General features: G+C 42.2%; 2 protein-coding genes and 1 pseudogene across 5 annotated transcripts in view; all 3 read left to right on the top strand.

The window, feature by feature from the left end:
• The window catches only part of LOC308233571 (S-formylglutathione hydrolase-like), a 1,542-nt pseudogene extending 12 nt beyond the window's left edge, over nucleotides 1-1,530 (top strand). The window contains exons 1-3 of the transcript in view: nucleotides 1-243; nucleotides 884-1,318; nucleotides 1,431-1,530. The exon at nucleotides 1-243 is cut by the window's left edge and continues 12 nt beyond it. The product of the transcript in view is annotated as an S-formylglutathione hydrolase-like (transcript). The remainder of the gene's footprint in view (nucleotides 244-883; nucleotides 1,319-1,430) is intronic.
• Nucleotides 1,531-23,523: 21,993 nt separating this feature from the next.
• Nucleotides 23,524-106,346, top strand: EXPH5 (exophilin 5). Of its 3 annotated transcripts, none has more exons than XM_080643089.1 (6): nucleotides 23,524-23,840; nucleotides 70,264-70,424; nucleotides 72,646-72,808; nucleotides 84,443-84,491; nucleotides 93,843-93,978; nucleotides 98,068-106,346. In XM_080643089.1, the coding sequence occupies exons 1-6, from the start codon at nucleotides 23,722-23,724 to the stop codon at nucleotides 103,446-103,448; spliced, it is 6,009 nt and encodes a 2,002-aa protein (XP_080499215.1). In that variant the 5' UTR covers nucleotides 23,524-23,721; the 3' UTR covers nucleotides 103,449-106,346. The 3 variants fall into 3 exon arrangements, with proteins under 3 accessions (XP_080499215.1, XP_080499216.1, XP_080499217.1); XM_080643090.1 differs by lacking the exon at nucleotides 23,524-23,840 and adding an exon at nucleotides 43,751-44,023; XM_080643091.1 differs by lacking the exons at nucleotides 23,524-23,840; nucleotides 70,264-70,424; nucleotides 72,646-72,808 and adding an exon at nucleotides 73,513-73,752.
• A 12,963-nt stretch (nucleotides 106,347-119,309) lies between these two features.
• On the top strand, nucleotides 119,310-142,216 carry POGLUT3 (protein O-glucosyltransferase 3). Its single transcript, XM_080640045.1, has 8 exons — nucleotides 119,310-119,547; nucleotides 126,279-126,476; nucleotides 127,004-127,290; nucleotides 129,981-130,197; nucleotides 132,162-132,358; nucleotides 135,942-136,136; nucleotides 138,174-138,278; nucleotides 139,678-142,216. Exons 1-8 carry the CDS (start codon nucleotides 119,346-119,348, stop codon nucleotides 139,801-139,803), a joined length of 1,527 nt encoding a protein of 508 aa, XP_080496171.1. The 5' UTR covers nucleotides 119,310-119,345; the 3' UTR covers nucleotides 139,804-142,216.
• Nucleotides 142,217-144,179: the final 1,963 nt, after the last annotated feature.

Below are 144,179 nucleotides of genomic sequence, written 5' to 3'. Positions count from 1 at the left end.
CGGATTTCCAGCATCAAGTGCTTGGGGGTCGGCAGAAAGTTCTTGAACATGACAGTGCTGGACTGAACTACAAAATGAAATTTGTTACCTACTTAAACCACCAAAGGCAAATGCCCTATACTATATTGGCTGTCTGTTTTTTTTTAGTAGCAAAATCTGGTGATCATTAAGCTGCCTCAGCAAGTGGCCTTGTTGTCATTGCTCCAGATACCAGCCCTCATGGCTGAAATATTAAAGGAGAAGGTGAGTCCAGCCAGCGTGGCTCAATGGTTGAGCGTTGACCTATGAACCAGAAGGTCATGGTTCAATTCTTGGTCAGGGCACATGCCGGGGTTGTGGGCTCAATCCCTAGTGGGAGGTGTGCAGGAGGTATCTGATCAATGATTCTCTCTCACCATTGATGTATCTCTCTCTCTCTCTTCCTCCTCCTTCCTCTCTGAAATCAATAAAAATATACACTGAGTGGCCAGATTATTATGATCTCTGAACGCATAATAATCTGGCCACTCAAGTGTATATCCTATATAATAAAAGGCTAATATGCAAATTGTCCCCTTGATCAGGAGTTCGACCAGCAGGCAGGCCGGCCAACCGACCATGTCCCCTCCCCCTGGCCAGGCTGGCCGGACCCCATCCATGCACGAATTCATGCACTGGGCCTCTAATATCTATATCTATATCTATATCTATATCTATATCTATATCTATATCTATATCTATATCTATATCTATATCTATATCTATATCTATCTATCTATCTATCTATCATCTATCTATCTATATACACACACACACACACACACTGAGTGGCCAGATTATTATGCATTCAGAGATCATAATAATCTGGCCACTCAGTGTATAGTTTTTAAAAATAAAGGAGAAGGTAAGAGCTGGGACTTTGGCACTGATGCTGAGTTTTATGTGGATGCCACCAGAGATCCTTGGAACACTAAGTACAGAATGTACTCATACGTAATGGAGGAGCTTCCCAACTCATAAATGCCAATTTTCCAGTGGACCCCAAAGGATGTCTAATTTTGGCCACTCTGTGGGAAGCCATGGAGCTCTGATTTTTGCTTTAAAGAATCCTAGAAAGTATAAATCTGTATCAGCATTTGCTCCAATTTGCAATTCAGTGCTCTGTCCTTGTGGCAAAAAAACACTTTAGTGGATATTTTGGAACTGATCAAAGTAAATGGAAGCCTTATGATGCTGCCCATCTTGTAAAGTCTGATCCAGGTTCTCAGCTGGACACACTAACTGATCAAGGAAAGGATGACCAGCTTCTTTCAGATGGACAGTTACTACCTGACAACTCGTAGCTGCCTGTACAGAAAAGAAAATCACTGTGTTTTTATTTATTTGTTTTTAAATCTTTGTGGTTGAAAGTATTATATATGTCCCCTTCTCCCCCCAGTGACCCCTTCTAGCCCACCCATCCCCCCAATCCCTTTTGTTTTTAGATTGCAAGAAGTTATTAATCATAGCCACTACTTCATTGCAACCTTTATCACTAATCATGCAAAATAGCTACATGCCTGAAAAACCTTAGATAAGAGAATCTCTTCAGGATTATAAAAATTATAATAAACAGAATTGTAAAGAAAAATATATTCAAAACATTGTGTTTCATAATGCTAAAAATGCCTCATCCTATGTAGTTGAATCACTTTCTGAATAAATATATGAAACCTGGGAAATTGATGAAGGTGGAATGATTGACTGACTAACCATATTTCTCTGTCAATGCCAGAGAATGACAGTCTTTAAGGACTTGGAATTTCTGACTGTGTTCCTTTAAGGGCTTATTGTCCTGGGCATCTCTTATGCATCTAATTGGAGCACAGGGAGAAATCGTGCCATTGCCAGTGGAAGCAAGGATGAGGAATCTAATGCAACATTAATACATACGTACCAGCTAAGGAGTTAGTAACTGGGTTAACTGTATGTCTGACTGAGGTTACCGGAGAAGAAGCAGCACTTCTATTTAATACCAAACACTATAATATAAAGGAATTATATGTAAGAAATAGATGTGTATTATTTAAATCTTCTCCAGACAAATGTAACTTTAGTTCAATAGTACCTAATAATAAAACGTTAATATATTTTATTGCTTTTTGTGTATTAGGAAGAGATAGCTACACTCATAGTCAAAAGAACTCAAAGTACCAGCTTTGACAAGCTCAGTAAAAATGGAAACAAAATGTCAGATGTTGCTTCTCCAACGTCAAAAGTCATTAATAAATTTATCAAGTTCATGTATCACATTGCAAAAGAACTTAGAAAAAAAAAAAAGAAGTAAATGTTCTGGTTCCAGAGCCATGGAATGTTAGTGAAAACAAACAAACAAGTCTATGATTTTTAAGAAAGACTCAGCCACCCTGTCCAGGTAGCTCAGTTGGTTAGAGCGCCATCCCAAATCGCCAAGGTTGTGAATTTGATCCCTTATCTCAGCATATATAAGAATCAACCAATGAATGCATGGATAAGTGAAACAACAAATCAATATTCCTCTCTCTCCCTCTCTCTCTCTCTCTCTAAAATCAATCAATCTATAATAATAAAAGGGTAATGTGCTAATTAGACCGGACGTCATTCTGGATGTCCTTCCTGATGAAGCCAGGGTGGGAGGGAAGCCAGCCCAGGTCCTGGGTGCCCATAGGTGACAGGAGGAGGGAAGCCCGGGTCCCGGATGCCGGAGGGAAGCCGGTGCCGGAGGGAAGCTGGTGCCGGCAGCCGGGGGAAGAAAGGCCTACTCTTGCACGAATTTTCGTGCATTGGGCCTCTAGTAAGTAAATAATTAAAAGAAAAGAATCTTCCCCTTGTGGGGGAAAAAGACTCAGTAAAGGAGCAATACAGTGCAGTAGGGAATAAGAAAAGGTTTTGGAGACCATTAGGGTCACATCCTAGCTCCTTCATTAGTTGTATAACCTTAGGCAAGAAACTTAATACCTTTAAGGCTCATTTTCTTTATTGCCAGGCAAAGGAGAATAGCATATTTCATTGAACTTAATAGTCTGTATATTGCCAGTTAAACACAATGCTTTCTTATAAGGTAGAATTTTTATTTCATATTTATTTAAAGAGCTCCTTTAAAAATATTTAGGTAGATTTTAATCATATCATTCTCATATCACCCTGATGCATAGATAAAAAGAAAAACTTAGCAACATAAATTACTTAATATATCCCTCCTATTTTACATAGAGACACCCCTCTGAGTCACTTTGGATTCAGAGTCATTGGTGTCCCCATTTTTCTTCACAATACTGGCCTCTCTGCCATTAAGAGCATTGGCAATGCTTCTTTCTTTTTTTTTTTTTTAATATATTTTATTGATATTTCACAGAGAGGAAGGGAGAGGGATAGAGAGCTAGAAACATCGATGAGAGAGAAACATCGATCAGCTGCCTCCTGCACACCTCCCACTGGGGATGTGCCCGCAACCAAGGTACATGCCCTTGACCGGAATCGAACCCGGGACCCTTCAGTTCGCAGGCCGACGCTCTATCCACTGAGCCAAACCGGTTTCGGCAGCAATGCTTATTTCTTAAAAGATGCCTACACTATTGCTTCTAGGATTTTTTTCCAAGTCGTGCCTTGATGCTACCACTTTCATGACCCCAGAGAAAAAACCCAGTTTTCTCACAAGTAGGCAATGACAACTGCTGTCATCATACTGTCTTTCTGACAGTAGCTATGAGACATCACACTCCATCTGATGTATCCTAAGATGCTAAGTGTGAAAAAATTAGCATCTTAGAATTGTGAGATTTGGATAATACTAATCTTCATAGTACTACAGTGAGGATTAATAAGAAAATATAGAAAAAGGATTAATAAGATAACATAAATAAATGGTAGCTATTACAGGGAAATGAGAAAATTGCACCACTTCTGATCTGAGCTCATCACCATGTTCCTGGGATGCTCATAAATACTGAATTAGCTTATTCGATCCTTATGTATTGTAGACTTATTTGAGGATTGGCTATTTTGCACACGATGGGCTTTGCAAGTCTAAAGCAAGTATTGCCAAGTAGGAGATTCATTCCAGTCTCTTACTCATTCCCTCCAAATTAAAAAACAAAACAGCAAAAAGCCTTGTGGTCTCCTAAAATCATGGCAAAATCACCAGATTATGACCCTCTTTTTCCTTTTTGCTCTTCAGCTCCTCTGCTCTCCTGGGTCTCACTCATCTCCCATTACCGCCATTGACCTACAGGTCCATTTCCAGTTTACATTTAGAAAGCCACTTCAGGCAAATGTCAAAGAGTGTGTCAAAGGAAATATCAAAACTTCCTTCAAGGGTAAATGAAAACTAGCCATAAGAATTACTTGGGACTTTTAGAAGACAAAAGCCAACAGCGCGGTGATGGCACTGAGCTTCGTTCTTTTACTCGGTTCTTCAGTGAGAGCTCTGAAGATCAGGTTAATCTAAAACAGGAAGGAAAGGGAGAGAAATCCTCTGCACTTTTCTTTTTTTAATTTTATTAAATATATATTTTTTATTGATTTCAGAGAGGAAGGGAGAGAGAGATAGAAACATCAATGATGAGAGAGAATCATTGATTGGCTGCCTTCTGCACGTCCCCTACTGGGGAGGAATTGAGCCTGCAACCCGGACATGTGCCCTTGGTCAGAATCGAACCTGGGACCCTTTAGCTCGCAGGCCAACGCTCTATCCACTGAGCCAAACCACTAGGGCATCTGCACTTTTCTGCAGAGGATTAAAGCAATACCTTAGCTGCTCAGACACCACATGCTCTCTTGTAAACTCTATAATTTGTCCTAATTGGTCAGGCAGGTCCCACAATAAAGCTGGACCAGAGCAAATTCGTCAAACCAAAAACCTGCTTGGAATGGAAATGTTAAGGGAAAATTAGCAAAGGATAGTGGGTAGGAGTGGGCCAGGGAAGAATGACCGGGCCCACATCAAGCAGGATGACATCAGATAGGACAAAGCTTTTCAATATTGCACTACTGACATTTTGGACTAAATAATTCTTTGTTTGGGCAGCTGTCCTGTGCAGAGAAGGATGTTTAACAGCATCACTGGTTTCTACCTACCGGGATTCTTTTCCCAGCCTTACAAAGGGTTCAGCATTCTGGAGAAAGGGGCTGTGCGTAGATGATTAAAGAGTCCATGGACGAAAGATAGTTTTGAAAGGCATTGGGGGTCAGAGGAGCTTCAGCTGAAGGTGCTAGAAGACTCTCCTTGTCTCAGGACCCCGTGCTTTTATTAAACACAATTTGTCCAAAGGCAAGGTGGAAATATACACTTCAAAGGGTAAGGTATCAAAGGATTTACAGAGATTGTCAGTTTGGGGAATAGCCTACAGCTGTTCAGGTGTTTGGCCAACAGGAGGCAATAAAATGCCCTGAGCTGTCTGGCAGTTAACAATCCCATTCAGGTTTGGGGGAATTGCCATTTAACCGTTTCCAACAGGTAAATTACATATGTGGCTCACCCTTGTTGAGCCCACCAAGTCCCATCAACCTTTTGATGGAACTCTTGTAATTATTACATGCTGGAATTGGTTCCCGGCATCTACCCACTAGATACCAGTAGCAACTCTCCTATCCCCCACCTCACCCTAAGGTTGTGATGATCAAAAATGTTTCCAGACATTGCCAATGTCCCCTGGGAGGCAAAATTGCCCCTGGTTAAGAACCATGTTAACAAATCAAAGATCGTGGATTGTTGTGAGATACCAAGGTCCCAAAAGGAGTCTGTGTGTGGAAGACTAACTCAAGCAGAAATAATTCTCAGGGGCAAAGGTTATGTGTTCCAGCCCACATCCTGGGCTCACTCATTCAGTTTCTCTCCCTTGACCTCTGTCCCTTCATTGAGGATGAAACTGGCCGTCACAGAGAGCAGGCCTCTAAGACAGAAGTCTTTGCAGTCTCTGCTCGAGCACTTCCTTCTACCAGCAGATGTAGGTGGCCCAGTTCCCCTAGCTGCTGGTAAGGAGCTGCAGAAAAGCAGAGAGGACTCCTCCTTCTGGACTCAGCAAATGCGCCTTCACCGTGTGCAAAGGGACATGTCAGAAGAGCCAAGCGTAACAGTGGTGTATTTGAAGCTTCCTCTACTTCCAGAGTTTCATTAGCTTGTCCTGAATGTCCATGCTGGAAATTCAGTCATCACAAAAGCACCTTTCTTTTGAACTGCAGTGTTAATAGGTGATGAGCAGAACCTTCCAAATCTTTACTTTAGGGAAGTGCAATTTGAACGCCAAAAAACCTAGTTGTGGTTACAAACTTTACTGTGTATAAGTATTACCTTACAGCACTTATTAAAATGTAGAGTCCTTAAATACATTTAATGGACTATTATTCAACCTTTAGAAAGAAGAAATTCTGACACATGCTACAACATGGATGAAGCTTGAGGACATTCTGCTAGTGAAATAAGCTAGTCACACAAAAAACAAGTACTGAGATTCCATGTATATGAAGTACCTAGAGTAGTCAAATTCAAGAGACAGAAAGTAAAATGATGGTTGTCAGGGCTGAGGTTGGTTGGGGGAAGGGGGAGTCATTTGTTTAATGAATATGGTTTTAGTTTTGTAAAATGAAAAGAGTTCTGGAAATAGGTGGTAATGGTTGCGCAAAAATGTGAATATACTTAATGCCAATGAACTATACACTTAAAATGGTCACAATGGTAAATTTTATGTTAAAATACTAAATTAAAACTGCAGATACTTGGTTACCACCAGTGATTCTGTTTCAGATAGTCTGAGTGGGCCCAGAAATTTGCATTTTTAACAAGCAACCCAGCTGATTCTAGTTTTTAGATAATCCTTTCAAAAATACTAGTTAGTAAAGGAACTAAAATTTAAGGATGTACTGAGATCACTAGAAATGTATGATTTGCCAGAAATGCCAGGACACAATTTTCTTCAATGAAGACAAGATTTTAAAAAGTGGTTCATGGCAAGAGCTCTGGAAAATAATAGGACAGAGTCCCAGGGCTAAAGAAATGTCTCTAGATTTGATCTAAGAGAAGGTAATTAGCAGACACATGTGATCTTGTTTGCTGTAACTGTGGGCGGAGGCATGAAAGATTAGTAAAGGGGAGGGATTCCTCACATGCGTAAATCACCGTGTGAGGAAAGTGGGTAATAGCTTGGCATTTAGGTAATTACACATGCAAATTAGAAGAGCATATATATATGAGCCAAACAAAACAAAGACAATTATGAGCACATTCTAGAGCCACCATGCCAGTCGTACCACCATTTCCAGCTGCCCAGATGTAAGTACCAGCAAAGACACGGTTTCCAATTGTTTCTACTCTGTGAATAGAGCAAAAATGTTTTGTTTGGAGGGGATTTTGTACACCGAGTGAGGAAAAATACAATGGATTCTTTTCCAATTAACTTCATATTCTCCCACACTAAAAACCACATGACATTAAATAAATATAGTTCTAAGTAAGTTTTTGAAATAATTATTATTTTCAATGTTTACATTGACTGGGAATACAAGAATTAGAATCTTTTCATTCTTCCAGTTCTTCAAACCATGTGAGTGACAAGCAGATGGTAAAGGGAACACACAGAAATGAGACACTTCCCCCCTTTTTCTAAAATCTTATGTTGGTAGTGATATTCTCATTAGCAATATTTTATATTTGTGTTGTATTGATCTATTGCCTGGAACAGCTTCTGTTCATTCTCAGATTCAAATTCAAAGTATTTCCAGAGAACCTGTATTTTCAGACCTCCTAATCTTGTCTATTCCTCTTGAGCCTCAATTTGATGACTCTTAGATGGCCACAATGAAAAGTCCATCATTTATGATTTTTGTAGTCTGTGAGAGTAAATGGAAATGTTCTCTACAGTTTGTAATTCTAAAAATCGATAAGTGGGTTCTGGCTGCTGTGGCTCACTGGTTGGGCATTACCCCATGCACCAAAAGGTTTCTGGTTCAATTCCTGGCTTGGATGTTTCCTTTCTTTCTCCTTCTCCCTTCTTCTTTCTCTCTCTAAAAATCAATTTTAAAATATTTTTTAAAATCGATAAGTGGTATGAAAAAATTGAACTTAGAGCCAAATGTGTGAGTTTAAAATAAAAATAATTAAGATATGATTCCTGCTTCACAGACTTTACCATCTAGCTAGGGGAGAGAGATGTGCAAACAAAAAGTGCAGTGAAGAATTAATTCTAGGTGCTGTGATAAAAGTCTATATGTGTCAACCGAGGCTTGAGGGAGGGTATCAGCAGGCAGGGATGAATCATGTGGGAAGAAGTGGGGAAAGTCTTCATATGCAAAGTGAATCTTGAGCTAAGTGTTTAGAATGAAACTGTCTTTAAAAGTCTTAAAATCAAGATGTTTATAATCTCATTAGAGAGACCAAATAAAAATATATGAATAAATAGTGAATTATTTAGCATTAAATTGTGTGGGACTGCTTTTGGAAAAGGGGGGTTGGAGCAGGTGCTTTATAAAGGAAGTAGAGTGGAGCCAAGCCGTAGGATGGGCAGGAAATAGATAAGAGCCGTGGAGGAGAAGAGGGAGCACAAGCAGAGAAAGCACCTGAGCAAAAGCCTGGACCTCAAGGAAACCAACTGACTGGAGAGGTCTAGAGGGACAACAGTGTCAAATGAAGATGAGGCTTTAGAGCACTGGTTCTCAACCTTTCTAACATCGTGACCCACAGGTTGAGAACCGCTAGCAGGGTCGTCTAAGACCATCGGAAAACACAGATATTTACATTACGATTCATAACAGTAGCAAAATTACAGTTATAAAGTAGCAACGAAAATAATTTTATGGTTGGGGGTCACCACAACATGAGGAACTGTATTAAAGGGTCGCGGCGTTAGAAAGGTTGAGAACCACTGCTTTAGAGGCAGGCAGGGGCTTTTGAGGATTCATGTAGAACAAGCATGTCAAACTCCAAGGCTAACACAGGCCAAATAAATGAGGCATGCAGCCCGCAGGCGACAAGTTTGACATGCTTGATGTAGAAGGTGATATCAATAACTCACAGATTTCTGATCAGGAAAGTAATGTGCTAAAAGCAATATTTTGGGAAAACAACTCTAGTTTCCATTTGGAACTATAAAGAGCTCAGAGTGGAGGCTGGAAGGCCAGCACAAAGGCTGCTGTGATTCTCCAGGCAGAAGGTGTGGTGGGCCTTGGAAGGGGCAACCGTGCAGAATAGGGTGGGAAGGTGGGAAGGGACTGTAAGTCACTGCCTCCCATGGTGAATTATTACATCTGCATTTCTAGCCACACTTTTCTCTTTTATGATTGTAAATTCCATATTCTTTTCTAACCAGCAATACTGAAAGTCAAAATGATCAATTGGAATTTTTTAAATTAAATTTATTGTGGTGACATTGGTTAATAGGATCATATAGGTTTCAGATGTAGATTTCTATGATACAAGATCAGTATATTGCACTGTCTGCCCACCACCCAAAGTCAAATCTATTCACATCTTTCACAATGATTCATTATCACATACGTCCACCATACGATGGTCATGGCAAGCAACTTTGTATATTCTTTTTAAAATATATATATATTTTTTATTAATTTCAGAGAGAAAGGGAGAGGGAGAGAGAGATAGAAACATCAATGATGAGAGAGAATCATTGATTGGCTGCCTCCTGCACGCCCCCTACTGGGGATCGAGCCCACAACCAGGGCATGTGCCTTTGACCAGAATCGAACCTGGGACCCTTCAGTCCCCAGGCCTACGCTTTATCCACTGAGCCAAACCAGCTAGGGCACAACTTCATGCATTCTGATCCATCAGAGAAACCAAGTAGCTTTTCAGAGGATACAGAGTTAGCAATGAGAGGAGCATGTCTCAGAATAAAGGTTCTCTAATCCAAGTCATTCCTATACATGGTTTCTCAACCTCGGCACTATTGATATTTGGGACCAGATAATTCTTTGTTGTAAGGGGCTGGCCTGTACATTGTAGGACTTGCAGCAGCTTCTCTGGCCTCTACAGTAGATGCCAGGAGCACCCCCTCTCCCCAGTTGTGACAATGAAGAATGAGTACATTTGCTTAGTATGGAAGGAAGGTGTCCTTTATGGTTTTCTGCAGCCCCTGCGTGACAGCTAGGAGAATTGGACTGCTACTGACCTTTGACAGTACAGACAGTGCTTACGCAAAGTTTTCAAAGCCGTCTGTCTTAGAGGGCTACTCTCTTGCCAAAGGTTCTCCAGAGGTGCCAAAATCACCCTGTTGAAAACCACTGCTGTAATTTATCATGCAGTTTAATTTTTAGAAGAATAATATTATCGCCTATGCTTTACTGAGGCAGATATTTTCCATTACTTTCACTGTAAACTTCAGGCCAAGTCTTTGAACAATGAGAAAAATCCAAGCAGTGGAGTCACTGCTTCTTTGACCAATTCATTTTGGAAATAACAGCTACAATTCATTAGCAGTGAAATGTTCTCTACCTTGAAGCACCCTTACAAGGGGCTTCACCATCACACTCCAGCTCCATCTGGAACTTTGGGGATAACTGGTTTGATGCTCTTCTCCCAGAAATTTTTTTTCTACTGCAACACTATGCCAATCCCTGTGATCTAGCTCTTGGAGAATGTCCTTACTGTCCATTGACCTCTTCTTCTTCTTCTTCTTCTTCTTTTTTTTTAAATATATTTTTTTATTGATTTTAGAGAGAAAGGGAGAGGGAGAGAGAGATAAAAACATCAATGATGAGAGAATCATTGATCGGCTGCTTCCTGCATGCCCCCTACTGGGCATTGAATCTGCAACCCAGGCATATGCCCTCAACGGGAATCAAACCTGGGACCCCACAGGCCGATGCTTTCTCTATCCACTGAGCCAAACTGGCTAGGGCTGACCTCTTCTTTACTCCCAGTCCCTTCCAAGGTAGTCTACTCCAACTCAGCTCCATACAACTCAGTTTTATCTCTCTGTCTGGTTCACTACCAGTACATGATCTCTGAAACCCTTATTAACTTTACCAAAATATTCTATACATTTACAGGCTTTCTTTGAGTGTTCCTCCCCCCTTTAACCAAAAACTGATTTTGTTCTCATGACTTGGATTCCCTCCTTGAACAGAGGTGGTGGCCACTTGTGTTGTCGTCTTCTCTTTAACCCTAGGGTGTCAGGACCCTCAGTTATTGGCATTCTCTTTGACCTCCACATTCACTTCCACACCAGTTTTCTGGCCACCATTCTTCAGTATCCTCTCCTCTAAAAGCCATCTTCTCAACATTCCTATTGCTGTTCTACCTTCTCATCTATAAACCAGGACACTTGCTTATAGAACAGGGATTGGGGTCTGGAAATCTTTTCCTTTGAGTTCAAATTTTTAATAATAATATTCATAAAATAAATATGAAAATCACTAAGGATGAGAGAGTAATGAGGGAAGGATGAATTGAAAGGACGGAAAATAGGTTCTTTTTAATCAGCAAAGACATTCAGCCCTTTCCCCAATTAAATACAGCAAAAATAAATGTCTACCTCCAAAAATTAAACTAAATCGGATCAAGTACCATCAGAACATCGTCTGTTCTACCCTGGATCACTAGATACATCTCAAATGTATATTTAGTTACTTATGGATAATAATCTTGTTAGGCTTCCCCAACATCATTCCAGAATCCCAGCCAACTTTTTCCTTAAATTTCTGAAATCTATATTGCTTCTTCTAGAAAATGCCTTTCTTCCCTCCAGCTCAATCCTTAAGGAAGCCCTGCTCCTTATGGTAAGTAGGTGTTATTAGGAACTGCTCTCTCCACCCACAGGTGGAGACCATATTTGTTGCAGGATTCAGAGTTATGTGGAGCAAACAGGCTATAAATCAGTACAGAGTGGCTATGTCTTGCATGTGTTTACAACTCCTTTGGCCCAATGCTGTCCTGCTGGACTAAACTTAAACTTAAGCTTTACATTTTAAGAAGATTGAATTAATAATGACATTATGTTTGCTACATTGAGTTCATATTTGGACTATTTCCTTGACTACTGGGGTGAAGATGGGGAGGTTTATAATTTTATTAACATAGTCAAATACAGTGAAATATAATTTTTAAAAATGTTATTGAAGTGAAATTCACATAACATAATATTAATCATTTTAAATAGAAAAATTCAGTGGTATTTAGTACACTTACAATGTTGTACAGCTACTATCTAGTTCCAAAACATTTTAGCACTCCAAAAGAAAATCACACCCATTGAAATATAATTTTTAAACCAGCCTAGGAAATTATATATGATTTGCACAATACTAGTAGTAGGCACTGGGTTTCTATTTGTTTTTCATATCTTACTGATCCCTTATAACCCACTTTGTGTTAAAGACAGTTTTAGTGAAGGGGGAGTCCAAGGACCAGAGTCAGTGAATTACACAGAATAAAACTCTTCTAGCCCAGATAACCTTCCTGGAAATTTGATGAGTAACATGGATTTATATAGAATACACTCTTCAAAAAAAGAGGTGTAGGGGATGGGGGCAAATAACAGTTTGAAATGACCAAAGTAGGAATTGGAGGATATTAAACTAAAAAGAGGAACTAGAATGGAGAGGTAAAGAATAGTGCTTGGCATGTGCCAGGTGCTCCAAAAATGTTTGTTGACTGAATAAGTGAACAAACTACTCCCAAAGGAATTAATGAAATAATCCAGAATGGATGAATGGACGGATGGATGGATGAATGCATGCATGCATTGAAAATGGATCTAGCATGCAAGAAGTAGTATTTCAATGAGCAATTGATAAGCCTTGGGAGGAAGCACAGTAAATGTTTACTATGTAATTGCAGCTGGACCAGCCTTAAAAACAAATAGGAAAAAGATGTAAAGAATTTATTATTTTGTATTCAAATATTTACAGTTAAGGCAAAAAGATCAGTCTCCATAGTTTTGCTGTTTATCATAATTAAATATTTGAAATTAAAAAACATTTTATACTTAGAGAAAACAGCTTTGAGAAATAAATATTGATTGAATTTGAGTACTTAAGGTTTTAAAAAAGGGCCTTGAAGTAGAAGGGCACCTGCTATTATATAAATTGTTGTTTATAAGCTTGGATTGCGCCTCATGTAGTCATAAATTTGCAAGAGCTTTCTTAGTCAGTCTTGAGGATACTATTTATGGTTTGAATTTTCTTCCATATGACTATAGCAAAGGTGATGGCTCAAATCCTGAAATCTATGTGGTTTAGGTGCCATTTGAAGCATGCCCATGTATCAGAACAAATGTCTAGTAAAGGCAATGAAGGACAAAAATTTACTTAGAATATATGAAGGTTAAGTTAAGGAGGCCATAATTAGTATTTAGATATACTTAAAGTCTTCCAACCCCATGGTCCTGTTAGTGAATTTAGAAACAAGAAATGAAATTATCAGATTCTATTTAGTGAAAATTTGTCTGCTTAATTCATAATACAAGTTTTGAAGAATTATATAATCTTGGTACTGTGGTAGTCACACTAAGGAGATAACTTTATCTAGTTTGAAATCTAGGTTTTTTAATCAAAAAGAGAAAAAATTTAAAAAAATATTCACAAACTCTCTTTAAATACACCGAGGGAAAAACCTTCCAGTTTAGCCTGAGCCATGATTTGATTTGATGTAAACAATATGTTAATTAACCATAATGGTTTAGTTAATTAGAGACTGCAAACAGGCCACTGTGCACCAGTGGATGGGGAAAGGAAAATGTAGGTTTCAATCTTTCTCCTTTCATTCTGAGTGGACATTTTTTCAAAGCATGGGAGAAGCTGAGATCAGTCTTCATATTAGATTTTACTTTGCTCTTTCTGTTCTACTCTCCTCTCTTGTCCATGCAATACAACAGGGGATGTACTGGTATAGGGAAGTGTCTCTTCTCATCTCCCTCTTTCTTTCCAAGTTACCCAGATAGCAATCTCCTGGACTCAAAGAGTAAAATCAAGCTCTCTGGGAAGAAACAAATAAAAGGTTTTGATTTTGAAGAAGTAAGTTATTGAAATATTTTTCTAAATCTACTGAGAGCAGGAATGGCATTCTGTCTCTCAGGTTGGCAGTGGTTATCAGTCTCTATCCCATCATCACTGTGGTTGCTCTCACTTACCCTGCTTTTTTTTTTTTTTTCACTGATGAGAAGATCCCCCAACAACGAACAACAGAGGTTTTCCAGGTGTCACTTCATGTGTTCAAAGGATAGTTAGTGAATGTTGCCTGGCCAATGTGGCTCAGTGGTTGAGTGTCAATCTATGAATCAAGAGATCACAGGTTCGATTCCCTATGAGGGCACATGGCTGGGTTGTGGGTTTCTTCCCCAGTAGGGGGCACCAGGAGGTAAGCAATTGATGTTTCTATCTATCCCTCTCCCTTCTCTCTCTAAAAATCAATAAAAACATACTTTAAAAGTATAATAAAAACATACCAAAAAAGGGCATTGTTTTCTAAGATAAAAAAGCAACCATACCCAGCCAGTGTGGTTCAGTGGTTGAGCCCCATGAACCAGGGGTGACAGTTCAACTCCCAGTTGTTGCAGGCTCAATCCCCAAGGGTGGGGGGGGGGGGGCATGGTGCAGGAAGCAGCCAATCAATGATTCTCTGTCATTGATTTTTCTCTCTTTCCCTCTCCCTTCCTCTCTAAAATCAATAAAAATATATTTTAGAAATAAGAATAAGAAAAGAAAAGGAAAAGCAACCACAGTAGAAGTAGGCAGAATTGCTCTAAGAAAGAATTTCCAAAGAATGAATACTCTGAAGTACCAGAACTGGTTACTGAGGTTTTATAAGAAACAGCAATAATCTTATTTACGTAAAATACTTTAAAGTTCTCAGAGAACCTTCAGAATCATTTTTTGATCCCACTAGATTGTGAAATCATCTTCTATAAAGGTCTTTCAGTAACAATATTAAGAGACTTTATCAAACTATACACAATGTGATTATAATTGAGTTATGAATATGTGTGTATACACAGTTGTTTTCATTAACTATATCTATACACACATATATGGACAAGGACTTTAGGGTAATAATCAAATATAGAAAAGAGTCCCTGAATTAGGATGATAGGATTATAAATATCCTTTTTTCTCTTTTACTGCTTTGGTGTCATACTGTTACTTGTTTTTTATTTTTCTTTACCTGAGGATATGCTTTTAATTGATTTTAGAGAAAGGAACGAGAGAGAGAGAGAGAGGGGGAGGAGGGACAGAAAGAAACATCAATCGATTGCCTCCTGTACACACCCCAACCTGGATCAAACCCAAAACCTGGGTATGTGCCCTGACAGGGAATCAAACCTGTAACTTTTTGGTGTATGGGTGATGCTCCAACCAACTGACCCAAAAGCTAGCCTCTCTCTCTCTCTCTCTCTCTCTCTCTCTCTCTCTCTCTCTCTCTCTCTCTCTCCCCCTCCTTTTTTTCCTTTCTCCCTTTCTCTTCCTCTCTCCCTCTCCCTCTCTCCCATCTCCCCTTTCCTCTCTCATTTATACATTATTTCATTAGAACTACTATGTGCTAAGCACTTCACATACATTATGACATTTAATTCTACAACTTTATGAGGTGGGTACTACTATTACTCTTATTTCACAGAAAAGGAAGTGATATGACCATCCAGGGTCACACATCTACTAAACTGTACAGCCAGAGCTTGAACCCAGGACTCCTGACTCCCAGCCCATGCCCTTAGAATGAGATCTAAACTCCCTTGCCCTGACCTAAATGCCTCATGTTGTAAGGCCCATGCCTATCTCCCCAACCTCCTTTTATGTCCCTCCTCCTTCCACCAATGCCCCATTTTTGCCATGGTCCAGAGACATCAGCCCAGAGTATGTCAATGTCTTCCCTGCCTCAGCATCTTGGTACTTGCCTCTGCTTGGAAACCCCTTCTCCTGGTTCTCACCAAGGCTGAAGCATTGCCCCTCAGCTCTAGACTTCATGTCACTTTAAGGTGGTCCTCTGACCACCCCATGTAAAGTTGTCTCCTTTTCTCCAAAATCACTCTCTGTCAAATCACACTGTTAATTTTCTTCAGAGCACTTATTATGCTTAGTTAATCTTTTATTTATGTATCTACTTAGGTATTGACTGTCTCTCCCCTCAGGAGTGCAAACTGCACGAGGACAGAGACCTTGTTTGTTTTTGTACCTCTGTGTTCCCAGCACCTGGCACAGGGTCTGACACATAGCAGGTTGAACAAATACTAAGGCACCTTAACCACTAAACCATATTACCTGGGGTGGGGAACCCAATGGATTATTTCTTGCATAAAAACGATATAAGTTCAAAAGACGTTATACATAGCATACAAGTCTATTTTTACCCACATTTTACTCAAATTTAAGCCACTTTGAGGTCATCTGTACATTTTTTCCCCCAGTTCTTCATGCCTGACTTCTTAGCCTGCAGGTTTCAGCTCAAATGGCACCTCCCCAGAGCCTTTCCTGATCATCTCATGGAGTATGCCATCCCTTCCCCCCCCCCCCCCGACCCCGCCCCACCGCTCCCAGCCACCACTGTGATTTTTGTTCCCTTATCACACTCTAAATTTCTATTAATTTGTTTCTTTTTTTTCTTTCCCCCTCAGCCCATTCAATGTAATGTTTTGTAGGGCAGGAACATCTTTATGTTAACACTGTCTAGGACATTTCCCTACACATTCTAGACATTCCATAATTAATTGTTAAGGGAATCAGTGCACTGGTCACTTATATGTATTCTCTTTTTATTTAGTTTTTAAATGGATTTCTTTGGGATTTTTTTCTAAGTAGATAATCATCATCTATAGTCAATTCTTTCTTTTCTGAGAGTTACACTCATTACTTTTTCTTTCTTTTAATGTATCAACTAGAACAAAACAATGTTAGATAATACAGGTAATACCAGGCATCTTTGATTTGTTTTTAGTTAATTAATTCACCACTAATTATGGCACTGGAATGAACATGCCTTACCACACCAAGGAAGCATCCTTTTAATCCTAAGATTTAGTGTTTTAAATTCAGTTTAGTTCAAACAAAAAGCAATCTTGAAATTTATCAAAGGACTTTTGATCATACAGTATTCTTTCTTTGAAATACTAAGGTGCACTACATTAGTTATAATACTCTTGCATTTCTAGAAAAACTGCACTTAGTCATTTCATAGATTTCTGTTTTTAATTTATTTGTTTTAGAGAGAGAGGGTAGAGAGATAGAAACATCAACAAGAAAGAAACATCAACGGGCTGCCTCCAGCACAACCTCATGTGCCCTAACCAGGAATTGAAATAGTGACCTTTTGGTTCATGGCCGATGCTCAAACACTGACCCACACCAGCTGGGCTCATTTAATATATTTCTATCTTTGATTTACTAGCCTTTTTCTTAGGATTTCTTCCCCCCACCCCCCCCCCCCCCCATATTTATAGTCACAAGGAGAACTAACTATATTGTGTTTGTCGGTCTGTGTAATGACCTAGTTTTTTCAGGTGTTGCTTTCAGGCTAACAACAAATTCACATAATGCCCTAGGAAACATGTACTTCTTTTGAGTTTGGGAGCAGAGTCTTGGGTGTTTGCACAAACCTCAGAGTCCACCGTCTTCTTCCTTCACCCTTCCGGCACAGCGGGAACACTGAAAGTCCCTTATGTGGAGGATGGGCGGCGAGGTGGAATTGAATGTTTAGGACTGGGATGAATAATAAATGTGTGTTGCTCAGTTCCTTGATTTAGTCAGGATTTTGGGGTTTTATCAGGTAGATTTTGGTATCTAGACCTCATCTGTGTTGAATTCTGACATGAAAGAACAGGAAGCTCTGGCCCCCTTGCTTTATATGATACTTTGGATTTCAGATGGGCTCAGTGACCTGTTTAAACACTTCAAAAGTCTTTATGAATCTTGCACAGTGTTTCTCTTACTCGAAGGGCCATTATCCTAAGGAGCTCTATGCAGCCATGTAAGGGGTTGTTACAGAAGACTATTTAATAACATACTATATATCTATGAAAGGGGGGGGGGCTATATAAGGATGTAAATACAAATATTTTTAAATAGTGGATTATAGATCATTGGTCCTTTTTTTCTTTTCTATATTCTTACTTTTTTTTTTATATTTTATTGATATTTTACAGAGAGGAAGGGAGAGGGATAGAGAGTTAGAAACATCGATGAGAGAGAAACATCGATCAGCTGCCTCCTGCACACCTCCCACTGGGGATGTGCCCGCAACCAAGGTACATGCCCTTGACCGGAATCGAACCCGAGACCTTCAGTCCGCAGGCCGACGCTCTACCACTGAGCCAAACCGGTTTCGGCTATTCTTACATTTTTATATAATGGACATTATTTGGGGGAGCAACCATTCCCTTACTTCTCTATGCAGGTACTTCCATGACTAGAGTAACTTCCTAGCCTCTCTATCTGGTCCTTATTGCTCCTTCTCGGGTAGATGGAGGAGTAAATCATTTGATTGGAGGGTAGTAAGGGTATGAAATTCCATGATTCATGCTTTTTGAATAAGTGAGACCAACCATTAGGAAACTTGAAGCACTGGTGGCATTCTCCCTACCATCTTCCTGCCACCAATAATATCTGCTCCCCAGATCCAAATCTTCCTCTGGTGATCTGCGCCAAGGTCTAGACTTGCGAGGGATGAGACCAGCGAGCCCATTTGGCTGTAGAACGAAGTCACATTCTTCCATTAACTTACCAGTAATAAAGCTGAGATTTTTCATCTCCGTCTGTTTGACTCCTATGTTTTATTTTCCAGTTTTCTCCAAACTCAAGTAGTTAAAGAAAATGTTACTTTTTAAATTGTAGGCTGCTCTGTGTGCAAATAATATTAATAGGTGCCATTTATTAAGCATCAATCTTGTCAATTGGTTTATTGCATCATCTCAGTGAATTTTTACAATAATCTTATAAGGCTGGTTCTATTATTGTCCTTGTTTTTGTAGGAAACAAAAACAAACCAAAAAACTAACGTTCAGAGAGTGTAAGATGCTGTTCTTCATGGAATATTTATTCTATAATTGTGGACTCAGGACTGAAGCTTCAAGGAAACCGAAAAGGAAGTTTTCTGTCTAGATTTGCAAACCTATTCACTGAACTACTATTAGAATAGTGAAAGGAACAACTGTGCAAACTCTCTCCTTCACATCTCTTGTTTATTAATAAAGTCCTGTTGCCAACATCTAACATTCAAGCCGACATGTATTTGCTTGTTTAACTGAAAGCTGCCACCCAAACTCACACCAGAGAAGATATGTGTGTAGGTGGGAGGGAACCCATCCCCATGCTAAAGAGATGATTTTCAAGGGCCTACTAGGGGCTTAAGTGACTTTAGGTGACAAAAATTCAGATATTTAACCAAGTAGGTGATCAGCATTTCTCTTGGCTGAGTGAAGTGCCAGGGAAGGGGGAAAACTAAGGCATCTATTGGGGATTTGGCCAACAGACTGGAGAAACAGGAGACTATGGGAGATTTCTAAAGATTGTTGCTATCTATCCAGCTGTTATTACTTAAAAAACCCACAAAACTGATGAGTATCTCTTTAGCTGGGAGGCTGGGCAGGAGGTTGCCAGGGTTACCAGATACTAAGGTGGAAAATAGCTGCTTAGAGCCCATCATACAGCACTTTGAGAATTATTTTTACTTTAAAAGCATGATGTTTATAGCCCCACAGAAATTATTCTGTATGGTTTCTAGAGCAAGCCTCAATGCCTTGCAAATTTCTCATTATAAAACCTCAATGTTAAAATTTCTCAATTAGATGCCTTGCTGTGCCACAACCCAGGGCTGAAGTGTGCCTCAGTGACGATGTCTGATGTGGTCATTCAAGGGTCTGAGCTCAGCCTCTACGCCCTGTCTACCCTTTGTTCTGGCCAGCTTATCCAGTCTCAGGGTTTTGGCTTTTACCATATGACTCCCAAATCTACTTCTCCATCCCTGTTTTAAGAATTTTCAGCCTCACATTCTCACTTTTGCTGAGTGTGTCCATAAATTGCAGGTACCTCAATCTCTTTATGTCTAAAACTGAACTCCCGATCTCTTTACAAACTATATGCTTCTTGTGTCATCAGATAGATTACTTTCAGGTACTTCTCTTAAAAACCTGCATCATCTTTGTGACTCTTTCTTTAACCCTCATGTCAAATGTGTTACCAAGTCCAGCCAGCCAATATCTTTGGACTCCAATCCTCTTTGCTATTTCCACTTCCACTGCTTTAGTTCAGGTCCTCTTTGTCCTTTCTCCTACATCAGCATTCCAGCATTGTGGTGTCCTTGCCACCAACCTCACTCTACTCTTAATATTTACTATCACAGTCATCATTGCTCCATTTCAACTATATCATTGTCATCCTCAAAACTTGTGTTGATGCCTTATTGCTTACACCTGGAGTCCAGATTCCTTAGCCTAGTAATCATAGTTGGGTCTCAGCCTTATTTACTATTCATATGCCCTATACCCTAGCCCAGTGGTTGGCAAACTGCGGCTCATGAGCCACATTCGGCTCTTTGGCCCCTTGAGTGTGGCTCTTCCACAAAATACCACAGCCTGTGCGAGTCTATTTTGAAGAAGTGGTGTTAGAAGTTTAAGTTTAAAAAATTTGGCTCTCAAAAGAAACTTCAATCGTTGTACTGTTGGTGTTTGGCTCTGTTGACTAATGAGTTTGCCGACCACTGCCCTAGCCCAGTGTTTTTGAACCTCATTTTCATTAGTGTCCCCCTAAGGAGCCTTCCAAGGATTTTTTTCTTAATCACCCTTCTCATGAAATGTTAATGCCACCAATATACTACTGTATATCTGTTTATGCATTAAACACATGTTTATGTTCTGTACTTTATATTTAAAAGTAAGATGTTTTTACCCTCAAAGAACCTATTTTTGCTTCATTAGGGGCAATATCTTCTCTACTGGCAATATATACTCTAGCCAAAACAGATCACTTACCAATTCCTGAATATGTCCTTATATTTTCTAGCTTCCAAGTTTTTGTTCACTTTAGCTAATAGTCAGAGGAGTTGAAAGAATATGAGAAGATTCCTGGCGTGTAAAGCTGCCTTGCCTGGGATTGACTCACACATCTCCTCTCAGCACCCTCCATTCTTCTGTTGAAAGCTGACCTTTGCTGTTGCAACCCAAATACCCTGCCCTCCCCCTGATCTACTCAGCTGGAACTAGCTTCTTTCTGTGCTCCAGTAGAACCTTCTTTATGTCTCTATTGTGTTCTTCTTTGCAATGTAGTGATTTTGCTTTTTGTGTTATCTCCCCCACTGTCATATAAACTTCCTAAACACAAGGAAGTTTAAACTTCTTCACAGTGTACAATGCCTTCAAACAGTAGGCACCAGTATACATTAGTTAAAATCAATCCACTGATACACCAGGGAGAGGAACAAGATAAAAGTCTACCAGTGCTCACATTAAAAAGTCCTATGTGCATGCTGAATAAATGAACACACAAATGAATAGTGGGGAAAAGGCACATTCCTAAACCAACATCATTAACACAGAGACTGCTTATAAAGGAATGTGAGTGTTGTACAACATTGGTGAACTGAATTGGTTCCTGCTGCAGAGAATAACAAACACCCACTGAAAATTATTTGAATGGCTACCTGCCTACATACGTCTTAAACAATGATGTTCAAGGTGAGTAGAGGACCCAGAAGCCAAAACGTAAGTAGCCATTTTTGACACCACGTTTTTTGTGACATCACCACTACATAAGAAGTGACCAAACTGAGGCCTTGGGCAGGGACGTTGATCTGACCAAGTTTATTTTTGTGTGGAAAGTGAAGCAAAAGAAACAACATTTTCTGGAAAAGACTTGATAATTTTAAAATATCAATATGAATATGTTTAGAAAGTTCCATCATATCTTTGAATACTACTTTCTAAGAAAACCTGTTTCTCTGGCTTCATAGGATTACATTTTGCTTTAGTCAGAGGATTAGGTCTTTGAAAGTGGCACTTGTATTACTTCTTTTATTAAGATGATCAAATCTTTTTTTTAAAATATATTTTATTGATTTTTTTACAGAGAGGAAGGGAGAGGGATAGAGAGTTGGAAACATCGATGAAAGAGAAACATCGATCAGCTGCCTCCTGCACACCTCCCATTGGGGATGTGCCCGCAACCAAGGTACATGCCCTTGACCGGAATCGAACCTGGGACCCTTCAGTCCACAGGCCAACGCTCTATCCACTGAGCCAAACTGGTTAAGGCCTATCAAATATTTTTTAAAAAATTTTTATTGAGGGCAAATTTCTCAGTCTTTCTAATGATTGATGCTTTTTGGACTTTGTTGTTGTTGTTAATCCTCATCTGTGTTGTGAAGCGAACTCGAGTGAACGAACACTGGAGTCCAGACCAAATTAAAATTTGGGGAGCCTTTATTAGCCAGCTAGAGACTGCTCTGCCTTTCTCCACGCAGGGAGTCCAGAGAGCAGCCCCGACCCTTTGTGCAAGACCACTTTTAAGTACATTAACCACATCTTGTTTTTGCAGAGCAGGCAATTTAAGACAAAACAGTTTTTCCTAAGCAACGTCAGGATTATGCCATTGACGACCATGTTATTTCCAGGGTCATCCTGTTCTTCAGAAAGCTGACAGTGTTCTATCTTGCAAGGCCTACGTGCTGGGAAGGGGCCATGAGACCGTATCTCAAGGCCTGGCCTGGTGTCAGCACTGACAACTCTATCTGGGGCATAGTCCACGGCCTCTCTGGAATGGTAGTAGTAAGCATGCTCAAAAATTCCCACTCTCTAACAATCTGAGGATATTTTTTTCTATTGATTTTTAGAGAGTGAAAAGGAGGGAGGGAAGTCCATGTGAGAGAGATACCTGGGTCAGCTGATTTCTGCAGGTCCCCTACAGGGATCAAGCCCAGAAACCTGGGGTGCATGGGAGGACGCCCTACCAACTGAGCCACACTGGCCAGGGCAAAGATGATCAAATCCTAAAGAAAGCTACAAACAGGTGCTTCCTATTATTCTTTGCCTCAGGGCTTTCTCCTAAAATACCACAAACAGTTTTATGTTGTTTCTTTTCTAAAATCTGAAAATGACTTTTGTGGGGCAATCAGATTGGTGGGGGGGAGGGGGAGCGTCTGAAGGATGAGAGGGTTGTCAAAAAAATTTATTTCCAAGCATGCTTTAAATTCAGCCCTTGGGCCTGGTCTGCTCACAGAGACTTGAGTTCAGCCCTTTCTTGTCTCTCAAATAGGGTAACTAATCTTCATTCAGCCCCTTTAAAGCGCCTACAGGCAATTCTACTTCCAATGGGCCCTTTATTGAAAAGGAAGCTTCGTGGCGAACCTCTTTCTTTTGCCCTCCTATTAATCAAGCTCAAGTTCCGAGAGCAAACAGCAACAGGCAAAACAAATACTTTGGTGCCAACACTTAAGCCTCAGCCTCACTTAAGAGCAGAAGTAAGTAGGTTTGTTGGTTTAGCAAACAGGATAGGAGGTGGGGGGAGGGGAGGGGAGGGGAAGGGATGAGAAAGGGCCCGCCCCTTTGGAACGGGATTGGTTCCCTCTCTCCCTTTAGCCGTTCATTTGGCACCTCTGTTGGATAGGTGGAGACAAACTTGTCGTTAAGGTGGTGTCAAAATGAGCCCCGTAGGTGTGGGCTGTTCCCTAAGTTTGTGGTTTTAGATTTTCAAAGGGACAGACTTGGTGGCTATGGGATCAAGTCTTCTATATCTCGAAAAATGTCACCGTAATAGGAGGCGCCAAGGAGCTTAAGGGTAACTCACGACACAGAGAAAATGACGAACGTTCCTCAGGGGTTTGACTTTAGTTTCCTAAATGACGAAGAAGCCAGGAAGATTCTTCAGGTGCTGGAAAGAAATGAGGAGCTGCAGAGGGCAGAGAAGGACAGAATCAGGTACAAAGCAGATTCTTTCTCTTTTCCCTGGACCTGCGTCCAGCAGCGGCCCGGGCGTGGGGGAGGGAGGCGCGCAGCTTTCCCGGGACACCTGTCTGGGGTCCTCAGAGGCGCAGCATCCCTCCGGTGCGCACCGGCCGGGGGAAATCTGCAATGAGGTTTTCCCTTAAGGACTTTGGGGTGCCTGCTTGGTGCTCTTTCTGCACACAGCATCCCAGGAGGGCTCGGGTCCCGCGGGGTGGGGAACGCCCCTGCCCTCACCTTGCTGGCGCGTACTCTGGGGCGCTTCTCTCCGAGTGGGTCCAGCGCAGCTGCCCCACCTCCGCCAGGACCCGTGGGTGGGACCCGCCGCTGGGGGTCCAGGCTGATGCGCCCTCTGCCGCGCCTTGCTCGGTTGCCTTCCATCTGTCTCAGGACGTGGGCCAGGCCAGCGGGTGAAATGGGACAAGGGCGCTGCGTGGAGCGGAATCCTGGCCCGCACACACCCAGGTGCTTACACAGCTCCTAGCCCAACACTCTCTCGGTCGCAGAAACACCTTTCTCCGCCCCACACAGTCAGCGAGGCCATGGAGAGCTGACCTCTCACTGGAGGCGAAATGATTCCCCACCCCAAGGGCTGGAGCTCCAGGAACCTGCCAAACTGTCCGGAGTGAACCGGGCTGGGATTGGGATGCGCGAGTGGGTGGGGCTCCTTGCTGGTGGTGCTATGGGGAAGTTGCCGTGGAATTTCACCCTTGACCTTACTATGCGGTGCTGTAGGTGAGGGATTAAAATCAAGAGTTTACAACCTGGGAGGTAAATTAACCAGTTTTTCTGTTGGGGAAGTGTGGGTTAAGTCCTGGAACTGGTGAGGGACGTTCTCACCAATTCTGGAATAGACCATCCAAAGCCTGCTCATTTGAAGGTGGAAGGGAATTCAGGGCATCACTCTCAGCCCAAAAAGCATGTGGCATCGATTGGGTTTTGGAAAGCTGCTTTGTTTGTGAGTGATATTTTTTGTTGGTGGTGGTGGTGATGTGAGTTTTAGATTTCCACCTCTTTCCAATTATCTCACTGCCCATCTGCCCTACCCCCAGTTAAAAAACTCCAAAGATACTCTTCCCGTAGGGAAACCCTAGCTGGTCTTTGTAAAACAATTAGAATACCCTGGGCCTGAAGTCCCGCCTTTTCTTTTCCACTGGCTCCTGTGGGGATAAATGAATATTTATTTATAAATGAATATTTGAAGTTTGAAGATGTGTTTTTCACACCATCATACGCTGCCTTTTGACAAACACACCCCATCATTTCCTCAAACAGTGTTTAAGTGTGTCCTCATGAACACAGTTTGTCCACACCCACACACCCACGTGCATGTACCTACACATATGGACGTGCACTATACACAGGCACACCCAACCTTGAAAAGAACTTTAGAACTGCATGCAGTTTGTCTTCAACAGAAAGCAATAAGAAAGTGTTGTTGCTCTCAGTGTGTGTTCTTGGAAGTGTTTCTTGTCTCTGCAGAGGATGGGGCTTAAGTGAGCCAGAACAATATATTCGGGGAAGGTGAGGGGAGAATTAGGAACTATGTGGAGGGAGGGGAGCTTCCATTTGGATATTACCAACGTGGCTTCTCATGAACTATATAGTCTTAGAAATAGTAATGTTGCCCTGACCCGTGTGGCTCAGTTGGTTAAGTGTCATCCCATGCACTGAAAGGTCACAGGCTGGATTCCTGGTCAGGGCATATGCCCAGGTTTTGGGCTCCATCCCCAATAGGTGCATGCAGAAAGCAGCCAATCACTGTTTCTCTCTCACATCAATGTTTCTCTTTCTCTCTCCCTTCCTATCTCTCTAAAATCAATAAAAACATACTTTTAAAGAAATAGTAATATTATTTATTTTAATTTTGATTCAACGGAATTTTGACTTTCTGTAGTTGACCTGATGCTTGCCTTGTGTTTACTCTATAGCAGGTTTTGGTGGTCATGTCAGCTGACTTTAGTGAGAACTGCAACTGGCAAAGGCCTTGGGCTAAGCAGGAAGGCCTCAGCAGGAAGGCTAAAACACATTTTCTGATTTCATGGCACTCATATCCTAACTGGAACATCAATAGAAAATTTAATACTGTTAACTATTAAAGTATTAAAAATAATTACCCCAAATTTAAAAAATATAAAATATATTTATATTAAATATGTATATATAAATATATTAAATATAAAAAACTTAAGGAAAGTAGGCACTTGGGCCAAATGCTCAAGGCAATTATATCTAGTACATTCTCTTCCCTGGCCAATTCCTGGATCCCACTATCAAACACCTGTCACCGGAAAGCAGTCTCAATGGGATTGTTTTGCTTACCGACGCATGTGCATTGGTTTTAATAGCAGGTACTGGCATGCAGAGAAGGCCTGAGATAACATGTCAACTTGGCTGCCTCTTCTGCTTATTTTCTCGATATGTATGATCATCATATTTTCCAAATCAAAAGTCAGAACATGTGATTTATAATTCAAGATTATTATTTGAGACTCTGGGAGGCCTTTTTACTATATTGAAAAACAGTCTCAAGATCTCATGGCTAGGATAAAAAGGGACCAAATGAGGAATTTGGGAAGTTTGCTGGTTGCGGGACAGCTGATGATTTCAGTTATGGATAGCTATGCTAGGCTTGATGAGTCTACAAGACAACCAAGAAAAAACGTTTTGTAGAACTACAGTGTCATGCAGGGCCATAGATGTCCAGAGATGAATGTTAAAGGAGTGAGAATAGTTGAGTTCAAGCAGAGATGACAGACAGCCCTATTTCAGAAAGGATCCTGAACACACAGTATGTACTTCCCCCTGTTCTCTCCTCATTGGTCCCAGACCTCATCTGGCTCCAGCTTCCTAGGAAAATATTTGCATTAAATATTATAATGTTTTTAATATATAAAGTTTATTCAAATTTTTAAGAAAAAACACCAAGATTCAAAATGATAGGCAAAAGGTAGAAACAAATCATTCATGCTAGAAGATATCCAAACAGTAAACAAAAACACTACAGAAAAACATTCACCCTCACAGTAATAAAGAAATGAAAATTGAAATAACCACAAGATACCTACCATGTTTCACCTTTAAAAATAACATAAAAAATTACTGTGGGGTTGCAGTGAAATGGATAGATTCAGCATATTGTTAGTGGCACTGGAAATTGAATACAATCCTTTTGGTGAACTGTAAGGCGATACCTATACATAATGCCTTCCCTTGACCCATTCGTCCAATTCTTGGATATTTTTTCATTAGTAGGAGATTAGGGAGGAGAAGATGGCCACACCAACATTTATTAAGTGCTTCCTTCTTATATAATAATAGTAATTACTATGATAAAAATAACAGTATTTATTGGTCTCTTACTGTATACTAGGCACAGTACTACACATGCTATCTATATTTAATTAATCCTCCAAATAACCTCATTAGGTGCACACTTTGACTTTCATTTCACAGAAAGGAAACCACTTACAAAGATTGAGTATCTTGTCCAAGTTAAGTGGCAGAGCCAGAATTTAAACCCAAATCAATCTCAAAACTATTTTACCCATCAGCATTGAATAATCCCCACGACCATCCCTTGGGGTGAGTGTTATTAAATAATGACTTTGTGTAGAAGGGAAACTGAAATTTAGCAAGGTTAAGGAACTTGCCCAAGGTCACATAATTCATAAGTGGCAGAGCTAGATTTGGAGCCTAAATCTGTCTGGCTCTAAAGCCTATATTTTCCCACTATACTACATTTTTTCCTGAGGAAATAATTTAGTAGAGGAAAAACAAAAAATACAGTCTTAGATATTTATTGCAGTATTTCCTATAATAGCAATATAGCTGGAAATTTCAAATCTAAATGTTCAATAGAGCACTGTCATTACAAAGGACAATTGTGAAGAGATAATTATATCTCACCTGTGTGATAGTTTAGTTCTATATTCCTGACTACCTTGGTTGTTGTTTAGATACCTCAAGCTTATCGTATATAAAACTGTGGGGAAAATGCAAATGTGGCATTGTTTTGTGAAAAAGCCTATGCTATCATTGCACTTTCTTGAGGACATCTGTGCATGTGCTCAGCAACTGGAAGAAAATGAGCAAAAACCTGTGCCTTTTGATGAATCTCTAGGGCTTGATGCAGCTTCTGGCCCATGGTGAACATTCAGTAAATGTTTTCTTTTTTTTAAAAAAAAATACGTTTTTATTGATTTTAGAGAGAGAGGAAGGGACAGAAAGAGAGAGAAATATCTGATTGGTTGCCTCCCACACTCCCTGTCCAGGGACACACACCCTGACCAGGGACACACACCCTGACCAGACACTGAATCCCCCTGGGCATATGCCCTGACCAGGAATTGAACTGGCAACCTCTCAGTGCATGGAGCGATGCTTAACCAACTGAGCCACACTGGCCAGGGCCATTCAGCAAATGTTTACGAAAGGCATGGGCTTGTCCTGACAGCTGGGAGAGCCTGTCTCCCGTCCTCAAGCCCAGCACTGCCAAGATGGAAAGTCAGGCCTGAGGGAGAGGAGGCATGCAGGCCAGGCAGGGGTTCATGCTGGGCACATGCCACCTTGGAGGCTCTGGGAAGGCAGATGAGGGGAGGGCATAGGATTTCATGGCTTAGAGGACAGGGGGCACCATGGACAACCAAGGAGCTTGCATATAATAGGCCTCCAATAAATACTTAGAGGAATTAATGACCTGCACTGGCTGAAGTCAAGGGCTTCTGCAGTCCCTCCCTTCTCTCCCCACTTCTGACTCTGTTTTGCCTTCCTGTATAATTCAAACATCTTCTGCCCAACCACACAAGATTTCTCCTTCCTTGGAACCCTGTAATGCACTATAATCTCTGTGTTACATTTATTCTCTTGTGTGAGTGTAAGATTCGTGCTATAGAAATATTCTCAGAGCCAGTTAAGGAGATAGAAATTGCCATTTAAAATCCAACCTGACAGTTCCACTTCTTGTTGGATTGTGGAAAGGATTTTTTCCTGGAGATATTCACCTGGGCATGACTTCTCAGGCCTTACACAGTCTGTGGTTCTAGCCACAGTGAAGAAAAATGGCTGAAAATCTGAATCACTATTTATCGATTCTGAAAAGTATCTTACTTTCTACAAGTCTTTGGAAAACACAACTACCTGCCTATCACCCCCACTCCCACCCACCTACATCCCATAAATGTAACTGATATGGAAAGTACCAAGAGATTATATCAGCTCACAGAAGAGATATCAATATGTCAAAAACGTTTAAGTATAAGATGTTACAGAGCCTGGCGTAGTCAAGTTGAAAAATGGCATGTGTAGATTTGGTCTATCTTTGCTCAATGGCAGGATTGCAGCCCAGGAGGGTTTCTCGGAACTTAGCTGTTTGTGAATGATTTCACTAGTGTCCTTCAGCTGTGGCGCAGTCCTCAGAGGGACTGCAGAATCAAAGTGGTGAAGTGGTTGGAAGCTGGTGGAAGCTGCCACATCCCAGAGAGACTGGAAGCCAGATGCACAGGTCTCCTGTCTCTCCTAAGCTTCCCGCCTGCTCCCTCCTCTCCCAGCCTGTGAAATAAAAAGACAGACTTTCAGGAAACATCAGATGCCAGACCCTGTGAGAATACAGCAGAGAAAACAGGAATGGATTCTGCCCCAGATGGCTTTGCGCTGTGGTTGGTGGTAAATCCTGCAAGATGAAGGTGTTCATATCAATGTAGCTTCTCCTCGTGTGGCCTGGGGAAGGGGCCCTGGGGACTGCCTGGGAGTCACAGGAGTGCCCTGGAGGCTTCAGTGTATCTAATGTAACAAGGTCTGAAGCTAACATGGATCTCTGAGGTGTCTGCATTTTCCAATAATATCCAATTTAGTCAATGCCTTTAAACCAAGGGGAGATCTTTCTCTCAGACACTTTCTCCTGCGGGTTGGTCTCCACGGGCAATACACATGGAACTACTAGATTACATTTCTATATCCCAGGGTTGGAGAGAGTGTCCTTGTTAGGCTTTGTGCCATTATAATTCTCCTAGCTTTTTTCTATTTTCTTTTATCCTCATTGTAATCTGATAAAGCAGGTATTTTTATCTTTTTGTAAAGCTAATAACAGCAGTAATAATAGCTAATACTTGTTGAGCACTTGCTCTGTGTTAAACTCTTCATGTGCATTATCTCATTTAATTTACAACAGCCTAATGAGTTAAGGGATTTTTTAAAATATCCATTCTACAGAGGAAGCTTAGAGAGGATCAGTAACTTGATTGAGATAATACTGCTAGGAAGCCCTGGCCGGGTAGCTCAGTTAGTTAGAGCATCATCCTGATGCCAAGGTTGCAGGTTTAATCCCTGGTTAGGGCACATACAAGAATCAGCCAGTGAGTGCATAAATAAGTGGAACAGCAACTCAATGTTTCTCTCTCTCACTCTCCTCCCCCCTCCCGCCCCGTCTCTCTCTCTCCAATCAATTTTTTAAAAGCTGCCAGGAAGTATTGGATCTGTGAACTCCATCAGCTCTTAATTCCTGTGTCGTACTGCCTCCTACAATGAAGTATGAAGAAGTTAAAGTGATCACCCTCACTTTGCCCATCTAGCTTGTAACAGAGCTAACCCTGACCTCTTCTCACTACAAAACTCTTGCTATTTCTACTGACCATGACATAATTTTTTAAATGCTGACCATTTCTTTTGACAATAAAGAAATGCAAGATGTTTGCCTTTTTAACTTTCACAAATACTTTTAAAGTAATTTGTTTTTAAAAATACTTGAATGTTTTGCTGCCCTTTTCTTGATAATGTTTTAGTAATATTAATGAGTCATGGCGAGGGTGGTTTCTGTACACTGATTGTGGTCAAGGACTGTAAGGGATGGAAAGCCTAGTCATACTCAACTCCTAATTAAATGGACCTTAACTTCTGTAAGGGAGTACAAAGGAAATGAAAGATCTGGAGAAACCACATGAAGGACAAAGAAGTTCAGGTTAAGGTTAGTCAGAAATATTTTTCCTCCTGTTCGCATACTTGGGCCTTAAAACAGAACCAGATAGCTAAGAGCTTTGCTAAGGCGATTCGGGTCTGTTTTGCCGCAGTTAGTCATTTGCACAGACTGTGATATTTGAGAGCCGTAGGCTCCCCTTCCTCTCCTTCTCAGGAATGTTTCCTTATTGGCATTGCCAGCGGCGCTATTTAAAGGCTGGACTTAAAATATCACCTTAGCATATCACAGGAGCCAGCTTCCTCATTCCACTGTGTTAGACTTTCTAATAATCTAATAATGAAAGAGGAAAATGGGCTGCAATAACCAAACCCCCCAAAGAAATGGGGTGTTTTATATATTTATATCAAATTAGCCTTGGTCTCAACTTTAGAACAACGCACTGCACAGCAGGTGAAGGAGGACAAGGGCTGCAGGGGGGTAGAGGGGAGCGCTGTTGGGAGGGATGGTAACCTGGCAAGCTCTGCTCTGCTCTCCAGGTCTGTTCTTAGGAGTCAGGGAGGCCAGCCTCCCTCGGAGACACTTGGGAAGAGACTGTTCCAGGCATGTCTCCCAGCTTCTGGTAGTTCCTTGGCCGTGGCAGCGTAGCTCCAGTCTTCACATAACACTCTCCCTGTGTGGGTGTCTGTCTCTGTGTCCAAAGTTTCCCTTTTTTATAAGGACATCAGCCATATTGGATTAGAGCCCATCCTAAAGACCTTGTTTTAAGCTGATTACCTCTGTAAAGACCCAGTCTCCAAATAAGTTCATATTCTGAGGTACTGGGAGTTAGGACTCTCATATATATACATTTTTGGAGGATACAATTTAACCCTTAAGAGCAAGGCTGGTTCGATTCCAGTCAAGGGCACAGGGCACATACCTCAGTTGCAGGCTCAATCCCTAGCCCTGGTTGGGGCACGTGCAGGAGGCAACCAATCGATATGTTCCTCTCTCTCTGTCTCTCCCTCTCCCTTCCACTTTCTCTAAATATCAATGGAAAAATATACTCAGGTGAGGATTAACAACAACAAAAAAAGCATTTGACAGAATTGAACATGCATTCATTATTTAAAAAAATCTCAGCAAGGCCCTGGCTGGTGTGGCTCAGTTTGGCTCAGTTGGTTGGAGCATTGTTCCATGTACCAGTTTGATTCCCAGTCAGGGCACATGCCCACCAGGTTTCCGGTTAGATCCTCATTGCGGGGAGGGGCGGGGGGCGGGGTGCAGCTGATCAATGTTTTTCTCTCACATTGATGTTTTTCTCTCTCTACCTCCCTCCCTTCCCTCTCACCTCCCTCCCCTTTTCCTTCTTCTCTCTAAAATGAATTTTACAAATTCTCAGCAAGGAAGAAATAGAACCTGATAAAATGCATCCACAAAATAACTTATAGCTAACATCATACCTAATGGTAAAAGATTGAATGCTTTCCCCCTTAGATCAGGAACAAGGATGTACAATATCCTATTCAACATCATATTCAATATCCTAGCAAGTATTAGGCAAGGCAAAGAAATAAAAGGCTTACATATCAGGAAGGAAGAAATAAACTGTCCCTATTTGCAGATGACATGATTGTCCACTAAGAAAATATGTCTGCCCCTGTCCCTGCCTAGTGTGGCTCAGTGGTTGAGCATCAACCTATGAACCGGGAGGTCAAGGTTCAATTTCTGGTCAGGGCACATGCCCAGGTTGCTGGCTAGATCCCCAGTGTGGGGCATGTAGGAGGTAGCTGATCAATGATTCTCTCTCATCATTGATGTTTCTATCTCTCTCTCCCTCTCCCTTCTCTGAAATCAATAAAATTTTTTTTTTTAAAAAAAGAAAGACAATCCTCCAAGAAAATCTACCAAAAAGAAGAAATCCCAGAACTAGTAAGTGAATTTATCAAGGTGGTAGAATACAAAATAAATATACCCAAATCTACTGTGTTTCTATATACTAGCTATGAACAATTAGAAATCTGAATTTAAAATTTTTATGAAAAAAAAAAACAAAGTAACTGAATAGGCAAAATAATTTTGAAAAAGAAGAATAAAATTGGAAGAATTATATTACTTGATTTTAAGACTTTCTATAAAGTCAAGATAGCATAGTATTTGTGAAGGAAAAGATATATAAGTTAATGGAACAGAATTTAGTCCAGAAATAGACCCCAAAAATATCTCCAATTGATTTTTTTTTTACAAAGGTACACAGGCAATTCAATTAAGGGTAATCTTTTAATAAGTTGTATTAGGATAAGGGGGCACAAGGCTAGAAACATTTTCATCAACCTAAAATAAAACCCATTAAATAGTGACTCTCCATTTCCACCTCCCCTCAGTTGCTGATGACCGCCAATTCGCTTTCTGTCTCTATGGATTTACCTATTCTGGATGTTTCATATAAATGGATATAGAACCTTTTTTTGTTTGCTTTCCTTAGTATAATGCTTTTGAGATTTACCTATCTTGTAGCATGGACCATACATCCTTTTTATGGCTAAATAATATTCCAATGTATGTAGATACCACAGTTTGTTTAGCCATTCTTCTGTTGGTAAACATTTGGGTTGTTTTCACCTGTTTGCTGTTGTGAATAGTGATGCTATGAACATTCATCTATTAAGGATTGCTTGGGCTTCTTTTGGGTACATACCCAGGAGTGGAATTACTGTGACATTCAGTAATTCTGTGTTTAACTTTTTAGGAACCATTAAACTATTTTCATCCACATTCACTTTATACAGTATATATTTTTATTTATGTAACTTCTAACATAAAAATAACCTTTTCAAATTGACTCATAGCATAATTTTGTGGCTGCATACTATTCTCTTGCATATATTTTATAATTTAATTAACCATTCCAGTATTTTAGCCACCTTGATTTTTTTTTTTTTTTTTTTTTGCTTTTTATGGTATGCTAAATAATCTGACAAACCTTTGTGCTTACATCCTTAATTCAACCATAATTGTCTCCTTAGGGTAAATTCCACAAAGTCAGATCATTAGTTTATAATGTAAATATTTTCTAAGTTCTTTTTGCATGTTACCAAATTGCTTTCCAAAATGTTCTACCAAATGGCACCTTGACTGGCAATGTGAGAAGCCTCTATTTTGCCACACCCTTCTCAGCACTTGATGGTTTTATTATGTTTTTAACATCTTTGTAAATTTTGTAGGTTAAAGAAAAAAGATTCTTATACTTGATTTAATTTCTAACAATGGTTATAATGACCTTGAACTTTTTGATGTGCTTACTACTCATTTACATTTCATGATTTATGAATTGTCTGTTCATATCTTTGCCCATTTATGTTTGAAGATTTGTATTTGGGATGCTTCTTGTCATGAATAACAAATCAAACCATGGCTTCTACAAATTGGGGATAAATTTTTCTGACATAAAAAGACATCTGGAAGTATGCAATTGCAGGCTGGTTTAGTGTTTACTTTAGGATGTCAATCAGCATGGTGTATTGGCAATGCAAGATGTCTACAACGCCTCCAAACAGCACATCCATGTTCAAGGCAAGAAGAAAGGGGACAGGATTAGGCCAACTGCCTCTGTCCCTATTATTACTGAATAGCTTCTCCAGATGCCATCCCAATAGATGTCTCCTCACATTTCATTGACCAGAACCAGGTCTTCAGGCCACCCTTCACTGCAAGGGAATTGAGCAATGAAGGATTCAAATGCTAGGCTTAGACCAGTGGTCGGCAAACTCATTAGTTAACAGAGCCAAATATCAACAGTACAACAATTGAAATTTATTTTGAGAGCCAAATTTTTTAAACTTAAACTTCTTCTAACGCCACTTCTTCAAAATAGACTCACCCAGGCTGTGGTATTTTGTGGAAGAGCCACACTCAAGGGGCCAAAGAGCCACATGTGGCTCGCGAGCCGCAGTTTGCCGACCATGGGCTTCCAGGGGTGGGCAAACTTTCTGACTCGAGGGCCACAATGGGTTCTTAAACTGGACCGGAGGGCCGGAACAAAAGCATGGATGGAGTGTTTGTGTGAACTAATATAAATTCAAAGTAAAGGAGCGGAGGGGAGAGCAAGAGAACCCTCTGCTCTTTCGGCTCCGCGGGCCAGATAGAACAGCCGAACGGGCCGGATGCGGCCCGCGGGCCGTAGTTTGTCCACGGCTGGAGACCGATCATGATCCACCCCTGGGAATGAACACTTTGTTACCCACAATGAAACTAGAAAGGAGGAGGCACCTGGAGAGCATGGATTCTAGAAGGCAACCAACACTGATACAGATTCTCAGTGTGGGTTTGTTTTCTTCTGCCCGGCCGGTGTGGCTCCATGGTTGAGCATGGACCCACAAACCAGGAGATCACATTTGACTCCCAGTCAGGGCACATACTCGGGTTGTGGGCTCGATTCCCTGTAGGGGGAGTGCAGAAGGCAGCTGAACAATGATTCTCATCATTGATGTTTCTCTCTCCCCCGCTCCCTTCCTCTCTCTGAAATCAGTAAAAGCATATTAAAGTTCTTTAGGAGCTCCTTGTCAGTATAGTAATCAGGGTCCCACCATAAAAACAGAAACTGCTTGCTATTTAAAACAGAATGTAGTGCAGTGACTAGGTTACATGGTAATAAAAAGAGGCAGAGAAACCAACTGGGAGTGAGAAAACTAGAGATTGGCAGCAGCAGGAGGCCTGGAGGCAATGCTGCGCTGATAACTGGCTCTCCTGGAGAAAAAGCCTTGATTTTAGCATGGGCCAATTTGAAGCTAGCTAGCAACAGTTTAACAACCAGCTTGCAAAATTCCTAAATATTTACCAGCCTGCTCTTGTGAGTCAGTACAAGCCAGCTCTAGCACACCACCCGCTGGAAAGGAAAAGGGAGCAGGTGGTGTTATCCAAGCCCATAGGCAAGACAATCACTAACTACCAAGAAGTCTTCCATGAGACAGGGTGAGGAGGAGAAACAGTCTGATTTTTCCTTTCTTCTTGCCCTCAAATCTCCTGACGGTGCCTGGTTGAAGCCGGCTGGAAGCAGCCGACCAGTAGTGAGAGGCTGGGAAATGTGGCTTGTAGGTTTGTCTCCCAGCAGCATCGAGCAGAACAGGGGAGAGACAACTGCTGTCCTCCTCTTTTCTCTTCCATCCCTGTTGTCTTTTCCTGTCATCCTTTAGATTCTGCATTTTCTCACTGCCTTACATTGCTAAGGCTTTGCTTCCCTGTCAGCAAATTCCCAAAAGGGGAATTTTCCTTCCCCTTATCCTACACTGCTGTTCATGCCTATTCTGTGCCCTTCTATGGTTTCTCTCTTGCTTCTGCACCTTTTGGGAGTTGCTCTGTTCTGCTCTTCCTTCTTTGTGCTACTGCTTCTGCCCACCTGGATATTCTGCTATGCAGTCTCTGTCATGCTCGTGTGAGTCGGGGTTTTGTGTGGAGAGGAGGATTCTCACTCAGCATACCAGTGGTAGAGAGGGCTTTGCAGAAAGGTTGCACATGGACTGAAACTGGAATTTGAAGGACTTGGGGAACCAAGATAGCTTTAGGGACCAGCTACCCACTCTGCTTGCATGCCACAGCCTGTACCATCCTTCCAGGATGCCTTTGATTCCCTCTCATGATGATGCTGAATTCTTTAACTGGCTGATTCATTCCACATCAGCTGATCCAGATTCCGAAACTCATGGCTGTCCATGACAGGTCACCTGATGCATCTCTAGCCAACCTGTGAATGGGCTGCCCTCCAGTCAGGCATCTAATCTGTAGCACTTCCCAGAGAAAAGCTTAGAGCTGGGTTTTCTCAGCAGGGGCTATCTGCCATCCAATTCACCTAAGAGTGATATCATGTTGGCATGGCAGGCACTGGGATTTACCTGTGCAAGAAAAGGTTGCACTTGCTTTCACTCTACTCGCTCTTCTCCTCTCTCTCTGCCCACCTGTGCACTAAGATCCATTTGTTGTATCTTCCTGCCTCTTGTGATGGCAGGTCTTGGCCCCCAGACTCTAACACAGAGATTCTCAACCCTGGTTGACATGACAACTGTCTGGGGAATTCAAGAAACTACCAATGCCAGGCCCACTGGACACTCTGGCTTAATTGGTCTGTGATCGGGTTGGGCATAGGTGGTTTTTTTTCTTTTTTGGGGGGAGGGGGTTCTTTGTTAATACTCACCTGAGGATATTTTCCCATTGCTTTTTAAAATTTATTTTTATGTGTTTTTGTTGTGTTGTTGTTGTTTATCCTCACCCAAGGATAGTTTTCCATTGATTTTTAGAGAGTGGAAGGGAGGGGGGAGAGACAGAAAGAGAGAGAGAAATATCAATGTGAGAGAGACACATCAATTGGTTGTCCCCTGACCAGAGCCCGGGATCGAGCCTACAACTGAGGTACATGTCCTTGACTGGAATCAAACCCGGGACTTTTCAGTCTCAGGGCAGGGAATGAACCTGCAACCCAGGTATGTGCCATAGACAAGGAATCAAACTCGTGACCCTTCGGTACCTGGGCTGATGCTCTAACCACTGCTCAGGACCAGGGCAGGCATGGGTATTTTTTATAAGCTCCCTGGATGACTCTAAAGTGCAGCAGAGATCCCATCTTGGCTGCCTGGGCACTGGGCACTGACTTCACCCATCACATCTTTCCCACACTCCTCGCCTTTCCATGAGTTTCACTGTTGATTTCTCAAGAAACTCTTGTTTGGGATGGGAAAGCCTGGAGTCCTAGCAAAGAACAGTCAAGAGGGTCATGCCTTGTTTCTAGTACTTTCCCACTTTAAAAGTGCTTGGTAGTGAAAGGAGTTTAGAGACAGGAAAGGCAGTTTTAGGGAAGGAGGATCCATGGGAGAGGAATGCATATGTGATGGGAGGAGATGGCTCCAAGCCAGAATGTTTATCTTACAAGAGGAGAGGGAAGCACTGAGTGGGCTCTGAAGCTTTAAAACTTGGAAACTGATACCATGTAAGGAACAAGGGGAAAGTGACAAATTAGGAAAACACGGGGGACATAAATTAAGGAAGGGACCAATTAGAAAGTGTCATGTTCAGACAAAGAGGCTACCAGTATTTTTAAACCCATAGACAAAGAGACTTGAGGGACTAGGTTTTTCCCACCTGGGGACCCCTCCCTAAGGGGAGTTTGTATATGCTTACAATAAACTTCCACACTTTGCTTAAAATCTTTTAGTCCACGAATTTTATTCTTCAAACTTTGTAGGACAAGAACCCACAAGGAGAGTCAGAGAGCTTGCCAGTTCATTTACCAATAGGATCAAAAGGACCTTCTGTTCCTAGAAGAATTGCTTTTTACTTTTCATTGTTTTTATTTTGTTTTACTGCCTACTAAGTGTGGCTTTCACATAAACACAAGTGCTGTAACATCCATGAGCTGGTTAGATCCTGGTCTGTGAACTCACTTCCTTGAACCCAACTCTAGTCATGGGTTATTCACACTGGTGGTTGAGTGGTTATGTTCAATGTGGGAAAATGGGAAATGGCTCAAGAGGGGCAACATAGAAGCCCAGAGAGTTCTGAAAGGCTAAAGCAGCCTGGTTTCCATCCAAATTGGCCAAAAGGATGAGGCATTAAGTCTCTCTCTCTGCTGTTTCTGTGATTCTTCAGGAATACTTGACTATTGACTTTTTAAATATATGTAACTCTTAAATACTAGAGGCCTGGTGCATGAAATTTGTGCACTGGAGGGAGGGGAAGGTCCCTCACAGTCCAGGACGCCTCGGAGGATGTCTGACTGCCTCCATGGGGAGATCGGGCCTAAGCCGGCAGGCGGACATCCCTCTCACAGTCCGGGGCTCTCACAGTCCAGGATCCCTCACTCCTTACCACCCGCCCACAGTAGAGGCGGGAGAGGTTCCTGCCACCATCATTATGGTTGCCAGCCATGAGCCTGGCTTCTGGCTGAGCGGCACTCCCCCTGTGGGAGCACACTGACCACCAGGGGGCAGCTCCTGTATTGAGTGTCTGCCCCCTGGTCGTCAGTCTGCATCATAGGGACTGGTTGTTCCGCCGGTCATTCTGCCATTCGGTCATTTGCATATTAGGGTTTTATTATATAGGATATGCCTTCCATATTCACTTGACACCCTCCCATATCTTTTAAGGTAGAACAAATACAGTAGGTCCTCGGGTTATGTCGGAGATCTGTTCCTATGGCATGACATAACGCGATTTTTGCCGTAAGTCAGAACCCACTTACATAGGCACCTACATCACTCACATGGAGCACCTACACAGCAGTAATGAAGTGAAACAGTAAAAATTTAAAAGAAAGATAACAATTCCTGACCTTTACTTGTGGTAAATAAATAATAAAAAACATAAAGCACATATGTACATATGTTGAAATGACGGAACTTTTTTTTTATAAGTAAATGGGAGATGGCAACGTAACCATGAAACAACGTAACCTGAGGACTGTCTGTACTATTATCCTCATTTTTTCTGGATGAGATTTTATCCATATTTTTCTCTTTTCCCAAAGAGCCTCTAGACCATAGTAACACCCAGGTGTGGATGTGGGACAAACATAGGACTCCACCTGTCCCCTGTGTGCTTGTGCAGCATGTCCTGTGGCTCTACAGGTGAAGCAATCCAGACACGGGCAATGGTCATGTGTGGAAATGTGTAGGTTCAAAGGGAAGTTAGTACCTCGGCTTTAAGGGAGTTAAATAACAGGAAGAGAACATGTGAGTGTGATCACAGTAATAGCGGTGTGAGGTCAGACTGAGGCCCTCCATGATTTCCATCAGCCTACAGTCACACCAAATGAGCTCATGATCTAAGTGAGACCCAAGTGCTATCCATTTAGCAAAGGTTTGCACTGCCAGCAAGGGGCTTGCTGCTCCTCAGCCCCTCAGTGAACATCCTGGAGGTGCTGCTGGGATACAGGCAGGAGGGATGCAGGATACAGGCAGGGATAAAGGATGGTGGGGCTGAGGAGCTCTGGAGACAGGATCCTCAGAGGCTCCCAGATGGCCTGAGGAAATTTTTATAGGTTTTAATTAAATCCCCTAAGCAGCCAGCATTTTTATTTAAATTGCGTCAGAGCCCAGATGGCAAAACAAGTTTTTTTCTTTTGTTATGTTTTTCATTTTTAGGTGTTTAAACTTCAGGACTTTTTACAGCCTATTTTAAAAATTGCCATCATGCACTTTATGTGTGGTTCTGTTCCTTCCCTCCATAAAAATGGACTATGCGTGTTAGAGGGTAGGTCTAGGTTGCCCGGTGAATTACTACATTTGCACTTGAGCTCGCACTCCCCTCAGAATCACCAAAGGCCAAGTGAGAACTCTGCTGGCTCCTCAGAACAGAAAAAGCCCTGGGCCCAGCTGGGCAGGGCATTTCTGACAGTGGCCTTCCCCATGGGGAGGATGTCAGGGGGCATCTAGCCACCCCTCTGCTCTCTCTGCTCTACAGTTGTAGGTTATGCTATAGCACTGGCTCCATGGACAACTGGAAAGGCCAATAAATTAGGTCATGTCTGTCCACTGCCATCCAGGCAAAACTCTTAAAAAGGTTTATGAGTAACATATTCCCTCCAGGGTAGCTATCTCCACCTTCAAAGCCACACTGGCCCCACCCTCACCTAGTTCTGCCTGGCACTTACACACCCAGTTTTACTGAGCTCTGGCTCCAGTTTCTTCCCCGGCTTTTTTTCACGTCCCCATGTGTCAACTTATAACACCTTGTTCTGGCCTCTTAAGGAGAGGGAGCTCACAGGAACAAAGTGGTACCTGTCTATATATATATGTGTGTGTGTGTGTGTATATATATATATCAATAAAGATATATTTAAAAATATATATATATATATATATATTCTATTTTAAAATATATCTTTATTGATTTCCTAGAGGGAGGGAGATAGAAACATCAATAATGAGAATCATCGATTGGCTGCCTCCTGGGTCATAGGTCAACTTTCAACTACTGAGCCATGCTGGCCAGGCAATAAGTGTCATTTTTTTATTATTATTATAAACAGCTTGCATGTGCCTAGAAACCAACTAACAACTGGTATGAAAGCCACAATTTCCAAACAGTGCTCCAAAACAACAATTTAGTTTTATCATAACATGATTAAAATGCTTTTCTGTTTTCAGCTCATCTCTGAGGGCTACAGGCACAGGCTCCTAAAGATGGGAGCTTCTGCACCTCTAGCGGCTGGGTCTCTTGAGGAGGGAAGCCAGGTCCCCGCGGCTGGGTCTCTTGAGGAGGGAAGCCAGGTCCCCGCACTCCTTTGGCTTGGATCTGCCTTCCTTTCTGGGAGGCAGGTAGTTATCAGTCAACCGGCTGCCAGATACTATTATTGGAAAAATGCATAGATGGTCTTTCTCCGTTGCTAGTGGGAGTGGGGTTCTTGGGGTGCTGCTGGAATAAGCATTTCCAGGGGCCCCCACGGGAGATAAGATGTGGTAAAAAGCTTTATTGCCATGGAATTGCATCCCTTTAGTGAAGTACCATTTCCCTTAATCCAGTCCTGGAAGAAGCACAGTTGAGGATTCAGTAGAGCTAGAAGGAAAGCCAGTGTCGAGCCTTTCCGTTCCAGTGTGGCACTAGGCTAGTGGCAGGCCATTAGTCCATTGTGTGTAGGGTCTACATGGCCCCGGGCCATGTGGGCAAATGCAGAGCATGAGAGCCCCACAGGCCAGGAGTCAAGGGCACTATGCCAGGAGGCAAGAGAGAAAACTCCCTTGTTTAGGAGTTTAAGTATCTCAAATCTTCCTGTGCTTGCAGTGGCCACACCTACTCTGGCCAATGACCTGTTCCCAGGTGTGATTGACACTTTACCTTCCCTATTTCACCCAAACTTTACTGAGCATGCTTCTATTCTTTCCTTGTCCAGTCCTTCCCCCGAGGATCTGCAGGGAACAGACCATTTTGTGGATGACCTGCTGCTCTCCCATACTGCCACCATTATTGGAATAAACGTTCAGATATGCCTCCCTGGGGAGTGTTAACTGCAGCTTCCTGGCAAAGCTGTCCAAATGACATGCCTATATTGTTTGGCCTTCTCTTTGCTCCTTTCCAGTTATTAATGAACTAGGTTCATTACATTGATATCAATATGACAAGCTCCTCCATTTGCAGCATGAAGGCAAATAATTGTCTTTGGACCCTGTCACTGCCTCAGGACCCTCCGCGCACACAGTGCCTTGCAGCATCAGGGGTCAGAGGTCTGGGTATCTCTGTGTCTACTTTAGAGTCAGAGCCCCACAGAATAGATTTTTTTTCATATTATGATTCAACAATATTTAGGTTAGGCATCAAACACTTATTTAGCAGATATACTGAGATCCTACTATGAACCTAATGTTGGGGCAGAAATAGAATATTGGGGACTAGCTACAATTACAAGAAATATTAATCATGCTCTGTTAACTATGATTGTTCTCTTCTGATTTGAGAAAGCACACTCTTAACCTCGCCCTGGGACATGGGAGCTCACATCGGAATGTAGTCCCTCCTCCTTTCTCAAGACCTGCCTACCATTATGCCATTATGAAAAGATGAGCAACTTTGTGGCTGAAACAATCTAGTTCAGGAGGCACCCACCCCCTGGGCCCCAGCCTGCATTGCCTGTAACATGTAACCATTATCCCAGGCCTACTTTCCCATGCCTGTAATTCTTACTCTCCCACATATTCTTTGCTTCCTATCCAATATAAGCAGATGGCTTATGGGGAGGGGCAGAGCAGATTTTTGTGGATGACCTGCTGCTCTCCCATACTGCCACCATTATTGGAATAAACGCTCAGATATGATTCAACCTTGTTCCTGCTTAATTGGCTCAAGTAGTGACAGGCAGCCCAGACCCATTGGTTATCCAATTACACTATTATCAGAGATACAAAAATGCTCTCTACCATCTCTCAACGTAGTGAGGGAGATAGATTTAAAAACAGTATCCTCACTAAAATGCAGCAGGTGATAAAATAGTTGCACACAGGGATACAGAGGCCATTTGACCTTAGATGAGGTGTTAAGGAAAACTTGCTGGACATGGTGCCTGAACTGAGTCTTGAAGGAGGTGTGGGGCAAACACAGATAGAAAGGGCACTCCAAATGGAGCGAACAGCGTTAGCTAAGGCACAAGATGTGAAAGATGAAGGTGGAGTTGGAGGCACCTTCAGCAGTGGGTATCAGTAGAATGCAAAAATGAGAGGCCATGACTGACCAGGGAGAGCCTGGTACAAACTAGAAGCTAAGCCCAGTCATCAAAATGCTTAGAGCAAAAGTGACAATGTGAAATGGCTCTGGGTAAAGGATTAAGTCTGGGTTTGAAGAAAGATGCGTTTAGGAACGTTGACTAGAGATGAAGAGAAGGGGAGCGACTCAGGAAATATGTGGAAAGTTTAATTAGCAGGACTTAGTGGCTGACTGGCTGGAGGAGGAGGGAGAAAGAAGCGTGCAGATGAACTCAGCTTCCAGCTTTGAGGTCTTTGGCATTTGAGCTACTGTTTACACGGGAACTGGTGGATTCAAGTGGACTCTACGCTTTGCGAGTTCAGAGTGAGGTAATATTTCTGAATACTAAAGGCACCAATCTCTACCAACATTTAAACATGTAGATACATTATCTCTCAATGAAGGTTATTTCCTGGCAATACAGGTCGTTTCAGGCCTGCGAGCAGGATTGGGGGTGAAGTGAGGAGAGCGCACATTTCCAAGCAGAATCCTGGCAAGGCAGCTTAAACGTGTTCCCAGCTCCAGATGGCCTGGGGGAGGGCTTCTGGGGAGAAGCTGAAAGCAGCAGAGGGACTGATTGGCCCACAGGGACACCACCGGCACACACTGAGAGGGACAGCCTGCCAGGCATCAGGTGCCCAGCCAGCCAGATGCAACTGCACCTGGTCTCATTTCCTCCCGGTCAGCTTTGGAATTCTGTCAGGAGCTTTATCTCTCTCCTATTTTAAGCAAAAATAATTTAGACCAACTGATCACTGAAATACCCTCCCCCACCCCTTCAAAAAAAGCCCCAACGTATTTCAAGTGGCTATTTACCTCTGTAAAGCAGCAGCAAGCCGGCTTTTCAGCAGCACCCTCCTCTTCGGTCCGGGATCCAGGATCCATAGAAATGTGTTTTCCCTTCAGCCAGTGAGGGATTTTCTCTGTCCTCGGTGTGCCCTGCCCACCAGCTTGGGGTGCTGGGGACCTTGGTTTGAAAGCTTGTCCAGAGTCACTGAGGAGAGGGGACAAGCCATCATTCTCCCGTTGGCTACCCAGCACCTACCAGGTAAGCTGCTGTGCACCAAGATGAAGCCCTTGGCAGGTCATCTGGACCTGGTATTCCAGAATTTGCTTGAATATATAGAATGCACATCTCTGGGTTCAAAGCAGCAAGGCTGAGAATGTTATTTCCAGCAGGCATGATGATAAATGAAAAAGATGCCCCTTTCCAAGTTTAACATGATGGGAATTTACTTAAATAAATCCCAGCATCTTTGGGGGATTAAGATTAGTAATATTTTCATTTTTATTAAAAAAAGAGATACTTGACAAATATTTTGAGGACCTACTCTTTGTATGGGCTGTGCAACCTACTGTGATAAATACAAAGTGTAAAACTCAAGAAATGGATAATCTATTTGGGTGGACAGGACACAGACAATTAAATAATGTTATAAGGCTGCACATGGCTAAGTGCCCTGATGAGTGGCACAGATAGACAGTAGATTTTTGGAGTGAAAAAAAAAAAAGATGGATAGGAGCTGAAGTTATTAGGAAAGCCTTCAGAAAGAGGCTAGCCTTGAAGGGTAACTGGGTGCAGATAAGTGGAAGGTGAATAAAGGAAGAATGACTTGCAGTTATGACTTGTTAACACTTCCATTGAACCTATTCTACATAACACACTTACTGAATTTTAATTAGCTGGAATATGTAAATCTTCAATTCAGAAAGGCTATGTCAATATTGGGAACTAAAGTCCTTTTTAAAAAGAAAAGGTTGGTTTGTTTGTCTATTGTGGGTAACTGCTGGCTTGCTAGAGCATTCCATCCCACCTGAATTCCTCCCCTCCCTGCCCAGGGATCTGTTCACCTTCAATGGCTTCTACTAAACGTCCACTGATTTTTAACAACCTTGCACAAGAGAATGAGATTTGGGCTAATTGGTTTTTTTTTTTTTATTCTGTAAATGATAAGTAGCAGCATAGCATGAAATAATTTCTGATAAAATTGAAGTTAACTATGTGTTTAAGGGTTATGTGGTAACTTTCTCCACACTTCGGGTTTTTAGTTGAATCTGCTGAATCAGGGAGCAATCTCCCAGTGTGTTGGTGTTTGTGTGAGTGACAGGCATGAAGCCACAAAAAGAAATCTTTAGCTTCCCCCCTCCAACCCCTGTTCTTTACATGAGCGCATAGGAAACCTCCAGAAGATTTTCATGATCTTAGCATTGACCTTCTCAATACTATCTGTGTGTATCTATCAAGAAATTGAGAGAATTTCAGAGTTTAGGGATTCTTATTGATAGCCTAATGACACAGGATGGCAATGAAAATATTAATAGATAATGGTTGACCTCCATGAGTAAATGTTGACAGTTTCTGCTGATGAAAGGCCAGCAAATAAAAACTTATGACGACTTAAGCAAAACAAAAACTAACTGTGGGGAGAAAAAATAATTTTCCTTCTACCCTTCTAAGTTCTTCTGGTTGGTCTAATAATCAAATTGACATGAGGCAGATTAACAGGGGAAAATGACCAAATTATTACATATGTACATCCCTAAGAATATGGAGTCAGAGGACAATTTGGGAAAATTGAGGCTTATTTGCCAAGAAGCTAAGAAGAGGGGAGGTTGTGGTTTGTGACTTCAAAAGGCAGGAAGGCAATTCATCTGGAGATGAAAAGCAAATGTTTGGTAAACAAATGTTTTCTGGGCTTTATCCCACCTAGTTGGTATTAAGCTATAGTTATATATCATGATAGCTCCCTTCCTGGAAAAGGTCCTCTATCTAAATTATTTTAGGTAGTTAAGGGAAAGGTCAAATGTTTTTCCTGAGTCTTTCATTTCTTAAAAATAACCAGCTTAAAACAATCAATATCCCATAAAAGGCATATGTGGGGGTTGCAAACTCTGCTTCCCTCAAAACAAAAAACAATTTTCATTCTCCATTTCCTTTGCTCAGCTTACTCTCTGCCTATCATGGCCTTCACACACACACACCCTCCCCACCATACCACCACACCACCACACCCCTACAACCCCCATGCCCCACCCCGCCGTACACACACTCCATATCTACTTTCCGAATCATTAAATCATGCACTGGAAAATGAGCATCACTGGTGAAGAACAGTGGTGGATTCAGACTTTGCCTGCTAATGGGGTTAGACTCAGTAAGTCTACTTCCTCTGTTACGGGGCCCAAATTTGTGTGCCCAACACTTCGAAAGGCCAAAACTCAAAATGTCAGTTTGAGTAAGGAAAGGTTTATTGATTGAGAAGGAGCCAACCAAGGGGGTGGGAGACCTAATGGTGTCTCAAACCCATCTTGCTCACTAGACTTTATTAATGGTTTTCCCAGGAGTTAGGGGAAACAGGTATGCAGAATTGCTGGTGGGCCAAGTTTTAATTGGAGAACCTTGGAACTTGGCCATTTATGGTAAAGGGACGTCAGCACCGATCTTCCTGTACAAGGGACCCTTGGCTTCTGAAATGGTTCCTGTGTTCAAGTTCAGGTTCTGTCCCAGTTCTTTGGTTCCGGGGGGTGGGGGGGGGGGTGGGGGGAGTTACAAGACTGATCCAGGTGCAGCTTGGAGGTCAAAGTTCTCTCCTCTGGGCATGCTTTGACTGCATTACTTGCAGTTTTGGTCTGTGGTCTCTGAAAAGTAACCCAGTATCTTGTTAAACAACATGGGGCCATTTTGAGCTGGTTCTGCATTTATACTACCCGTCCTTTGAGACCCATCTTTGCGAATGCTTTCTCAGACCTTAGCCAGAATTAATCTTATCCTTCTTTATGATCCCAAAGCAAGAAAGTTGGTTTTCTATTATATGATAGTGATATAATAAGAAATATATATACAGATATACAGTATATATATATGTGTGTGTGTGTATATTTGGTCTTTGTTCTCTTTCCCGGCACAGAGCTTCTTAAACCCCTGAAATTTCCTGAGTGGTAGGGGTCAGAAAAGTATCTTTTCATAACAAGCCCCTTTCAACTACACCTGAATTTATGCTAAAGAGGTGACTCTAGAAGGATGGGGGTTGGTTGCCAGAGGAACCAACCCTGTGATCACAGGGTTGGAACTTTTAGCCCCACCCCCTAACCTCTGGTTAGGTGGCCAATGATTTAATCAACCATGCCTGCATGATGAAGCCTCTCTAAACAACAAAGTTCAGAGAGCTTCTGGGTTGGTGAACAAGAATGTGTCTATGTGTCAGGATGGTAGCATACCCCAAATTCCATGGGGACAGAGTTCCTGTGCTCAGGACCCTTCTGGACCTTGTCCAATATCTCTCTTCATCTGGCTGTCCATTTGTGTCCTTTAAAATATCCTTAGTAATAAATTTGTGATAGTAAGTAAACTTTCATTCCAAACTATTATTTTATCTGAGTTCCGTGAGCTGTTCTAGCCAATTATTAAACCTGAAGAGGGGGTTGTGGAAACCCCAGATTTATAGTTGGTCAATCAGAAGTACTGGACTTGATAGTGGGGTCAGTTCTATGGGACTGTGCCCTTAACCTATGGGGTCTGCCCTGACTCCAGGTAGCTGGTGTCATAGTGTTGTCAATAGAGAAACCTCCCCTTTTAATGATTTACCGTGTCCTGTGTTATATCACAGCTATTTTGTGCATATTTTTCCCACTGTTACATCTTAAATTTCTTAGTGTCTTCAAATTATTCTTACAAATTTTCTTACTCATTATAGTTGAACTGAATTCTTTTTTTTTTTTTTTTTACTCAAAAAACATTTCTCAATCTTTTAGCTAAGCGCCTGCACTGAGTTAGATCATGGGGCAAAGATTGTGTAAATACGATCATTGTAAACAGAAGGGAAACTTGGAAAAACATCCAGAGGTCATGGCACAGAGTTTGGAATGGTTGGTACCCAGGGTTTAAATGAGAGGATAATGGGAAACAATCCAGATAGGTATGCATGGGGTCTGGTTATGAAGAATTGAGTTTTACAGATGAGGAAAACGAGACACAAAGATATCATTTGATCTGCCCAAGTAACAAAGGGATTAGAACGCATCATCTGATTGCACCCACCACCCAGGCCCAACACCCTCCCATAAGCTCAGACAGTGGTTTTATGCATCCTTGCCAGGTTGGGACAATTAGCTGGGAAAAGATGAAGATATTATTAGAGAGTGTCCAGGACAATAGTGTCTGTTTGGTTCAGCCACATATACCTCTCTTTGTACTTGGCACTGCAACCTAAACCGAGGCAAACAACCAAGAAAATTCAAGACACTGAAGACGCATTCAGCACTGCTCTATGGCATGTTGTAGTAGCCAGTCTGAGTCCGCGTTTAGTGATGCACAGACCAGTCTGTAAGTTGCCCTTTGAAGCAAATACCAAGAGTTGCCAACTCTGCCATCCTTTTGGCCCTTTTCATTGAGTTTTAAAGAACTAATATTTCCTTTTTATTTCTTTTTTATCGTCAAAAAAGTAATATTTGCAATGACAACTGGGTTAAAATAATACGCAAAGGTGTTGAGATTAAGTCATAAAAATGACATTCAATAAACAAAAGAAATAATGTTTAACCTCTCTAATAATCAAAGAATTTTTTAAATTCTGGGCAGTATTTTTGCTCATATTTAGTTTTGTGGTCAAGCACACATTTATGGTTTGGTTGATTAGGAATGCAAAAAATTTTGGATCCTATGACGCAAAGCACAGCAACTGCCTATGGCTGCTTTGCTATAGGTGGCACACACTCCCAACAATTCATGGGCTGCCTGTGTGCTAGAAAAATGGTCCATGTCTCTCAGACACATCTACCACCATAATTAATTCATTATTTCTGTAGCCTGAGTTCTGTTTTGCATTTGTAAAGAGAATAGAGGTACCAGAACAATTTAAAACAAAACAAAACAAAAAGATGGGGGGAATCAGATACTCAGACTTATTTTTCTTTGTCATTCATCATCCTACCTGAAAGAAAACAAAAGGGTGAAGGGATTGAGAAGTACAAATTGGTAGTTACAATATAGTCATGGGAATGTAAATTACAGCATAGGGAATATAGTCAATGATATTGTATAATTATGAATGGGTCCAGGTGGGTACTTGAATTTCAGGGGGACCACTCTGTAAAGTACATGATTGTCTAACCACTACGCTGTACACCTGAAACTAATACAGAATAATGTTAAATATAAACAGTAATTGAAAAATAAATAAGAAAACAAACATTTTTGCAAATAAGAACAAAATGACTCAAAGCTAAATAGATGACTTTTAAAATATAAGGTCATTGTTAATAAAGAATATGCCACACCCATATACCTACCCATTCAAAGTAAACAGTTTCTTTCATTTCCACTTTCCTTCTGTAAAATGCACCTGTCATTACTACTTCATTACACTGGCATTTCTTTCCATTTTTGAGAAATGGGTTGGGTGTTTACAGATTAACTACAATTATTCTATACCGCTTCTTGATGCACTGAGATATATTCATTTAAAGTACATAATAGCCTCCAATGTTACATTATCATTTTTTATTGTGTAACAGAGCTTCATTTAGGACTTTTTTCCAAAGACCCATTGAGATTTTATGATAAAGCATTTAATACATTATGAACAATGATCATAAATTTTGTTTGTTATTGAGAAAGAAGAATTTAGATACTAAAATCTGAAAGCAAATAACATATAACAATATTAACAGTAAAATAACATTTACACAAATGTTAAGATTCCATAAATAAATTATAGAATTAGGAGAAGACAATGAATTTGTACAACTAGCATTATTTCATTTCACCCCAGGTACTGATTCTATTATAGAATCATTCTAGGAGTGCTTCTTAGGAGTATGGGTGAATAAGTGTAACTACATGTAAAGACAAAACTTAATAAACTCTTCTAGGTGAGATAATACCATATGAAAACATCATGTGTGTTTGGAATAACTGATCAGCAGAGTAATAATTCTGACAGTATAAGGATTCAGAGGGAAATGTGCAAAGTAAAGCCCTTTAATGTGTGATTCTGCAGTAACTTCTGAGGAACTTCTGAGCTTTGGCTTGTCAGCTCAGTGGATGGAGAAAAGCAGTTTAAACCAAGCTAATTATGGTGAGGTTGGTGTGCTAGAGAGGACTTGGAAAAGGCAGCAACCATTTGGATAAGGGTTACTCTGAGGGTTAACTCTTTTTGAAAATATACTACAAACTGTAATCTAATGAGCTTTAACTGATATCCATATCAAACTTTCTCTGACCTGGACAGTGAATCCTGTAGTGGATAAGATTTCCAAGTAATGGACTTTCTGAGTCTCCATGATTCCTGATGGGAATCTAGGGCATTTAGGAAACCACGGGGCATTTTCTTAGGATTCTGTGTCCTGAAGCAAAGACTGAACAGCTATTTGAGAACGATCTTTCTTTGCTTACACATTTGGTCAGTATATGTGGGTAGGAGTGGAAGGAAGGAGTCTCATTTTGCAACATTAAGTTCCTTAAAGTTAAGGCTACTTCCAGAATGTTGAATTTGGGTTGGTTTTCTAACATCTTCAAGTTTTCATGATAGGGAGGGTGAATTAATTTGAATATAACAATTGTGGATCTTAATTACAGTGCAGGCAATGTAGTCATGTGACCTTTCAGCCTGGACCTGGAATGAACTATGGGGGCATCACTTACTTCCAACCTTGTGGAATTGCCTAAGCTCCTCCAGTACTGTCCCCTTTTTGTCTTCTTTTCCTGGCAGGACATGACATAAAAGATTAACATTAAATTACCTGAATACAAGAAAAAAGCATGTTCTGCATTCTTATTGATAAAAATGAAGGAGAGATGCACTAGATCTGTATGTGTACAGTTCTGTCTTATTTCCTAACTCTACACAGCTAGCAGTACAGAAGGTATGGTCAGCCTTTGGTGTATAGTTATCTTAGGAAAGAAGTCATGAATAATATATGATATGATATGATATGATACGATATGATATATGATATGATATACTTGTTCCTGTGGAAAGTAATACAATAATCCTATATAATAAAAGGCTAATATGCAAATCAACCAAATGGCAGAACAACCGGTCGCTATGACACACACTGACCACAAGGGGGCAGACACTCAACACAGGAGCTGCCCCCTGGTGATCAGTGTGCTCCCACAGGGGGAGTGCTGCTCAGCCAGAAGCCAAAGCCAGGCTCATAGCTGGCAAGCACAGCAGCAGTGGCGGGAGTCTCTCCTGCCTCCACAGCAGTGCTAAGGATGTTCGACTGCAGGGAGCAGGCCTAAGCCAGCAGTCAGACATTCCCTGAGGGCTTCCAGACTGCAAGAGGTTGCAGGCCAGGCTAAGGAACACACACCCCACCCCCCCACCCCCAGTGCATGAATTTCATGCACCAGGCCTCTAGTGAATAAATAATAATGCAAGAATAAACTCTGTTTTGCATATTCACAACTAGAAACCTACTTTTGCCCCACCCTATATTATAACATACCATAATAATATATACATATACAAATATGCATACAAATTAATATACACTATAATGACAAATACAAAATATTGAGATCATTCACTTTATGCATCAGAATTTATTGGATTCAACCTGCTGTACAGTTGTGCTAGTAACAGCCTTACAACAGGTATTTATGTCTAATTCTTCATCTACAAGTAGAATTTTCTAATCCCTGCCCTTCCTGAAACTTGTAGAACCCAACACCCAATTTGTATTAACTCTTTTTTTTTGTCACTGTTACATCTTTTATTTTATGTTTCAATTACAGTTTACATTCAATATTACTCTATTTAGTTCTAGGTGTACAGATAGTGGTTAGATATCATGTATTTACAAAGTGATTCCCCCAATATTTCAAGTATCCATCTGGCACCATAGATAATTATTACAATACTAGAGGCCCAGTGCACGAAATTCGTGCACGGGAGGGGGGGTGTCCCTCAGCCCAGCCTGCACTCTCTCCAATCTGGGACCCCTCGAGGGATGTCCGACTGCCCGTTTAGGCCCGTTCCTAGCGGGATCGGGTCTAAACGGGCAGTCGGACATCCCTCTCACAATCCAGGACTGCTGGCTCCCAACTGCTCGCCTGCCTGCCTTCCTGATTGCCCCTAACCACTTCTGCCTGCCAGCCTGATCACCCCCTAACCACTCCCCTGCCAGCCTGTTTGCCCTAACTGCCCTCCCCTGCAGGCCTGGTTCCCCCCAACTGCTCTCCCCTGCAGGCCTGGGTCCCCCCCAACTGCCCTTCCCTGCAGGCCCAGTCGCCCCCAACTTCCCTCCTCTGCCAGCCTGGTCACCCCTAACTGCTCTCCCCTGCAGGCTTGATCGCCCACAACTGCCCTCCCTTGCAGGCCTGGTCCTTCCCAACTGCCCTCCCCTGCTGGCCATCTTGTGGCAGCTATCTTGTGTCCACATGGGGGCAGGATCTTTGACCACATGGGGGCAGCCATCTTGTGTGTTGGAGTGATGGCCAATCTGCATATTACTCTTTTATTAGATAGGATAGAGGCCTGGTGCATGGGTGGGGGCCAGCTGGTTTGCCCTGAAGGGTGTCCCGGATCAGGGTGGGGGTTCCCTTGGGGCATGGGGCAGCCTGGACGAGGGGCCTGTGGCAGTTTGCAGGCTGGCCATGCCCCCCGGCGACCCAAGCGGAGCCCCTGGTATCTGGAATGTATTTATTTTCTATAATTGAAACTTTGTAGCCTTGAGTGGAGCCAAGCCTCCTGCTTGCTCTGTGGCCCCAGCCATTTTTGTTGGGATTTATTTATCTTCTATAATTGAAACTTTGTAGCCAAGGCAGGCCAGGGCTGCAAAGCTTGGCTTCCTTCATCGCCGGGGACAACTCAGGCCTCCTGCTCTCTCCAGATCCGTGGCTTCCGCCATTTTTGTTGGGATTTATTTATCTTCTATAATTGAAACTTTGTAGCCTTGAGTGGAGGCCTGGGCTGGCCAGGGTGTGCAGAAAGCTTGGCTTCCTCCATTGCTGGGGAAACCCAAGCCTCCTGCTCACTCTGTGGCCTCAGTCATCTTGGTTGGGTTAATTTGCATACTTGCTTTTGATTGGCTGGTGGGCATGGCTTGTGGGTGTAGCGGAGTGATGGTTAATTTGCAAATTACTCTTTTACTAGATAGGATTATTGACTATAGTCCCTATACTGTACTTTACATCCCCATAACTATTCTGTAATTACCAATTTGTACTTATTAACCCCTTCACCTTTTTTAACCCAGCCCTCAAACCTTATCCCCTCTGGCAACCATCAGTTTGTTCTCTATATCTATGAGTCTGTTTCTGTTTTGTTTGTTCATTTATTTTATTCTTTAGATTCCACATATAAGTGAAATCATATGGTATTTGTCTTTCTCTGTCTGACTTATTTCACCTAGCATAATACCCTCCAGGTCCATCCATGCTGTTGCAAATGGTAAGGTTTCTGTGTGTGTGTGTGTGTGTGTGTGTGTGTGTGTGTGCGCGCGCGCGCGCCTGCGTGCATGTGTGTGGCTGAGTACCATCCTATTGTGTAAATGTACCACAGCTTTTTTATCCCTCTTGTCTTTTGATGGGCTCTTGGGTTGCTTCCATGTCTTGACTGTTGTAAGTATCGCTGTCAATTTGTATTAACTCTTGCCTTACAAATTTCAGTGGAAGATGTCTGAGCATATGTATAAAGAGGAATAAGTAAGAAGCAAAGGCTAAAAACTCTATTTTTCAATTCTCTTGTATTTACTTGTTGGTTTATTCAACAAATATTTCATCACTGCTTGCTGTGTTTTCAGAAAGTCCTAACCTCTGCTTAGTGAGCTGACAGACTAGTGGCAAGACAACTGGGATGAAAAAAACGTGCAGAGTTAGGCTCTGGGAAATAATACCTGTAGTCACTCAGCACCTGTCATCGTGCTGGGGAACAGGGGTCAGAAGCCTAGCGCTTTCACTCACTGCTTTATAACCACAGACAAGGTGTTTTACCTTTCCTGGTTTCAGTTCCTCTTACTGTAAAATGAGGATAATAATATCACCTCACCTGTGGAGATTAAATGAGATAACTTATGTGGAAGCACCCAGTGCAGTGGCTGTCACAAAATATACGCTTAGCACTTAATGACAGGCCCCATTTCCACGCTAGGGAGCGCAGTGTGGTTGTGGGGTTCCGGGTTCCCATAGCACCCAGCCGCATGATGAAGGTACTAGATACAACACAAAATTTTACTTCCATCTTCCGTAAATGCACTGTTTGAATCTGGAATGTGAAGGAGCCAGAGAGAAGGGACAGGCAAAGGTCAGAGAGGGCACTTGACACCTGAGAACAATATGAAAGACTGGGACTCTTCAGGTTAAAATACAGAGGCTCAAACAGGTACATGATGAGTAACTCAAAATAATCTGGTAAATACAGAGGTGACCCTGGGAGCTTTCCCAGGTGGCGTGAGTAAAAGGAATAAGTGGGTTTTAAAAAGATAAAGATAAATCTAGAAAGACAGAAAAGCCCTGATAGCTACATAAAGAATCGGGCATTAAACTCTAAGTTTGACCTTAGAGTGGATGGATAGCCAGACTCTCTACAGCACCTTCTATAGGGTGATGAATTGGTAAGACATCACTCGCTGTGATCTGAACTAGTATGGGAATTACACATCATTGGTATTACTGAGACAGTTTATATTCCCCCTCTGTTGTGACTGTGTGTCATGTGAGGATAAATATCCAGGAAGGTTACAATTCTCAATTTAAAAAATAGAAAAGATTGTCTTTTATTCTAGATTGGGCAACCTCAGCCACAGCCATTCAAGGAGTTTAAATGGGCTGGTTATCCAGTGTGGCTTGCATGCCATTATTTTGCTGCTACTCTTTGAGTTCCAAAGACCTGTTGTTTTTGTCATTGTTGCTTGCTTTAGAGTATCACTTTTCTTTATCTGAGCTTCCCTTCCCTCAGGCTTCTTTCTATGGTTTAACTTTACTCTCAAAAGAACACATTTTCCCCAGAAACCTGCTTGCTTTTCTAATCCCTGCCCTTCCCTGAGTCTTGGCTGCCAGCTGAACCGAAGAACTGGTTCTGGTGACAAGAGAAAGGCTCTCAAAAAACAGTCTCGTCAGGAGTTCAGCAGGTAGCGGAGCCAGGCCCTGGATTGCAATGCTGCTGGGGCAGCCACTGACCAGGGCTTTTGCTCTCTCTACTCTGCCCCTCCCTGGTTGGGAACTCACAACAGTGGTCCTAAAGCTTTCCCTAGAGGATGAGCCCTAAGAAATCTGTACCTGGAAGTATCACCTTTCTGTGGCAAAAAAAACAAAGGGGCAACATTTTCCTGAGTCTCCTGGGGGTTTCGGGATTTTGCAAAGGTGTTTCAATGGACAGAGTATCCAGCTTCCATTGTGGCATTAACCCAGTGTTTAAGCTCTGACTCGGAAAACAGTTCCTGCCTCCCACACACCATCTGGGTTTCTGTGTGTTGTGGCTGCTGGGCAACACGAAACAAAAATGTGTTTGAATTCCTCTATGGGAGGAAAACTTTGTGCTGCTTTGATCTCTTATAATTCGGGCAACAAGTCCACTTTTCCAGGACTCAGTGTAATTGAACAATTCGTTCTAGGGTTCACTGAGGACTGAACCTGGAAAACCAGCATAGGGTAAGGGGATTTGGAGATTATTTGGCAAAAGGTTCTTAAAACCCAGAGTAGACGGTTGATAGGGATCTAGATGCTTAACTGCCTAGAAGTCAGAACAAGTTGTAATAAGATGGCTCAGGTACAGGAAGATCAGCTATGAAAGAACACTATGGGTACAAAAGCCAAGAAAATGGAGGAAAAAATGTGAGTAATGAGACAAAATAAGGGGGGTGAAAACATAAAAAAGAGGAATTGATGTCCTTGGCAAGAGGAACTGGTAAGGGAACTATTTTGAGAAATATTTGAGATTTTTCTGACAAGGAAATGGAAGATACAATTCCCATCTCGGGGCTTCAGGGACTTGTTTGCTTTCAAAATTTGTCCATCATTTTTAAATTATCATTACCATATTTTTAATTGGCAAAAGTAACTTTAAGCTTATACCAATTGCATTGCTTAGTAGTGGGGTTAGTAATACCCAGAGGCGGCGAGATAGAAGATTAGGAGGCCAGGGGCTTTAGAATTGAAGTGTGATTTCCCGTCCCCGTGCAACAAATCCAGTCTTCCGAGTTGAGTGCCACCTCTGTAAATGTGGACATCAGTACCTCCGCACTGTTGTGAGGATTAGCAAAAAATATTTCAAAATCCTTGGAGATAGTAGGCACTCCATGCATAGCATCTGCTGTTATTATTTGTTATTATTATTATTTCACCTGAAGACAGGGAGGTTGATGTTTTAAGGCCCTTTTTAGTTTTATAAGATTTCTTAATGATTTAAATCTGATGTAGGAATGATGATGAGTCTTTTGATCAAACATTTTAGACCAGAAGATATCTTCAAGATAATCTCATCTTTGTTCATGTTTTTAAATTGTGCAAAGCTTAAAGGAATTCTGATAATTATCTCACCAGTCTGGTGGTTGGTGATGTGCTTCATGGGGCCTCCCTCTGAACAGGACCTCATGCTCAAGGAAGCTAGCCCGAGCTTCTGTATGCAGCAGTATCCAGATTCCAGGAGGGAGAGAGCAGAAGCTGCAAGGCCTCACGTTTCATTTTGTCACTTTCAGCTGGTCTAAGCAAGCACAAGGCCAGCCCAAGTTCAAGGTCAAGGAGAAGTGACAAAGTCACATGAGAAAGAGTGCCTTTAGAGAGGAATTAGGGAGGCCTGCTTTGTAACAGGGTACCACTTCATCTAACCATCCTTAACAAACCAGGAAGATAAAGCCAAGAAAGTTAAATATTTGGCCAAGATCATCCAAATAAACCTGAGCCTCCTTCAGTGCTCTTTCTACTATCTAATGGCAACTCAAGAACGGGCTAGGATTTGATTCACAGAAAGCAGACAAGTGGGGCCAAAGAATGGAGATAAAGGGACAACTATCATTTACTGCTCACATTGCAAATGGGTAGTACATGATCAATTAGTCATGGAAATAAATATGAGGACAAACACCTGCTCGGAATAAAGGTGAACAAAGAAAAGTGAGTAGCAAAGATCAGCAAGGGCACAGTTGGGGAAAATAAAGAAGGGATTTGATTTATTACTCAAGGATGGAAAATAAAGGAAACAAATCTAACTCGGGAGGAGGAACCTCAGAGGGCAGACTTGTTCAGGAGATGCTAGATGGAATCCAAGGCGGCACACAGCAGGCTAAGATTCCTGTGTAGGGGGCCAAGACGATAAGGCCCAGCAAGAGAAGACCTGATTTAACTGAGTCAAGTTAACCAGCCTGGGGCTAGGAAAAATTACAAGTGTAGTCAGCAGTCCTCATGATAATGTTGAGTCAAGCTGGACTGATGAAGCAAACCAGTTGTGCACTTGTAATTTATCTATATGCATGCCATTTGTAACCCCGAGGTTCTTCTCATTGGCATAAAGTGGATTGTCTGCTCTAAATCGCTGGCTGAGTATAAAACAAACCAGTGTAGGTGAGGAAGAGTCCTATGCAGGGTGGCAATGAACTTGGTTGATTTCCACTTGTAAGCAAATGTTATCTCTGTCAGACTAAAGCCAGCTGAGACTTAAAAATACTGGCTTCTTAAGTTTCACATTTCAGGGCACCCCACTTTATGTTCAGAATTTCTTTTGCTAGTGTTGAACTAATTTGATACTTTATTTCTAAGTAAATGAATGAGTCTAAACAATTATGCTTCTTTTACTACAAAAAGCTCACTTAACCGTTATAAATGTACAGGCTATTTTATAGTACACAGGATTCTTGAGTGTCTAAGACTAAGGAGCTGAGTTATAAGTACGCAAAGAGTTTAGATGTTTGTGGCATTCCCAGTTTCCCTTCCTGGGTTATCCTTACTTTAAAGGCTAGAACTATTTATGTTTTGCTTCATTGGTAATAGGTAAACACAGTGCTATTTTTTTTACTACTTTACCCTTAAATTGTCTGGCTGTACATGATCCCCACTTTCCTGACAATGCTCCTCAGGATTAATCTTGAAATATTTCGTCTTTTAAAAGCTGTTGAATTTCTCCAAAATCTTGCCCTTTTATGTATCTGCTTGTAACTACTGTCATTATTTCTCATGGTTTTCATGAGACAAATATTAGCATATGCACACCTATGGATCAATTTATGTTTTACCTACTCTAGCCTAGGCAAAATGAGTTTTCTATGGCCCAACATTCACATTTAATCAGGATGAAAGTCAGAAACCTGGGAGAAGTATTTAGAGCAATTAGTTCATATTTTTATTAATCATGCCTTATTCCAATGAAAAACTCTGAGACATGGATTAATTAATTGATAAAAGGTACAATTGCCAAAAACACAAAATGTAATTAGTAAACAAACATGGGAAAGTGTTCAAACCTTACTACTTATCAAAGAATTGTGGCATATTTTGTTAAGCAAAGAAAATGAAATTTTCTTAAAGAAAAATAGCCACCCACAATTATACCTTGAAAGTATTAAATTCAGAAAATAAAAATACTCAAAATAATAATATGAGTCTCCCAAGGATGCCTAATGACAGTCTTGTACATTGCTGGCATGAGTAATAACGCTACAGCCATTTTGAGAAGCATTTGGTAATGTGTATGAAGAACCACAAAAATGTTTTGACTTTTTGACCAATAATTCTACTTCAGTGTCTGTCATAGGCACTGTAAAAATAGAAAATGCTCCTGATATTCATTATAGCAGTATTTATAAGGGGGAAATCTCAATGTTCCACACCAGAGCAATAATAAATAAATTATGGAAAATATACCAGTTTGAATATTATGCAAATATTTAATGATTGCTCCAGAGATGAGTAATGTTAAAGGGGTTTATAATGTTGGGGTTTGTTTTTTAGATTATATGAGCATTGTGTCTATGAATAGCATCTTCTATGCACCCATGAAAATAAAAAATCTGGGAGTCTTCCTAGGCATGTCTCTGTCCCTAACCCTGCAAAGTCACTTCACTGTTTGGTGGACACTTGGGGTCAATCTTATCTCTCCTGTACTCCATTGGAATTTTCTCTCCAAATGCAAGTCAGATGTGTCAAGCCCTGCCACATCCTCAGTGCTTTCTCATTGCTCCAGAACCAAATGCCAAGCTTTCACCCAACCTCAAACACTGCCTGACCTGGCAGCCAGCTGCCTGCTCCTCTCTCTTCAGTTGTCTTCTCCATCTCCACCCTCAGCCAGGTGGGCCTCGTTTCAGTTCCTTGTGTCTTCCTTGGGCCACTTGCTCCACGGCTGCTACTCTTCTGCTTAGAAAATTCTTCCTGCCCATGACCCTTTGCCTCATCCTTCATCCTTCAACCCTCAGGCCGTTTGTCATCTTCTTAGGGAAATCTTTGCTGCTGCCTCAGACCAGGTCCCCTTCTTATATGCTCTCATAAGCATCTATTTACTTTTTAATAGATGCTATTAAAAGGGTCGCAGGTTCTATTTCTAGTCAGGGCACATACCCAGGTTGAGGGCTCAGTCCCCAGTTGGGTTGTGTGGGAAGCAGCTGATCAATGTTTCTCTCATTTGACCTCTCTCTCTCTTTTTTAAATATATTTTTTATTGATTTCAGAGAGGAAGGGAGAGGGAGATAGAAACATCAATGATGAGAGAGAATTGTGGATAGGCTGCCTCCTGCACGCCCCCCACTAGGGATTGAGCCCACAACCCAGGCATGTTCCCTTGACCAGAATCAAACCCAGGACCCTTCAGTCCCCAGGCCGACGCTCCATCCACTGAGCCAAATTGGCGAGGGCTCTCTTTCTCTCTTTTTCTCTCTCTCCCCTCGTCTCTCCCTCTCCCTTCCTCTCTTTAAAAATCAATAAAAACATATATATATAAAAAAAACATATCTGCTCTGCTCACCATTATACCTCTGTATCTGCACCATAGGAGCCTTCCACAAGTACCTATTGAATAAGATTTATTACAACCATGTGAAATACTGTGTCCTGCATTTTCAATGTAAGCATTTTTGCCATAAACATCTTTGCTGCAAATATTTTGACCACACAACTAACTGGCTGTAAGGCAATTTCATGGTAAAAGACAAAGTAACGAAACATAAAAGAGGGATATTGCCCGGCTGGTATGGCTCCTTGATTGAGCATCAGCCAAAGAACCAGGAGGTCACAGTTTGATTCCCCATCAGGGCACAGGCCTGGGTTGTGGGCTCGATCCCCATTAGGGGGCATGCAGGAGGCAGCTGATCAATGATTCTCTTTCATCATTGATGCTTCTATCTCTCTCTCCCTCTCCCTTTCTCTCTCTGAAATAAATTAAAACATTAACAAAAGGGGGGGGGCGGTTTGAAAGATACTTTAGTAAGGGAAGTAACAATAAAGATAGGAGTGACCTTTTGTCAGAGGGGTGGCAATGGAAAATGGGAAGCACTAGTGCAAATTATGTGGGCTGGACCTAATGATTGTTGCCTAATGCTTTTCAAAATGCAAGTCTGGGCAGGATGGCCTCTGGCTTCCTTCTCAATTATTTTATAAAATGACAGTATCATAGCCCCAAGCAGGAGCCTGAGTTGCAACTATCTCAGTTCATTGCCTTTAACTCCAAATTTGCCACTATGCAGCTGTCCTGCACACCACCTTCTTAGTAGTACAAGGTCCCTAAAAATGTGTGCTTCACAGAGGACCCTGGATAAAGGGCAACCACTGCAGAGTCACATGAAATTCTTTCCAGAACAGCAGAACTTCCCAAGTTTGAACCCAGCAGCAAGCCTGACTTTCTCATCAGTGTTATGCCAAACTGCCTGCTTCATGACAATTGTCAGGTTCTTCAAACTCCCCTTTCTGCTCTGTTTGCCTCAGGACTGTCTCCCTCTGGACTGAGCACTTCCCTTTTCCAAACAGTTCTAAGGGCCTCCTGAAATAGAGCAAAATGACCTTAAAATATACACTGAGTGGCCAGATTATTATGATCTCTGAACGCATAATAATCTGGCCACTCAGTGTATATCCTATATAATAAAAGGCTAATATGCAAATTGTCCCCTCAACCAGGCTGGCCGGACCCCACCCATGCACAAATTCATGCACTGGGCCTCTAATATATACACTGAGTGGCCAGATTATTATGACCACCCAATCAGTACTTCATTGGGCCACCTTTTGCCTTCAATACTGCAGCAATTCTTCTTGGCATTGACTGCAAGAGATGTTGAAAGGTGATGCGAGGAATCTGACACCATGCCTGATGAATAGCACTGTCCAGTTCTGTGAGATTTGATGGTTGTGGAACCAGCTGCCTGATGGCTCTTTTAACTTTGTCCCACAAATGCTCAATTGGATTGAGATCAGTGATTGTGGGGGCCACCTAAGCAAGGTAAAGTCTCCCTGTGGCATGGCGCATTGTCTTGTTGGAAGAAGCCATCTCCATTGGGATATGCCATCAACATGATAGGATGAACTTGATCAGCAACTATACTTAGGTATGTTGTGCTATTCAGACGTTCTTCCACATGAATTAAAGGGCCCAAATCATGCCAGGAAAACATGCCCCAACCCATAACACTGCCCCCACCAGCTTGAAGGGTTGTACTCATACATGTGGGGTGCATGCTTTCATGCTGTTTCCATGAAATTTTCACTCTGCCATCTGCATGATGCAACTGGAAATGTGATTCATCGGACCACATGACTTTTTTCCAATGCTCGACTGTCCAATCCTTGTGTTCCTGTGCAAATTGGAGATGTTTTATCTTGGTAACTGCAGACAGCAAAGGTGTTCAAACAGGCCTTCGGCTTCCATATCCCATACGATGCAGTGTACAGCTAATTTGCCTACAAATGTCAGGTGGTCATAATAATCTAGCCACTCAGTGTATAATTTCAGAGAGGAAGGGAGAGGAAGAGATAGAAACATCAATGATGTGAGAGAATTATTGATCAGCTGCCTCTTGCACACCCCCAACTTGGGATCGAGCCCACAACCTGGGCATGTGCCCTGACTGGGAATCAAACTGTAACCTCCTGGTTCATTGGTCAATGCTCAACCACTGAGCAACACTGGATGGACATAATGATCTGCTTTTTAAAAACAATTATAAGGTTCTGGTCAAGATGGTGGTGCATGTAAATGTACTCAGAAACTCTCACAACAATACTAAACAAAACAACCATCATTCAGAATCACCTGAAATCTAGCTGAACAGAAGTCCTATAACTAAGGATATAAAGAAGCCACATCGAGACTAAAAGGAGGGGCAGAGAGTCAGAACAGGCTGGTTTCATACCCTTGTGTGGCAATCGGAAGGGATATCTCGGCTGAAGAGGTTCCCCCTAAGGAGTGAAGGGTTCCAGTCCCACATCAAAACCCCCAGCCCAGGGTTTGAGTGCCAATAAGTCCCCAATAACTTCTGGCTGTGAAAAAAAAAACAGACAAAGAGATTGCGGCTGAGTGAGAGGAAGGCGCTGGAGTCCCAGGTATTCCTCTTAAAGGGCCGAGGCACAGACTTACTTGGACTTACTTCCTCTGAGCTCCAGGACTGGGGCATCATTCTGAAGGCACCAGAGACATACAGAGGGTAACTGGATTGTATGGCATCAGGGGAAGGGCTGGAGGGGGAGCTTTATCCTAGACAGAAGTGCTGGCAGAGGCCATTGTTCATTTGCTGAGTCTTCCCCAACAAAGCCAGAAGGTAGGCACTATATCTAAGTCTCCATCAACCTAACACTATTTGCCTTGCCCTAGTGATGTCCTGAGACCTTGCCCCAGCCAACATTTTGGATCCACCCAAGCCATTTCCAGTGGCTTTTCCATACAAAGGGCCTGTCTTAGCTCAAGCTTCAGACTTTCCTAAAATCCCTCAAGCAAGCAGCATCTGGCCTCTGCATGTCATGTACCCCTCACTAATTGGTCCCAGGCCTGGTACAAGCAGCAGCCAGCCTTGGTTTGGAGCTTGGCCTGGACTGGGTACCTGCAAGCCCAGCACAAGTAGCAGCCATCTGCAGATTGTTTTGTAGCTCATGCTGGGTTGCTCCAAGTAGGGAACAAGTGGCAGCTGACCTTGGCCTTCACCTCTCAAGAAGCACCAGAGGCAGTGCACCCATGGACAGCTTCAGAAAACACCAAAACACCACCCAATCATAGCCACAAGCAAGACACTTAAAGGGTGGACATGACGGGTACCAAAGCCCCACTTAAGTGAGTCCTGCTCCATGAAGTCAGCCCCTGCACAGCCAATCCTCCATTGTAGTTATAGCCAGTCCTCAAAACCATTTGACCTGGGAGAGGGGTGAATGTCTCCCATTGAGGTGCCAGCAGCAATCAAGGATAAACTACACTAGGACAATGCACACAGCATACACAGGGCACACCAGCATCACCCAGTTTGGTGTCTGGGGAGGCTGTACCACTGGGCCCTACATAAGGCCATTCTAGCAAGTTCAGGAGACATAGCAGCTCCACCTAATACATAGAAACAAACACAGGGAAGCAGTCAAAATAAGGAGACAAAGAAACAAGTCCCAATGGTTATAAGGATCTCAAGGAACTTAATGCGAATGTCAACAGCATAAAAAAAGATATGCAAACCATAAAAAGAACTAGTCAAAAATAAAGAATACTGAAATGAAGAATAAATTATAGAGAATCAGCAGTAGACTAGATGAAGCAGGGAATTAAATCAGCGATTTGGCAAATAAGGAAGCAAAAAACACCCAATCAAAACAGCAAAAAAACCCATAAAATAAATAAAATAAAATAAAATAAAATGAGGATAGTGTAAGGCAGGGGTGGGCAAACTTTTTTGACTCGAGGGCCACAATGGGTTCTTAAACTGGACCGGAGGGCCAGAACAAAAGCATGGATGGAGTGTTTGTGTGAACTAATATAAATTCAAAGTAAAGGAGCAGAGGGGAGAGCAAGAGAACTGAATAGAACAGCCGGATCCGGCCCGCGGGCTGTAGTTTGCCCACAGCTGGTGTAAGGAGTCTCTGGGAAAAATTTAAGCATATCAACATTCGCATCAGGTAGGTGCCAGAAGGAGAAGATAAAGAGCAAGAAATTGAAAACCAATTGAAAAAAATATGACATAAAACTTCCTTAACCTGATGAAGAAAATAGAAATACAAGTCCAGGAAGCACAGAGAGTTCCAAACAAGATGGACCCAAAGGGGCTCACACCAAGACACCTCATAATTAAAACCCAAAGGTTAAAGACAAAGAGGGAATCTAAAAGTAAGAGGAAAGCAGTTAGTTACCTACAAGGCAGCTCCTATAAGACTGTCAGCTAATTTCTTAGCAGAAGCTTTGCAGGCCAGAAGGGATTTAAAATATTCAAAGTGATGAAAAGCAAGGACATGCAACCAAGATGACCCAGCAAAGCTATCATTTAGAATTGAAGGTCAGATAAAGAGCTTCAGCCCCAGCTGGATAGAGCGTTAACCTGTGGACTGAAGGGTCCTGGGTTCGATTACAGTCAAGGGTACCTACCTCAGTTGCAGGCTTGATCCCAAGCCCTGGTTGGAGCACATGCGGGAGGCAAACAGTTGATGTGTCTCTCTCACATCGTTGTTTCTCTCTGTCTCTCCCCCTCCCTTCCACTCTCTCTAAAAATCACCTTGGGAAAAATATCCTTGGGTGAGGATTAACAAACAAACAAAAAAACAGCTTCACAGACAAGAAAAAACTAAAGGAGTTCATCTCCACCAAGTCAGTATTACAAAAATTATTAAAGGGTCTTTAAGAACAAGGAGAAAGCCCTGCCCTGGTGGCTCATTTGGTTGGAGTGTTGTCCTACACACCAAAAAGTTGTAGGTTCGGTTCCCAGTCAGGGCACATACCTAAATTGTGGGTTCAATCCCCCATCAGGGCATGTGCAAGAAGCAACCAATCTCTCTCTCTCTCTCTGAAAATCAATAATAATAAAAAACCCAAATACATATCCTCCAGTGAGGATTTTTTTAAAAAGAAGAGCCCTGGCTGGTTTTTCTCAGTGGTTAGAGTGTCAGCTCACAGACCCTAGGGTCGCAGGTTCAATTCCCAGTCAAGGGCACTAAAAAAAGGAAAAAAAAAGAAAAAAAAAAAGAAAAGGATCAAAAATGTGAATAGTAAGATGGCAATAAATACATCTCTATCAATAATTACTTCAAATGCAAATGAATTAAATATTCCAATCAAAAGATATACAGTGAATGAATGGATAATAAAACAAGCCCCTTACATATGCTGTCTGCAAGACCCTCACTTCAGATGGAAAGACACAGACAAACTGAAACTAAATGGATGAAAAAATACACTCTGTGGCCAGATTATTATGATCTCTGAAAGCATAATAATCTGGCCACTCAGTGTGTGTGCGTGTGTGTGTGTGTGTGTGTGTGTGTGTGTGTGTATGTGTATACATACATATATATATATATGAGGCCCGGTGCATGAATTCGTGCATGGGTGGGGTTCAGCCAGCCTGAACAGGGGGAGGGGACATGGGCAGTTGGCCGGCCTGCCTGCTGGTTGAACTCCTGGTCGAGGGGACAATTTGCATATTAGCCTTTTTATATAGGATATACACTGAGTTGCCAGATTATTATGCATTCAGAGATCATAATAATCTGGCCACTCAGTGTATATTTCATGAAAATGAAAACAAAATAAAACAAAAAAGCTGGGGAAGCAATACTGATGCCAGATAAAATAGACTTTAAAACAAAGGCTACAAGAAGTGACAAAGAAGAACCCAGCAATTCTACTTCTGGGTATTTATCCAAAGAAATCCAAAACACTATATAAAAAAAAAAAAAATACACCCATATGCTTATTGCAGCATTATTTACAACTAGGGGCCTGGTGCACGAAATTCATGCACAGGGGAGGGGAGGAGGTGTCCCTCAGCCCGGCCTGCACCCTCTCCAATCTGGGACCCCTCAGGGGATGTCCGACTGCCCTCTCACAATCCGGGACTGCTGGCTCCTAACCACTCGCCTGCCTGATTGATGCCTAACTGCTCCTCTGCCAGCCTGATCACCCCCAACTGCCCTCCCCTGCAGGCCTGGTTGCCCCCAACTGCCTTCCCCTGCAGGCCTGGTTGCCCCCAACTGCCCTCCTCTGCTGGCCTGATTGCCCCTAACCCCCTGCCGGCCTGATCTTGCCCCCAACTACCCTCTCCTGCCAGCCTGATCACACACAATTGCCATCCCCTGCTGGCCATCTTGTGGCAGCCATCTTGTGATGACGTGAGGGCGGCCATCTTGTGGTGGCCATCTTGTGATGATGTCGCGTGTGATGCCACTGAGGCTTTTATTATATAGGATAGCCAAGCTATGGAAGCAACCCAAGTGTCCATTAACAGATGAATGGATAAAGAAGTGGTGAATATATACAATGGGGTATGACTCAGCCATTAAAAAAAAAAGGAAATGAAGCTTTCTGCAACAACATGGGTGGGCTTAGAGGGTATTATATTAAGTGAAATAAATCAGACAGAGAAAGACAAATGCCAGATGATTTCACTTATATGTGAAATATAAAAAACAAAATAAATGAACAAGCAGAATAGACAGACTTACAGATATAGAGAAAAAAATTTTTTTAATATATTTTATTGATTTTTTACAGAGAGGAAGGGAGAGGGAGAAAGAGTTAGAAACATTGATGAGAGAGAAACATCAATCAGCTGCCTCCTGCACACCCCCTACTGGGGATGTGCCTGCAACCAAGGTACATGCCCTTGACCGGAATCGAACCTGGGACCCTTGAGTCTGCAGGCTGATGCTCTACTCACTAAGCCAAACCAGCTAGGGCCAGATATAGAGAAAATTTTGATGGTTGCCAGATGGGAGAGGGGTTAGCGGTTGGTTGAAAAAGGTGAAGGGATTTAGAAGTACAAATGGGCAGTTACAGAATAGTCACAGGGATACATAGTACAGCCTAGGAAATACAGACAATAATATTGTAATAACTATGTATAGTATCAGATGGGTACTAGATTTACCAGGGTGATCACTACTTTGTCAGTTGTATAAATGTCTAATCACAAGGTTGTACACCTGAAGCTAATATAATATTGTATGCCAACTGTAATTTAAAAACAAAAAACCTATTACAACCAATGATTAAATTAAAACGTAGAGTAGCTTTTCATTTGAAAGAGGACTGAGCAGAATACGGTAGAGGAGAAGGAAGAAATGATGATAGAATTTCAGTTCTGGTATTCTGAAAGTGGGGGGCACACACATTTGTTCTTGGGCTTCCTTTTCCAGCTATCTCAAATCACACTGCTTCTTACTACCCAAGTATTAGCTTTGTGTTTTTTGTGTTTAAAGAATTCCATTATCTGGGGAAGGAAGCCCCGACTGCACTGAACCCCAGTTCCGACTGCACTGAACCCCAGTTCAGGGCGAAACCCCATGGACTCAGGCTCATATAGGGGGAGTCTGGACTGTCAGGTAGAGAGAAAGGCAACCAGAGACTCGGAGACCCGGGGGAGCCCCGGCAGGCAGGGGTCTGGAGGCACGTGTGCCAGTGTGCACAAGGACTGCGGAGGTTGCCACAGGCTTTCCCTAGCAGAAGGGAGTCAGAAGCTCCTGACTGCACTGAACCCCAGTTCCAGGCGAGCCCCTGGGGACCCACGCTCTAGCAGGGGGAATCTGGACTCTTGGGCGGAGACTTGGGAGCCAGGGAAGGCAGAGGTCTGGAGGCGCGCGTGTGCAAGGGCAAGGCTGACGGGAAGCCAAGACTGTCTGCTCCGCCCTGAGACTCCACCCCATCCAAGCTGAGCACAGAGGCTTTTGCAATTTGGCAAGTCTAATCCTATAAGGCTGTCTCCAGCACCAAACCTCTCCTAGCGTAGACACAGCTGATCCTCACAGCCAACTGGCCTGGAGGTCAATTCTTCCCAGTGATACCAACAACAATAAAGACTTAACTACAACAAGGCTGTACACACAGTCCACAAAGGGGTGCACAAAGAGTGTCCACCTCAGGTTAACTGGGGAGGCCGACCCACTGGGCCATATTGGAAACCTAGCACACAAAGCGACCCTACCAACTCAGGGAAGCAGTGAAAATGCGGAGACAAACAGATCACAAATGAAAGAAATGGAGGAAAACAAATGACTGGATATAGAATTCAAAACCACGGTTATAAGGCTTTTCAAGAATATCCTAGAAAAGGCCGATAAATATAACGAGACCCTCGAAGATATGAAAAAGGACCAACTAGAAAATAAACATACACTGACTGAAATAAAAAATATTATACAGAGACCCAACAACAGACTAGAGGAACACAAGAATCAAGTCAAAGAATTGAAATACAAAGAAGCAAAAAACACTCAACCGAAAAAGCAAAAAGCAAAAAAAAATCCAAAAAGTTGAAGATAGTGTAAGAAGCCTCTGGGACAACTTCAAGCGTACCAACATCAGAATTATGGGGGTGCCAGAAGAAGAGAGAGAACAAGATACTGAAAACCTATTTGAAGAAATAATGACAGAAAACTTCCCCCACCTGGTGAAAGAAATAGACTTACAAGTCCAGGAAGCGCACAGAACCCCAAACAAAAGGAATCCAAAGAGGACCACACCAAGACACATCATAATTAAAATGCCAAGAGCAAAAGACAAAGGGAGAATATTAAAAGCAGCAAGAGAAAAACAGTTACCTACAAGGGAGCACTCATATGATTGTCAGCTGATTTCTCAACAGAAACTATGTAGGCCAGATGGGAGTGGCAAGAAATATCCAAAGTGATGAATAGCAAGAACCTACAACCAAGATTACTCTACCCAGCAAAGCTATCATTCAGAATTGAAGGGCAGATAAAGAGCTTCACAGATAAGAAAAAGCTAAAGGAGTTCATCACCGCCAAACCAGTATTATATGAAATGCTGAAAGGTATTCTTTAAGAAGAGGAAGAAGAAAAAGGTAAAGATAAAAATTATGAACAACAAATACATATCTATCAACAAGGGAACCTAAACATCAAGTGAATTAAAAATCTGAGGAACAGAATAAACTGGTGAATATAATAGAATCAGGGGCATAGAAAGGGAGTGGACTGATAATTCTCAGGGGGAAAGGGGTATGGGGGGGTGTTCAGGAAGAGACTGGACAAAAATCATACACCTATGGATGAGGACAGTGGGGGGGAGGTAAAGGCAGAAGGTGGGGTGGGAATTGGGTGGAGGGGAGCTATGGGGGGAAAAAGGAGAAACAATTGTAATAATCTGAATAAAGATTTATTTAAAATAAATAAATAAATAATTCCATTATCTAAGACCACTTACATTCAACAATTTTTTTTCTGCAATTTCTTTTACCTTTGACCACTGGATGGGCAAGTAAATACCCTATCTGTTGTATTCATTGTTGAATCCCCATTGCCTACACAGAGACTGGTACATGGATATTACCAGTGAATTATACATGAATGAATGAATGAGTAATCAGAAATAGAATAAACATGAATGAATGAGTAATCAGAACTAGAATAAACATGAATGAATGAATGAATAATCAGAACTAGAATATTCTAGTTTCAATATGTCATTAAAAAATCTGTCATTCAAATGCATATTAAGTCACATTTGCACAGTGTTCAAGACAGGTTGTCCTCATGGACTTGATTATTTTAACTACCAGCAAAAACTTATTTTTTAATTTGTAAACTAGAGGCCTGGTGCACAAAATTCATGCACTGGGGGAGGGGGATCCCTCAGCCTGGAATGCGAGAGGGCGCAGGCCAGGCCAAGGGACCCCCCGCCCCTCCGGTGCATGATCGGGGCTGGGGAGGGACATGGGAGGTTGGCCAGCCGGGGAGGGACTGCGGGAGGGCTCCAGGGCGTGTCCAGCCCATCTCGCTCAGTCCCAATCGGAGCGGACCCTAGCAGTAAGCTAACCTACCAGTCAGAGCATGTGCCCCCTGGTGGTCAGTGCACATCATAGCAACTGATCAACCAGTCGACTATCTGCCCCTTGGTGGTCAGTGCACATTATAGTGAGCGGTTGAGCAACCTTAGCATATCATTAGCATATTATGCTTTGATTGGTTGAGTGGTTGACCAGACACTTAGAATATTAGGCTTTTTATTATATAGGATGAGGATTGTTAGTGTATTTGGGAGAATACAACTAATACATATACTACATATACACAATCATAAAAAGGAAATTCTGACTATAGCCAATTTCCCCCCAGACTTATAGTTTATGGAGAGTCTCCATTAGGTAAAGTTTAGCCCATTCACATGAGTTTACCCCTTGATGTGAAGAATTTAAAGGTGTATTTGATATTTTTCTTTATTTCAGCAAGCTCCAGAAGACAAAGAGGGATTTCAGATGGCTTCAAGGAGTGACTGGTGAATGGTTTGAAGAAATTCAAAGAAAAAAGTTTTGCAATGAAACAGATGTTAGCCAAATGTTAAAACAACCCCTTACATACAGGCTAAGGAAGGTGATGGCAGAAAATGGTGAGAAAAATTTTACATCTCATTTGTGTTTTTTTTCTTATGGCACAGTATTGTAGATAATGGCTCAGTGGCTCTTGAATTTAACCCATTTATCTTTAGGACTATTTTGAAATAATATCATACAAAACTGTCATAACACACAAAATGAAAAGAATAAACTGAAAATGTACTATCATGTCTGGGGTGTCTGTTGTTAGAATCAGGCAATACGTGTAACATAGTGGTTAAGAACACAGACATTAATATTTTTTAAAGCCCTGGATTCAAATCTCCACCCTGTATATATTCTCTATTCTATCAGAATCCATGTGATTCTATTCAAGTTACTTATTCTCTATAAGCCTCAATTTTCTCATCTTTAAATGGGTATGATAATTCTTACCTCACAGGGTGGTTGTGAGAATTAAATAAAATTATATGTATAAAGTACTAGGCTGGATCACAGTAAGCACTTAGATTAGTGTGGTGATGATGCAGAAGGAGGAGACAGAGGAGAGGTGGGGAAGGATGGGATGGTGTAGAGGTGCTGCGACCCTTCTGGTACTTTGGTAACTTAAACCCTTGAGCTCCAATAAATACCTTCTCTGGACAGTCTAACTATGTAACTACCAGCATGTCACTTACCTTCACCAATCACTTTTTAAAAATCTGTAAATAAGGATAATAAAACCTTTCATAGAACTATAACGAGAATAACAAAGTGCATTAGACGTTATAAAATATGTACTATAACAATATAAAGTATCTTTCTACTGATAGTCACATTGACAACTTTTGCTTATATGTGACTAACATTAGCAACATCAGAAAACATGTAACAATAATTCTAAACTTACATATTGACAATATTTTGTAACTCCCATAATAAACAAATACATCTAAAAAGACCCACATTTCAGATATTTAGATTAACCCCATATGTACTGAAAGGGTTAAAGAGAATAAAACGGGATAAAGAAATACTTATTGTGCTTAGCAGATATCTTGCAGAAAGCTTGCAGCCTTGAGCACAGCATAGCTCAGATAACCAGACGACACCTGGCATGGGAGGAACCAAGGACAGACCAGACCCTTACGTCAGCAGAGCAGCTAAAAGCCAGCAAAAATGAATAAAAACCTATCTCTCCCTGCTCTCTTCCCTGATGCCTTTCTCGGTCTCAGCCCACCTGCACCCAGATGTTGGAATTAAAATCGCTTTTGATACATTATAGCCTCATGTTATAGGTGTGCGACCCCAGCCCAACTCTGAACCTTTCATATACTGTGGTGACTTTCTCCTTACCTTGAATTCCTCTAATATTTATAAACTCAGCATGCCCAAAAGATGGTGTACTAAATGAGCATAAAAGACTTTGTATGTGTTCATGTTGCCTTAGAATTTTTAGTACTCACATGTAAAACTATATGTTATCTATACATATACTATATTCTACATATTTATATTGCATGCATATGTACATATAAAGCATATATGTAGCAATATATAAAGAGATAGATTCTTTACTCTAAATGGCTTATTTCCTTTCCCTTTCATCTCTTTGATATGAAAGTTACATTGTACCTATCACGATGTTTTAAAATAATAAAATAAAAATTTCTGAAGGACAGGGTGGTTAAGAGCCACATGAGAACTGAATGAGGTCCCCAACACCTAACCCTAGTTATTTATTTATTTGTTTGTTTGTTTGTTTGTTTGTTTGTTTTGTTTATTTAATCCTCACCGGAGGACATTTTCCCATTGATTTTTAGAGAGAGCGGAAGAGAGCGGGAAAGACAGATATCAATGTGAGAGAAACTCATTGATTGGTTGCCTCCTGCACAAGCCCCGACCAGGGAGGAATGTGCCCTTGACTGGAATTGAACTGGGACCCTTCAGTCCGCAGGAGGACACTCTATCCACTGAGCCAAACCAGCGGGCCAGCTCACCTTGGGTTTTAGATAGCCATGGAGAAGACAGGTTGAGTAAATTCACAGGGCTGGTACAGGGAAGGTATCCACGGCACCGCGGTCCGCAGTGCACATGGATCTTCTCCACTCCGCAGAACCATCAGAGGCACAGGACTCCCCTCCGGTCCTAAGGTCTTCATGTGGAGATGCCTGCTGCACCTCCAGACTCCAGAGAGAGAGAGGAGGAGGGAAGAGAGAATAAAGCCTTAGTTCCATGAGATTCATTTACCTGGACATATTTTAATGATGCAGAATTTTTACATTTTTCTTTTAGATCCTCTGGAATTACAAACATCCAGATCTAAAAACATACCTACTCCAAGAGACCCAACACCCGTTCCCTCCCGGCTGAGCTTCAGATCCTCATTTGCTTCCCTGTTCTCATTCAGAAAACCCAGGAAGGACACTTTAAAGCTTCAGTCGCTGGGACCGAAAGGGTGAGTCAAATTCAGGTCATGTGACAGCTCATTCGTTACCTGATCCCAGAGGCCGGCAGCCTGTGTGTGTTCAGAATGTTAATGTTTGCTCCCAGAATTTAAATTTAGATACTAACGCAGGAAACAGGACTTAGCTTGCAGAGGGACAAAGTCCTTATGAAACTTGGCTCACCTGAAATCCCACTTCTAATCAGCTGCACAGTCCCAGGTAATAATTACTGACAATTTTCCCACTGCTCCAAATGCCTGGTCTATGCCTCGGTCTGGCAGATATATTCAAATCATAACGACTTCTTCCTTGGGGAGTAGGTGCGTCTGTGGTGGCAGAGAAAGATGGGACACGAAATGAGCAATAATGAGATGGCCAAAGAGACCCGGGCCAATCAGAACCGTTGCGATGCCGTTGCCCAGAATGTAAACTTCAGGTGAAGGAGGGGAAGCTTTGGGAGCAGTGGAGGCACCGCCCCAGATGGTTCCTGGTGTAGATCCATATAAATCAGGTCTACTTGACTCATATTGCTGGATTGTTTTGTGAAAAACAAGCAAGACTTTTTGCTTCTGTGCAATTGAGCTGACTGCTAAATATTTTCAGCAAGCCTTCCTGGTTGAAGAGCTTCCCACCCTCTTAAGGTGTTGGCTTGGCACGTGGTGTGTTCCGTGTGTGCGTCCAACCATTAAGAGTGCATTGCAGTGCTTCAGTAAAAGGTGTTGGAGGTCACTCTTGCAGAGAAACAATAGGCAGCCAGCAGCTGGTGGCCGGTGATGAGGCTCCTGGACTCAGGGGACAGTTCTGTCCTTTCCTCTGGGGTGGACGGAAGGCTCTTGCTCCTAGCTTTCACCAGAGGCTCTTTTGTCTTTGATGAAATAATAAAGAGCTGAACAAGATGTAGATTTATGTGACTGTCTCCACCAGAGTCACTTACAAGCAAATACTTTTCAAAGAGGTGAGTTGATTTGTTGTTGTTGTTTTGTTTTGTAAAAACTGTTTGAAACATCAGTGTTCTCTCATTTGGGAAATTAAAATGGAGGAGTATTTTTTTTGTAGCTAAAATTTCTTTTAAGAAGAAAAGAAATCATCCTAATGTGTATTGTAGCTGGGACTTGTGATGTAATCTGTGTTTTAAGTGATTTTCTTTTAAGGCAGAGTTATATATCGCTGAACAATCTAACATTAGCAAACCAGGAAAAGTTGAAAAACCTGTTAGCTCTATGGACAAGTTATTTCCAAGCTCAGATTGCAAGTTACTGGAAAAGGGGATCAAAGAAGAAAAAAGATCTATGATCTTTATTCTGGGTGGCATGTGTCTTTGTTATACACCGAACTAAAAAGAAAACTGAAACTCCTGCAAAATCCTGTTTAGCAACCATCCTTCTCATATACCAAAATGACGTGTAGCTTTCTTTTAACCAGATGAACTGAAACATGTAACACAGCGTGCAGAAATTAAACAGATTTCGTCATTTTTAAGTGTACGTGTGTGCTTAGCAGTTTTCAGAATTTATCTTTAAATATATTTTACTTTCAAAACGTAAGTGGGAATAAATATTTATTAGTTATGCTGGTGCAAATGTCATGAAAGCACTGTTTTTGCTCCTAAGAGGTTTCAGAAATAAAATGTAAAAATACGTCCTTTTTATTTTTAAATATCAGTTTGAAAAACTATTTGGATATAAATCCTGAATGTGCAGTTAAGGAAGTGTTTACCTATGGTAGGAATATCAGTTCTAAGGGGCTCTTTACCCTTAAGTAGAACTGAACTTGCTTTGGCAGTTCTGATCTTTCTAAATACAAAATCGACCTCCAAAATACGGACTCTGATTCAGGAGCTGCTCCTGGCCTCTGAGTGCAACAGAGGACCTGGCACAGGGCCCTGGGGACGTGCAATCATTCGCAGCCGGTTTTTTCTTGCTGAAGTCATCAAGGTTTGACTTTGTCACACGCATTGCTCTGGAGGACAAGTCAGCAAAGCAGTTTATAGGATTTTGCAAATCACAGGAGAACCAGCCTCTCTAGACAGAATCCAGCCTTCTGCTCAGTCCTAAAAGAGTTGCATATCAGAGAAATTTCTTTTCCTCTTTCAAGGCATGGCTTAACTGAGAAATGACACTGGATAATAGGTAACTCTCCCCAGGGGGGCGGGGGGGGTGGCGTAAATGGGGGGGGGATGGACTTCATCATTTCACCAGATATGCGTGTTCATTCTAGAAAGGCCCAGCCAATAAAAGCAATAGTATTTTGAAGCTTTGATTTCCTATTGTCAGTGCATGAGAAATCATGGGAACACAGTGACCTCAGGAATTGATAAGAAGGCAAAAAGTTCTGTCATTTCTGCTTCCAATAGCACTAGTTTCTCCTCCAAAATCCATGCACTTCCCATATTATTCCATTATTATTGTAATCCTATATGAAATGGTCATACAGTACCCTCTGTGACCGCCAACCCCAGGAAAAAAGGAAAGTATTTTCCATTCATGTTTTATTTATTGCTAGCCAATGCATTTGAGAAAAGTCTGCATGTTTTACATGTATCTTTCCCCCAGCATTTCCTTGTAAGTCGTATTTCCTCATGTCTTGCTATGGGGAACCTAGTGCCTGTGACATACAGTGCTCATCCCCCACCACAAAGTTTCCATCACTCCATTGCCCCCCAGATTCCTTCCACGGAGTTCGGCAAGTCACCCACAGTGCATGTCACGAGCTTACAAATGCATGGCTGCCAGGAGCATCTACAGCTGTTCCTTTCTTATTCCAGACCCCAGGGGGTTGCAGTGGGGCCCTCCCCACCATGAGTAGGTGGTGTATGTGCTTCCCTGTTTCATGCTCCAACATACTCCAAACAAAGTCACTCCCTCAAGAGGGCCAGGCCTTCATGTCCACACACATTTTCAGAGCTGTGCAGCCATGTGCCACCAGCCCATTATGGCGCATTTAGGGATATGGACTTTGGCCCCCTACTCTTTCCTCTGTTGTAATCCCAAGGGCTAGGCAAAGTGCAAATAAAAGAATTAGTTCATAGGCTCATGTACAATTAAGGTTAAGATCACTTCTTTCCTTCCAGGACCATCACAATGCTTGGCATATAGTAAGCACTCCCTCCTTAGCAAGTGATAACTGGTATCCTGAGTGAGAGTAAGCATGCCTACTACCCTGTTCCTTTACGATCATTTTTTCCCCCTTGAGATGCAGAGTTTTGGTGGATCCAGCCAGCCACTCCTCAGACATGCCCAAATTTCCCTGACCCATAGGTGTACACAGCTTAGGCAGTCCAGCTGCAACCTCTGTTTATATAAGCAAAAAGTTTAAGTCCTATTTTGGAAAATTTTAAAGGCAGATTCGTATTTTCCTAGATTCTGGTTGGTTATTACTTTGTTTTCTCTTTCATGCCCTGCAAATGTCCTACTGTGCTCTCTTCCCCGTCCCTAGTGGAGTGCCTGTGCTTGCGTGGAGCACAGACGTCTGAGACACCCAGACTGAAGAAGTGAGAGTAAGGAGCTCCTTCTTTGGAAGTGCTCCACACCAGGTGTGGGGTCCACAGATGAACAGCGGGTGTGGAGACAGCAGGGAGAAGCAAAACAAGCGGAGTGGTCTTGAATTTCATCCTGGGTGGCCAGCGGTTCCCAGTTGATCTGATTGATCAGTACATAATCTCATCAGCAATTTAAAATTAAAGGCAGCCCTGGCTGCTTAGAGCATCTGCCTGTTCAAGGGCATGTACCTGGGTTGCAGGTTCACTCCCCACCCCACCCCACCCAGTTGGGGGTGCATGCAGGAGGCAACCAGTCCATGTGTCTCTCTCACAATGATGTTGCTCTCTCTCCCCCTCCCTCCCGCCCTCCCTCCCTTCCACTCTCTCTGAAAAAGCAGTGAAAAAAAAATATCCTCAGGTGAGGATTAACAAAAACAAAAAAGAAATAATGACAGATAATCAGTCCCCAACCTTCAGATGCTAATTAAGAAGGTCTGAAGTGGGGCGCAGGGATGTTTATTTTTAGTTATAGTTTATTTTTAATTCTGCAGGACGTTGGGATGTTCATTCAGGTTGGGAACCACAGCAGCATAGATTCCTCCTCCCTCTGTGCTAAGGGCTGTCAGAGTTCTTGGTGTGGGGGCCAGCAGCCAAGGCGATAGTTTCTCTCTCATTTATCAAGCTTTTACCAAAGCCCTACTCTGGATCAGATACTATGTTTAGTGTTAGAGATAAAATCGTGAAAATAAGGCCAATCGCTGCCTGGGGGACTTTGTCATCTAGTAGGGAACACCAGATTACTGCATCTGGCTGGGCAGGAGGTGCACCACATCATGTTCTCCAGGAAGTGCCAATCACAGCAGAATCATCGTGGATTTGTATATTTATTATGGCAGTTTTCTGACAGTAAGGATCTTGAGGAAGGGATGCCCTTTAGAATTCACACAGGGATACCTTCTGTCCTCCCTGCAACCTGGGTGACAGCCCGGTATGCTGACGACTATGGTAGAATAGGGTGAGTGCTATGGTGGATGCATGGCATTCCTGCCATGAGGACATATAGGAGAAGCACTTAGCTCAGACTGGAGGATCCAGAGGGCTTCCTGGAAGAAGAGAGCCAATTTTTGAAGGACACAGAGGACTGAGCTAAGCAATTAAGAGTTGGGATGTTGCACCAGGCAGAAAGAATGACACAGCAAAGATCCGGACTCTGGAAAAGGCAATCATCTGGGTCACTGAAGTTCAGTGACCCCATGTAAGGTGAGACTGATAGGAGATGGGATGGGAGAGGATGGCAGAGTCCAGAACACAGGTACTCACATGTGCAGTGCTAAGGAGTTTGGACTTGATTAATGCTGTAGACAGCAGGGTGCCATAAGTCACATTTTAAAATAATACCATTCTTTTCCTTAATATATATGTTATAAATGTTTCTTTATTTTATGTATATATGCATATATAGCATATATAAATCACCCATGACTCACTGGACAAACACTAGTATTTTGGTGTATTTCATGCATGTGTGTGTGTACATATGTATGTAATTTTATACAGAGAAGTAACATAATCAGATTTTCACTTTAGAAAGATCACCTTAGCTCAGTGGTTCTCGATCAGGGGCAATTTTGCCCCCAAAAGACATTTGGCAGTGTGTGAAGAAGTTACTGTTTTACACACCTGGAGGTCGGTGCTATTGGCCTCTAGTGTGCAGGGGTCAGAGATGTTGCTAAACACCCTTCAATGCATGCGACAGACCACCACACCAAAGATAGGCCAGGAGTGCCAAGGCTGAGAACTCCAGCTGTGACTCAAAGAACAGATTTGAGGGGGCAAAATTTGAGTAGGGAGCCCAGGTAAGAGACCGCTGAGATGGTAGTGGCTTAAACAAAGGTAGTGGCAATGTGGAGGGCAAAGCTGGACAGATCTGTGCACTGTTTAAAACATGGAATCATGAGAACCTGGACATTGGATGTGGTGGCTGAGGAAGAAAGGAGAGTGAAGATTAACTCTCCCCTCTGACTCAGGGTACTAGGTGGATGATGGCGAAGAATATAGGAGGAGGAGCAGAGGAGATGGGGAGCAAAATGAACACTCTGGCTCATTCGTTCAACAAATGCTGTTGGAGGAATTCCATTCACAGCACTGGAACAAAGCAATGGTCCTTGGCTTCGCAGGCCTTCACCTCGTGAGGACAACAAAAAGGAAACAGAAACATAGACGCATGCTAAGAAGGGGAAGGTCTGTGTGCCCTGGGAGCACGTTTGGGGGAGGGTTAGGAGGGTATCTTAGACTAAGAATTGAAGTCTGGGCAGGTCTGCCAGGGAGAATAAAGTTTATAATGATTCTTCAAGGATGAGATAGTTATTTAGGCAAACAATGGTAGAAAACAGTTCCCAGCAAAGGAACAATGAGTGCATAGGTCCAGCAGTGTGGCTAACTTCCTGTGGCAGAAGGGATAAAGGAAGGTGAGAAATGAGGCTGGGAAGTATCAGGAACTAGGTAGGCGGTGTAGGGTCTTGCAGAGAAGAATTTGAACTTTCACCCGAGTGTAAATGGGAATCATTAAAATGTTAAGCAGGAAGTGGCATGTTTCAGTATATACTGATCACTCTGGAGAAATTTTCAGCTGGTGTGCCATAAGAATTTTTGGCACAGAGCAGAGATTTTCAACGGGTATGCCATAAGAACTTTTAAAACATGCAATACCTGACTATTTAGCGAGAAGTACTGACCTCTTTTCCCTTAGGTTGTCAAATTAATTAAAAAATGACAGTAGTCAATATAACAATAGCCACCTGATGTGCATGAATCAAAATCATACCTATTTTTGTCAGATCAGCAAAAAATATAATATTTTTGGGGTGTGCAGCAGAATTTTAGTTTATGTGTGTCATGAGATGAAAAGGTTGAAAATCACTTGTGTAAAGAATGGATTGGATTAGAGCAAAACCTGGAGACAGGAGAACAGTTAAGGGACTATTGCAATAGTAAAGGCAAAAGATGATAAACGAGGGAAAAGGCAGGGAGATGTAGAGATGGGGATGGTTTTGAGAGGGATTTCTGAGTTTGAATCAACAGGATCTACCCGTCCATGAAATAGGTAGGTGGGTGTGGAAGGAGACACACAGGGTCTGAACTGCCTGTGTTCACCCAGGGGGAGGTCTTCCGTGGGCAGTAATAGAGCATGCCCACCAATACTTGGGGGAAATGACCCAGGGCTTTAGTTAGGAAAGAATATTTTTTTAAAAGAATGTTCTTGAGCCCTAGCTGGTTTGGATCAGTGGATAGAGCGTCAGCCCATGGATTGAAGGGCCTGGGTTTGATTCCAGTCAAGGGCATGTACCTTGGTTGCAGGCTTGATGCCCTGGTCGGTGCACATGCAGGAGGGAATCGATCTATGTGTCTTTCTCACATCGATATTTCTCTCTCCCTCTGTCTCTTCCCCCTCCCTTACACTCTCTCTAAAAGTCAATGGAGAAATATCCACTGAATGGGGATCTCTGAATGTTATCTGCAAAGGGATAGAGACAAGAGAGAATATTTTATGGAGGAAGAGTACATTTAGTAAGTCTAGCATACAGGTACCTATAGAACAATGGGGGCTTTCTAGAGGACTCATCAGATGACAAAAAAGCCTAGTTAAGATGTTGGATTAGAAACCAAGATGGCGGCATAGGTAAACCCCTAAACTGCTGCCTCACACAACAATTTCAAAACTACAACTAAAAGACAAAACGGACATAATTCAGAACCACAGGAATGCTGGCTGAGTGGAAATTCTACAACTAGAAGGAAAGAGAAAAGCACACTGAGACTCACAGGAGCTGTGGAAGGCAGAGGTACAGAGGCATGCGCGCACGTGTGTGTGTGTGTGTGTGTGTGTGTGTGTGTGTGTGTGTGCGTGCGCGCGCGCGCGCGCGCGCGTGCGCATGCGCGTGCACAGAGAGGCCTGGCAACTGAGTACGCAGCTGTCTTTTTCAAGCAGGAGGGAGACAAAAGCTCCCAACTGCTCTGAACTCCAGTTCCAGGCAAGACTCTGGGGACCCAGACTCATACGGGGAGAAACTGGACTGTCTGGCAGTGGGCGAAACTTGAGGGCGGCTTTCTCTCAGAGGTGCTTGCAGCGATTACCACGGGACACGAAGACCCAGGAGCCTCTTAGGGCAGGGCTGAGGGGAAGCCATTGCTGTCTTCTCTGCCCTGAGATCCCGCCCCACCAAGCCATTGCTGATTGCTCCGCCCTAAGACTCTGCCCCATCCAAACTGAGCGTAGAGGATTTGCATAGGAATGACCTGGTTCTTTGAATTCTAAACTTACCTAACAAACTGCAGCTGAGTCAGTGAGACCCAGAACATCCAAAAGAAGGCCCAAGGCCCTGCAGCAGCTTGCATTGCTTCACAGCTGGGCCTCATCTGGGCACCTCCAAAACCCAAACAAAGAAGAGGAATCTGCAGATCTCTCCATAGCTCCTGCTGGGTGGCCTCAGGCAGAGGCTAAATTAGCACCTCCTTGGATATCCAAGAGCCAGTGTACCCAGGGGTCAGAGTGGGACCATCCAGATTATAACTCCTCAGTTACATGAGGGACACACTCAGGGGGCAGACTCAGTGAGGACCAAAGCCCCACTGAAGCAAGTCTTGTCTCATAAGGGTGTCTCCAGCACAGAAGTTCTCCCAGCGTGGACACAGCTGAGCCTCACAGCCAATTGGCCTGGAGGTCAATTCCTCCCAGTGATACCAACAACCATCAAGGCTTAACTACAACAAGACTGTGCACACAGCCCACAAAGGGGTGCACCAAGAGTGTCCACCTCAGGTAATTAGGGAGGCTGAGCCACTGGGCCCTATAGGACACCTAGCACACAAAGCCACTCTATCCACTCAGGGAAACAACGAAAATGCGGAGACAAAGAAACAGGTCACAAATGAAAGAAATGGAGGAAAGCAAATGACTGGATATAGAGTTCAAAACCACGGTTATAAGGTTTTTCAAGAATTTTCTAGAAAAGGCCAATAAATTTAGTGAGACCCTCAAGGATATGAAAAAAGACCAACTAGAAATTAAGCATTCACTGACTGAAATAAAGAATAATATACAGAGATCCAACAGCAGACTAGAGGATCACAAGAATCAAGTCAAAGATTTGAAATATAAAGAAGCAAAAAACACCCAACTGGAAAAGAAAATAGAAAAAGGAATCCAAAAATATGAAGATAAGTAAGGAGCCTCTGGGACAACTTCAAGCGTACCAACATCCGAATTATGAGGGTGCCAGAAGAAGAGAGAGAGCAAGATACTGAAAACCTATTTGAAGAAATAATGACAGAAAACTTCCCCCACTTGGTGAAAGAAATAGACTTACAAGTCCTGGAAGCACACAGAACCCCAAACAAAAGGAATCCAAAGAGGACCACACCAAGACACATCATAATTAAAATGCCAAGAGCAAAAGACAAAGAGAGAATCTTGAAAGCAGCAAGAGAAAAACAGTTAGTTACCTACAAGGGAGCACCCATATGATTGTCAGCTGATTTCTCAACAGAAACTATGCAGGCCAGACAGGAGTGGCAAGAAATATCCAAAGTGATGAATAGCAAGAACCTACAACCAAGATTACTCTACCCAGCAAAGCTATCATTCAGAATTGAAGGTCAGATAAAGAGCTTCACAGATAAAGAAAAGCTAGAGGAGTTCATCACCGCCAAACCAGTATTATATGAAATGCTGAAAGGTATTCTGTAAGAAGAGGAAGAAGAAGAAAAAGGTAAAGATAAAAATTACAAACAACAAATACATATTTATCAACAAGTGAATCTAAAAATCAAGTGAATAAAAAATCTGATGAACAGAATAAACTGGTGAATATAATAGAATCAGGGGCATAGAAAGGGAGTGGTCTGACAATTCTTGGGGGGAAAGGGGTGTGGGGGTGCGGGAAGAGACTGGACAAAAATCATACACCTATGGATGAGGACAGTGGTAGGGAGGTAAGGGCAGAGGATGGGGTGGTAACCAGGTGGAGGGTAGCTATGCAAGGGAAAAAAGAGGAACAATTGTAATAAACTGAACAATAAAGATTTATTTTTAAAAAAAGATGTTGGATTATACCTTATAAGACTATAAGTAGGAAATTGATACTTATTAAGATTATATTTGCATTTTTTTTAGACAGATTTCTTTAGTGATAGGAAAGAAAGGATGGAGAGAAGTCCAGGAGAGAAACTGTGGGAGTCTGAAATAAGAATGAGTGGAATTGGAGAAATAGGGATATAAGTGAGAGATCTTTAAGACGTGGCATCAGTAGGATTTGAGAATAAGTGCAGAAGATGAGGTAGCTTTGTATCCCTTGAAATCACTGAGTCCAGAGGATTTTTCCACCATAGCTTTCATGATACCACTGTTGCTTTTATTTCCTCTGTGAACAGAAGCCATTTACATCAGAAACATAACTTTTAGGAGGCCCTGGGAGTGGGTGCAGAGACTCTGGGCCGCCAAGCCAGCTGGGTCCTGTCCCCTGCAGCCTAAATCCACAACCACTCGCAGTTTTGCACACCCTCAGGGAGCATGCATCCTGAAACTCCTCCATGGCGCTCTGTCCCAGTGGTGCTCCAGGCACCCTCTAAAGTCACACCTTCTCCACCTGCCACTCTCAGAAACTGACTCCTGCCCCCTGCCCTCGTTTTCATCCCTCGTTTTCAATCAGACTGGGGCCTGGGGAGCTGGAGAGAGTGTCGAGCTGTGTGGGTGCACGGGACTGCTGCAGCCCCTCAGGGCTCTGGAAAACTGTTTAGCAATCTGGCACATTCTCCTGGCTCCTGAAAATTTGTATTACTTGCCCCATTCCCAGCCTCCCTTGCTCTTTCCCATCTCCAGGCTTTTGCTCCGGCTGTCCTTTGTCTCTCCTACCAGTTTAGCCCTCATCTTCTCCCTGTGCCCTTCCCTGTTCATCCCAGGAAGTGATCCCTGGCCCCTCTGCATTTTTAACGCATTTTACTAACATCTCTCTAATGTCCTTACCGCATCTTGGCTTGTGTTTGGGCTCTTTAGGTATCTAATCTTCCCTCTTATACTAGTAAAGGCTCTCAGAGAGCAGGTCCCTGTGGCAGTGGGCCGTGTTTCCTCCAAAGCACTCAAAATAGTGCCAACCAGGTAGGAGGCAGGCTCAGTAAGGCTGTAGCGAAAGGAAGAATTAAAATAAGAGCAGTATTTAACTTACAAATATTATTAATATAGAGCAGTGATTTTCAACCAGTGTGCCCCAAGAATTTTTATAACATGCAATACCTGACTATTTAGTCAGGGGCACTGACCTCTTTTCCCTTAGATTGTCAAATAAAAAATGACAACGGCCTGGCAAGTGTGGCTCAGTGGTTGAGTGTCAACCTATGAAACAGGAGGTCACGGTTCGATTCCTAGTCAGGGCACATGCCCGGGTTGTGGACTCAACCCCCAGTAGGGGGCGTGCAGGAGGCAGCCTGTTAATGATTCGCTCTCATCATTGATGTTTCTATCTCTCCCTCTCCCTTCCTCTCTGAAATCAATTAAAAAAAATTTTTTTTAAACCACAACAGCCAACACAATAGCTGTCCTGTGTGAATGAATCAAAATTATACCTATTTTCTGTCAGATAGAACAAAAATATATTTTTGGTGTACCACAGAATGTTAGTAATTAGTTTACGTGTGCCATGAGATGAAAAAGGTTGAAAATCACTGATATAGAGCTTGGGCAGTGTCTCCTACCTTCTCTGTACCTCCATCTCCTAGTCTGTGAAGGGGAGTAGACATAGTATCCACTTCATGAGAATGATGTACGTAAATGAGTTAATATGAGCATCTGCGAGAGCACTGCCTGCACATATGCTAAGCACTCAACAAATGTAACCATGTTGCTATTATGTTCATGCTGTGTTCAAATACAAACCCACTAGTATGTACTTTCTTCTCGACTCCCTGAGTGGCAAAGATGTAAAAACATCCATCCTAAGCAATCATAGGAAAAGATTTCTGAAACTTGTTTTCAACAATGCACTAAGAAATCTACAGAGCAGTAGAAATATATCTTCTCCAGATAGCAAAGTATAATGGCGGATGGCTGTTGATTTTCCTTCCGTTAAAAAGTTAGGCACTTATTCAAAGAAATTATTTCAAATTCTTTCCACAGGTGTGACGGCCATGCGGGACCTCCTGTGTCTGTGAGGGGAACTGCTGTGGTAAGTAACTGGAAACGAAAGGAATTCAGAATTAATGTAATCCCTGGTTGGCTACCTATTTAAATAGGATTCTCTTCGGCTCAGCTTTAAAATTACTTAGGAAACTTAGATTTCTCCTAGAGAGCTCAGAGTTTTCCATGCGTGGCTGGTTTTTCATTGGCTCTGGCTCTGACATGCTCACACAGCAGGCTCTGCCAAGAAGGAGCGAGGCCACTGGGTGTCCACTCGCACCACCACTGGCATCTCCGATATTTTACCACATGTCCCCCCGCCCCCGTACAGGGCTAAAGCGGTGGGCGGAGGAAGAGGCAAGAGGCATCACCGCCACTTTTGCAAACCTATGTGGGTCTGGGCTGGACCTTTTTTGGGTAAGATCATCATTCGTATTCCAAGAGGAAGCCACTGAATGGAGGGATGCATTTGGCCGGAACAAGCTCACAGGAGGTACTGTCCCAACATGACTGTCCACCAAGGGCTTAGATGGAAATCTATCTGTGTGCTCCTATGCTTACAAGATTGAAAAGCTGTACGTCTTCTCTTTCTTGTTTGTTCATGGTCTTAACTTTGGTTCTACACATGCCTGTGGCTTTCTGTGTAACTCGTGTGGTTTGGAGGTGAAAGAATGAGAATTTTGGAAGAGACCTAAGTGTGCAGGAGGAGGTAGAGGTATTCTTCAATTCGTTGTGGTTTCAGTATTCATACCTCTCTCTCTCTTGTTTTTGTTTGTTTGTTTGTTTTTGCAAAAAGCATGGGGCAGAATTCTGGTGAGGAATGCATATAAACAGAGGTCCTTCAAAAACAAAGTGAGCCCTCTTTTTCCTTCAGAGTAATGCTGCTTCGTTCCTTCTTTCTGGATGACACTGAACCCTGACTCTCTCCTTTATATGCTTGAGCCCCAACCAAGACACCAGCACCAGCTGCCATACTCAAAGATCATTTCAGTTAATCCCCAGAGGGACTGTGTCAAGTCCCCATTTTAAAGATGAAAAAACTGAGGTTTAGAGAATGTAAAGATCATGCTCAAGGTCACACTGGTCAGTGGTAGAGTCAGGATTAGAAATGCTGGGTCTCTGGAACTCCCAGGCTGATTAATAATGCCTACAGCTGTGTCAGCCCCCAAGCCCTGTTTGCATATGAGCCCCGGGTGCTCACTCCCTGCAGACTCTCCTTTAACGGAGGAGCAGTGGACTGAGGGGGCACGCACAGAGCTTTGCTCCCTAAGAGGCAGAGCCTGCTCCGGATGCTTCTGTGTTCGTGCTCTTCCTTGGAGAGAAGTGCTCAAGCTCACTGGCCTCTCCCATCTGAGAGCCATGGCCTCGGAAGCAGATGAGGAATGTAAAAAGAAATGCAACTGCCTAGAACCGTGGTCGGCAAACTGCGGCTCTCGAGCCACATGCGGCTCTTTGGCCCCTTGAGTGTAACTATTCCACAAAATACCATGGCCTGGGCGAGTCTATTTTTAAGAAGTGGCGTTAGAAGAAGTTTAAGTTTAAAAAAATTTGGCTCTCAAAAGAAATTTCAATCGTTGTACTGTTGATATTTGGCTCTGTTGACTAATGAGTTTGCCGACCACTGGCCTAGAAGTTATAAAACCATAGAGCCAATTTGGAATTCTCAGGATTTGAAAACCCAATCTGAGGATTAATCAATTTCTTTCTTTGGCACTCTTCGATTGCTGCTTGCATTGAACCATTTCCCTGCTTGTAGCGTGTTGATATAAAAGGTCTGAACTGGGAAAATACATGCAACTCGCATCACTTATTGTTGATCCCAGTTAATAACTTTTATAAGAAGTAGGAGGGAGAAAATAATAAAACTACTGTCTAAAACCGGGTGGGGACCGTCCAGCCGGTGGGGTGTATAACACCCACAAAATTATTTGGTCTGGCCCTGCCAAGCCATTAGGGGTGAGTTAATTAAATGTTTGACCAAATATAGCAGGCTCATTTTTAAGTTAATAATTTTGTATGGCCCCAGAAGGATGTTATAAATATCTAAATGGCCCTTGGCAGAAAAAGGTTCCTCACCCCTGGTCTAAAGATTTTGTAGGATATGTAGGTTTCTATTATTTATTCATGGAAGCCCTATCCCCTTAAGGCTCCAGGAAGCTGGAAGTTGGCTGTTGATGCTAGAAGGATTCTTACTAAAGTTTAAGGTAATGAACTTCCCATCACTTGGTTGGCAACCTGGCAGGAATGGTGCAAAGAGGATTCTGGTATTTTATAGGAGACTAGAGGCCTGGCCTGCGGGATTGGGCTGAAACTGGCTCTCTGACATCCACTGGATTGCGAGAGGGCACAGGCCAGGCTGAGGGACCCCACCAGTGCATGATCGGGGCCAGGGAGGGACACGGGAGGTTGGCCAGCCGGGGAGGCACCACGGGTGGGCTCCAAGGTGTGTCCGGCCCATCTGGCACAGACCCCATTGGCCGGACCCCAGCAGCAAGCTAACCTACAGGTTGGAGCATCTGCCCCCTGGTGGTCAATGCACGTCATAGTGAGTGGTTGAGCGACTTAGCATATCATTAGCATATTACACTTTGATTGGTTGAACAGCCAACTGGATGACTGGTCACTTCGCATATTAGGCTTTTATTATATAGGATTGTACTACATTATTAGATAACCTTCCACTCAAAAGAGAAGAAAGCTGCTATTTAAACATTTTGCTTCGGTTTAAAAGAAACAAAGGGTTTGAGAAAACAGAGAGAAATTAAGAGACATGCAGCTCAGAGTTTCTCTCAACCTCAGTACTATTGCCATTTGGGGCTGGATAATTCTCTGTTGGGGGCTGTCCTGTGTATTGTAGGATGTTTAGTAGTATCCCTGGCTTCTACCTACTAGATGTCCATGGTTCTCCACTCAATTGTGACAATCAAAATGTCTCCAGCCCTGGCTAGTGTGGCTCAGTTGATTGGGCATCGTCCTGTGCACCAAAAGGTTGCCAGTCCAATTCCCAGTCAGGGCACATGCTCAGGTTTTGGGCTCAATTCCCTTGTGCAAGAGGTAACCAATTGATGTTTCTCTCTCATATCAATGTTTCTCTCTCTCTCCCTCTTCCTTCCTCTCTTTCTAAATCACCAACAAAACTATTTTTTAAAAAAATATCTCCAGAAATCTCCAAATGTTCCTTAAAGAGCAACTGCTGTCAGTTGAGTTCCATCTCCTTACAGGTGAGAAATCCAAGGTCAAAGTAGTCACCATCAATGAGAATAGAAACAAAACATAAGGCCTTGGCCACTTGATCACTCCTCAAATCTGAACAAATTTTGGCGGGGCCTACTGTCAGGCCAGCTCTGGGATCCTAGAAACACACCTCCAATGTGCTTACCACTCTGGGCCAGTGTGGGCTCCTTGCAGCCAGGACTGTCTGCCCACCTGGGTATGCCCATGGCCTGGCACAACCTGAGCACTCAGAAATTGAAAGAAGAAATGAATGAGTGGTGGTTTTAAGCCGCAGAGTGCGTTGGTGAATTTGACCTTTGCCGGAAAGCAGACATAGAACAAATTCAGGAACATCTTGAAAAATTACTTTGTTGACTTTACCAAGGCATTTGATTACATCAGTGAGCTTAGACTTCTGCTCCAACAGCTGTTCTGCAGGTTTGTCTGCTCCAGGAAGTTCTCAAATAGTTTAAGATTACTCTGTGACAGGTTTGTTTGTCTCGTCATGTCAGAATTGCAAACAATATCAGTAGAGTGCATTGGGGTTGCTTAAAAGGCCTCATGTTGCTCACATGTGATTCACCATGTTTGAGAATGTAACTGAGATCCTAAAAGCCAGCATTTTGAGACTCTGGCCTCTACCCCTGTGGGACATTTTTCTAGCTCATTGTTAGTGCTCCAGGAAATCTTCTGAAACCACAGGAGAGTAGTAATGACTAACAATACGGACTTACTAAGCACAGGACACCATTCCAAGCTGTTCTACAACTACACTGAGTGACCAGATTATTATGATCTCTGAATGCATAATAATCTGACCACTCAGTGTGTGTGTGTGTGAGTGTGTGTGTGTGTGTGTGTGTGCGCGTGCGCGCGCGCGCACGCGCGCATGGGTGGGGTCCGGCCAGTCTGGCCAGGGGGAGGGGACGTGGGCGGTTGGCCGGCCTGCCTGCTGGTCGAACTCCTGGTGGAGGGGACAATTTGCATATTATCCTTTTATTATATAGGATAGGAGGATGTAGGATATACACTGAGTGGCCAGATTATTATGCGTTCAGAGATCATAATAATCTGGCCACTCAGTGTATTAATTCATTTCGTCTTATGAGGTAGGGTTTTGCTGCTGCTGTTGTTATAAGTTTTTCCTATTTTACCAAAAACAGAAAACTAAAGTACAGAAAGGTGTAGTAACTTGCCCAAAGTTATACAGCTATTAAGGGGCAGAACCAGGATTTGGATCTCTATGGAGCTCATGTGTGTAACCATTACACTTTTTCACCTCAGGCATGATTTTCTGAATCCTAATGTTATAAATATTCAGCATTTCAATTTCTATAATAATGTGTACTGGAAATTTTATAAATGTAATTTTCTACCTTGTTATATTGTAAATCAGCCCATAATGGTGTGCATGGAGGGCATGGAATGTTTAAAGCGAAGTTCCTATCTTCAGAGAGTTTACCATCTAATTGAAGATATGTACATTAGTAAAAGCAACAGAGTGGAAAAGAACAGGGTTAGGGATCAGATCCAGTGAGTGTGAGTAGCCAGTGCTACCATTTATTATTCATGTCACTTACCCAAGACTCAGTTTGTTCATCTGCAAAATGGGAATGATAATCTTTACCTCATTCACAAATTTGATCTAAGGATCAAATGAGATAGGTTATTTTGAAAGTATATTGAAAAATGAATTTAGGAGTAATGTTATCAAATATCAGAGTTGCTGAGAATGTAAACTACTTTGCTATGACATAATAGCTATCATACCAGAGGCGCATACAAATATACTATGGTCATTCATTCTTCCTGAGAGAATTGGAGAAGGGCTCATGGAGACCAAGATATGGGAACTAGACTCTGAAGGGTGAGCTGATATTTTCCAGGAGAAGAAGAGAAAGAGCGGAGGCCAGGAGCAGAGACATGGAGGCAGAGGAAGAAGTGTGCAGCATTTTAGAGAACTGTGTGGTGCGCTCAGAGCACAGGGCCCTTGAAGAGAGTTGGGGGAGGGAAAGGCTTAAATCAAAAGCTGGAAAATGATTTGGGCACAATTTTGCTGCATAGAGGTGTTTCAACCTCATTTTCTAGTCCAGGAATGGAAAATACACTTTATTTTTTGTGGCATGGAACATTACTTTGGGAGGGGGTGGGGAATTCTGAGGCCAAAATTGAGCCCTGACAGGATCCGTGTGCTTTGGGCCTGGAAGTCATTACCTCTGCTCTGGGTATCGAGAAATTCCAGGTGCTGTCCAGCAGCTCTAAGACCTGTGTGTGGCCTCAGAAGATGCCTACCGCTTAGGGTACAGTACACTGGTAAACTAATAAAAAAGTAGTGAGAGGTGATTCAGCCTGGGCTCCATAATCCGACAGCCTGGAAACGAATCCTTCCTGCCACCCCTGTGCCCTGAAGCAAATAACTGACTTCTTGCAAACACACTTTTCTCAAAGTGGGAAAAATAATAGTACCAACTGCGTAGAGTTGTTAAAATAATGAAATGAAGTAATCCATATGAAGCCCTAAGCACATTGCCTAGAATAATTAGTGTATAGTTGCTGTTGCGGCTAATAATAATATCTCACGTACAGCTTAAGCAAAAGGGGTCCCTAGGGCACTGGTAGAGTTCAGTCTTCTCTATGCCTGATACCTACCACTGACTAGCAGTTACTTTTTTAAGTTTCGTCACTGGAAAAAAATTCTTGCAGAATTAAAGTTGAGTGTAAGTAAATTCTCCATATTTTATCTTATTCATATAGTTTAGATCTCTCTGTGTTAGAAGCATTCTTAACATGTTGGGTGAGCAGAGTTGGTCTTGAGTAGAGGATCTGGCAGACATATAGCCAAAGGAGGTTATATGCAAGGTCTCTAGGTGCTAGTAATCCTTCCCAGCTTGAAGGGGGTCATCTTTTTACCTGAGCCCTCGGTTCCTACATTTTCATTTTAATATGTATTTTCATTATAAAGGGTTGTGATCCAGGAGGCCATAAGAGTGTACTCTGGTCTACGTAGAGGAAATCTGAAATTTGTGTGGGTGTTAAAATGGCTGAGATGCCCAGTCAGCATGGCTCAGTGGTTAAGCATTAACCTATGAATTTGAACCAGGAGGTCATGGTTCAATTCCTTGTCAGAGCACATGCCCGGGTTGCAGGCTTGATCTCCAGTGTGGGGGGTGCAGGAGGCAACTGGTCAATTATTCTCTCTCATCATTGATGTTTCTATCTCTCCCTCTCCCTTCCTTCCTGAAATCAATAAAAATATACATTTTTAAAATGTATGAGAGACAATGATGCTTGCTATTCTCTTAATCAGATGTTCCTAGTCTGTACCAACTACCAGACTGCAGATTTGGGAAGAATGGACTTACACGATGCATGACTAATTGTTATTAGCACAAATGAAGAGTTGGAGAGACAGTAGGAAGGGCACAAAAGAAAAAAAATGTCTTGCTGCATTTTACAGAGAAAAGAATTTAGCTGTAACTGATCTGATTTCTCAAATGATTAGCTTCTGGTTTTATTACCTACAGTTGGTATCTCACTAGTTATGTTTTGCTTCTAACATTTGTTTACTTCTGAATTTTATACTAGTGTGTTAAATTATATGCAATGACCAACATGTTATGATTGGATTGTTTCTTATTAATAAATCTTCCTTGTATGCATTCAGTTATGGCTTTCCCATAGAACTGAATGCCACAAGTCAATGAAATGTGGGCAGGGCTTCTACAATAACTGACCTAGATCTTGAGAAAGAAAATAGGCAGGAGTGAAAATACTAGATTGTGAGGAATGTAGGGATTAAGGGAACCTGAGCTTTAGAACTGGACAGACCTGTGCTGGAGAAGGAGAGAAGTTGGAGTTTTGGAAAGATTCAAGATTTGTGCTTAGGCATTCGGAGTGAGATGAAATGTAATAGTGAACATCAAATGGAAAGGGAAAACTTGGGAAAGAAAGGGATTCAAGAGGCAAGGACTGGGTAGCAGAGGGGACTGAAAACAAAGACACTGGAATGGGTCAGGGATGGGTGCAGGATTAGCTAAGGTGGAGTCAGGAGTGACAGAGCCAGTTTGACAGAGGAAATGCAAATGGAGTTTTGGCACAAGAAAGTGAAGGTGTGGGAGTGCATAATTCCCCCAAGGTTATGAGGACAAATTAAGCTTGAAAGTAGGGCAGTGATGGGTTTAATGAAATCAAAATAAACATTTGCTAGTAAAGAAAACAACTTTAGCTCTGCATCATTCTCCTAAATCCCGTAAAGCCAGCAATGATTTTTGAAAAAATTTACAAGGTCATACTTTTCAGCACCTGTGTTTCCAAACTACCAATCAGCATCTTGTGTCTTTCTGGTAGGGTCTACATTCTATGTGAACTCTTCGGATAAAAGCACTTTTCCTCCCACATCCATCAAGTTCTTTAAAAAAAAAAGAAGAAGAATAGTTTATTGATTTTTAGAGAGAGAAAGAGAGAGAGAGAGAAACATCCCTACATTGATGTGAGAACTACTGAGCTACACAGGCCTGGGCAAGTTCACAATTTTCTTTTAATTTTATTTTTCCCATCACCATTTGTCCCCTCTGTGCCCTCTGCCACCTCCACCAACCCTCCTACCCCACCTCCCACCCCAGAAATCACCACACTGTTGCCCAAGTCTATGCGTTCTCTTTTTTCTTTTTTGCTCAATGCCTCCTCCCTCCCCGCATCTGATCCACCACCACCACTACCACCAGAGCTGTCTGCCAGCTCTCTCTGAGTCTGTCTCTATTTGGCTTGGTAGTTCAGTTTGTTCATTAGATTCCACATATGAGTGAAACCATATATATGGTACTTGTCTTTCTCTGACTGGCTTATTTCACTTAGCATAATGCTCTCCAGGTCCATCCGTGCTGTCACAAAGGGTAACATTTTCTTCCTTTTTACAGCAGAGTAGTATTCCATTGTGTAAATGTATCACAGCTGTTGTATCCACTCATCTACAAATCTTGGCTTTTGTAAATAACACTGAAAAGAACATAGAGGTACATATATCCTTTAAAATTAGTGTTTTGGGTTCTTTTGGATGAATTCCCAGAAATGTAATCACTGAGTCACAAGGCAGCACCATTTTTATTTTATTTTTATTATTTTTTGTTAATCCTCACCTGAGGATATTTTCCCATTGGGTTTGAGAAAGAGTGGAAGGGAGAGGGGGAGGGAGGGAGAAAGGGGGGGGGGAGAGAGAGAGAAAGGAACACCAATGTGAGAGAGACACATCGATTGGTTGCCTCCCACACACGCCCCGACCTGGGCTGGGGATCAGACCTGAAACCCAGGTACATGCCCTTGACCAGGAATTAAACTTGTGACCCTTCGGTGCAAAGACCAATACTTTAACCACTGAGCAACATTGGCCAGGGCTTCATTTTTAATTTTTCGAGGTAACTCCATACTGCTTTCGACAGTGGCTGCACCAATCCGCATTCCTACCAACAGTGCACAAGGATGTGGAGAAAAGGGAAGTTCACAAATCTTAAGGTCCACTTCAAGCTTCAGCTAACCACCTCTTGATAGAATAGGTAGTGTTAAGAAATCTAAAATTCTAGCCATTGGGGCCATGGAGTCAGAGGCAGAGAAGCATTGAACAGACTGTCAAACAATAGCGGGAAGGCTGGGAGGGTTGGAGAGGGGAGGGGAGGTAAGAGATCAACCATAGGACTTGTATACATGCATATAAGCCTAACCAATGGATGCAAGACACTGGGGGGTGGGGTGAGGGTATGTGCGGGGGGCGGGGGGGGGGGGATAGGGGAGGCCAGGGGAAAAGGAGACATGTACTACTATTTGTAATACTTTAAACAATAAAAATAAAATACTCCCAACTTAAGAGAGTTCAATTTCTTTCCTGTTTTTGAGGAATTTCCCTAAGGTTTGTGTAGTGCTGTTTAAGTTGGTAGGAGTCTTTGGCAGAGAAAGACTCAATATCTTGCCTGAAGACTCATAGTAAAAAGAATTGACATAGGTAAGGAGAAGTTTGTGATCACTTGAATATGACAGGAACAACAAAACACTATCAAGTTGAGGAACAAATGTTAGAAAAATTGATGGCAGTCCTTAGAGTAGTACTTTTAAGCAATGAAAATGTTTGTGGGAATATGTGAGTATTCTGTCTACAGAAGTTCCAGAAATAATATTGCATTTTCTATTTTAAAATTAGCAGGCAAAACGATACAATTCACCTCTGGAAAACCGACCAGTGGGCAGTGCGTTTGTCCCCAGGCCAGCAGGCATGAGGGAGGGAAGCAGTGTGCCTCCGTGGGATACTTCTGTGCTAGACAATGAGTTTTTCCGAGGTAAGTCTATGCATTAAGTCATCTTTGCAACTCCCAGTACTAAAGCAAATAATTACAGTTTGTAGGAAAATCCTCAAAACATATCAAACTCTACTTTATTTTTGAAATCCTCTTGTTTACCTTACTTAAAGAGGATGCTGTTATATGTTATTAACACAAATATTAAAGACTCTTAAGTTTAAATATAATGTAAGCAAATATTCTCAGACCAAGGCTGATAAATCTATGGAATGGTAATAATGTTTAATATTTAACCTCAGTTGAAAAGGAAATACACCTTTAGGAAATGTATCTATAAAGTTTACTGTCCTTAGCAAACTTTTATTGTTACTGATTAGGACCTACCTAAATGCACTGTGATGAAATCTAATTGTTGTTAAACAGATAACCTGTGTGATAGATAGCAATAAAGAAACAGATTCCAAAAGTACAACACACGCATGGATGTTATTGTTATATAAATATGGCTCCCCTTTACATAGGTTATTCAGTATCAGAAGAAGCCTGGCCATTGGAAAAGTAACTCTGAAGTCATCCCCCAGCTCCCCCTTGCAGAACTAAATTCAATCTGCAAGGGCAGTGACATCACCTTGGCCCTGTAGTTGGGACACGTGAGGTGGTCGGTGAGAGGCACTCAGCTGACTGGCAGCCTTGGGACCCCTTTTAGTAACATGGTTCCCGGCAGAGAACCTGCTTCCGAGGAAAGAGACCCAGAGGGAAATCTCTGTTTCAGAAAAGGGTTTTGCTGGTAAAGGAGAGCTACCGTATATGAAATGGAAAAAATGATTTGGCCTCTTTGGAAATAAAGAGGAGAAGCAGAACAGGATTTATTTTTTATTTTTTTTTAACCTCAAGAGTAGTTAGTAAAACAGCATTATTAATTTGGGATTCTATGGGCATATACTGTAAGGAGTGGTTACCTCTGAGGAGGATTCCAGGTGATTTTACCTCTTTTGTTATTCTTTCCTGTATGTTCTGTTATAGCCACATATGGCTTTTATAGTCAGCAAAAGACTATTTCAGGAAAGAAAAACTACGAACAGCTTGAAAGGGAGAACAGCAATCAAGGAGATTTTATTATAATTATTTTAAAGGCATATTATTGTTACTCATTACATAGTTTTTGGTTTTGTTTTTTATTGCTGTTGTTTTCGGGGTATTTCCTTTTTTTGCTTGATTATTTTATTTGTGGATATGTGGGATAAATGATTTCAGAGATGAGATAATTTTTTTTTTCATTAAAGCATTGACAGGATGATTCCCTGAGGAATTCCTTAGTTATAGATTATTAAGACTCAGGATCAGTTCTTCTACTAGCTGTGCAAACTTAATAGCACTAATTTACAAATAATATAGGGTAGGGGTAATCCAGAACAGAGGCCAAATCTCCTTCAGCACCTACCCTAATTGACGTGTCTATGTACATCCCACTTACATTCACTCAGATACTGATATGCCTCGCTTTCCTTATCATTGAAGAGTTAAAATCAAATATGTTGATAACAAATAATTTTAAATATCAATGAGAGTGCACCATTTCATGTAACTCAGACTGAAAGATTTCTGTAAACCAGAAACGCCTTAGCAATTTAAACAATCCCCAACTTTTTCTCATAAAGATTTTATTTTCTTTAATGAACAATTCTTCAATAAATGTGTCATCTACTTATAGTCATTGTAACATGGATATGGTAAAATTACACTGAGTGGCCAGATTATTATGATCTCTGAATGCATAATAATCTGGCCACTCAGTGTATATCCTATATAATAAAAGGCTAATATGCAAATTGTCCCCTTGACCAGGAGTTCGACCAGCAGGCAGGCCGGCCTACCACCCATGTCCCCTCCCCCTGGCCAGGCTGGCTGGACCCCACCCATGCACAAATTCATGCACCAGGCCTCTAATATATATATATACACTAGAGGCCCGGTGCATGAAATTCATGCATGGGGGTGGGGGATGTCCCTCAGCCCAGCCTGTACCCTCTCCAATCTGGGACATCCCTTTCACAATCCAGGACTGCTGACTCCCAACCACTCGCCTGCCTGCCTGCCTGATTGCTCCTAACCGCTTCTGCCTGCCAGCCTGATCACCCCCTAACCATTCCCCTGCCAGCCTGATAAATGCCTAACTGCTCCCCTGCCAACCCGATTGCCCCTAACTTCCCTCCCTTGCCAGCCTGGTTGCCCCGAACTACCCTCCCCTGCCAGCTCAATTGCCCCGAACTGCCCTCCCCTGCCAGCTCAATTGCCCCGAACTGCCCTCCCCTGCAGGCCTGGTTGCCCCTAACTGCCCTCCCCTGCCGACCCGCTCCCCCCCAACTGCCCTCCCCTGCAGGCCTGGGTCCCCCCCAACTGTCCTCCCTTTCAGGCCTGGGTCCCCTGCAACTGTCCTCCCCTGCAGGCCTGGGTCACCCCCACTGCCCTCCCCTGCAGGCCATCTTGTGGTGGCCATCTGGTGTCCACATGGGAGTGGCCATCTTTGACCACATGGGGGCGGCCATCTTGTGTGTTGGAGTGATGGTCAATTTGCATTTTACCTCTTTATTATATAGGATATATACACTGAGTGGCCAGATTATTATGCGTTCAGAGATCATAATAATCTGGCCACTCTGTATATCTACTACAATGTAGGCTTTCGGGAATCTTAAAACTTTAGATTATGATCCTATTTAAATTCTAACAGGTTTTTATTGAGAAAAAGATGTCAAATGTGATTAAACACAATTCAATGAGATACCAACTGAAAATATCCTGTTACTGGTCTGAGCACAGATGTGGGCTTCAGAAGCCTGAGCACTGGTCTGGGGTTGGCCTAGGGCAGGGGTGGGCAAACTTTTTGACTCGAGGGCCACAATGGGTTCTTAAACTGGACCGGAGGGCAGGAACAAAAGCATGAATGGAGTGTTTGTGTGAACTAATATAAATTCAAAGTAAAGGAGCCGAGGGGAGAGCAAGAGAACCGGATAGAACAGCTGGATCCAGCCCGCGGGCCGTAGTTTGCCCATGGCTGGCCTAGGGCCTTGGCATGAGAAGGAGGTCACTGGGTCCTAATTTGGATACCATTCTCTCACCTTGCTACTGAGAGAAAGGTAAACAGTGTTCGACAATGGCCATTCACAACCTCATAGTGAAATCATCTTTATAATTCATTAAAAGAAATAGTGAAAAGTGAACTTTTACGGCACAGAAGTGGCATTGCACAGCGGTTGCGTGTATGGCCTCAGGAGACAGACTGCCTGTATCCATGTACTTACTAACTGTGTGACCTTAGCAACTTACTTCATCTCTTTGTGCCTCAGTTTCCTCATTTTTAAAACGAGACTAGTAATAATACCAAATCTTATAAGGTTAGATGTGAATTTAATGAGTTAATAAATTAAGTGCTTAGAATTGTGCATGACAGAAAGTGCTATCTTAAAGGAGTGCTAATTGGCCTTATAAATAAGTGGAACTACAAAAATCGATGTCTCTCTCTCTCTCTCTCTCTTTCTCCCTTCCTCTCTCTCTAAAATCAATCAATAAATTTTTTCAGTAAGTGAGTACTAATAGGTCTTAATTTTTCCAGGAAAAACTATCTACCATTAGCAAATCATTTAACAATATTGTATAGAACTTTAAATTTTATGTATTGCTCAAATCCATCCAAATATGTATGTTTATAAATTAGGTGTTAAACTTTTGGTGATAATACTGTTTCCTTAATGATAGAACTGAGAAATCACGAGTTGTTTACAGATTCTCATTTCTATTACAATCCTCTGAGGTAAACATAGCTGTAAATATGTTAGCTACTTAGTGACACAAAAAAAGTACTAAAAAAAGCCACGATTAAAACCTGTCACTTAAAAAATGTAGCTTTATGTCCATTAAGGCATTATGGAAGATTAACTTTGAAAAAAGTATGAAAAAGAAACTTTCATTACAGCTTTGTAAAAGTCAGACCATTGTAAAATTATAATCAAAACTAATGTCATCACATCTATGATAATATGATAAATATAAAATTATTATGTTTCTCCAACAACTCAAATTATTAGGCTAAAATGTTATATCAAAATGTCACTCATATTCTCCTTTCAGTTTTAGATGACTTGGATAGCACTCTGGCTCAGGAGCAGTATTCAAGCTCAGTGAATACAAGAACGCCTCTCAACTATGGGTCAAGAACACAGTTCAGTCATTTTTACTCCAGTGGGAACCGACATGGTAATACCACAGGAAGGCACAAAAACCGCTCTAATGAAACTTCTAATATGTCTATCTATGACATCCTAAGACCTGGAGCCCCTAGAGAAGGTTTTAGAACCTTTTCTCCTAGAACAAAGTCAATTTATGATATGTACAGAACAAGGGAGCCCAGAGTTTTAAAAGAAGATTATACGCAAAAGAATGCTTTTGGCAGTACTTCTCTGTGTTTTGACAGCAGGCAACGATTAGCCTCCCCAGCTACAGGGTGTTTCACAACAAGAAGCATACATTTTCCAGCCACTACTCAGAACAAGAGTAGATTTATACCACCAAGCCACCAGCAGACCCCAAAGAGAACTCCTTTATCATCTATCATATGGAATAGATCAGATTCTTCTAGAGAGAGGCCAAACCAGGAAGAGTTCCCGAGGGCACCATCACCAATGGAAATTTACCCTGCTGACCAGTATATGTATCCCAGGTGTTTTCAGGAGAATAGGAGATATGAATTTTATCGTTCACAGAATATTTACCAAAATGTAAGTTTAAATTCCCCCATGGATAGCACAGTGAGTCCTGACCCATTTGAGAACTCAGAGAACATGCCGTTCTACCATCAAGACAACCCATTTGCAAGGTCTTTTTTTAGCAATACCTTTGGACGAAGCAGGCAACAGAGATTTAGACAAAGTTCTTTAGGGGGCCAACAGGAAGAACATTCTCCCTGGTCTGGCTTTTGTCAAAGTAGGAAACCTTTCACTTCTGACAGAGACTTTGAAATGACTTCCCCTGAGGCAAATTGTGCCTCAGCTAGTCATGGCCATAATGTTTCTTCCCAACACTGGGCACCATTTTTACCTAGTTACAGAACAAATATTTCCAGAGACCAAGAAGAGCCATATCCCTGGCAATTTGATCCTCATTCGTCTACACTGGAGAGCATGGAGGTGTCACAAGGTAATGGAAACCAGATGACTCATTTTGGCACACCAAATATTTGCTCCATGGTTGGTTCAAACTATCACATCATATCTAGGGGGTTAGAATGTCAACAGGACAGTTCTCCTGTAGAAGTACATGTAAACAAAGAACCTTACTCATTTGGAACTGCTTCGACTCTGGCATCCTCATTCAGAAGTTCCTTCCCCCAAATTCCTGATGACAAAGGGAATCGTCAGGGTCCCAACTTTCAGAATCCCACAGTCACTTGGCAGAAAATTAAGCCTGCCTCTCTTCTAATAAGAAGCTACACAGAAGTCACTGTGACCAACAGCGATTCAGTTGATTCTCCACCTCTTACTCAAAGCCAACCCAGTATCTTGGCCACAGAAGTGAATGATGAGCAAGACTTGAATGGATCTATTTTGGAAAAAGACAAACAACTAATCAAGATGGACCAGACAAACACAACAAGTGAAATGCCCCAACCTGTTTCAGAGACAGTAATCTCTAATCCTTTAGCTGATTTTCAAAGTCCCCTCTCCCAAGACTCAGCCAAAACCAATGGATTTGTTCTTAATACATCTACCACAAAAAGTTCAAAAAACTCACCCCAAGTCATTTCTGGGAAAGATGTCTCCAAAATTCATATATCACAGAGAGGTAAGGCCAACGAAACAAAGAAAGGTAAGAGTTACAGTGAAAACAGAAAACTTGGCCCAGCAACTTCCTTTCCTTTGATTCAGGAGAGCAGAATACCATCACTGATTCCCAGCCCAAGTGAAGGTGGCCACCAGGAATTAACAGTAAGTAATGAAGATATTTCAAGTACTATTGAAAGTAGCCAGTGGAGCCCTGAATCTACTGGTGATCAAAATACACCGTCACCAGAAATGTCTGCTATTTTAGATACCAAGGAAGAACAATGTACCAAAACTCATTCTACCAATGGTAGCAGGTCAACTGCTGGCCACAATATCCCATGTGATTCTTTAGGTCTGCCGTCAGGTACAGCACCAGATTCTTCACCATCAAATAATTTTTTCCTTGGTGCTCTGCTAGTTCCTTCTACTACAGTGTTCTCTGGGAAAAGTCTTTCAGGCAAAGATCTGTCTCTGGGAGATAAAGAAAATGAAGACAATAAAAGCAAGCATCAAAATAATCAGTTTACGTTGAGCCCTTCAGAAAATAAATGCAGTGATGCTAGTTTTGTGCTTATACACAATGAAGAGGTTGGTGTCAAACGCCATTCACATTCTCCTGTCAGGGCTGGGAAGGGGAAAGGAAAAGTAAGACGGCGTATATCCTATATTGAAAAGTTGAGCAAAACAGAAAGTAAATCAGCACCCACAAGTGGCAGCAGTAGCCTCGTTGAGGTGAATCAAAGTGATTCCAAAGCTCCTGAGCTTCATACAACTTATTGTAGCTTACCAAGAACAGCAGCCAGTTCCCTCATTAATAGCAGGAAGTCAGAAAGTAAGATAATAGTGCCTTCCTTTAGGAATAAGCCACTTCCACGCCAATCTGAAACAAATGTAGACAATCCAATAGGAAGAGACACATCAAACAAATTCAGCCCCAGTTCTTCTGAGTCAGAAAGCAGATGTTCCAAAGTAGTTTCAGACTCAGCCTCAGCTGGGCCTGAAGCCACAGAGAGGATGACAAACACTGGACCTGCTTGCATTAGAAAAGGACCCCTTCCATTCCTCATCAAGAGGGCTGTGTCATGTCCTTTAGGGGTACCATATGCCTCACTTGGAAAAGATGAAAGAGAAAAATGCTTGATCACAGACATGGATGCTTCTGCTATAACACTAAGACCTTGGGAGAAAACCATTAACCCTCTGGAAAGTGACTCATCTGTTAGGGATTGTTCTTTAACCAAAAGACACCACCAAAAGGATCACTGTCAAGAATGCATTGAAAAGGATGGTAAAATTGCTGCCTCCAAGATAGGTACATTTTCCCTTTCAAATGAAGACCCTTTACCTTTTTCTTCGGACATGTCAGGGGGAAAAAGTGGGAAAACATTACATAAAGTTAAGACTACGAGTATGTTTTCTGTTTCTGGTGATGAAGAGAATGTCAAGTGTCTTGAGATAGTTTCAATATATTACACTCTACCAAGGAGACACAGCAAAAAATTCTGTAGCCTCCTCCAAAAGTATACTGAAAATATTGACTCACTTACAGAATCAACTAAAGTGGGATCTGAAACATTCCCTAATACTTTAGAAAAAGAGAAACTAAATTATTCTACACAAGAGCAGTCAGGAACAACTTTATCTGAAGACCTAACGTCACTGTTCAGCTCTGTTCAGGAAAACAGCAATTGCCTTTCTCACAACACTGAGAAAGAGACTGTTTTACAATTACCAAGTATTGGGCCCTCAGAACCTACACTGCAGGAAATGGCTTCTATTGAGGCAGATGTTTCTCTTCATAAAGGAGGATCTAAAACTAAAGAGATTTCCCCAGATAACTTAGCTAAAACACCTCTAGGTGATTCACAAAGCAAGAAAAAGAGGGGGGGAAAGTTGCAAAGTGAAACCCTGCATACTTCATCAATGCTTCAGGAGGAAAAAGTCACAGAAGAGAAATCTGAAAATTGTCAGCACGCCATTAAATCTGCTAACAGTAATCCTAATCCTCCAGCCCATTCAGAAGGGAACATCAAAAATCTGAAAACCAGAAGTTCTGGGGAGTGTGCAGGTGGTGGGATAACCCTCCCATCTACTAGAAGCACAAAGTGTCTTCAGAAAGTCATCACAGGCATCCCTAAAGATGACCGCTCCTATGGATTGCAGCCTAGGAGAGTCAGAGGAGCAGATTTCCAAAAACAGACTGACAAAGCACTTTCTGACTCAGAAAGCCAAGCCTTTGCTCTTACTCCAGCTTTGCATAAACTACATCTTGATGAGGAGACTTGTTCAAGTGAACGAGATTTAGATAGTTTGCAGTTGGAACCCAGAGAACTACCTCAAAGAAGTCAGGAGGTAACTCTGACAAAGAAGGGGAAGGCTAAAGATGAAATGCAAGGGTTGGCATGGGATCAACTCTCACTTCCTGTAGGAAGCAATAAAAACAAAACCAGTTTGGATGACCTGGAAAAAGGGAAAAGCAGATCTTCAGTTAAACACAGATTGGCAACCATGTCCAAAGCAAGCAGAAAATTTCCAGCTAAAGATTTAAGCCCTAGAAGACATACAGCTACTCTCTTCCCCCAAAGTGAGAGCTGTTCTGGCTTGGGTGGTTTGTCTCTTGGCCCCCCAGACTACAGCCCACTGTCCCCTGAGCCTACTCCAAAGTCCACAGAATCTACAGATGAAAACAAGTTGAATAATGGTGGAATGGATGTGAAGAAATCTGAGGACCCCTTCCAGATTACTATAATATCCAACAGAGAAGCTCCTACGCCCTTAAGCAATCAGAAGTCTAACAGCATTTCACAACCACGTCAGAATGAGTTTAGAAATATCTCAGAATCACCACCAAAGTATGAGACGTCTAAAGATGTAACAGTAGTTCAGAGTTTGGAAAGAGAGTCAGGAGCCCTGGCCCAACCCACCTTCACCAGCCTCAGAGAAGCCGATTTCTCCAGCCATCCAAGGAAGCTGACCTCTCATCTCCCATTGGAGCCTGCGGAGAAATCTACAGTAAGCATCCCACTGGCCATTTGTCAGCAACAACAAAGGAGCACTGCATCTCAGGAGTGGGAACCTGAGCCACACCCCTATCGTTCAAAGAGTTTAAAAAATATCCATGTGCACGGCAATCTGCTACGCAAAAGTCATCCTCCGAAAGCCAGGGAGCGCCATTTTTCTGAAAGCACGTCTATTGACAATGCCCTGAGCCGCCTGACCCTTGGGAATGAATTCCCTAACAACAGTGAGTGCAGTCGAAGATTCAAATCTTTTTCTGAACTTTCCTCCTGTGATGAAAATGAAAGCTGGGCTTTGCAGAGTGGCAGGGCAGAAACGGGTCCCAAGTCAGCAACATCTATATCCAGACCTATTGACTATGGGATATTTGGGAAAGAACAGCAGTTGGCTTTCTTGGAGAATGTAAAGAGGTCACTCACACAAGGAAGGCTATGGAAACCAAGTTTTCTGAAGAACCCTGGCTTCCTGAAAGATGATGTAGTTCACCCTCCTAACCCAATGGAGTCATCGAGCTCAGATTCTCCTAGCAATGTGATGCCAGAAGGTGGCTTATCTCCAGATGTACCACTTAATGTCTATGAAGAGGATCCAGTGGACTCAGACTGTGAAACAGACACAACCACAGATGATGAGTACTACCTGGATGAAAATGACAAAGAATCAGAACTGTGAGGCTTTTTCCAATAAAATGCATAACCTTTTCTCCAAAAGCTTATTGTGGAAATAAAATACAATTGTGTGTGTCTATGGGAAGAACAAATATATATATTTGGGCAGTACCTGCTCTGAAGCAACCCAAATTCTTTTTCTTTTTTCCCCTCTACTTTTTGAATTACACAGCAATAAATTCTCATTTTGAGGGTTTCTCTGCTATTTTCTTCCTCTATATACAGTATATCCTTTAGCCTTCCTCCCCCACACCCAATTTAGTCTCTAGTTCACTGTTCAATTTTTTGCTCTACATTCCCCCTGACTTTTTTTTTATACCTTTCATTGTGATTTGCAACGCCAATATCTCAAACACATACAAAACTTACTAGTTACTTAGTACAACTACAAAACTCTCTATTGCCCTCCTCTGGCCCACACACCATATCATGGCATTAATAAAATGTAGGGATGATGATAATGGTGTAAATAGTATCATCCTGTTTAACTCACCAACATTTAGGAGGTTTAGGGTTTATTTTCTTGGACAAAGAAAAAATGAATTTTTATAAGGACGTCCTGTTATATCCACAGTGGAGCCAGGGAGGCACATGTCTTGAGTGCTTGTCGAGATGATAGATAAGGAGCTGAATTCCTAGGAAGCCAAACAACACTTGTAGGAATTCCTTTGAAATTGTTTTGTTAGAATTGGCTGAATTCTTAAGAGCTAAATTTCAATCAAGTCAAGGACCTGAGGGGACAGACGGCTTGGCCACAGAATTTCTGCTTAAGAAAGAAACATAACTGAGTGGTGGAGATAAGTGGTGACCCTTCTTTAGACTGAAATCCCTATTGCAGCCCTCTAAGCAACTGTTTTTTTCCCATTTCCATACTACATTTTTCCATTTCTTCATTGCAGGGTAGAATACTTCTTTCCATGTGGGACATTTTAGTCTTAAGTTTCCAGTGGTGGCCTTGGCCAAGTCCCTAACCTGTGGGATCATTTACCAAACCCTTAGGAAATTACAAGGCAGAGCTTCTAAGGGTTTGTCACTATGATTCTTTCCGTAATTTATCTGACTAAATAACTTCCCATACGCTCTGAATACCTGACTTTCTTAACTCTTTAGTTGCCATGTAGAGCTCTGGGGGGATTTCTCTCCTCCTAATCAGAATAAAGATAATTTGCTAAAACTACAGAAAGCATGCCACCCTTGATCTTAGTACTGTGAAGGTCAACATGAGTAGGTTTCATCTTCTTTGGTTTATACTTACTTCCTCACGAGTCTGTTTTATCCATATAAATTAAGGATAATGATAGGTGTTGGTGACCTGTATGGAGATCTGGAACTGATAAAATTCAAGACAGTGCTATATTATCATTATCTTCTTAATCATTGCCTGGCTTAGAAGCAAAATGCTAGGGCAAGTTTATGTTGTTCCCATGCAACTCAAAACTAATGAAGATGTGGTAACTGACATGAAAGCTAATCCTTAAATCTGTAAATTGTCTTATACTTCAGGCTCGGACCAATCCTGATCTTAAAGAGACTGATAATAGAATTTAAAATCAACTATTCTATATTTTTTAATTTGAATTTGTACGGTAAGAAATAACATTTAGTATTTTGTGTTATGAATGTTTGTAAATTCTACCTTTCCCTTTTTCTATTTATCTGATTATTTAAGTAAAGTTTTCATAAACCATGACCTATATTTTCTATGTAATTTAAAGATATTCAATTAATATTTTAATATTGATTCTTGATTTTTTTTTTAATGATCAGCTTTTGAGTTCTATTTCAGTAAATACCTGAGTCTACATGTATGCTACAAAAGATGAGATGAAATTAGCTTATTTTTCACTGAGGTTAGGCTATATTAACATTGAAACTTAACATTGTTAACATAGGTAAGTTAAGGTGAGGATAAACACCGTGGGGCCCTGATTCTTTGCACTGGAATCTACTATATCTGGTTTCAAGGGTAACTGATGGTCAGCGCTTACTTGCACGATTTGCAATGTTTGCTGTTGGTTTGGCTTAAGAATCAAGAACACAGAAAATTTTCTTAAAATAGCACCTTCTATAGTTTTATACTTTTATAAAACACTTTGTTAAAGAAGTACAGCAAATTTCTATGTATTTTTAACATAAAACTACTCCTTTTTCATATTCATTTTTGGTATAGCTGTAGTAATTTATAATAGTAATTTTTATACTTATAAATGGAATAATCCAGGAGGGAATCAATACTAATAAGTATCTGGTAAATTATTAACTTGTTTAGATAATGGACTTCTAAAAACATAAATTTTCAAATGTAAAGTCCATTTAAAATAGGGCCTAATGAGGTTATTTTAATTTTTAGAGACTTTTCGCTAAAGAATTTATTCCCTTACATTGTAAATACATTGATATTAATAAAAATCCAACTGCTCCTTACAAGGTTTTGGCTGATAATTAGCTAATAAAAGTGACTGTAGGAGGTAACTTTGTGCCTGTATTGGAGGTGATGAAAGAAAGTCCACTTAGGTGATGGTGAAGATGGGAATCAAATTGGAAAATGTGTAAAAGGATGCCAGCAGATTAAAGAGACCTTACTGGTAAGAGTTTATTGTTAATGATAGTAGTACTGCTCCAGAATATCCCAGTTAGATGTACAGTGTAAATGTGTAAATATTTTATTCTCAAAGCAAGTTTGTGATGTATTATCACTTAGGGGCTCTTTGTAATGGGAACTCCTGTGTCCTGAAACAAATAAGCCTTAAGCACTTTTGTTAAAATGTTGTCAAATAATCCTTTTATATACTTGTTCTCAAACCTGTTCTCCAGATGTGAAATGAGACAGAGCGCACCTTTAAAACAATACCTGTGTTGAAATGAATGATTTCAATAAATGCACTGTTTGGCTTCGTTTCTATTCCCATCCTCAAATGATGATTTTTTAAATGTGAAAGTTTCAGGAAAACTGCAAAGGGAACAGGCACAGTACAAAAGTATTCAAACATATCTTTTTGGTGATTATTGAATATCAACCATATGAGTGGTTTTAGGAATCAGTGGCCTCTCTTCTATTTGTACCTCAAAACAGACAACCAACAAATGAGATCATTGTACCTGGTTGCCTAATAGAAGAGGAGTGAATAAAGTCTGGCATCTCTCTGAGAGCTCCCACATTTATAGAGGAAGAGGGAGCTGCATGGAGCTGGGTCTTCCTGCCCAGTAGCAATGATGAAAAATAAATAGGTCTTTGCAATGGGAATATAAGACATGCAATGTTAATTCCTGCTCAACATTGGCAGGGCTGAGGAAATAGACACTAAGCTAAAACCATGCCACAGAATTGAGTTAATATGGAGCTCTTGTCTCTGTTATGACCTGGAAGATGCAGAATCAGGAAGTTGAGTGAGCCAACACACTGAATCACCATATTCATTTTCCCCAGAAAGCAATAGAAATAAAAGCAATAGTATGTATAGACTTACACAGAAGAATGTTTATTGCTACAATGTTCGATTACAGCAAAAACCAGAAATAAAAAAATGATTGAATATATTTATGGGACATACACATATGTAATATTACCATTAAAAAGAATAAAATAAACTACATACGTTGACTTGGAAGAGTTTGCATGAGTAATGTTGAGTGAGAAAATCAAAAATCTCATTTTTGTGATTATTAACAACACCCCTGCATATGCGTGTGTACATACAGAAGGATACATATAAGGCTGCTTTGTGGCAGGGAATCAGGGTAGGTAGAGGTGGGAGGCAAGGGGCTGTTTGAAGGTATGTTCAAAAACATCAGGAAAAAGAGGGAGGGTAGCAAGACCCCCCCAAAAAATGTAAATACACAATATATATATATACAGACAACAGGGAGGGTGAAAGCCTGGGATGGGGGGTGGAGGCAGTGGGAAAGGTCAATGGGGGACATATGTAATACTTTCAACAATGAAGATTTTAAAAAGAAATATATGTATATAATTACATTATGCACTTCAAATATATCAGTGGGTGTTACACATGAGCAGAGCAAGGACAATGGGCCAGGTATAGAAACTCACCAGGGCAGAACGCTCTGGATGCCTAGTGAGGACAAAACTAGGAAAACAAGAACCTCACCCCCAGGGTAAGCTGTCCTCCCCTAGCACATCACTGGTCATGTGATTTAGACCCCTGACCTTTTCCTCCCTAAAGATAACATCTAAGCCTCAGTTATATTTCAGCTCCAGGCCCAGAAAAGCAGCAAAACCAGGCAAGTGACACCCTGGCTGCCTCAGGACCAGCTGCATTGACTAATGACTCCCTGCCCTGGCACTGACCAATCAATGGAGACCACGACCCTGAAAGAGCACACCTGGAAAGCTGATGAATAGTCCATTAAGAGCCTCCCCTAAGACCTCCCCTAGGATTTCCACCTGAAAGAAAGAGAGAAATGTGTTCAGGACAGAGAACCCAGTGTACACTCTCCCTCCAAGGAGCACACCCATGATATTCCCCCACAGGCACATTTCCCCCAACCTCTAAGGGACCCTATGAGACTTTCAACTGGGGCAGCAATGAGCAGTAGCAGCTGCTCTGGGCTAACCTCCTGAACCTGTCCCCAAGGCCCCCTTTTCTCTGTATAGCCCTTCCCTTTGAATATCCCTACCTCCCATCCCCTTTTCCTTAAATAAATTCAATTTTTCTTTACTCACCATCTGAGATGGCTATTTAGCCTGCCCTTGTACCACCAACTTTAACATTTCAGTGGGTATACAGATAAAAAAATTAAAGATTATTTTTTAAAAGGTTTACTATCCATAAGAATATTTAATGTTATTTTCTTTTAAGAACCTGAAATTTGTACTTGATTTTATGAAACATTATGCTTTTTCAGTTTTATTGAAATACTAGAGGCCCGGAGCATGAAAATTCATGCACTGGAGGAGGGACCCTTAGCCCAGACTGCCCCCTCTCATGTCCAGGAGCCCTCAGGGGTGGGAGGCAACCTGGCAATCAGGTGAAGGTGACACCCCATCACACCTCTGCTGCTGCCACTGCTGGCAGCGCAAGCCTCAGCCAGCCCTGGTTACCTGAGCCTCGGGCAGCCCTGGGCAACTGGGGGACTGAGGGGACTGGGCAACTCCAGAGGCAGGCGCCCCGGCAGGGCTGAGGGGACTGGGCGCCACCATCTTGTGGCTATGGGCACCACCATCTTTGAGGGCTGAGCAGTCAATTAGCATATTCCCTCCTTATTGGCTGTGGGCGCTGCCATCTTTGCGACAGTGTGAGGGTCAATTAGCATATCCCCTCTTTATTAGATAGGACAATCTACACTAATAAAAGAGAAACATGCAAATTGACCATCCCTCTGCTATGCCCACCAGTATGCAAATTAACACAACAAAGATGGTGGTTAATTTGCATATGCACACGCAGAACGAAGACTGAAGACAGCGTAGAAGGAAGCCAAGCACTGCAGAAGGGAGAGAAGCAAGTAGGGCAGTGGAGATGGGAGTGAAGCCCGCATCAGCAGGCTTCACTCGCTTCTCTGCTTTGCTCCGGCAGCAGGAAGCCCTATTCTTGCAGGATCAGGCCCAAGGAAGCCCTATTCTTGCAGGAATCTTCCTGCAATGGGCCTCTAGTTGATATATAACACTTTATAAGTTTAAGGTATAAAACAAAATAACATGACTTACATATATTGCAATAAATTTAGTTAACATCCATTATCTCATACAGATTAAAAAAATGGTTTCCCTCTTGTGATGAAAACTTTTAGGAAATGTATTAATAAAATAAATGCTGCCCTGGCCGATGTGACTCAGTTGGTTGGGTATCATCCTGTGCACCAAGAGGTTCCGGTTCAATTCCAGGTCAAGGGTACATGCCGGGGTTACGGGCCCAATCCCTGGAGGGGCCATGCAGGGGCCGCGTATTGATGTGCTCTTGCATTGATGTTTCTCCCTCTCTCCCTCTCTTCCTCTCTTTCTCTTTCTATCTTTCCCTTCCTTTCACTCTAAAAATCAATAAACTATATAAAAAAAATAAAATAGTCCTAGCCAGTTTGGCTCAGTGGATAAGAGTATCAGCCCATGGACTAAAGGGTTCCGGGTTCAATTTCTGTCAAAGGCAGGTACCTTGGTTGCAGACTTGATCCCCGGCCACAGTCAGGATGCATGCAGGAGGCAACCAATCCATGTGTCTCTTTCACATCCATGTTTCTCTCTGTGTGTCTCTCTTCCTTCCTTTCACTCTCTCTAAAAAAAAAAATCAATGGAAAAATATCCTCAAGTCTGAGGATTAACAAAAAATAATCTATAATAATAAAAGCATAATATGCTAGACTGGACAGCTGAACAAACTTCTGGATGTCCTTCTGGACGTAGCCGGGGCTGTGAGGGCCAAGGCAAGCCATCGAGGCTGCGAGGGCTGAGGCAAGCTGCCAAGGCTGCAAGGGCCGATCCCCTTTCAGGAATTTCGTGCATTGGGCCTCTAGTAATAAAATAAAATAATAAATACTAGTATTAATTTTCCCTCTAAGCTTTCTTTCCCAACCATCCTTTCCAGATTATGCTGTCATGGTAGTCTAGAGTTAACTCAGAAGCACGTCTAGAGATGTTTTGGAGGTACATAGTGGATACTGATATAATTGTCTATCCAGGAAATGCTTTTTTCTTTTCTCTGGGAACTCAGTTCCCTGACTGACCGCCCCACCACCACAAAATCAATGTTCGTACATGAACCTAAGAGTCTGAGCACAGTTGGTGGGTTTAGGAATGAGTGCTTGACTCAGGCTGGACCAATGAGCAGTTGTGGGGTTTTTCGGAAGTTTTTGTTTGTTTGTTTGTTTTTATCTTTATTGTTGAGAGTATTACAGATATCCCTCTTTTTTTCCCCCATTACACCCCTCTACCCAGTTCCTGCCCTGCCCCAGGCCTTTGCCGGCCTATTGTCTGTGTTCATAGGTAATGCATATCCTATCTAATGAAAGAGTAATATGCAAATTGACCATCACTCCAACACAAGATGGCTGCCCCCATGTGGTCAAAGATGGCTGCCTCCATGTGGACACAAGATGGCCGCCAAAGATGGCCAGCAGGGGAGGGGCCGTTGGGAGGGACCAGGCCTGCAAGGGAGGGCAGTTGGGGGCGATCAAGCCTGCAGGGGAGGGCAGTTGCGGGGGGACCCAGGCCTGCAGGGGAGGGCAGTTGGGGGGAACCAGGCCTGCAGGGGAGGGCAGTTGGGGGGAACCAGGCCTGCAGGGGAGGGCAGTTAAGGGCAATCAGGCTGGCAGGGGAGGGCAGTTAGGGGCAAACATGCTGGCAGGGGAGTGGTTAGGGGGTGATCAGGCTGGCAGGCAGAAGCGGTTAGGGGCAATCAGGAAGGCAGGCAGGCGAGCAATTGGGAGCCAGCAGTCCTGGATTGTGAGAGGGATGTCCGGCTGGGATCGGGCCAAAACGGACAGTCAGACATCCCTCGAGGGGTCCCAAATTGGAGAGGGTGCAGGCTGGGCTGAGGGACACACCCCCTGCCGTGCACGAATTTCATGCACCAGCCTCTAATATGCATATAAGACCTTTGTTTAATTTCTTCCTGCCCCCTTACTCCCTTCCCTCTGAGAATAGTCAGTCTGTTTCATTTCCATGCCTCTGATTCTATTTTATTCACCAGTTTACTCTGATCATTAGATTTCTTATTCATTTATTTTGATATTTAGATTAAATTGTTGATAGATATGTATTTGCTGCCATTTTGTTACTCATAGTTCTTATCTTCTTCTTCTTCTTCTTCTTCTTCTTACTCTTCTTAAAGAATATCCTTCAAAATTTCATATAATACTTGTTTGATGGTGATGAATTCCTTTAACTTTTTCTTGTCTCTGAAGCTCTTTATCTGACCTTCAATTCTAAATGATATCTTTTCTGGGTAGAGTAATCTTGGTTGTAGGTCCTTGCTATTCATCACTTTGGATATTTCTTGCCACTCCCTTCTGGCCTGCATAGTTTCTGTTGAGAAATCAGCTGACAGTCATATGGGTGCTCCCTTGTAGGTAACTAACTGCTTTTCTCTTGCTGCTTTTAAGATTCTTTCTTTGTCTTTAGTCCTTGGCATTTTAATTATGATGTGTCTTGGTGTGGTCCTCTTTGGGTTCCTCTTGTTTGGGACTCTCTGTCTTTTTGGACTTATAAGTCTACTTCTTTAACCAGGTAGGGGAAATTTTCTGTCATTATTTTTTTAAATGGGTTTTCAAAATCTTGTTCTTTCTCTTCTTCTGGCACCCTCATAATTCGGATGTTGGTATGCTTGAAGTTGTCCCAGAGGCTCCTTACACTATCTTCATATTTTTGGATTCCTTTTTCTTTTTGCTCTTCTGGTTGGTGTTTTTTTGTTTTTTGTTTTTTGTTGTCGTTTTTTCTTCCTCACATTTCAAATAGTTGATTTGATTCTACGAATCCACCATTCTACTGTTGAATCCCTGTAAATTATTCTTTATTTCAGTCAGTGTATGCTTAATTTCTAACTGGTCTTTTTCCATTTTTTTCTGGCATTCTCATTAAGATCCTTGAAAGTCTTACTAAATCCCATGGAGGTTTCTAGAAAATTCTTGAGTAACCTTATAACTGTGGTTTTGAACTCTATATCCAATAGTTTGCGTTCTTCCATTTCTTCCATTTGTGACATGTTTCTTTGTCTCCCCATTTTGGCTGATTCCCTGTGTTTGTTTCTATGTATTGGGTAGAGCTACTACATCTCCTTGAGTTGGTAGAGTGGCCTTGTGTAGTAGATGTCCTATAGGACCGAGGGGTTTAGCCTCTCCAGTCACCTGAGCTGGGAGCTCTAGGTGCACCCCTGTGCAGAAGACACCCCTATGGAGCAGGACTTGCTTCAGTGGGGATTTGGTGCTCACTGAGTTTGCCCCTTGAGTGTATCACTTATGGGTGTGTAGAGTTGTAATCTGATACAGTCTGATACTGACCACTGGGTACTGTGGCTCTTGAGTCTCCAGGGAGGTGCAAAGTCAGCCACTGCCTGAGGCTACCCAGCAGGAGTTACAGAGATCTGCAAATTCTTCCTATTTGTATCGGGTTTGGAAGTGCCCAGGCAAGACCCAGCTGTGAAGCAAGGCAGGCTGGTGCTGGTGTCATGTCTTGACCTTTCATTGATAGGTTCAGCTGCATATTGTTAGAGAGATTTTAGCAAAGTCTGAAGCCTGAGCAAAGACAAGCCATTCATATGCAAAAGCCACTGAACACAGCTTGGGTGGAGTTGTAGATTGGATGGGAAGGGTCTCAGGGAATCACCAGGATGAAGCAAACAGAAATAACTGCCAGTCAGCCCTGTGACCAGGGAGGTCCCAGCATAGGAACAATGATCCCTGTGAGCACTTCCATCTGGGAGAAAGCCATCCTCAAGTCCCCGCCCCAATGCAGATAATCCAGTTCCTCCTTGTATGTGTCTGTGTCACCCAGAGCCTCACTTTGGCACTGGTGCTCAGAGGAAGCAGAACCTTGTAAGTTCAGTTCATGTGCCGGTTCTTTAAGAGGAACCTCTGGGTCTCCAGCAACATCTGTGTCACTGAGCCCCAATCTGCACTGGTTTTTACAGCCTGTAGTTATGGGGACTTCTTTTATCAGCTCTGGGAGCCTGGTCTGGGGGTCTGGTGTGGAGCTGGGACCCCTTACTCCTCCGGGCAGCCTCCACAGAGATGATCTTCCTCCCAATTAAAAAAGCAGCACACAAGGGTGCCAGTCCAGCCTGTTCCACACATCTGTCCCTCCTACCAGTGTCAGTGTGCTTTCTTCTTTAGTACTTCTCTAGTTGTAGGACTTCCATTCAGCCAGCTTTCCGTGGTTCTGGATGATAGTTGTTCTATATTTTAGTTGTAATTTTGATGTGGTTGTGGAAGGCAGTGTACAGGCATTTTATGCCACCATCTTGGTTCTTCCAGCAATTGTGTTTTAAGAGGAATTATACCTATACTATGAGATTCTGAATGCAATATTTAAACCAATTGTCTAGCAATTAAAATTCACTCTAGGAACTATAATAAATAGAGGTTTATAGCCCCAGTGTCTTACAAAATACATGACAAATTGTGTGCTGAATAAATATTATTGAAATAATTAAATGTTTATGCATTTGGTGGGATCTAAGCTTGCCTAAGCCCATGTAAGTTTTTTTAAATTAATTAATGATATTGAAAATGAGACAGTTCTCTAATGTCAAAAGAGGAATTTATCATGAGAAACAGAGCTATCCCTAAAACCAAGGGTGGAGATGCCACTTATGAACTGTACCAAGCCTATATGGTGCACTATGTAGAAAACTCTCTTAAGTTTTCTCCTCCATTTCATCTACAAGGCAAAAAAAAATGGTAACGTTTACATTGCCTCTATTTAAGAGATGTCAAGTACAAATTGAAATCCCTAACTCTGATTTTTAAACTCCCAAAGAAAAGATTCTGATTAGTCCAGCATGAGGCGGGTTCTAAACTATGGGCCAATCAACTGTGGCCATCCATAGGTTAAGGTGATGTCTTATAAAGCCTCATTGTTAACTGTGGATTGTGGATAAAGAAAGAGAGAGAGAGAGAGAGAGAGAGAGAGAGAGAAGCAGTTACTAGAAAGGGGTAGAAATGCTATGATGTGTGTGGACAATCAATAGCTGTGAAGTTTACATAGCTTTAATGTGACGATTCCAGGCACCAGTGTGATACAGACCATAATTCTATGTGTCTGAGATTGGAGCTCAATATAGAGATGAATGTCAAAGGGAATAGAAACTTCTTGAAGTGTATCATTTACTTTAAGATTATTTTTCCCCCATTGATTTTTAGAAAGAGTGGAAGGGAGGAGAAGAGAGAAAGAGAGAGAGAGAGAGAGAGAAACATTGATGTGAGAAAAACACATTGATTGGTTGCCTTCTGCCCAGTAGGGGCTGCGGATGGAGCCTGCAACTGAGGTACATGCCCTTGACTGGTATCGAACCCGAGACCCTTCATACCAATGCTCTAACCCAGCCGTGGGCAAACTACGGGCCGTGGGCCGGATCCGGCCCATTTGGCTGTTCTATCCGGCCCGCGGAGCCGAAAGAGCGGAGGGTTCTCTTGCTCTCCCCTCCACTCCTTTACTTTGAATTTATATTAGTTCACACAAACACTCCATCCATGCTTTTGTTCTGGCCCTCCGGTCCAGTTTAAGAACTCATTGTGGCCCTCGAGTCAAAAAGTTTGCCCACCCCTGCTCTAACCACTGGAGCAAAACTGGGTAGAGCATGACTTTTCTATTGCCAGGAAAGTCCTTCTCCTGCTCTTTCCACAACATGATTTTCATGTTTAAGCCTGGGCGTGATCTCTTTCAGAAAGCCTCTCTGAATTACACCAAGATTAGGTTAACTGCCCTTCATATGATGCACTAATATTGGGAGAGGCAGTTTGCCATGGGCCCTGAACATCTCTGAATGTTTTTGATGGGTATGCCAAGAATGAAAGTCCTGCCCAACCAGTGTGGCTCAGTGGTTGAGCGTCAACCTATGAACCAGGAGGTCACGGTTCAATTCTTGGTCAGGGCATATACATGGGTTGCAAGCTTGATCCCCAGTGTAGGGTTTGCAGGATGCAGTCGATCAATGATTCTCTCTCATCATTGATGTTTCTATCTCTCCCTTCCTCTCTGAAATCATTAAAATTATATATATATACATATATATATATATATATGTATATATGTATATATGTATGTATATATATATATATATATATATATATATATATATATATTATCAAGAATGTCCTTGACCACTCTTTACCCCTGCCATTTGTCATGTGTTTGCAGCAAGCCACCTTGAAGGAGGATAACATCTCCTTACTTACGCAGAGCAGGCTTAATTCACCTTACTCTAAAAGCAGTAATCCCCTAAATTCCATGTGCTTCTCTTGCAATGCAAGCATCCTTGATAGGCCTTTTGCATTGTCCCCACTGGATCTGGTGGGTTTGGGGGGGTGGGGGTAATATAAGTTTTCTAGAGCTGCTATAACAAAATACCATAGACTACAGACTGGGTGGCTTAAACAACAGAATTTATTTTCTCACAGTTCTGGAGGCTGAAATCCAAGATCAAGTCGTCTACAGGTTTGGTTTCTTCTGAGGCCTCTCTCCTTGGGTTGCAGATGGCTGCCTTCTCACTGCATCCTCTCATGGTCTTTTGTCTATGCCCAAACTCTCCTGATGTCTGTGTGCCCAAATTTCCTCTTCTTATAAGGACACCAGTTAGATGAGATTAGGGCCTGCCCCAATGCCTATTTTAAATTAATCGTCTCTTTGAAGGCCCTATCTTCAAATACAGTTAAATTCTGAGGCTCAGGAGTTAGTGCTTCAACATATGAATTTTGGGAGGAAAACCAAGATGGCGGCATAGGTAAACACCTAAATTGCTGCCTCGCATGACAATTTCAAAACTACAACTAAAAGACAAAACGTTTATCACCCAGAACCACGGGAAAGCTGGCTGAGTGGAAGTTCTACAACTAGAAGGAAAGAGAAAAGAGCATTGAGACAAGTGCTGAAAAGCTGAGGTACAGAGGCGCGCGAATCGGGCTGGCAGCGGGCAACTGGGTGAACTGCTTTTTTCAACCCAAAGGGAGACAAGCTCTGAACTCCAGTTTCTGGGGAGACGCTGGGGACTCAAACTCCTACGAGGAGAAGCTGGACTGTCTGCCATCGGGTTGGAAAGTGAGGGTGGCTTTCTTGCAGAGGTGCACGCAGCAATCATTGTTTACTGCACTGGGGCGCGGGGTGCAGGGACTTGGAAATGTGGAGACACAGAGACGGCTGACTGGCAGCCATTGCTGTTTGCCACGCCCTAGCCTAGAGACTCCCTGAGACCCCGCCCCACACAATCTACAAACCCACCCAAGCTCCATGCAGCAGCTTTTGCATATAAATGGCCTGCCCAATCGCGGCTTAACCAAACAAACTGCAGCTCTGGTCAGACAGCTCCAAAACCTCCAAACCCCAAGCAAAGAAGAGAAAACTGTAGTTCTCCCTGTACCTCCTGCTGGGTGGCCTCAGACAGTAGCTGACCTGCACGCCATTGGAGATCCAGAAGCCAGTGTTCCTAGTGGTCAGTGTGAGACACCAGATTTCAACTCCTCACATCCATAAGTGACACATTCAAGAGGCAGACTCAGTGAGCACCAAAGCCCCACTGAAGCAAGTCCTGCCCCATAAGTGTGTCTCCAGTACAACAGTTCTTTCATTATAGACACAGCAGGTCCTCACAGCCAATTGGCCTGGAGGTCAGTTCCTCCCAGTGTACCAACAGCAATCAAGGCTTAACTACACCAAGACTTTGCACTCAGCCCACAAAGGGGTGCACCAAGAGTCTCCACCTCAGGTGATCGGGGAGGCTGAACCACTGGGCCCCATAGGTCACCTACCACAGAAAACCACTCCATCAACACAGGGAAGCAACAAAATGCGGAGACAAAGAAACATGTCACGAATGAAAGAAATGGAGGAGAGCAAACTACTGGACATAAAGTTCAAAACCACATTTATAAGGTTACTCAAGAATCTTCTAAAAACTGCTGAGAAACGTGATGAGACCTCCAAGGAGCTTAGTGAGACCTTCAAGGACCTTAATGAGAATGCCAAAAAAAAAAAAAAAAAAAAAAATGGAAAAGGACCAGTCAGAAATTAAGCATACACTGTCTGAAATAAAGAATGTACAGAAATTCAACTGTAGATCAAAGGACCCCAAGAATCAAACCAAAGATTGAAATATGAGGAAACAAAAAACACCCAACCAGAAAAACAAAAAGAAAAAATAATCCAAAAATATGAAGATAGTGTAAGGAGCCTCTGGGACAATTTCAAGCGTACCAACATCCAAATTATTGGGGTGCCAGAAGAAGAGAGAGTGCAAAATATTGAAAACCTATTAGAAGAAATAATGACAGAAAACTTTCCCTAGCTGGTGAAAGAAATAGACTTACAAGTCCAGGAAGCACAGAGAACCCCAAACAAGAGAAATCCAAAAAGGACCACACCAAGACACATCATAATTAAAATGCAAAGGGCAAAAGACAAAGAGAGAATCTTGAAAGCAGCAAGAGAAAAACAGTTAGTTACCTACAAGGGAGCACCCATACGACCTGTCAGCTGATTTCTCGGCAGAAACTATGCAGGCCAGAAGGGAGTGGCAAGAAATATTCAAAGTGATGAACAGCAAGAACCTACAACCAAGATTACTCTACCCAGCAAAGCTATCATTCAGAATTGAACATCAGATAAAGAGCTTCACAGACAAGAAAAAGCTAAAGGAGTTCATCACCACCAAACCAGGATTATATGAAATGCTGAAGGGTATTCTTTAAGAAGAGGAAGAAGAAGAAAAAGGTAAAGATAAAAATTATGAACAACAAAATGACGACAAATACATACCTACCAACAAGTGAATCTAAAAATCAAGTGAGTGGAAAATCTGATGAACCGAATGGACTGATGAATATAATAGAATCAGTGGACTGACAATTCTCAGGGGGAAGGGGTGTGAGGGGTGTGGGAAGAGATTGGACAAAAATCTTACACCTATGGATGCAGACAGTGGCGGGGGGGTAAGGGCATGGGGTAGGGTGGGGAATCAGGTGGAGGGAAGCTATGGGGGGGAAAAAAGAGGAACACCTGTAATAATCTGAACAATAAAGATTTATTTAAAAACAAAAAACAAAACATGAATTTTGGAGGAATACAGTTCAGCCCATAACAGGGATCATGGGGATCCAGCACAAACCACCATGAAGCTCTCACTACTGCTTTTGCAGTGAGTAATGAAATTCTCTGTCTCTGACCCAGGAGTCTGTGTCTTTTGACAGTATCCATGAAATAATAAAGACTAACTTGTTAGCTTGAAGATAGGCTAAAATCCCAGACCCCACGCAATTCCTGACACCCATGTTTTAGCACCCATTACACTATTTACACTGCCTCTCTTTCTTGTCCACTAAACCACAGGAGCTTTGAAGTCAAAGTATAATGTCTAAAACATAGTAGACATTGAATTAATGCTTGTTGAGTAAATTCAATTTGATTTATGATAAAGAATCTGGCCGAGACATCTGTTGATCTGAAGAGATGCGCTTTTAAAGATATGGATTAAGAAAGAAAACAGGTTGGTGCAGATGCAGTATTGCTAAAGGAGTGTTCAGATACAATTATATGGCTTCTTTGACATGTTCTTAATAAAACTGGGTGTTACCCCGTGTTACATAATTTATTAGGCCATATTTTATTATCCAGTACCAGCTAACCCTCAGATTATTTCTCTGGAAATTTTTTTTCAAAGTTTGATTTTGGAAGAATGTGAACAAAATGTTTCAAATATTTTTTTTTAAGTGCTAGCTAGAGCAGAGGGAAGCTTTCAACTTTAAACATGCAGACACAACCAGTGAAATTTCCTGTCTGAAGGCATTTCCCTAAACTATATAAAATTCTTCGCTGCTGGGTCTTTCCTTCTCTCCCCGCCTACCCTTGGCAGTCACTACAGAGGTTGCCTCCTTTAAAATCCATTTTCCTCTAAACAGCTGACAAATTCAAGCAACAGGAGGTGAGGCCCGGCGTGCCAAGGCCTTGGCGATCAAGGGTGCTACTCTCATCCGTGGTCTCTCTTTGCCAGACCTACGATCCCGGTCCGGGGCCAAGGAGCCTGGGGAAGAGGGGGACCGGTCCATCGCTGACCCTCTTCAGTGCGCAAGGCGGACGACCACCCCGCGCCCCCACGTGGCTGCCAGGAGAGAGCCGGGGGCGGGGTGGCGGAGCACAGGCACAGCCCCGCCCGGGGTGCGCCCCGCCCCGCATGTGCCCGCCTCCGCTCGCGGCGCTCCCCGCCCCTCCCCGCTGCCGCCGAGCTGGACCCAGCGGCCCGGGATCATGGGCCGCCTCCCGCGGGCCCTGCTGCTGTCGCTGCAGCTCGCCCTGCTAGCGGCCGCGGGGGCCCCCGAGGCGCCGGTGAGCGCGCCGCGGAGCCTGGTGTGGGGCCCCGGGCTGCAGGCGGGCGTCGTTCTGCCCGTCCGCTATTTCTATCTGCAGGCCGTCAGCTCCGAGGGCCAAAACCTCACTCGCTCGCCCCCAGGTAGCGTCCAGCCGCGGGCCTCCCTCGCCCCGCCGCCCGCTCCCCTGCCGCGTCCCCGCCGCGCGCCCCAGTCGCAACCGCGCCCCTCGGGAGCCTGCCCGCCGCCTGCGTGGCGTCCCTCCCCTGGCGCTCGCCTTCCTGGGTCTGGTCACGACTCCGCCTTGCGACTCAAAGGGGGGAGGGTCGCAGTTGAATGAATGAATGAATGAATGAATGAATGAACCCTGAGGGCCCTTCCTCCATTAATGCGCTGGGACTGACGTTCCGAGTGCGCGGCGCCCAAGGTGTTAATGAAGGCAGAGTAAGTCCGCAGACCGCAGACGCCTTTCCACCTCTGACTAGCCGGAACTGTTTCAGCACGTAGGGAGTGCCCTCAAGTATTGAGTCATCAGGCCCACGAATCGCTGGGGTTACATTGCTAGGGCCTGATGGGTTTAGGCACAGTTAACTCCTACACAAAGGGAATGAATGTCAGATCAGTAGGCAGAAAGAAGGCAGTTTTGCATGCTAGATTTTGGATTTCCTACAGTTTTGAGTTCTTGAAAGCAGATTGCAGGAATTAGAGAAACTCAGTAGAACACATGAGGTGTTCCCTCTCCCGAGGGTGGATCTTGTCCTGAATCCCTGTGCCCAGCTGTCCTCCCACGTTCTCCTTCACATCTTACCTTTGCAACTTATTACAACTAGTCCTGCTGGTTTCAAGTTGTTACCAGTCAGGATTTGCTAATTTATGTTCAGCCAACTGGCACCCTGTTTGACCAGCAAAGAATCAATCAGAATTACCCAGTGCCTCTCCTTCCACTGCCAGTGGAAAACGATGACTACTTATTTTAGTTTTAGAAAGACTTTCCATGGGCCTGAGAATCAGAAGAAAATATTCTTAAACCCAGATTCAAAGTCTTTCACTATGCGGTGTATTTTTCTTCCTTATAGTTTCTTTATTTTCTAAAATTAATTTTATATTGCTATAAGGTGGTGGAAATAAAAGAAGGTGGAAAACTAAAAAAATTAATTTCTACATGAAAAAAGAAAAATTACATGATCCAAAATGAAATACTGCTGGTCTTACTATTAATGAAAGAGCTGTAAATTTTTAAAAAGTTCCATTTCTTCTTCTAAAAATATTGGCAGTTTTTTAAAAGTAGTAATACTCAAAGCTGTTAAGGGAGCAATGAGTTACTCAGTGACCTTCATCCTCTGCTAATGGAGCTCAAATTGGTCAAGCATTTCTGGAAAGTAATTGCCCAAATGTAGCAATTCTTAAACATTTACAAACCTAATGTACCAAAAAAAAAAAAATGATTTTCAACAGTTAGAAAATGTCATTTGTAAATGTCACTTACAAAAAATGCTTTTGCCCTTTAATCCGGTGGTCTGGTTCCTAGGTATCTGTCCTGAGATAATGATCAGAATGTAATCAAAGATTTTTATATACAAGGATATTCTTGCAGCATTATAATTGTTTATTATAGTAACTTTATTATTATTATTGTAAGTTTAAGTAGCCAACTATAAGGTAATTGCTAAATAAAGTATGATATATGCATGTGATGGAATATTTGATAGCCATTAAAAGTAATGTTTTGCCAAAGGGCTGTTGGAAGAGGGAAATGGGAAGTTGTTGAATCGGTATAGAGTTTCAGTTTGAAAAAGGTCTAGAGATTTGTTGCACAACAATGTGCATATATTTAATGCTACTGAACTATACACTTATATGGTTATGCTGGCTGGGTAGCTCAGTTGGTTGGAGCATCCTTAGGGACATCAAAAGGTTGTGGGTTTGATTCCCGGTCAGGGCACATACCTAGATTGCCAGTTCGACCCTCGAGTCAGGGCGAGTACAGGAGCAACCAACTGATGTTTCTCTCTCCCCTTCCCCCTCTTTTCTCCCTCTCTAAAATCAATAAACATACACTCCGATGAGGATTAACAAATTGGTTAAACTGTGACTGGTGTGCTCAATGGTTAGAGCATTAGCCTATGCAAGGAGGGGTCTCAGGTCAATTCCTGGTTAAGGGCATGTATCTGGGTTGCAGGTTTGATCCCCGGCCCTGGTCAGGGCATATACTAGAGGCAACCCATCAATGTGTCTCTCTCACATTAATGTTTCTCTCTCTCCCCCCTCCTTCCCTCCCTCCCTTCCACTCTCTCTAAAAATCAATGGGAAAAATATCCTCAGGTAAGGATTAACCAAAAAAATTTTTTTAAAAAAATAGTTAAGATGGTCAAATTTACGTTACTTTTTTTTCACCATTTTTAAAAAATTTGAAGTAACTTATTAAAAGACTAGAGGCCCGTGCACTCGGGGAAAAGGGGCCCTCAGTCCAGCCTGTGCCCTCTCGCAGTCCGGGAGCCCTCAGGGGATGTCCCGGAGGCAGGAGGGGCTCCCGCCACTGCCACGCCAGCTGTGAGCCCAGCTTCTGGCTGAGTGGCACTCCCCTTGTGGGAGTGCACTGACCACCAGGGGGCAGCTCCTGCATTGACCCTCTGCCCCCTGGTGGTCAGTGCATGTCATAGCAACCAGTTGTTCACCCTTTTTTGCATATTAGCCTTTTATTATATTGGATTATTTAATAACTAAGGGTCCAGTGCACAAATTCATGCACCTTGAAAGGAACTGTGGGCCTCGAGGCTGCAGTAGGCACAGGGCAGGTCTCAGCCCATCCTCTGTGCCCCGGCCCAGCCCCTCCCACCACGGCTCCTAGTCCCCTGTCTGCTGGCAGCCCCGCTCCTGCTGCTGCCAAGCAATTGGGGCCGGCACCAGCAGTGGGTGCGAGCAGCGCTGCTGTCCCAATTGCCCCTCAGGAGCAGTGGAGGTGGAGAAGCCCTCAGCGGCAATCAGAGCTGGCAGCTGCTGCTCACACCCGCTGATGGCGCTGAGCGATCAAGACCGGCGCCGGGCACCGGCAATCAGTGCAAGCAGCGGCTCCGGCGCTGGCTGCAGGTGCAAGCGGGGCTGGCACCAGCAGCAGGTGTGAGTGGAGCTGGTGCTGGCAGCAGGTGCAAGCACTGGGCGGGACCGTGGTGCGCAGGAGCAAAGAATTTTCAGTAACCACCAGAGGCTTGCCCCGATGGCAGTGACCAGTGCCCCACCTTGGTCTGGCGCCCCTGCTCACCTGCTCCACCATCCCATCGCGGCCAACGCCTGCCATGTTCCATGCACGCCCCCTGGTGGTCAGTGCACGTCATAGCGACCAGTTCGATTGTTCGGTTGTTCCACCATTCGGTCTATTTGCATATTAACCTTTTATGATATAAGATGCTTATATTTGGTTAAGGCTGGAATGAATAGGAAAGAAACTAAGTAGTTACATTCTAATTTTGTAATAAGTAAATTAACCTGTACCTCACTCATTAGTGCCATCAGTGGTTATAGCAAGAGAGTAAGGAAATTCCTAAGAAAATTTCCCCCCAAAATGGTTATATTGTGTTTATAGTCAGGAAAAAGTTTTAAGGAAAAAAAAAAGACTTTCACCAAGTCTTTTCAGGCAGCCTCACTTTCATTCCCTTAGACTCAGCTTGTTTCCTTTCATGCCACTTGATTCCTACCTTCCATTCAAAAGGCTGTCCTGTAGTCTGAAAAACAAACCTACCAGTTTCTCACATCTTCTGTCACCGTCATTCATTTGTAAGTTCTGAAATGTTTTCTTCTCCTAGAACTAATTTGAAAAGAGGCAATAATTTCCACAAGCTCTAGATTGCCTTACATGACTTACCAAGATTCCCTTATTACTATAATTATCGCTCTCATTTAATAGTGTCTGAATACCACTGTTATGTGGCATATCTTCAAGTACAGAGATAGCAAACATGTTGTGAACTTGAATGGTCTAAATCTGGAGATCTCAAACTGGAGTCCCCAGACAGAAATTAGGAGTTCTACGACCTTAGACGGGGAAAAGGACCTATCTATAGCTTGATTTAACTAACTTCTGACTTAAACTGAATATTTTCTTCTATTTTGAATGTAGGCAGAACCTACTGATATTTTTATATTCCAAGCATCTAGCACAGTGCCTGGCAGAGATTCTCAGTAAATATTATAGGAGAAGAGAAAGAAGGGGTAGAGGGAGGGTGGTTAGAATATGCAAGATGGTAGGATACAAGTGTCCTTGACCCGTGAACAAGGTGGGAGTTAGGGGTGCTGACCCCCAGTGCAATCGAAAATCCACATATAACTTTTGACAACCCCAAAACTTAACTATAGTGTTTTTCCATGTCACAGGGGATTGGTTCCAGGACATGGATATCAAATTTCACAAATGCTCTAATTCCTTATATAAAATGACATAAAACAATGCATACAATTATCCCTACACATCCATGAATTCCCAACCGTGGATCAAAAATACTGTTTTCAGTCTGCAGTTGTTTGAATCACAGAGGTGAAACATAGGGAAATGGGCGGGGGGGGGGGGCAATTGTGTATTTATTGAAAAAATCTTCGTATACGTGGATTCATGCCGTTCAAGCTCAGGTTGTTCCAAGGTCAACTGTATTCATTTTCTACTCAGTCCTCTCCTGCCTTCATCAGTAATGACATCACTATAAAATAGTCTTACCTCCTAGTTGTGTAGCACTTTGCTTTTTAAACTTGCTTTATTTAATTTGTTCTCCTAAACTGTCTTGTGATATGGGAAGGATAGATAGTCTTTTCACTTTACATATAAGAAACTGAGGATCAGTGACGCTAACATGCCTTGCCCATGGCCCCACAGCTACTAAATGTCAGAGCCAGCTGTGGAATACCTAGTTCAATGCGCTTTCCCTTTCATCAAATCACCATAATATAATTGCCGAGCATGGTCTGCAGGCAGCCAGACACTTGGAGGATTCCATGTAGCCTCAAGGCAAAACCAGTTAGCCTTCTGGGACTCTGTTCCCTTGGTCATGTGGCTCAACACTTTTGTTGCAGCTGCTGAGACCCTTAATAAACTTCCTAAACAGCGGGTTGGGAGCTGGCGATAACTCCATTCAGCCAGGAGTGCCAGAGGTTATTCCTCCAACTTGGAATTCTGCGAACCTGTATGCTAACATTACACAGTGTGACCAGGGGGGTTCAGGATGGGCTTTGAAAGAAGAAGGACTCAAGCTGTGTTCAAATGTTGGCTCAGTTACTCCTTGGTTGAGTTACTTCACTTCTTCAAGGGAGCTGTGGTTTCCTGGTCTGTAAAATGACAGTGACAATACCTACCTTACAAGTTCTTGTAGAAAATAAATAAGACAGACAATACATGTGAAAACCTCAAGCTCATGGACTGGTTAAGTGAATTTTTTTTAATGTTTTTTATTTCTTTCCAAATCAAAAGTCTTCAGAATTTCTGATTCTAATGATGTAAGGCTTTGATACTGCCAACCTCTTTTTGTCTACACAGTCACTGCATTCTCAATCTATTAGCTTTTGAATTTGTGGAGTAGAAAAACTCAAGCTGAGCTTCAATTCTGTTCCATTATATCAGCCACAGGCAGATGAGAATCCACATTCCTTCCTTTTGAAGCAATTTGCAATTACTTCTTCTCATTTTCTTTTTTATGAGATTGGAATTGAATTGCTTATTTCTATTTGATCATTATTATTTTGCATCGAATCTAACATTAGTTTCATGCCAACAATGACACAGGCATGAAAGATTCCTACAAAAGTAGCCAGAAGATCACACAGTCATTACTATGCTTGTCTTATATTTGTTTTGTTTATTAAAATCATAAATTTATGGAGTGCAGGACTATCTGGCCAGGAGACAAGAAAACTTCTGTACTGTTTCTAGTCTGGGAGGAATAATGAAAATGGCTCTCTGGTCCCCAGGCTCTGCCTTCCTCGTTTTCAGTCTACTTGCCTTTCTGGAACTAAGTGGGAAATAACACAGATCAGTAGCTTATGTGTTTTGTTAAGCATTTCAGCTAACTGGCCAACATTTTAAATAATTTCACATTATATTATTACCTTTCTTTTACAACCACCCCCTCTATTTATCTATTATAGGTTATTTCTTCTGGCAGATGTCTGTCATAATTTTGTCACATTTATTTCAAATATCTAAAAATGTATGTGCTTGGTACTTAGTTATCTAATAGCAAGATGTCAGATACAACATTACTGTGACTAAATTGAAGAGACTGAGAAACATTTCTCCTGACCCACAAGGAAAAAAATAAAACTGGTGAAGACCAAGAGAAAATAGAAAAGTCACTCGCTACATTTAGAAACTAAAAAGTGGACATACAAACTTTTTCAGTAATTGAAAAAATATACCAAGGGAGGGCAAAAGTTGGTTTACAGTGGGGAGTATGTGAAACATATAATTTATTTTTTTATTATTTATTAATTATTGTATTATTTGTTATGAACAACTGTAAACCTACTTTTTTGCACCCCTGTATTAAATATGCTTAATTTCATAATGAGGGATCTGAGATGAAAGAATACTTTGGTCACAACTTATTGTCAAATAGGCAAAAAGTTCATCTCTTCCTTGCTTTTTTATGAATTAATTTTGTTCATTCAATAAATCTTTATTTGAATGACTAATGAATCAATGTTGAGTCAGGTCCCTGTTTGAAGACATAAACCAGAATAGTTTCTGGCCTCAAGACTCTTTCGAACTAAAATGATATTTTTACCATTGATACTAGAAAACTAAGAAACTCCTGTGTAGAGACAGCTATCCACTAATTGTTACAACAAAGTGACTGTGAAGTAGTAGAGTTATTTATATATTTTCTTCTTTCAGGTCAAGCACAATTTAAAGTAGTAATCAAATCTCTTTCACCTAAAGAGTTAGTCCGGATTCATGTCCCAAAACCTTTGGACAGGAATGATGGAACATTTTTGATCAGATATAGGATGTATGAATCTGTCAATGAAGGGCTGAAGATAGAGGTCCTTTATGGTGATGAACATGTTGCCCAGTCTCCCTATATTTTGAAAGGTAAGTGATTATTACATAATTTAGAATCGGCCTCATGTGTAGATTTCATGCCTTTCAGAATGCGTTATGAAGACCTTGAAGTCATATGGAACAAAGTAAAGCTCAATTTAACTTGAAATTTTAAAGGAAAGAAAAACTGAGTAACTTAAAGAGATATAAGTGATAATAATAAAAAAATATTGTATATTTAGCTAGGTAGTTCCCTTTACAGTACTCTTCATTCTTCGCATAAGGTAAGTTGCATTACCTCCATCAACCATTTATAGCTCACTAGGAATTTACCAGCTAATTGGCCTATATTGGGAGAGAGGATGTGCTATACTAGGTTGTCTAGGGGGGTGCAAAAGGGAGACAGAAAATAGGAGCGCAGGACTCTGACATAACTACTTTCACCACTGATGTGTTTAGGGCAGATTTTTCCTGATAATCTTAGAATTCACCAAGAAGTCATCCCACGTTCACAACAGGGGCAGAAACAACGGCTTGCCTTGTGCTGGCTAATGAAGTGTGTGTTTTGCCTTCCCTAGGACCCATATACCACGAGTACTGTGAGTGTCCAGAAGAGGATCCCCAGGCTTGGCAGCAAACGCTTTCTTGTCCAACGAAAGAACCACAGATTGCAAAAGATTTTGCTTCTTTTCCCAGCATTAATCTCCAGCAGATGCTACACGAAGTTCCAAAACGGTTTGGGGAAGAGAGGGGTGCCATTGTTCACTACACGATTCTCAATAACCACATCTACCGGAGACCTTTAGGGAAATACACGGACTTCAAAATGTTCTCAGATGAGATTTTGCTATCACTGGCAAGAAAGGTATGAGAATGAATTCACTGATTTTAAAAACAGTATAATTTAAGTACTTAGTTGTAACATTTAAATGCTTAGGAGAATAATGGCAAAGGATGAAACTGGATTCCAGGCTTAGAAACGTGCACGTGAGGTATCCACCTCCTGCGTGTCTGTAAGTTCTCTGTGTCTATGGCTCTCCCTTTTCTTTAATATTTACATTAAATGGCTTCACCCTCCATGCCAAGTAAGTAGGCCACAGGGTACTCCCAAGGTTTCTGTGAACTCTCAGACATTTATAGCCTATAAGGCCACTGCCAGAAGTTCTCCATTCCTGCTGAATATTCCTTCCGTTTAGGTTTTACTTTCTGCAGCTGTTTTATTCTTGTCACATCAGAATGACTTGAATTTAGAACACAGCTTCCTTGTTGTACCCTAAACACCTCTGAAAGATACTGTGTATGGCACATTTTGTTGAAGGGTGGAGTAACAGAGAAAGGTTATTTTGTACCCATACATAGTAAAATCAATCAATAAACAAAAACCTTTAAAAATAGGTATCCCTGTACTTTCAATCACCTCCCACTCCAAATCCTCTATTTAGCCCTTCTTTCCCCATTTGCAAAACTCTTAAGTAGAGTAATTCAAAGTGATTTTTGTTCTATTTCCCTGACCATGTAGAGTAAGGGATGAGGATGAGCAATTTGACGTTTCTCATCCAGAAAGACCATCGAGGTAGTTTTCTAAACCGAAAGCCAACTTTCTTGATATGAGTTGTATAATTTCCCAAGCATACTGAATGTGTGGCTGCAATCATTTCTTATTTTGACTAGCATTTGCTTCCCCTCTCCCCACCAGTCCACAATATGAACATATGGGCAACTGATCCTAAAGTTGGTGCTTTCTTCCTGCCCTATATTCCCATATCTTGTATTCAGGTGGTTCTTAACTAGGAGTTTTGCCCTCAGAGAACATTTGACAATGTCTAGAGACATTTTTTGTTGTCACCACTGGATGGTTGCTACTAGCATCTGGTGGGTAGAGGCTAGGGTTGCTGCTAAACATCCTGCAATGCACAGGACAGCCCCCAGAGCAAATAATTACCCACAACTAAATGTCCATAGTGCTGAGATTGAGAAACTCTGCTCTATAGTGAGGACTCCTGATCTGGGGTTTATTAATGAGCTTATAAATTACTAGTGCCCCGGTGCATGGATTCATGCACATTGAAAGGAAATAGATTAGAAGGTGGCCAGCGGGGCGGGACTGGGCGAGACAGGCCGGACACGCCCTGGAGCCAACCTCCTGCGGTCCCTCCCCAGCTGGCCACACCTGAGGTAGCGCTGCAGTTCAAAGGGCGTCTGCAGAGTGAGCACGGGGTCCCTCCGGCACATAAGGTCCCTCGGCCTGGCTTGCGGGGATCGGGCCAAAACCAGCTCTCCAACATCCCTCAAGGGGTCCCGGATTGCGAGAGAGTGGTTCTCGGGTGACACATCCCAGAATTGGGCTCCCTCCTCTCTGGTTCCGGGGTGTGTCACTCAATAACCCAAGTCACCGCAGCTTGGCAGCTCCTGTGTTGTCTGCCCCTGGTGGTCATTGCGTGTCATAGCTACCAGTCGGACGGTCACATAGCCTTTTATATAGAGAGATATGAGAAAAGCAATAGGGTGAATAGTCACATCCCTTGACCTCCTGTTTTGTTCCAGGTTCTTTGCCCAGTGACTGGGAAGAAATCTAAGATAAATGAGTCTCACCTCTGGTCTTAGAGCTCCTCGTTCTCGTGGGACTTGTTTTTGTGATTTGGAAGTGAGGGTGGGATGTGAATACAAACTAACAATTGTACCACAACATGACAGGCCTGAGAGAAAAATAGGTACCAGGTTAAAATCCTGGGAGGTTGAGTCATAGTGGAGGTAACGTTAGCTCTGGATGAGAAAGGAGAGTGCCAAGTGAATAAGTAGGAGAAGAACATTCTGGCCGAAGAGAATTACACATTAAAGTGGGTGGCATTTTCAGAGAGTGGCCTAAAGTTTACTGGCACATAAGCAGATAGAAGATGAGGCTCAAAGTAGGTCCTAACAGTAGGACCTTGAATTCTAGCCAGAGAGTTTAGACCTTGTCCAAAAGGCTTAAGGTTCTGTTAAGTCTGGTAGTAACATTAACTTTGGTTTTAGAAATCTGGGCAGCAATGTGGAAAACATAATAGAGTGGGGAGAGTCTAGCACCAGAACACCTAGGAAGTAAGCTATTGCAACATTCTAGGCAGGAGATGGTAAAGACCTAAACTAAGGCATTGACTGCGGAGGTGGAGATGGAGTAGCAGATTCCAGAATCAAAGGTAGATGTGATAAAGAGGTTTGATAGAGAAGGAAAACAAGGGCCTGAGTCTAACTTTGTAGATTCTCATTTAGGCAGCTGCAAAAAGAAAGCCACTCATTCATACCCATCTGTACAATTTCAACTTCTACTACGGACCAATTTAAAACGTCACCCCTGAACAGAAGTAGCTGACTCCTGGTTAAGGGAATTGACTCTGTATTATCCTCATCCTTGATTCTCTGATACTGATGACTGAGGCATTCTTTTCTCTTTTGATGCTATTTTCAGATATTCCATTTTATCAGAAATATTTAAGAAAGCCAAAGAACTAAAACATTTAGTAGCAAACACGGAGATCTTCTCAGCACTGATGTTTATTTTTTTTGTTGTTTATTTAGGTCCTTCTCCCAGATTTAGAATTTTATATTAATCTTGGAGATTGGCCTTTGGAACACCGAAAAGTCAATGAAACGCCTGGCCCTTTACCTATCATTTCATGGTGTGGCTCTATGGATTCACGAGATATTATCCTTCCGACGTATGACATCACTCACTCCACACTTGAAGCAATGAGAGGTGTTACAAATGATCTCCTCTCTATTCAGGGAAATACAGGTAAATTCAAGTTCATTATCTAAGAAAAAGCTTAGAAGTAAAAAAAGGTGAAGGGGATGTTTAGTCAAGGAAAGTATATGTATATATATTTAAATAACCATTTTTCTTATTTTTCTAACCAAGGAAAAAGAGAAACAGCACCCTATATGCCAAAGAGGTTTCTTTAGGATTCTTCTAATCCAAAAATTAAAGCTACATGAGCTGGGCTAGTAATGTTCAAACCTATCAGAGCTGAGTCTCTTTTGAGTTGGTCACTTATAACTACTATTTGAACATATATATTTGATAAAATTATCACTGAATTCTGACACACAGTGCCTTTATCTTGCTAGATGAAGTGAGAGATACTTTTGAAAGTATAAAAATATATGTACAAGAATATGATAGCAGTATAATTTGGATATTATTACCTCCAACACTGTATCTAAGAAATTCTCCCCTTTCCTCTTTCTGCTTCTCTTGATTCTTTAAAATCTGAATTGCTTTCCCCTTTTTAATGGCCTTAGGTTTATGGCACAACACACCTTTTCATTAAACTGAACTCTCTGAGTAGAAGAAAGTCTGCCCTCTCTTTATAGCCTCTTTCTGTTTGTTGCGGATTGGTGGACTGATTTAATAGACAAGACCAGAGACTCCTTGTAAAAACTATCTAAAGATGATGTGAAAGGAAAACTGACCTATTTTTTATTTGATAACAGTGAATTTCTGAAAAGTGTGCTAACATAGTAATGAGTTTGATCCTCTCCAATTTCTGTGTCTTATGATTTATCCCTTAGAACATGACAGGTGTTAACTAATGACCTCTCTTTAGAATAATAGAAATATATTTAAATTAATTCTTCCAGAATATTTCCCTACTAGGAAAGAGAATATAAATATATGTATACCTGTGTATATGTACACCTGTGTATATGTATATGTACTAGTATATGCATATGTATATGTATATGTATATGTATATGTATATAGATACACATAACAGCATATTAGCAAAAGTCTTCCATGTATTCAGAAGTGCTGTGCTCATAATTCTGAGCAAGCTAAGGATTAAAGATGCGTGGGTGTTTCTTAGTTACATAGTTTGTTCTGGTCACCTTGGCTAAGGACAAAAGCTGGTTCATTTTGTACTATGAAGCACAAAAGATGGAAGAAGTGCCCTGTTCGGTGTTACTTAGTAGTTAGAGCATTGGCTTGCATGCCAAAGGGTCTTGGGTTCGATTCCCAGTCAAGGGCCCTTACCTAGGTTGCAGGTCTGATTCCCAGCCCCAGTTAGGGCAAGTGTGGGAGGCAACTAATCGATCTGTCTCTCTCAAATCAGTGTTTCTCTCTCTCTCTCTCCCTCTCCTTTCTCTCCCCTTCCTTACCTCCCTTCTCTCTCTAAAAAATCAATGGAAAAAATATCCTCAAGTAAGGATTAACAAAAACAAACAAAAAAGCTAATGCCTTGGTGAACAGGCCAAGTCGATGAATCGCTCTTTGCTTTGAACTTGGTCCAGTAATATTTTGTATATTTTCTAATGTTGCACAATAGAAACTCCAACATTTGAGTGAGCTCTCCCTCGAAGACAAAGAAATGAAATTAGAGCATTCTAATCCCATAATGTTTGAAAATAGCATTTACTTTAGAACAGGGGTGGGGAACATCCAGCCAGAGGGTGGTATAAGGCCCACAAAATCATTTGGTCTGGCCCTGCCAAGGCATTAGGGGTGAGTTAATTAAATGTTTGACCAAATATAGCAGGCTAGTTTTTAAGCTGATAAGTTTGTATGGTCTGCAAATGATGTTATAATATCCAAATGGCCCTTGGCAGAAAAAGGTTCCCCACCCCTGCTTTAGAAGACGTGGTGATGATAAAAGAGCTTTAACATCTTAGATGACAATGTTAGATTAAAGATGGTTACATTTACCACATAAAAGTTTTAAATATATAACCTTTATTTTTTTTATGGTCTCGACCTTCTAGGGCCTTCCTGGATCAATAAGACAGAGAAGGCTTTCTTCAGAGGTAGGGATAGCCGAGAGGAGCGGCTCCAGCTGGTGCAGCTGGCCAAGGAAAACCCACAGCTGCTCGATGCGGGAATCACGGGGTATTTCTTTTTCCAAGAGAAGGAAAAGGAGCTTGGAAAGGCTAAATTGATCGGTTTCTTTGATTTCTTTAAGGTATGCATTTAATTCTTCCTGGGTGGGTCTGAAGGGCTAAATTTGTAAATAGCTGGGCTGGGACCAGTTTCTCCTGTCTTGTGAGCTGGCTCACACTTTCTTACCAGGCGTGGGAATTACAACACTCCTGGTTTCCTGTTGTTAATTTTGTCTACCAAGCTACTCAGAACTATACTTAATACTCAAAATATAGCACAAGGATTAACCTGGAGTTTGGGTGCATTTCTTCGTATGTTGTGTTTTTTTTTAATAAACTGGATATATAAATGTCTTTTACATAAATGGTCTCAAATGCGTTTGTAAACTTAAAGAGTATAAATTCCATATTAGTATCATAGGAGCTAGAGTTGAGGTTGAGTCCTGCCTCTGCTGCTAACTGTGGGGCCTTCATGTCTTGCTGCCTCTCCCCTGTGAACACAGGTGCTGCTGCCTCGCTCCTCAGCGCATTGTCCTGAGATCAGAGGAGACAGAGGTGTGAACAGTGTGACAACACCTGACTGGCTAGTAAACTCCTTAGTATTGATTACTTAAGAAAAATGTATGCCCTAGCTGGTTTGGCTCAATGGATAGAGCGTCAGCCTGTGGACTGAAAAGTCCCAGGTTCGATTCCGGCCAAGGGCATGTGTCTGGGTTGCGGGCTCGATCCCCAGTGTGGGGCGTGCAGGAGGCAGCCAATCAATGATTCTCTCACATCATTGATGTTTCTATCTCTCTCTCCCTCTCCCTTCCTCTCTGAAATCAATAAAATATATTTAAAAAAAAGGAAAAATTTATTTCCTAAATTTCTGAGTATATCCTGTTCATCTCAGTGTCATATAATTATGAGAACAAAGTATTTGGACTCAGAGAATAGAGGTTTATAAATTTCTCTGAATATTAGTTTTCTCACTTAAAAATATATATTTTTATTCATGTCAGAAAGGAAGGGAGAGGGAGAGAGAGATAGAAACATCAATGATGAGAGAGAATCATGGATTGGCTGCCTCCTACATGCTCCACACTGGGGATAGAGCCTGTAACTGGGCATGTGCCCTGACTGGGAATCAAACCGTGACCTCCTGTCCCATAGCTCGATGCTCAACCACTGAACCATGCTGGCCCGGTTCATTTTCTCATTTGCAAAAGTAAAAAGGGGTGGGATGCTAATACCTGCTTTACATTATTATAATTAAATGAAGTTTACTGTCCATGAAAAGTGATTTTGAAATGTAAATCAAAGTTTATTTATAGCCAACAAATATGAAAACAGAGCACACAGTGTCACCAGTATCATGCAAGTCCTTGAACTTCCCCAGGTTCCTGTATCCTCAACTCTAAAACTCTAAAACTGAACTTTGATATACTGTCTTCCTTTAAAATAAATAAATAAATAAATTATATATATATATATATATATATATATATATATATATATTTTTTTTTTTTTTTTAATTGATTTCAGAGAGAGGAAGGGAGAGAGAGAGACACACACACACATCAGTGATGAGAACGAATCATTGATCAGCTGCCTTCTGCATGCCCCCTACTGGGGATTGACCTGAAACCCAGGTATGTGTCCTGACCTCCTGGTTCATGGGTCGAGGCTCAACCACTGAGCCATACCAGCCAGGCCCCCCTTTTTTTTAATATGTTTTTTTTAAATTGATTTTTATAGAGAGAAAAAGGGAGAGGGATAGAGAGATAGAAACATCAATGAGAGAGAAACTTTATCAATCGGCTGCCTCCTGCATGCCCCCTACTAGGAATCGAGCCCATAACCCAGGCATGTGCCCTGACTGGGAATCTAACAGTGACCTCATGGTTCCTGGATCAATGTCAACCACTGAGTCACACCAGCCAGGCTATTGCCTTCCTTTCTCATGGGTCTAAAAAAAAATAATAATAATGTATAAATAAAATTTTAAATGGTTGTCAATATTCAGTTTAGTAAATATAAAACCTTTGAGAATAGTTTTCCTACCTTGTTTCAAAAATATGAATTCTCCATTATATAGACACTAGAGGCCTGGTGCACGAAATTCGTGCACGGAGGGGGGGGCGGAGGGTGTCCCTCAGCCCAGCCTGCACCCTCTCCAATCTGGGACCCCTCGAGAGATGTCCAACTGCCTGTTTAGGCCCAATCCCACCTCACAATCCAGGACTGCTGGCTCCCAACTGCTCGCCTGCCTGCCTTCCTGATTGCCCCTAAATGTTTCTGCCTGCCAGCCTGATCACCCCCTAACCACTCCCCTGCCAGCCTGATTGATGTCTAACTGCTCCCCTGCCAGCCTGTTTGCCCCCAGTTTTCCTCCTCTGCTGGCCTGGTCTCCCCTAACTGCCCTCCCCTGCAGGCTTGATAGCCCCCAACTGCCCTCCCTTACAGGCCTGGTCCCTCCCAACTGCCCTCCCCTGCTGGCCTGATCACCCACAACTGCCCTCCCTTGCAGGCCTAGTCCCTCCCAACTGCCCTCCCCTGCTGGCCATCTTGTGGTGGCCATCTTGTGTCCACCTGGGGGTCAGGATCTTTGACCACATGGGGGCAGCTATCTTGTGTGTTGGAGTGATGGTCAATCTGCATATTACTCTTTTATTAGATAGGATAGAGGCCTGGTGCATGGGTGGGGGCCAGCTGGTTTGCCCTGAAGGGTGTCCCAGATCAGGATGGGGGTTCCCTTGGGGTGTGGGGCGGCCTGGGCGAGGGGCCTGTGGTGGTTTGCAGGCCGGCCACGCCCCTGGTGACCCAAGCGGAGGCCCTGGTATCTGGTATTTATTTATCTTCTATAATTGAAACTTTGTAGCCTGGAGCAGAGCCAAACCTTCTGCTCCCTCCATGGCGGTAGCCATTTCTGTTGGGATTTATTTATCTTCTATAATTGAAACTTTGTAGCCTTAAGCAAGGCCTGGGCCAGCCAGAGTGTGCAGAAAGCTTGGCTTCCTCCATCGCCAGGGAAACCCAAGCCTCCCTCCTGCTCTCTCCACGGCCGCAGCCATCTTGGTTAGGGTTAATTTGCATACTCACTCCTGATTGGCTAGTGGGTGTGGCTAGTGGGCGTGGCTTGTGGGTGTGGCAGAGTGATGGTTAATTTGCACATTATTCTTTTATTAGATAGGATAGTTGAAATAGGTATTCCTATTTCCTAAAATTATTTAAGATTTTATCTTTAAATGCATTGTATGTCTTTTCTAAGAAAAATATATTTTTATTGATTTCTGAGAGGAAGGGAAAGCGATAGAAACATCAATGATGAGAGAGAAACTTTATCCATTGGCTTTCTCCTGCATGCACCGCACTGGGGATCGAGCCCACAACCCAGGCATGTGCCCTGACGGGGAATTAACCGTGACCTCCTATTTCATAGGTCGACCCTCAACCACTAAGCCATGTAGGCTGGGCTGCATTGTATTTCTTAAAATTGACCTGCTAGTGGCTGCTTATGATTTTAACACAGAGAAAATATGAGTTACAAAATAAAATATAAACCTGTTAAACAATAAAGTTAGGAAGTGGAAATGAATTCCTTTATGTTTAGTATTACAGTGTTGATGAGAAGCATAAGTGAAGCAAATGTTAAAATGTTTGTTTATGTTTGTTTTAATCTTTCAGTACAAGTATCAAGTGAATGTGGATGGGACTGTGGCTGCTTACAGATATCCGTATCTCATGCTGGGTGACAGTCTGGTTCTGAAGCAAGACTCCCCATATTATGAACATTTTTATATGACACTACAGCCTTGGAAACATTATGTACCAATTAAAAGAAATCTTGCTGATTTACTAGAGAAAGTTAAATGGGCCAAGGTACACTTTCTGAATTTTAGTTTCTTTAGGCAATAACAAATTCACCAGAATTAGTTCCATGAATTCCTTCATAACACAATTTAATTTGACATAATTTAGTAAAAAGAAATATTTTCTGAAGTTTTTATTCTCTTGAAACAGCTGAAGAATCTATATCATTATCACTTGGTATGTCCTCTATCAACATTTTTGAGGATTTTTATATTGGAAGTCCAGTGTTTTATAGAATACTAGAGGCCCGGTGCACAAAATTCATACACTGGGTGTGGGGGTGTCCCTCAGCCCAGCCTGTGTCCTCTCGCAGTCCGGGACCCCTCGCTCCTTGCTCCTTACTGCCCGCTGGTCACGGAGGCGGGAGAGGCTCCTGCCACCACCACTGTGCCTACCAGCCGTGAGCCGGGCTTCTGGCTGAGCAGCACTCCCCCTGTGGGAGTGCACTGACCACCAGGGGGCAGCTCCTGCATTGAGTGTCTGCCCCCTGGTGGTCAGTGCATGTCATAGCAACTGGTTGTTCCACTGTTCAGTCCATTTGCATACTAGCCTTTTATTATATAGGATACTAGAGGCCCAGTGCACAAATTCGTGCACCAGTGGGGTCCCTGGGCCTGGCCTGCGAGCTCAGGCTGAAACCGGCTCTTTGACATCCCCCGAGGGGTCCCGGATTGCAAGAGGGCACAGGCCAGGCCGAGGGACCCCACCGGTGAACAATCAGGGGCCGGGGAGGGACCATGGGAGGGCTCCAGGGCGTGTCCGGCCTGTCTCGCTCAGTCCTAATCGGCCAGACCCCAGCAGCAAGCTAACCTACCAGTTGGAGCGTCTGCCCCCTGGTGGTCAGTGCACGTCATAGCGACTGGTTGACCAGTTGACTATCTGTCACCTGGTGGTCAGTGCACGTCATAGCGAGCGGTTGAGCGGCCTTAGCATATCATTAGCATATTATGCTTTGATTGGTTGAAAGGACGACCAGACAACTGGACACTTAGCATATTAGGCTTTTATTATATAGGATATCTTTCTCATGGAATCACTATTTGTGCATATACACACACAAGCAAAAATACTCCAAATGCAAGTTACAGATAGAAAAGACCAGGTTACAGTGCTTTATGTACAAGAAAACATTTAAGTCAACATGGTGCTCTTTTTTTCCCTCAGTTAGAAAAAGGCACAAGTTCATAATGAAGGCATGATATACAACATCCCAAGAATCACAAGTCTCCCATAAAATAAGAATTCTTTTTCAAAGGAAAAGTATTAAAAAGTGATTGTGTTTTATTATGAAACTATAAAAATGTATTCTTTTATTATAAGACTTTACTGTTTCTGAGAAGCAGTATTTGGTTAGGGAAATAGCTGGGTGCCTGAGGCAGAGTAATTATTGTGACCCTTTATAAAGAGTCAGAATTACTTGCAAATGGCTTTTCCTATAGGCAGCATGGTAGAATATTAGCTATTTTCCCAAAATATAATCAGGAATGCTGACTATTCCTGCAACTGAAGGGACAGTCCGTGGGTACTGGTGACTAAATTTTTATTACAACAGCAATGTAGTCTTTTATTGGTAACATTTTATAAAAAATTTGGGACTCTGCATATTTAAATGGAGCTTTTAAGAGATGTTATAACATGAAAACTGACTCATTCTATTCTAGCTTGTATTTTAATATCAAACAGAGAAGGCTAGAATGGGAGGAACAGATGATGAGCCCTAAACTTCCTGGGTATCTAGGAAAGTACCAACGTAGTCACAATAGAAGCTGCATGTGGGGTGTTGCACTTTGTGTGGAGCGGGGGCTGTTAGTGGGCCTGTGAAATAGGGTACAAACATGCATGATCATGTCCACGTAACAGAGATGTCTAGGAGAGCACTTTGTCCATGTCCATAGCCTTGTTCTTAAGTTATATTTTCATCATAATCCATCTCTCCCATGCAGTTCATATCCAACCCCACCTGTGTCCTAGCTCACACTCACTTTTAGCTTTGTCTGTGGGTCACAGGAGTAATTTTCATTCATTGTTTCTTTTTAAACCTCTCAGGAAAATGATGAAGAAGCCAAGAGGATTGCTAAAGAAGGGCAGTTGACTGCCAGGGACTTGCTACAGCCACATAGGCTTTACTGCTACTATTACAGAGTACTGCAGGTCAGTGCAGCATATTGTCCTGCAGGGTCATGCTTTGCCTGAGTGCCTCACTTCTGGGGGGCTTCTGAGATTGAGCTTGTGGACTCTGGGTAAGCCGAGGACCAGCCTAAAGGAGGAAGAGTACTAAGTCTCTTGGTAGCCAATATATTTTATCTCCATTCAGTATTACAAAAACAATGCTTACAGCCTTACAAAAATAGATGAACAGCTCCTACTATCTTGTCAGTGCCTTTTTTTTTTTTTTTTTTTTTACTAAATGCCTTAGGGAATTCATCATCTAGATAATTAGAGGGTTAGAGTAGAGGTCATTAACATCTCTTCCCACTCAAAATGTCCACCTCTTTGTTCTTCCTGCTACTTAAGAGTCCTGCTTTTGCTATCATAGTATAGGATGGAAAGCAAATATTTAGCTTCCTACATAAAACAAACAAATGAAAAATACTTATAATAGTACTAACACCTTAAAACTAAATAACGAAGTACTGTACAAATGTTTATTGGGAATCCAAGGATTAGTTCTTGTGTAACTACCTTTACTCATTAAATTCTAGCCAGGAAGAAAAAAATTAAGAACATATGTTCTTGTTTTTAACCCAAACTTATTTTTCCTGTGAGCAGAAAAAAAAGTAAATTTCCTCAGATGCTTGTTGATACCAGATGCTTTGTGGGGAGGTGGGGCTGTTAGTGGGCCTATGGGATAGGGTACAAACATGCATGATCACAGAAAAATTTAAAGGATGAATTACACCGTTTACCAGAAACAACCTTTCCCTTAGATGAGTTCTGTTCCCTCTGCTGGGCTGGTAGGAGTTTCCCTCCCTAAAATATTAATTAGGCTCATGTTTTCATGTCAGTATTTTCTTGGGTTTGGCCCTGGACCAGGAGTGTCCAGCTCAATGTACTTGAAACCACTGACCGGAAATATCCAATTTTTAGGAATATTTGTCAGTGGCCAAAGTGGAGGGACATTTCACAGGCCTGTCACCATTTACAAAACATGCATGACTATAGGCCTAAAGGAGAGATAGGTGAGAGCACCAACTTTATTTTGAGATGCTTGCCATCTGATTTGAATATTCAGTAAAGTTAATTACTCATTGATGCGCGGAGGATAAATGCTAATTGGTGCTGTTGTTTCAAGAACACTTGGCTTGCCATCCTTTTTGTAGCGGCTTCCTACCTACACATAAAACTGTGGATTAGGGTTCCTTGTTAGATTATGAAATATTACATTAGTCCCTACAATAACTAAAGTGAAAAATGTAACATTAGGATTGGAATAACCAGTCCAAAGCAGACCTTTGGTTGGCAGCAACTAGAAATGACAGCATGATTGGGAAGGAATAGGGGGAATGAAGTGTGGACTAATCTTTTCGTTGCCTTCAAAAACACATTTCAGAATTATGCTGAGCGCCAGTCCAGCAAACCCGAAATACGTGATGGAATGGAACTTGTTCCCCAGCCAGATGATAACACATCCATCTGCCAGTGCCAGGGGAAGAGACCTTTAAGAGAAGAACTTTAAGTCAGCCCGGATTTACACTCCTTTGTAGGTCGGCTGTGTCTTCAATGGAAGCATCTACACAGAATCTAAGCTACGAAGAACACAGCTTGCCAAAATGTAAATCACTCTCTAGGAATACATGTACATCATATTTATTGGTTTGGTTTCTTTATCCATTGTTCACTTTCGCTCTTCCATTTCTAGTTATGAAGAAAATATATTTGTGCAGGGTGGTTTTTTTACCCCCCTACCACACAATTTCTCTTTCTACAAGCTGCTTTTGACATTCAGTAATAGTAAGCCTCCTCTTGGAATGTCTGATAAGAATAAGGAAGAAGAGGATGACTCTGTTATGAATGGTAGCTGGGATTCTATGGTGGGGAATATTTTTTAAAAGCTCACTCATAACTTTTTAGCTGAGTTTTACCAACACCTAAGATAAAAATAAGGAGAAAGTGCCTTAAGCTAGTAGTTTCCAATCTATCACAGTTATTAAAATAGATAAACGCCGCCGATGGGACCATTCATTATCTATATATTGAATAATGGTATCTACAGTCAGGTGGGGATCTGTAATTCTTTTTAATATTTTAAAGGGATACTTGAAAACCTCTGCAACAAGCCGCAGGAAGACTGGTATCTTGGGATTCACTAATAGCTGACAACAAAGGCAAGCTCCATTCCTCACTGCACCCCTCCTCCATTCCATTGGGTTGCATTGCTAAGATGAAACAAATGAACATTTCCTCTGCCTTTAGGGTCCAAACTTAAGACTTACAGCCCAGAAGTTCATTGCACACTCCTTGTAATACCAATTCAAGGTTGAGTTACCTGAAGAACCACACTCCAAAAAACAAGAACTATCCACACTCCCAATCTTAAAATATTTACTCCCCTGATTGAAATATTTACCTAATCTGGAAAACAATGTAACCACTTTAAAGTAGTCATATCCTTTTTTGAAAATGAATAAGAATTTTTCTTAATGAGATAAGAGCAAAACCACATTTAGGAACAATGTAATCAAAGCCAAGTATCCATGGAAAACCCTAATGCTCAAGTTTTCCAGATGCACAAGTGCACAGTAAAAAGTAAAGGGCAAGCTGTAGGGAGACCAGATCTTAACGAATCTGTGTCATTGATATATGGTGCATGGAGTTTGGGCTCCTCAAAGCTGAGATTATAGAAAGTTTGCCCTCGCTCCTATCTCCCTGTCCTCCAAACCCAGGTCCTTTTTGATGGCTAATGATATTTTGTTAGAAACATCTTAAATTTTTAAGATGTATGTCACCTGCCGCCAAACAGTTAAAATTGAGTTGAGATAAGCCCGGCAGCTTCTGGCTGTGGATCAACAAGGATGTGTTTAAGAAATTAAGTGGAGCCCCTTGGAAAATTCCACTGGAAGGGAGCAGCCTTCTAGATTCTAGATAATCCTCCATTGTACCAACTCAGTCATGGCTTTAAAAAGAGTGAGTTTAAATGGCTTCCTGGTTTGTTGACATGAATATAATTTGGTAAAAATGGGATTACTAAAACCATGATTTTTTTCCTTCTTAGGTCACACATTACCCATGATTTCCATTAGTCATTTTTAATACTTCGGTTTTCATGAAAAATATCTGATCTTTTTATTTTTATTTTATTGATTTTTTACAGAGAGGAAGGGAGAGGGATAGAGAGTTAGAAACATCGATGAGAGAGAGACATCAATCAGCTGCCTCCTGCACACCCCCTACTGGGGATGTGCCCGCAACCAAGGTACATGCCCTTGACCGGAATCGAACCTGGGACCCTTCAGTCCGCAGGCCAAGAAAAATATCTGATCTTTAAAAGGAGGAAAGGGATGTAAGGATATGCAAGTGAATATAATAACTGTATTTGCCTAAGCTACCAACATTTGTTGAAGTCTTGTTTTTATTAATAAAATGTTGTAAACATTTCAAATAGCCATCATTAGGGAACTGGCTAAATAGATATTGATACATAAAAGAATACAGTACAAGCAAGAATAAAGTAGCTCTAAATGCACTATTACGAAAGATTTCCATAACAGTGTTCAGGGTAAAAAAAAAACCACACACACAAGTTTTTTTCCAGAACAACATGTATAATGTGAAACCATTTATGTAAAAAACAAAAATATATCCATGTGGTTGAAAGTTTGAAAGGATATTCACCAATATCTGAGGAGGGGATGGAGAAAGGGAATTTATACTTTCTGCTTTATATCTGTGTGATATTTAAAATGTTTTTACTGTGTGAATCAGACTAAAATAAAGAAAAATGCAAACCTAGCAAAAGACAATAAGCACAAAAGATATACATAGGAAAAAATGGATATTTATATTTTCTATTATGCTGTTTTTAAATCTATGTTTAGAATTTTATATCATGGGACATATTACATATACTTTTTTAATAAAGTAAATTTTGTAAATAAAATTTTGAAAAAGATAATTTTTTTAAAAGAGATTTTAACCACCTTGGGATATTTGTAACTGGGTTGGTCTAACTTTAATTTCATTAAGTCTTCATGAATAAATGAACCAAAATGTCTATCACCACCTCTCAAATCCCTAATAAGTAGAAATCTAACGCTAGAGGGAAAGATAACACAGGTTTGGGCAAAAGTAGGTTTATAGTTGTGAGTACGTGAGACAGTTTATTCTTATATTATTATTTACTAGTGCATGAAATTCATGCAAGGGTTGGGGGTTCCCTCAGCCCTGCCTGAACCCTCTTGCAATCCAGGACCCCTTGGGGGATGTCCGACTGCCGGTTTAGGACTGATCCCACTGACTGACGGTTTAGGCCTGATCCCTGCCCAAACTGGCAGTCGGACATCCCTCTTGCAGCCCGGGACTCCTGGCTCCTAACTGCTCGCCTGCCTGCCTGCCTGCCTGATTGCCCCTCACCACTCTGCCTGCCTGCCTGGTTGCCCTTAACTATTCGCTGCCTGCCTGATCGCCCCTAACTGATTGCCTGCCTATCTGATCGCCTCCAACTGCCTCTGCCTCGCCTCCTCCACTGTGTCTTCCTCAGGAAGGATATCCAGAATGACGTCTGGTCTAATTACATATTATTATTATAGATTAGTTATTTTATTATTTGTATTATTTCCATGCAAACAGCTGTAAACCTACTTTTGCTAACCCCTGTATTTTGACTTGACACCATTGTTTTTAGTTATTTCCAGTGAAAATACAATCTGTGTGGTGTCTTATTCAGGTTGCCATTATAACAAATATACCATAGACTGGGTGGCTTAAACAGCAAATATTTATTTCTCACAGTTCTGGAGGCTAAAAGTCCGAGATCAAAGTGCTAATAGATCCAGTGTCTGATGAAAGCTCCCTGGTTTGCTCTGACACCTTCTCATTGTACCCTCACATGGCAGAGAGCAGAGAGAGAGGAAGCAAGCTCTCTTCTTAGGACCCTAATCCATCAGGAGGACTCCAGCCTCGTGACCTAATTACCTCCCAAAGACCTTATCTCCAAATACCATCACATTGGGGATTAGGGTTTTAGCACATTAGTTTGGGGAAGGTTGGGTACAAACTTTCCATTCATAACCGGCAGGGAGAGAAAAAATGCTCCCCTGGCATAAAAGGCCAAGGTTAGAAGAAATATAAATTTCTTGTTTGGAGGGAAAGGAAGTCATCCTTGTGGTAGTGAGGTATGTTTGACTTCAAATAATTGAAGACAAAACTGGAAGGGTAAAAAACCCCTCTTTTTATACAGAGAATCACAGTTTACCCTTTCCCAACCACTGCTGCTCATGCCAAACTCTTGTGGAGACATTCCAGATACTGAGATCAAAGTTAAGTCTCTTCTAAGCCAAATTCTCTCTGTAGAGCTGCGTGGAAAAGGAAGCCACTCTACTCTGATAACCAACATTGCAACATTTCTTAAACCCAAGGACAGTAAGAGACTGGGGTTTAATAGCAAATCCCAGAAAAGGATAGGCAGAGGGAGATATGTAGAGGGAAGTATAACAGCCAGAAGCGAGGGGAAGAGAATTTGAAAAAAAAACCACAAAAAACAAATATTTTTCTGAGCTGTCTCTTCTGTTTCAATAGAACCAAAGAAAATGCCATGCTTAATTATTACAGTTTTATTTTTAAATAATATACATAGGGCAGGTGTGGGAGGGAGCACAGAGCTTTCATGCCCTCTCCCTGGGGAGTCAGGACATGTCACCCTCCCTACACATCAACACGTTCACCAACCAGGAAGCTCCACTGAGCTTTGATATCCAGAATGTTTTTGGATCTTATTCTGTAGGTTGATCTAATCATTGATCAGGTGATTGAACTCAGTCTCTAGCCTTCCTTCTCTGCCAGGAGTTGGGACGGTGTAAAGTCCCAACCTCTAATCATGTGCTTGGTCTTTCTGGT

Source organism: Plecotus auritus (genome assembly GCF_963455305.1).
Source record: "Plecotus auritus genome assembly, chromosome: 9".
NCBI lineage: Eukaryota > Metazoa > Chordata > Mammalia > Chiroptera > Vespertilionidae > Plecotus > Plecotus auritus.
Note: the sequence above shows the minus strand (reverse complement) of the source record. Positions and strands in the feature narration are given on the sequence as shown.

Coding starts and splice junctions, on each gene's coding strand:
- EXPH5 (XM_080643089.1), top strand. CDS start 23,722: ATGACGAACGTTCCTCAGGGGTTTGACTTTAGTTTCCTAAATGACGAA. Junction 72,809..84,442: donor CAGTCGCTGGGACCGAAAGG/GTGAGTCAAATT, acceptor TTCTTTCCACAG/GTGTGACGGCCATGCGGGAC. Junction 93,979..98,067: donor AGACAATGAGTTTTTCCGAG/GTAAGTCTATGC, acceptor TTCTCCTTTCAG/TTTTAGATGACTTGGATAGC.
- POGLUT3 (XM_080640045.1), top strand. CDS start 119,346: ATGGGCCGCCTCCCGCGGGCCCTGCTGCTGTCGCTGCAGCTCGCCCTG. Junction 132,359..135,941: donor GTTTCTTTGATTTCTTTAAG/GTATGCATTTAA, acceptor TTAATCTTTCAG/TACAAGTATCAAGTGAATGT. Junction 136,137..138,173: donor AGAAAGTTAAATGGGCCAAG/GTACACTTTCTG, acceptor TAAACCTCTCAG/GAAAATGATGAAGAAGCCAA.